The 144179-nt window shown below is 43.5% G+C and overlaps 4 protein-coding genes across 6 annotated transcripts; 1 reads left to right on the top strand and 3 right to left on the bottom strand.

Moving 5' to 3' along the window:
- The first annotated feature begins 10450 nt into the window (after positions 1 to 10450).
- On the top strand, positions 10451 to 20072 carry Exosc9 (exosome component 9). Its single transcript, XM_041659123.1, has 12 exons — positions 10451 to 10590; positions 10878 to 10972; positions 12169 to 12288; positions 12400 to 12502; positions 13031 to 13168; positions 14203 to 14285; positions 15225 to 15357; positions 16342 to 16430; positions 17318 to 17464; positions 17950 to 18137; positions 19718 to 19796; positions 19931 to 20072. Exons 1-12 carry the CDS (start codon positions 10525 to 10527, stop codon positions 20010 to 20012), a joined length of 1323 nt encoding a protein of 440 aa, XP_041515057.1. The 5' UTR covers positions 10451 to 10524; the 3' UTR covers positions 20013 to 20072.
- A 147-nt stretch (positions 20073 to 20219) lies between these two features.
- On the bottom strand, positions 20220 to 27367 carry Ccna2 (cyclin A2). Its single transcript, XM_041659124.1, has 8 exons — positions 26999 to 27367; positions 26091 to 26334; positions 23431 to 23543; positions 23046 to 23269; positions 22111 to 22318; positions 21388 to 21501; positions 21043 to 21176; positions 20220 to 20799 (listed from the first exon to the last, which is right to left on the bottom strand). The coding sequence occupies exons 1-8, from the start codon at positions 27182 to 27184 to the stop codon at positions 20751 to 20753; spliced, it is 1272 nt and encodes a 423-aa protein (XP_041515058.1). The 5' UTR covers positions 27185 to 27367; the 3' UTR covers positions 20220 to 20750.
- Positions 27368 to 28230: 863 nt separating this feature from the next.
- Bbs7 (Bardet-Biedl syndrome 7) lies at positions 28231 to 61779 on the bottom strand. The gene is made up of 20 exons (XM_041659121.1): positions 61638 to 61779; positions 60232 to 60297; positions 58564 to 58626; positions 57981 to 58156; positions 54854 to 55040; positions 52987 to 53059; positions 51940 to 52056; positions 50377 to 50507; positions 46091 to 46175; positions 45221 to 45323; positions 42671 to 42863; positions 40805 to 40879; positions 38385 to 38450; positions 37286 to 37425; positions 34439 to 34603; positions 32068 to 32177; positions 31864 to 31967; positions 31618 to 31741; positions 29414 to 29559; positions 28231 to 28611 (listed from the first exon to the last, which is right to left on the bottom strand). The coding sequence occupies exons 1-19, from the start codon at positions 61671 to 61673 to the stop codon at positions 29426 to 29428; spliced, it is 2148 nt and encodes a 715-aa protein (XP_041515055.1). The 5' UTR covers positions 61674 to 61779; the 3' UTR covers positions 28231 to 28611; positions 29414 to 29425.
- Positions 61780 to 69039: 7260 nt separating this feature from the next.
- Trpc3 (transient receptor potential cation channel subfamily C member 3) lies at positions 69040 to 137524 on the bottom strand. Of its 3 annotated transcripts, none has more exons than XM_041659582.1 (12): positions 137158 to 137522; positions 117174 to 117945; positions 109021 to 109209; positions 100501 to 100665; positions 97094 to 97310; positions 95675 to 95908; positions 93070 to 93334; positions 89593 to 89788; positions 87478 to 87687; positions 84390 to 84473; positions 74079 to 74154; positions 69040 to 69906 (listed from the first exon to the last, which is right to left on the bottom strand). In XM_041659582.1, the coding sequence occupies exons 1-12, from the start codon at positions 137337 to 137339 to the stop codon at positions 69764 to 69766; spliced, it is 2733 nt and encodes a 910-aa protein (XP_041515516.1). In that variant the 5' UTR covers positions 137340 to 137522; the 3' UTR covers positions 69040 to 69763. The 3 variants fall into 3 exon arrangements, 2 of the variants coding, with proteins under 2 accessions (XP_041515516.1, XP_041515517.1); XR_005974944.1 differs by having other exon boundaries at positions 69889 to 69906; positions 84390 to 84426; positions 137158 to 137524; XM_041659583.1 differs by lacking the exon at positions 84390 to 84473 and having other exon boundaries at positions 137158 to 137523.
- Positions 137525 to 144179: the final 6655 nt, after the last annotated feature.

Below are 144179 nucleotides of genomic sequence, written 5' to 3'. Positions count from 1 at the left end.
CACCACACACAGGGAGCCTAAAACTGTAAAATAACTGGTTATGACAAGCAATTGTTTAGTCATAACAAAACATGCAGGTGTTTTACTTGCTAAGGCTATAATTGTGCGAAGTCACACATCCAACAAATAGCTATGAGCCTCAGTTTGTGTCTTGTGCTGTGACCCCTCGTGTGAGATATACTTATCTGTGAAGTAGAAACCCCTACTAGCAAGGGTCATAAGAGAAGGCTTCAGAACACACACAAAAACAGACAGCTTCCACTGAAATCCCGACTGTTACTTAAATACCAGTGTGCCCTTGGGACAGCCATTTTCTTTCTGTTCCTCTCTGCTCATCTGCAAAATGGAGGGACTCTGCTTAACTAGCGACCCCCGAGAAGGGCGAAGAAAGTCACTCAAGAAAAATTAATAATAGCAGAGCCTATATACTCCAAGGTAGGAGTTTCCGGGACCCTTTTAGAGGCCAAAGCCACTGGCATGCTATCGTAACATAATATTATTGCTTTGCTTCTTGAAGAACAGTGCTCACATGATCCCACATTATGGCCTTGGCTACCCCCTGACATTTTACTAAAAGTCAACACCATCTGGTGGTCTCCCACTTCTGCTGAAGTTGCAGCTTCCAAACCCAAATTTAGGGTTCTCTCTTGGCAAATTTAGGAGGGAGTGAAATAAAGCCAGCATTGCATCATTAATTGGTACGGTTGATGAATGATACAGGCTCAACACCCCTAGAGGTTAGAAATAGTGGAGTCACTAAGACTGTATAAGAACATCTTTTTTTTTTTAAGATTTATTTATTATGTATACGACATTCTGCCTCCATGTATGCCCACATGCCAGAAGAGGGCATCAGATATCATTACAGATGGTTGTGAGCCACCTTGTGGTTGTTGGGAATTGAACTCAGAACCTGTGGAAGAGCAGCCGGTGCTCTTAACCACCAAACCGTATCTCCAGCCCAAGAGCATCTTTTCTAAGAGTCAATCAAGCTTAAGACGGCTGTCCCCGTTCCTTATGATGAATGTAGTGCGAATCTTCCTTACCTATGCCCTGGGCTGAATTAAACCATGTCATGTTTCTGCATCACTGAGCTCTACTATGCGAGTTATGTGCCAAGTCAAAGAAGCAGAACTGGAGTTTGAATACCTAATGATGGCAGCTTGTTCTCTTTCTAGCTGTGAGATGTGAAATAATTAAATGAGGGACGCTCAAATTTTCATAGTGAAAGATAGTGATTTAATCAGGGTGACTGCTGGGTTGACACACCATGACCAAAGCAACTTGGGGAGGACAAGGCTTATTCAGCGTATGCTTACACTTTACAGTTCATCATCAAAAGAAGTCAGGACAGGAACTTACACAGGGCAGGAACCTGAAGGCAGGAGCTGATGTAGAGGCCATGGAGGGGTGCTGCTTGCTGGCTTGTTTCTCATGGTTTTCTCAGCCTGCTTTATTTTTTTAAAGGATTTATTTTATATTTTATTTTATTTTTGAGATAGGGCTTCTCTATGCAACAGTCCTAACGTCCTGCTGTCCTGAAACTCTCTTTGTAGACCAGGCTAGCCTTGAACTCACAGAGATCCACCTGCCTCTGCCTCCCAACTGCTGGGATTAAAGGCACGTGCCAGCACTACCCAGCATCTAAGCCTGCTTTCTTATAGAACCCAGGACCACCAGCCTAGGGAAGGTAAAACCCACAATGGGCTAGACCCTCGTGATGTCTTTCTGTATGCTGTGAATATGTGTTACTCTCATTGGCTGATAAATAAAGCTGCTTTGGTCTATGGTAAGGTAGGATAGAACCAGGCAAAAAATCCAAGCAAAGACACACAAGAAGAAGAGTGGAGTCTGGGAGACATCAACCAGTTGCTGAGGGAGCAAGGCGTAGAAAATGAGGTAATGTCATGGCCACGTGACAATACATAGATTAATAGAAAGAGGATAATTTAAATTTAAGAGATAGCTAGTAATAAGCCTGAGCCATGGGCCAAACACTTAAAATTAAACCTCTGAGTGGTTATTCGGGAACTGGAAGACAGGAGAGAATCCTCCAGTTACACCTTCTCTCATCAATCACCAATTAAAAAAATGCCCGACAGGCTTGCCTACAGCTAGATCTTGTCTAGGCATTTTCTCAGTTGAGGGGCCCTCATTTCTGATTATTTCAGTTTATATCAAGTTGACATAAAACTAGCCAGTGCAGATAGGAAGTAACCTGGTTGATATTAAAGGTATAGGTAATACTCTTGGCAGAAAATGGATCCTATTTTTTTTTTAAGATAGAGCATGAGGTATAGCTATGAATGGAGTCTCTGGAAACAAGCTGCATGGTTACGAATCTTGGTTCTATAATTTACTAGCTTTTCAAATGGGAAAATTACAAGTCCTCTTGAAAGACCCCAGCTTAGCTGCTGTAATGCCATTTTGCAAAGCCTTCACACAAATAAATGTAAGTTCAAGGTAAAGTCAGTACTCCTAGGTGGTCAAACAGGATATCTGTGGTCAGATACCAGGCCTAGGAGGGGAACGAACAGTTCTGGGAAAAACTACATGTACCCTAGATAAGGCCAAGCCTGTTATTATTATCAGACCTTCATGTCTCTGGGGAACTTGTCCCCTAAATGAACCCATCGCCTCATTCGAACTGACCAATGAAATCCCTGTAACCATGCATTGCTTCTGTATGCCGGCTTTTGCTACCATTTTCCTATAAAAAGACCTTCTCCCAGCCTGCAGGCGTGCAAGTCCTCCAAAAGGACTTTGCCGCCCACAGGTACCTGTACCCACCCAATAAACCTCTTGCTAATTGCAGCCAGTGGTGTCGACTGTTCCTTGGGTTAGGGGTCTCCTCCTAAGGGAAGGACCACTCTGAGGGTCTTTCACTCTATGTTTTGTAACACACATACTTGTAAGCCAGGTAGCAAATGCTGGCTCGTGATCCATACAGCACTGGAGGAGATGCTGGCCATGAGGAAAGGAATGTACTATCTAGTCAAGACCTAAAATTTCTCTTACCATCAAGCATTAAAAAAAATTATAGTATTAAATATGCTTCAAGATTAAGCTGTAATTGAAGGTCACAAAATGTGAAGGAAGAATGACTTGGAAATACTTTAAAGAAAGTACTTTTTTTTTTTAACAATTACCCTGCCCATCACCCAGCAGGAATTTCATCCTGCTTTTCTGATTCCATCCAATTCTGGGAATCTGCAAGCAGCTAACAGAGTCTCCTGGGACTGGGAAGGGGTCCTGACGGTGCCATCATCTTTCCCAAAGCAAACTGGGCACCCAGAGCTACATGAGACTGGCTGTATCTTTTCTCTGAGAAATTCAGAACAGAGGTTCTAACCTTCACACTACGTGAGGAAATCAATTGCTGGGGCTGTAACATTCAGATCACCGAGTCCCACTCTCAGAATTTCTGATTCAGTTTTGTATGGAATGGCATCTAGGAGTTGTATCTTTACCTAGATCACTGCCTAGGCTGCCAAAGAGAGGATTACAGCAGGAAGTGGCAGGAGTTTGTTTTTAAAGATAAGTTCTGTTCAGTACAAGTTGTGGAATTTATAAATAGGAACATCTTGTAATCAGAAATCTAGATAAAAGGAGCAAAAAACCCTTCTTAGCAGGTTGGCTATATTTGAGTAGATTGAGTGATGGGGATAATAGTTAAAACCGGGTCTCTGGCCTCCATCTTTGGAGGCCCCGCCCCTGTGCCCGACAAAACCTTGACCACTCCCCCAGTCTATTTAAACTGCTCCCTGAAAAGTCCCATGTGGTATTGTGTCTGTCACCCCCATCCCCGGGGGGGGGGGGCAATCGAGAGTGCAGAAATCCCATTAAACCTGGATATTCTTTAGAAGCTCGCATTAGGAAATATTCCTAACAATAATGTTCAGGGAGACAAAGGAAAGGAACTAGCAGCCTATATTTTGTTGTTATTATCTGACTCCTTTAGACCCATCATGCGTTGTGTGGGCACCACAGTTCCTGCACAGTCCTATGGTCCTACTAGCTTTACTTATTCACAATCTGCCTGGGCCCCAATGCCATTGGTTTTGCAAGCTCTGTTCTAGGTATTTCAAAACCTACAAGCTTTAACATTATTAGACAATAGGCAAGACTTTTCCTTTTGTGCCAAGGAATGAATTGCTACTAATATAAAGATTTCTTCTCATTCAATACTTTTAGCTATATAATCTTTAATAGCAATAGAAATTTATCAAGTAAATGCTCTACACAGACACAATATCTCCCACAAAAATGAAAAATTATGATAAACATACTCTAATAAGAAGGTTAAACAAAGAGATCAAAATTAATTCAGAAACTAATCCATAAGCATATTATAAGAATTCAGGTTTAAAGATAGCAAAGAATCACAAGATGTCGTTACGTTTGAATTTCAGATAAAATAAAACATAACAATTTAACCAGGTGTGGGGACCCTGCAGATGGTCATGACAGGCAGGGAAATAAACTTGGATGAGGTGAGAATGAAAGCTTGGTTCAGATAGACTTTGTCAGCCTAGATCAGGACTTTGGGGAGTCTGATGTCAGGTGGTTTATTCCCAACAAATGTAAACACAGTATAACTTGGAAAAGTTTCCTGCTGTAAGGCAATCCCTGGCGCACAAGGAAACATAATTGCATCGAAACTCAGCCCACGGCACATGCCATTTCTTCCCAGAAGATAGATGGGTTCTAGAGATAGGCTACCTGTGCTAGCTCAAGGGCCTAGGGAAGGCTCTGGCTTAGTCTCGGCCATACAAACAGCACAGAGGTCATTTGGGTTATTAGTCACCTTTGGTTCGGTTGTGGGAGCTTGGGTGAGCCTCTAGCTATAAAGGTCATTTAGATTACTAGTCATCTCCGGTCCTTGTGGTAGGGGCTTGATATGGCCTCGTCCAACAGACATCACAGATCACTAGGCTATTAATCACCTCCAGTTCTTAGCTTTCTGGGTGGAAGAACAGGTTCTATGTCCATTCCTTTGAGAGGACAATCCTGCGTGCTTAACATTCCTGGTTTTCCCTGGAGACCTGTGCTCTTAACAACTAAGTGCGTCCTGTATAATATTTGGGACAAGTTGGATACATACTAATAATGTATTTATCTGAAATTCCATTTTAAGTGCACATCTTTTGCACTATCTGACAACATAAACTTTATGCTTCTTGCTTGTCATAGATAAACCATTTGTATTAGTTGTCCCCGGCCTCCACCTACCAAGACTTGTGTGTTGAAATCCTAACCACGCCCCCCCCATGTGATGGTTTGGGAAGATGAATGGGATTAGCATGTAAGAGCTCCTGTGCCTTTTTACAGTGTGAGGACACAGCACGAACACTGTCTGCAAGCCAAGACACAAGTCCTCACTCGACACAAAGTTGGTTTTGCAATGATCTTGACTCTCCCAGAATTTAGAACCGGGAGGAGTAAATTTCTATTGTTTATTAGGTACCCAGCCCCTGGCATATTGTCATCATGGTCTAAACTAAGACATCACTATAACAAGTTACCAGAAACTCAAGGGTTCACAGTAACATAACATTTTAGAGTTCTGATGGCCAGGAATCTAAAAGGGATCCATAAGCGAACTTTCTGCGTGGAAACCATGTTCCATCTCCAAAGCTAGCAGGACAGGACCTGCTTTCTTTTCTGGTCTCAGCTTTTATCACCACCATACCCTTCCCCTAGCCTCTCTTTCCTTCTCCTGCTTTCCACCATTAAAGACTCTTGTAATTACAATAGACTTGCTCAGATAGGACAAGATAATCCACTCCTCCGGGAATTCCAACTAGTCACAGCTATAAGATATTTGCCACATTAAGTGACATATTCCCCATTTTCAGAGATCAGAGGCCATTGAATTGCCTCCCTTGCAGTTCTCTTGACACTTATGTGCACCACAGCCAGCTAACCCCATTTCTTAGCCATTGTTCCACTGCTGTGAAGAGACACCATAACCGAGGCAACTCCTATAAAAGAAAGCATTTAACTGGAGCTTGCTTACAGCTTCAGAGGTTTAGTCCTTTATTATCTTGGTGGGGAGTATGGTGGCATGCAGTCAGGAGTAGAGCAACAGTTGAGAGCTTTACAGCCTGATCCCTAGGCAAAGAGGGACACTGGGCATATAGTGGGCTTCTGAAACCTTAAGATCCATCTCCAGTGATACACTTCCTCTACTAAGGCTACATCTCCTAATCCTTGTAATCCTTTCAAATAGTTCCACTCCCTGGTGACTAAGCATTCAAATATATGAGTCTGTGGGGCCCATTCTTATTCAAACCACAACACCCCACAATAAAAAATTAAGGTCTGATCATATTTGTCGAAACCTAATGGTTGAAGACATTAACGTTTAATAATAATAGAAACGTTTAATAAAAATTCTCTTATCTGGGTGCAATGGCCCATGCCTGTAGTTGTGGTATAGGGGAGACTGAGGTAGGAGGATTATCATGAGTATGTAGCCATCCTGAACTACTCATACTCTGGATGACAATAAACTTTAGATCAGCCTGACTTATGACATGAAACTGTCTCAAACAAAACAGAAGTTTATTCTTTTCCTGCTACCAAGTTGCCTTGCAGGAAAGACTAGATTATGTCCATAAAAGTCTGTTGTATTTCAGAAAGGAAGGAGAAATCCTATGGGCTGAGAAGAGGGCTTAATAAGTAAAGTGCTTGCCACAGAAGTGTGAGGATCCAAGTTCGTATCCCCAGAACCCATTTAGAGCTGAGCTGCGTGTGTCTGCAATCCCAGCACTTGTGGACTGACGGGAGGTGGAAATGAGAGAATGTCTAGCCAGGAATACACAGGACCAGTAACAGCAGACTCCACTTGAAACAAACTGGAAGGCAGGACAGACATGAGCGGCTGTTCTCCGACACTACAGATGCTGTGGTATGGTGTGCTCTTTCCACACACATGCACATGGAGATTCAAAAAGAAACTATGTCTGCAGGCCATAAATGTCCATTTCACTGTGGTCTTTGCACATGTTAGTCTTCGTGTGTGAAACGCCTTTAAACATCACCATTTTCTAGAATTCTAAAGTCCCATGCTTACACAGCACTGATCAATGTGCAAGATTATTCATCTGCTTAGTGTTCTATTGCTGATTGCAAATGGACCCTAAATTCTCTCAACTGAGGGATCTTTCTACCCCATTCTAGCACAGATTTTTTTTCTTCCCTTCCTTTTTCTTTTTAGGACAGGGTCTCACAGTGTTCATTGACCTGAAATTCTCTATATAGACTAGGCTGGTCTTGAACTCATGAAGATCCACTAGCCTCTGCCTTCCCAGTACTGGGATTAATGCCCTGTGTCACCATACCCTACTGTAATCATTCTTAAGACACAGAAAAACCTCAAATATTTAGTAAGCACATAGGTTGCAGAAGTTTTACAAATGGAGACTAAAATGTGTCACTGACAGAAAATTAAATTAGGAAAAGAAGCCTACTGGGATTAATGTAATCACAGTTTACAATTCTTCCTCCTCCCCCCTTCTCCACTCCCTCCCCGTTCTTTTTTTTTTTTTTTTTTTGAGATAGGGTTTCTCTGTGTATCTCTAGCTGTCCTGGAACTCACTCTGTAGACCAGGCTGGCCTTGAACTCAGAGATCTGCCTGCCTCTGCTTCCTTAGTACTGGGATTAAAGACGTGTGCCAGCTTGCAACTTGTAAAGCAAAAGGAACAGTAACATGCAAGCTTTTTCCTGGCATTTCCTCTCCACCAGGCATTGTTCTAAGCTTTCTACATGCAGACTCATCTTTTTTTGTTTCTTTTGGTTTGAGACAGGACTTCTCTGTGGCTTTGGCTTTTGAGCCTGTCCTAGAACTAGCTCTTGTAGACCAGGCTGGTCTTGAACTCAGAGACCTGCCTCCCAAGTGTTTGGATTTAAGACAGGCGCCACCACTGCCCAGCTCATCTTTATTCCTCATAGGTCGCAGCCTATTACAAAGCATGTATTCTAAGTAACTTGCTCAGAATCACAGCAACAGTCAAGGGCAGAAGCTGACTTCAGCCCAAACAATTTAGAGCTCCTGTGTTTAACTACTTCATATCACCACTCCTGAAAAGCCAAGCACTGAGCCTCACAGCATCACTCTTTCTGTGAGGTGGAAGAGGGGCTGCTTCTCCCTGGAGCACAGAGGGTGTTGGGCTGCTTCTCCCTGGAGCACAGAGGGTGTTGGGCTGCTTCTCCCTGGAGCACAGAGGGTGTTGGGCTGCTTCTCCCTGGAGCACAGAGGGTGTTGAATGCTCTTACACATTTCAGAACTCTGAAAATTTACTAGTGTCCTTACAGTAAGTGTTCCTTCTGATGTTAATTCTTTAGTAAATAAGCAAAGACAGTGGGGCTGGACAATACGACTCCCTATTCAGCCGCTGTCCCAACAAAAGCACTGTCAGTCAGTCAGCTGTATCTCTACAAGCAGCACCAGCCTCCTTGAATATCCCATTGGCACTCTGAGAACACCATACTCTGATTACAGCTGGTTCCCAGTCTCCTGGACTCTGCCGTGGTGGTAGAGTCTGGACCAGATTTTCTGTGTTACCATCCTCGGTGAATTCTGTATCAGGGCATTTTAAACTTTTCCCACTCTTACTCTCTTTTCATCGGAGAAGGTCTTACAGAACGCCAAGGATGTAGATATGTATACTAGGCATATAAATAAAGCATATAACAAATTATAAGGAAACTGATTTTAAATGATAAGGATAGAGATACTCCTGCATACTAATGCCATGGAGGTCCTTAGTATGCACTTGCTTACATGTGCCTTTCTCTGTGTGTTTATGCATGTGTGCTGTGCACAGTATCCTTGGAGACCAGAAGGCTGGTTAGGACCTCCAGGTGCTGGAGTTACAGATAGTTGTGCAGTGCCCTATGTAGGTGCTGGGTTTGGTAACCCAGATCCTACGAAAGACCAAGTGCTTTTAACTCTAGGCCATTTTCCAGCCCCTAAACCAAACATACAGTATAATTCAGAGTTATATTAACTCAGTATATGTCAAGGGATAGTGGTAAAAAAAAAAACGTTAAATTCTTTGTTTTCCATGATTAAACCATTATGTTTATGAGGGAAAAAAGTCCAGAAAAAGAAAAACAGTAAACAATTCGGGCTCAAGATCACTTAGCGAGTTGCCTGGAAGACACTATTCTGTGCTGTCTCCTCTAGTTTTGCGGCATCTGACCCAATAAAAAGTTTTCTCTCAAGTGATCTTTTGTCTTTCTGTTCTGTGAACTGAGGGCCACCGTGAGAAGCAGCTGGGACAGCAGAGCAGTGGGGATGGCAGACGCAGCTGCGCTGTCTGGCCGCCAAGCTGAGACAATGGCAAGGCAGCTGGCAGCTGACCGGCTGAAAAGGCGCAGCCGAGCAGCTCAAAAGCAGCCTGGACTGTTAGGAAGGACGACCGAAAAGAACAGACAGCCAACCAGAAACTGCAGACCTCAGAACTGAAAAGTGTTGTAGGAGCTGTCAAGTCTTTGGGGCCAAGAGCTGTAGCACTGGTTGCTGTAAAGTGCAGGGGAATCCCAGTAATAAAGTCAGCCTGAAAGCCAGGAGCCAGCCAAGGGCTGGGGAAATCCCTGCTTCCCAGGCTCATGCAAGAGTTGTTAGGGTTTGTAGGGACAGGTGGATCTGTTAGTTCCAGGCCAACCGGTAATATACAGTGAGGCTGTAGACACACACACACACACACACACACACACACACGGTACAAGGGACCTGGGCACTAGAAAGCCACCTACCGCCGCCTCCCTGTCGCCCAAGCTGCCAAAAACCATCTCTTGATGTGGGTAGACCAGGACACCGACAGCAGGAGAACACATTTGCGTCGGTAGAAATAAGCCTGAGTAAAGAAGGCTGCAGCGCACGGGGACTGAAAGTCACGCTTCGCTTCCTTTCCTGTCCTCAGGTCTGAAGTGAACCGCCTTCAGCCTGCTACATCCTCCCAGCCCACAGCCTCGCTGGTCCTCAACGTCCGTCCAAGCCCTTCCACTGATCTGACCGCCCTCACCACCCTTCGGGCTTTCTCTGACAGAAGTTAGCTGCCTCTGCAGACTATCAAGTGCCGAGAAATCCCCAAACCTAGGTCAGCCTGAAAGTTGGTAGGAGGCCAGAGTCAAGAGCTAGGGAAATCCCTGTTTTCTACCCCTCCACCCCGGACCCCACAAGCAAGAGTTGTAGGGATAGGAGGATTTCTGTTGCGTTCCAGGACAGCCAGGGATATGCAGTGAGATTCTGCCTAAAAGCAAAACAAACAAAAAAGGGAACAGGATTGTGCAGACGGTCATCTCCCCCGTGAAGCCCCGCGGGTCCGGACGAAAACTTCTGGAAGAAAGTTGCACAGCCCAAGCCGGCTGCTGCGGAGCCCGACCTCTAGCCCCGCCCACACCGCGCTCCGAGCCTGCGCGTCGGCGCCCGGATGACGTCGATTACCCACGCCGGGAAGAAAGTGGTGTGCGGCGTTTACTAGTGGTCTTCTTCCTCTGCGTGGCCCGGCACTATGAAGGAAACGCCGCTCTCCAACTGCGAGCGCCGCTTCCTGCTCCGCGCCATTGAGGAGAAGAAGGTGCGAGGCCTCGGTGGCTTTGGGTGTAGACTCGGGTTGCCCGCGGGGTGGATTCCAGTGGCCCGTGAATTCGTTGTTAATTTGGCCTGTGGTGTGGTCGTGGTGTGAACTCTGGTGGTTCCCAGCGTGGACTCTGCCCATTCCCCCAGCCTCGGGCCAGAATTTTATCCTGGCCGGTTCCTTTGAGCCTCAACCCACCAGCCCTTGTCAGTGCCAAGGGCCCAGGACCAGACAGACACAGTTGCTGCTCTTAAGTGTGTTAAAAGGTGTGTGATGTTTGCTTACAGCGGCTGGACGGCAGACAAACCTATGATTACAGGAACATCAGGATCACATTCGGAACAGATTATGGATGCTGTATGGTAGAACTTGGGAAAACAAGGTACCACGAATCAGTTAGATAATACCACAGAGGGTGGGAGAATTACATACTGACTTACTCGGGTGTTTACGGAGCAGCTCACAAATACAAACAGTGCTTCCTTTTATCTGATGAGAAATACGTTTCTTTAATGCAAGCCTTTTTAGTTTTCTGGTCACACTTTAACTTTTAACCACGAGTACTTTCCGCTGTATGGATACCATAGTTCCTCATGACCTTTATAAATCACGTTGGTAGCTGACACCGATCACGGAGAATTTGTTACCTGCATGTCTCTCATAGTCTAGAGTGAGGAGTGTAGATCTTGTCATCAATGAGTCTCAGCTTCCCTTATTGTTGCGTGATTAAGAGATTAGAGATTTCCTTGCTGTCATCCTTTTAGGTATAGCATTTCTTTTATTTCTGCATGAAATCTTACATTTAAACATTTTATTATTATTGTGTGTGTGCACGACTGTGGTGTGTGGAGACAGCTTTGCACGACTGTGGAGTGTGGAGACAGCTTTGCACGACTGTGGAGTGTGGAGACAGCTTTGCACGACTGGTGTGTGGAGACAGCTTTGCACGACTATGGTGTGTGGAGACAGCTTTGCACGACTGTGGTGTGTGGAGACGGCTTTGCACGACTGTGGTGTGTGGAGATGGCTTTGCACGACTGTGGAGTGTGGAGATGGCTTTGCACGACTGGTGTGTGGAGACAGCTTTGCACGACTGTGGAGTGTGGAGATGGCTTTGCACGACTGTGGTGTGTGGAGACAGCTTTGCACGACTGTGGAGTGTGGAGATGGCTTTGCACGACTGTGGTGTGTGGAGGCAGCTTTGCATGACTGTGTGTGACGACAGCTTTGCACGACTATGTGGTGTGTGGAGACAGCTTTGCACGACTATGTGGTGTGTGGAGGCAGCTTTGCACGACTGTGGTGTGTGGAGACAGCTTTGTACAACTGTGTGGTGTGTCAGCTTTGCACGACTGTGGTGTGTGGAGACAGCTTTGCACGACTATGTGGTGTGTCAGCTTTGCACGACTCTGGTGTGTGGAGACGGCTTTGCTGACCCAGTCCACTACACGCTGTAATTTCTGCCTCCTATCATGTTGTGCTGTTATTTAGGATTGATTTTTGTCTGTTTTACATTTCATTTTTTTAATTGAAAGGGCAGCATGTTGAGCTGACCGCTTTGTACCTTTGTTTTTACAGAGTTCTTGGACAGGTTTCCTGTGAACTTGTTTCTCCAAAACTCAACAGGGCAACAGAAGGTATTCTGTTTTTTAACCTTGAACTTTCTCAGATGGCTGCTCCAGCTTTTGAACCTGGCAGGTATCTTGCTTTTTCTTAAGCTCCTTTAGCCGTAGAAGAATTTGGCAACAGTAAACTGTCGTTTTAATGCTCAGAGTTATAGTTCATGACAGTTCATTCTTGTTTGCACAGGCAATCAGATCTCTTGGTGAAGCTGAATCGACTCTTGGAAAGGTGTCTAAGAAATTCAAAGTGTATAGACACTGAATCTCTCTGTGTTGTCGCTGGTGAAAAGGTGGGAAATAATGCCCCAGATTTTTAACAGTGGCTACTGTTGATTCAGGCATAAAACATTAGGAAGACTGGAGAGATGGTTCGTGGCTGAAGAGCACTGGTTGCTCTTCAGAGGCTCTGGCTTCAGTGCCCAGCACTTACATGTCAGCGCACAACCACCTGTAACTCTGGTTCCAGAGATCTAACGCTTAGGGTTTGGGGACACCAGGCATGCGGGTGACACACATGCAAGCAAATTTGCATACATGTAAAATAAAAATGAACATTTTTAAAAAACATAGTTAGGTTTTAAATGTTGGGGTGGTTCTATTTATTTACATATTAACATGTTCTCAGATGACTCACATAGAAAAGGTCTCTATTAGTACTTCAAGTGTTTGTTTTTTGTTAAAATTACTGAATTTTACTGGATAAACTGAAGGATTAACTACATGCTTTAATCTAAAAAATATGTGTACAGTGTTAAGTTTTCCAGTGACCACTGGTCATGCTCACTTAGGATTTATTTTTATCTTCAATTCACTTTCAGGTTTGGCAGATCCGTGTAGACCTCCATTTATTAAATCATGATGGAAATATTATTGATGCTGCCAGCATCGCTGCGATAGTCGCCTTGTGTCACTTCCGCAGACCTGATGTCTCTGTCCAGGGAGAGGAAGTGACGTTGGTAAGCTTCCAGGGCTCAGCTGGAGTTGTTCTTATGAATGAGATGTGCAGACAGGAAGTTAGTAGTGGAGGCGTGCATCACATGGTGTTCAGATCTACTCTAGTATTTGTTCATGAGAAAAAACTGCAGATGTTCAAAACTGTCCTAAAAATTTCTAGTTCCCTTACGGAACTGTGTCGGTAATATCATAACCCAGCTCGGTTTTCTGAAGTAGAACTGTGACCCTTCCTTTGAATTTGACTATTAGAGGATATGGTTGCTTTCTTTTTGGGGTCGAGAGGCTGACAGTACCTGAAAAGGACTGTGAGTCACCAGATTTATGTGTTTTCTTCAGGCCTTTTGTTCATTGAGCCAAGTAGATAACACAAGTTGATCAGAAATGTCTGGAGGACTTAACTGACAATGTACTGCTAGGCTCTGCTTATAGAGCAGGCTAGAGATAGGACCTAAGAACCTAACCCTCTAACTCAGAGTGCCCAGATGGTCCCAGTGCTGCTCCAAGGAGCACTGTGAGAACCAGTGGTCTGTGCTGGCCTCTTATTGCCAGGTAGACCAGTTTTGACTGATTGTGTGTGTGTGTGTACGTATACATTACATGCTAGAATAATTAATGAAAGTGTACTCTTTGAGCCCTGAGTTGCAAAGGGAACCATCGGATGCTCAAGTTTTCATAATGGTGTGTTGAGGCCCTTTGCCAGAGCAGAATCTGAAGATTTGGAGGCAAGAACAGTGCTCCTCCAGCATAAGGAGTGTGAAGGAAATAACAAGAGAGCGAATGTGGTTAGTTTTACATGGAGGTAGATCAAGGGCTCCTGTGTAGCACTGGACAGACTACTAAAAAGGCAATCTGGGATAGAAGATTAGACATAAGATTGATGTTTTATCACCATAAAATAGGAACACAGCTGTCAAAGTCATATAAGTAATTATAAAGGACATTATTTAGCTACTCACAATTAAGAATTTCATTTCTTAGTATTTGATCTCAAAATGACTTTGCCGACTTAAGAATTTGGCCTTTTCTCCTGAAATAGTACACCCCTGAAGAGCGCGACCCTGTGCCGCTGAGCATCCACCACATGCCCATCTGTGTGAGCTTTGCTTTCTTCCAGCAAGGGTAAGTGTCGCCTTGGCACGGGCTGAAAGTCTAAGTATGCCTAGGAGTTGGATTCTGCTCATTGAAAAGGGTCTCCTATCTCCACTGGTTTTGAGCTGTCTATATAGCTTAGTTGACCTCGCGCTTCTGATCCTGCAGCCTCCACTCCATGTGCTGGGATTACAGGTATGTACTGCCGTGCCTGGTTTATCTGGTGCTGGGGATTGAACTCAGAGCTTTGTTCATGCTGTAACACTCTTCCAGCTGAGCTAGGACCTTTCTCCCTTTCTGACAGACCAGGCATGCTGGCCTTGAGAGCACCTGCTGGTTTCTTCCTGTCTTTTTAAGGGGAAGTCAACAAGACTCAGCTGTTAAAATGCACTTTCCATAACTTTTCTGCTCATAACACCCTTACAGAATAAGAATTTAATATGACACAGTCACATCCGCTCTTCCTTGAACTAGGCCAATGCCTTGAGAATTATATGCAAGCTCGCTGTGGATTAATGGCCATAGGTACTGTGAGACATCGTGGAGCGGGTAGTTCTAGGAGCACATTGCAAATCAGAGCACTCGTTTCCTTCAGCTGTCTAGTCTTTTCTTCCCAAGTCCTTGTTACCCTCTCATGGTCTAAAATGGGGAGGCTTATCTACCATGTGCTTCTAAGAAAATCTGGATCCTTCGGTCTTCAGGAAAAAAGAGACTTGTGTGTTGTTTAACTCTTTATTAATGAGCCAGAAGTCATTTCATCAAAGAGATGGTGTAAGTATTAGGTTTAAATCTCAGTCTGAACTTAGTGTCGTTTCATCGTAGTGGCCAGAGAAACATACACTTCACGTAACTGAAACTATTGACTTAAAAGCTTCTTCAGTGTTGACCTTGAATGCTAAGTTGAAAAACCTGTTCTAGAGACAGCACTCAGTTTCAGATGCGCTCAGTACCATTTAACATTTGTTTCAGAACATATTTATTAGTGGACCCCAATGAGCGAGAAGAACGAGTCATGGATGGCTTGCTGGTGATTGCCATGAATAAGCATCGAGAAATCTGTACTATTCAGTCTAGTGGCGGGATAATGCTGCTCACAGACCAGGTCAGTGCTTTGACAGTGTCCCTGGTAGAGGGCTCTTTTTAGAAGCTTTGTTGTTACTTCATTTGTTTCCAAGACAGGGAAGACAGGGTTTCTCTGTATAACAGCCTTAGCTCTCCTGGAACTAACTCTTAAGACCAGACTGGCCGCGAACTCACAGAGCTCTGCCTCCTGAATGCTGCAATTAAAGGTGTGTGGCCACAGGGTACCTCAGATGAGTAAGTCTAGTTATGTTAGAATCTGGCTTCAGGTCAGGCATTATGTTCTAACAAGTGGCCATGAATTATGCTTTCTTTCCTTGCCCCCTATCGAACTGGAGGAATACCTTAGTTCCTTCAGTGAAGAAAGACAAATATTGCTACTTTTTAAAGTATTAAATGTTTACATTAAGAGAAAACTAAGTTTTAGTTTTAGAATTCGATACAAGCAGCAGTGATACTCAAACCCGGCCACATATCAGATTCACACAGAGGCTGTAGATAATATTGTGCCAAGTAGCAGTGTAAGGGAGCTGTTTTCATTCAAATTGTAACTGATCTTTATAGCCTTTGGTCTCCGTGTTTTCCCCTGCTTATGCGGTAGACGGGATTGAAGGGTAAATGTGTAGGCGGATGATGGGCATCTGAGATACGGAGTGCTCAGTGATGCTCCTTTGTGTTATTTTCGCCAGCACCATTGGTGCTAGGATTGCAGCCACTGTTGCTTTTTGTGTGGCTGACGGACATAGAAAGGAAGTCTGTATTCCTGAGCCTTTGATTGGTGATCTCTGTGGTATCTTCTCAAGTCTGTTCCCTTAATGTGTTAGACCTTCAAAAGTTAAGGGATTTTCATATTTTTGTCTTAACTGTGTTTATTGTGCCATAATCTCACACTTGGAAAAGAAATTCTTAAATTATAAAGGTAGAGAATTCATGCCATGGTTTTGGTTTCATTAGAAAAAGCCGTTTAGTTTGTTTTCTTTGACTAACACCCCAAATTTACAAATAGGTTTTGAGATGCAGTAAAATAGCTGGGGTGAAAGTAGCAGAAATTACAGAGCTGATACAGAAAGCTTTGGAAAACGACCGGAAAGTTAGGTAAGTTTAATTCTCACAACTATGTGCTTTAAATCCCTGTTTCTAAGGGCTTTTATCACAAGGGCAGTCTTATAATTTCATATGTGGTCTTTTCCCAGTTATTCTCAGTTGTTCATACTAGTACTTAGTTGAGATTTTATTCTAAAAAGTTACAGAAGTGTTTTCTTTAAGTGAACATGCTCTTATAAAAAAAGAGTCTAATAACTCAAATGAATAGAACAAACAGGCTGGTTTATAGCTCTGCTTGTTACATTAAGTAACAAGTACCCAGCACTTCAGAGTACTGTCTTATCCTGTGGAGGCTTAGAGAATACACTCCAGGTACCTAGCAGACAGGCAGCAGAGGTTCACATCTGTCTTGATAACTATGGGAGTGCTCTAGTTTGTTTCCCATTGCTGATGTAAACCACTGACCAAGAGCATTTTAGGAGAGGAAAGGATTTATTTGGCTTATACTTCCAGATCAGTTCACCAATGAGGAGCCTGGAGGCAGGCCTCCTGCTAGTTCATATAGCATTTCCTCTGGTGAGGGAACTCATCAGAGCTGAGGGGTACAGAGAGACCAGAGGTGTGCTGATTGCTGGCTCACAGGTGCATGCTTAGCTACATGTCTTACACAGCACAGGATCACCTGCCCCAGGAACGGTGCCCCTCATAGTGGGCTGAGCCCTCTTTTATCAATTAACAATCAAGATACTCCTCCACAGATATGGCAGTCTGGTTTGGTGAGGGCCTCCCTTCTTCAGTGACTCTAGGCTCTGTCAAGTTTACAGTTGAAGCTAAGGAGGACAAGTGGTGAAGTTAAGCAGCTCTATTTCTCATCTCCCAAAGCCTAAGTAAGTTTTTTCTTATTGTCATCTCCAAAACCACTACCCAAACCCTTACAGGAAAGAAGGGGGGAAGTTTGGCTTTGCAGAGTCTATAGCCAATCAAAGGATCACAGCATTTAAAATGGAGAAGGCCTCTGTTGATACCTCCAACATAGAGGAGAAAGCAGAAGAAATTATTGCTGAAGCTGAACCTCCTCCAGAAGTGTATCTTTATTACGTGGTTTATACAGTAACGATGCTTAACCTTTTTTTGTCGTTGGTTTTTTGTTTTTATCAAGGCTATGTGCATATTGAAATTTGGTTGGGGGAAATCATACTTAAGAGATAAATATGCCATATTAAGTTGATAATATGACATCTAGCTTTTCTCAGTTATGTCTAAAAAACAGTTTTCTATTTTAAAAACCAACTTGGAGCTGGGGGATGTAGCTCACTGGTACTGCAGTTTTCTAGCTATGTATAAGGTGTTGGGTTCTATTCCAGTACTGTAAGAAAATACAAATGAAATTACAGCATTCATTTCCCTTTGAGAAACAACTTCAGTACTGATAAGACCAAGTTCATTACATAATCTTGAAAAAAATTTATTGCCAATTACTCTCAAGTTGATTATTGGTGATGGAACACATGAAGCAGTCTTACAAGAAAATAGCAATGTTTTGGATATTCAGTTTTCTTAACTTGTTAAGTGTTTCCAAACCTGTACTGTGGACTCCTGGTACTGCTCAGATAGGAGATGGAATAGAAAACTCTTGGGGTGACCTTGAAGATTCTGAGAAGGAAGAGGAGGAGGAGGAGGAGGGTGGCACTGATGAAGCTGTCATTCTTGATGATACAAAGATGGACACTGGAGGAATTTCTGATATTGGAAGCCAAGGTAGGTGATTCTTTTGGCTTTTACTATGTATTAGAGCTAGCTACAAATATAAATCTACATATGTAAACTCATACATATGTAAAGAGGTATCTGTGTAGAGATTGTAGGTCATACATAGAGCTAGTCCCTGTCTTGGAAAGTGAAATACTTTGGGATTTAGTGGTATGCTTTGGCATGTAAATGATACTCTTAAACAATTAAAAAAAATTACATCTGGCCAGGTGTGATAGTATACATCTCTCAGCACTGGGAAGACAGGCAGGAGGCTCTCTGTTATACATAGGAAGTTTCAGAACAGCAAGAACTAGAGATCCTATCAAACAAAAGTCTACCCATGGGCATTTGAAGGTTTTCCCTAAAGGTCTCATCCCTGCAAGCTGCCTTGTGTAGTTTGACTCAAATAAAAAGCTCATGATGTGGGCCAGAGAAGTGGTGAAGACACTTTTTGCTTAGTCAGGATGACCAGTTTGGATCCCACTGGGTGGTTCACAACCTTGTATTCCAGCTCCAAGAGCGCCAACACCCTCCCCTGGTCTGTGGAGAACAGTACGTGTGTACTTTCACAGATGTATACAAACCTTTAGTACTATTCAGTAGCATCTTCTGTGGTAAGAAGTGTTATTTACGTGCATTGGCTAGGATGCAGCCACTGTTTACCTACTGAATATTTGAAATGTGGCTTGTCTTGAGAAGCTGAATTTTAAATGAGTTAATTGACCACATTAGTAGCAGTGACTGTCATTTTAGGGTAGAAGCCCCTGGCAAGGTCTAACATTTTTACATTTAGTGTATATGTGCATGTGTGTGCCTGTGGACATAGAGAACTTTAGCTAGAGTTCCAGGAGCTTGTGAGCTATGTAGGTGCTGGGAACTGAACTCAGATTGCAATATGTACTCTGTGGGAGAAAACAAGGGTATTAAGAGCTAATGCATATTCTACCTGTCTTCATAGAAGAAAATTATTGCTGATAGCCTGTTGGTTTTTGTTTTGACAGGGAACCAGTGTTGGTTTAATTAGGTAGATGGGTGACTTTAACGGGATCTGGTAAATGCTGTATAGAATCCTTTGTATCCAGTTGAATTAACCATCACTAGTACTGTACGACTGTCTATTGTCTAGGATTTAGCAAGGTTCATAGATAGCTAAAATAACCAGGATAATGGAGAAGGTAGAGCTTTTCCAAAGCATGTGAACACAGAATGCTGAGAAAGAATACACAGCCAGCCAAATGAGCAAAGGATTAATTTGCATGCTTTATTTACACACATATATAAAATTAATATTCAAAAGAAAAATGGGCAAACAAAACAGTTTTCTACATTTTTCATGGTTAGCCCTGGTAGTAATATACTAGACCGTCCTGGCCTACGTAAGTCCTCTTTTTAAAAAAAAGAAAAAGAAAATACTTACAGAAAACATAAATTTTTACAATTTATGGGGGGGGATAAAGATTTGGAAAGAGTAATGCATATGCCTCCAGATAGCAGAGCTCGAGTGTGTGGGCACAGAAATGGGAGCGTCAGGACTTGTGATGTAGATAGATAAGCAGTTACTTTTACTTTTTTGGTATTTTCTTAAGGTGCCCCTATAGTGCTGTCAGATAGTGAAGAAGAAGAAATGATCATTTTGGAACCAGACAAGAAGCCAAAGAAAATAAGGTAAGAGATTTCTGGTTTCTTTCAAATGTCCATAAAAACAAGACCTAGGTGTGTGACAGGACACCTGAGTGTTGCGGTGAATGCTGTGCATCAGGCAGTGGGCACACAGTGAGCTGTCATTACTTCATTCACAGAGCGCAGACCGCCAGTGCAAAGGAAAAGGCCCCGAGTAAAAGTCAAGTGAAAAGGAGGAAAAAGAAGAGAGCTGCTAATTAAAGCTAACCTGGTATTTTTGTAAATATATATATAACTAATAAAAGGCTATTTATTCAGTGCTGTTTAACAGCCCTGGGTAGTTTTTTATTTGAAAACCCATTATAAAAACTGAACTTTTTGATAAATTTTGTCTTTAACATTATGTTTTGAATAAACTTTCTGTACAACTTTTCTGTTGCACAAAATCTTATTTGTTAAAGTTGACAAATAAAATAGTTGAGTAAACTACCACAGCATACGTAGAACTGAATGGGTCTGGGGATCACTACATACTTATTTTATAACCAAGTCAGCAATTTGGTTTAGTTGCTTAGAATAGTCAATGTCAGAATTTGAAGATCCATTTCCCTGAAAGATTTCAGTTTTAGCATGCCTTTTCCACCCCCACTGAACAGTAACAAACCAAGTTAGCTTTTGTAAGTGACATTATCAGCCTTAGTTTTTATCTCAAATTAACTTTGACTTGCAAAGATTTCCAAATCAATTTATTCTTAATATCCTGACAGTTGGCAGCACCAAATGTTAACAAAACCAATTAAAATTAGCCAAATATCTAAGATAGACACATGTACAAAAGATATACAAATTAAAACCATTTAAAAAGCAATGGATACCATAATTTGTCTGTGGCTATACCATTTACATTCTGAAATGATTGTGAAATTAAAACCCAAGATAAAAACTGTCCATTGTGAACTCTGAGTGACTCCCATTCTAAACAAAGGTAGTCCTGCATTCTTACACATTTAGTGTCTCTGGTGGGTTGAGAAGTGAAACACCATGATACCTGTTGAGTAGGGAAGAAAACAAACAAATTTATAAACATTGATGTACCCCCAGACTGAAGAAATGCTATTTCCATTTGACTAGACTAATGATTGTAGAATCATTTGATACTCAGAACACGTGCACCTGTTCCCTTACCCACCCTAGCAGATGCCCAGGGGGAAATGCCAGGCACAGCAGCTCCCAACATACGATTACTGTCATGCTGAGGCAGCTGTGGCAGAACAAATAATCTGATTCTTACTTGGAAAGCTTGTACTTTTCCCTTATTGACTGTTGAGCATGCTGTGGTGCTCTGAGGTAGGTCTGGTAAAGATCCATGAGACAAGGCTTAAGACTTTCCAGGGTATATCCAGTCTTTTGTACCAGCGATTCAGGCTACAAAGAAAAGACAACCATTGAGTTTTTAGTAACAGCACAGGGCACTGACCACTGCACCTTAATCTTGCACTAATCTTTAACATGTTCAAGCTCACTCCATCTTTTGACCACTTCCGCTGCTAGCAGCAGGCGATTGAAGTAGAGCTTTCAAATTCAAGTTTACAGCTACGCTTTCTGCCCAAACCAAACTAGCAAGTGTAATACGTACCCAGCTTTGTCCTGTGACGGTATAGAGTGCTAAATGAAAGGCGGCTCCAGCAATAAGTGACGGCAAGTACTTTAGGTATGGGTCAGCATCTATCAGACTCAATTCTCCCAAAAACTGGAATGAAACAAATAGCTCTAAAATCACAAGTTCTATCCTTACATCCTGATCTGTTCTTCCCATCTTTGATGTTCGCTGGTTCTGTGTCAGCCCGGGGAGAATTTATCCAATGTTTTGCTCCATCTTCAGTTGACATTTCTGCCCCCTAATTAACTTAAAACATCTACCAGGATGTTGTCTTTAAACCACTAGTGTTTTTCTGACATGGTTACTTGTGGATTTCCACTGGGAAAATTCTCTCCTGGACCTCTCAGTCCCTTTCCACGAACACCAAATATTTAAGTACCTTACATATAAAAGATACACCATTTTCGTACAATCTAGTGCTATATACCTAGGATATTACTAAATAACTTATAATAATAAATAAACAGCACAGATAATAGTTGCATCGTGTGTTTATGGGCAGGCACCTTAAATGCCTGTTGGCTGATTTCATAAGCACAGAACCCAAAGAGAGGGCCAACTGTATTATGTTTCTTTTGCTAGCTATAGGTTTTTCTGTGTATTGAAACTGAAAATACTTAATCTCTTAAGCAATGTTATACAATGAAACCAGGGCTAATTATGACCTAAAAAAAAAAAAAACCTCATAAATGAACTTACCATTGCTAAGCTTTCAACTTTGCAGTTTGCAGGCTGCTGGTGCAGAAAGTATTGGGTAAGAAACTGATTTACTGTTGGAGCAGCTAAGTCAAAAGCAAGGACTTTCAATACGAGGTGCTCCATTCTCAGGACCTGCTTCTTGGAATAGGTGTCGTCTGTAATATACACAAACTCTGCTACTTCTGGGGGGTATATTTCTTCAAACTTTCTACAACAAAAGAAATTTTAAGTGAGTTTTTTTTTTTTCTTCAAAAGCAGGCTTTGTCCTCATCTAAAATGCTTGGGCTGTACAGACTCAAAACTCACTTCCATCAACCACATTCCCACTGACAGTTGACCATCTCTGGTTGAGATGATCGACAGCCAATCAGCCAGTGAGGGGCCTCAGGTATGTCTCCTATGTGGTCGAGGAAATGATTTGTAAGTTTTCCAAAACGGAAAACAAGGCCAGAGTAGCTGAAAATTTAGATAACCTATCATTTCAGGAAAATAACGTCTTACCTTTAAATATCGCTTTTATGCTCAATGAAGGGAAAGTAGTACTTTTCCTCCAGGAAGCACTTTATTGTTTAACTTCTAAGTTCTGATTTAGCCCATTCAAGGCCCATGAAACCCAGATCTAGAAAGTTTTATGTTCTAGGCTAGAAAACAAGTTTCACCCTCTACTCCCAGAAGCCCCCACCTACTAAAGCTGTCAGTGTTGAAATGTTAAGAGTACAAAATCTAAATTTATTCCCTTCATTACAAAACAGTGAGAAAGCACTGAGACTCAGGTTCAATTCTCAGCACCAGCAATGGTGGCTCATAAAACTGTCTTGGGATCCAACGCCCTCTTCTGGCCTCAGCAGGCACTGTACACATGTGCCACAAACCACCCACTAAAGTATAAGTGAGGAGGGGTAGTGAAAATGACTGTGAACTAAGTAACTACTTACGAAGCCAGCAGCATAGCAGCAGTGCCTACAAGCTGAAGCTTCCCTCTTAACACAGACATGGAAGAGAGGAACCGGTCAATGTAGTTCACGGCCAAATGCAGGGTCTCATTCTGTAATTTATATTCTTCTCCCACTTCAACTAGCCAGTCCACAAGGATGGCCCGCATACTGTTAGTGATGTCTGGCTGCTTCTTCATATAACCCACCTTAGGTTTACATTTAACCTGAAGGAAAACTCAGCAGTGTTAAATATAATCAGGTCACTTTACCATTCACAATGATGCTATTGACTTTGTGATACTATAAACTTTAGCATTAGAGAACTCACTGCTAAATGTCAACATTATCCTCTCAACTTCATTCAGTAGTTTTTAAACAGTCTTACCTCCATTTCCCTAAGGTATGTGTGGATGTCTTCATGGTAGTCGGGTACTTCATTAACACTCGGTGGCTTTTCGTCTTCCAAGACAATAGACATATCCATAGCATGTGGTGATTCTGCGTATGACATCGATACCAAAGTATTTATCTCTCTGGTAAAGCAACAGAGTATCCTATTCTGGTCTTAGTATTTCAGTCTCTATAGCTTTAGTATGAACTTAATTCAAAAAAAGAAAATAGACTACTAAGAGGACTGAGAATTACCTTAAGTATCACCTTCCACAAAAGATGAATAGATATGGACTTCCCACAGAGCAGGGAACCCTGATCGCTCTTTGGGCTGATGAGGGAGGGGGACTTGATTGGGGGAGGGGAAGGGAAATGGGAGGCGGCGGCGGGGAAGAGACAGAAATCTTAAATAAACTAAAAAAAAAAAAAGATGAATAGATGATACAATGGTTCTGTGAGGACAGAGCAGGTAACAAAATTTTGAAATAATTTGGGGGCTGGAGAGATGGCTCAGCGGTTAAGAGCATTGCCTGCTCTTCCAAAGGTCCTGAGTTCAATTCCTAGCAACCACATGGTGGCTGACAACCATCTGTAATGAGGTCTGGAAAGAATATTGTATGCATAATAAATAAATAAATATTTAAAAAAAAATTTTTTGAAATAATTTTTTGTCTTAAGAGAGAATTGCAGATCTCAGAGGCTGATGTATTCAAACCACAATCAGGGAGTGACTAGAATCAGGTAAATGTTGTATTAACAAATGTTAGTAAACTGTAAGGGATTTGGTATTTGTGAAAATAGGGTCTCAGCCAGGTGGTGTTAGCACACGCCTTTAATCTCAGCACTTGGAAGGCAGAGGCAGGCAGATCTCTGTGAGTTCAAGACCAGCCTGGTCTCCAAGAGCTAGTTCCAGGACAAGCTCCAAAGCCAGAGAAACCCTGTCTCAAAAAACAAAAAGAAAATAGGGAGGGTCTCATTCTGTAGCCCAGGCTGGCCTGAAATTCACTCTGTAGCCCGGGCTGGCCTAAAATTCACTCTGTAGCCCAGGCTGGCCTGAAATTCATTCTGTAGTCCAGGCTGGCCTGAAATTCACTCTGTAGCCCAGGCTGGCCTGAAATTCACTCTGTAGCCCAGGCTGGCCTGAAATTCACTCTGTAGCCCAGGCTGGCAATCTTGCCTCAATGCCCTGTGTGCTAGTTACAGGCATGAATCCATTCAGTTGTACTTTTTACCATTTAAATTATCTTTTGAAGTAAAGAATTTCTTTTTTTCCCCCCTAGAGAATGTTCAGTTAAGAAAAAACAGCCAGGTAGTGGTGGCGCACGCCTTTAATCCCAGTACGGGAGGCAGAGGCAGGCGGATCTCTGTGAGTTCAAGGCCAGCCTGGTCTACAAGAGCTAGTTCCAGGACAGGCTCCAAAGCTAGAGAAACCCTGTTTTGAAAAACCACCCCCGCAAAAAACACACACTAAAAAATTTATGTAAAAATTATTCCCATACCCTTCTTCCCCATCAGAAGAACTAACTAAACTAAAGGGAGCTGGGGAAGATAGGCGGCTTAGACAGTGCCTGATACACAGCATGAGGGAGTAGTTGCATTCCCAGCACCACATAGAAGCTAGATGTGTCTTATCTGGAACCCTAAGACTAAGGAAGGAGAGAGGGTCGAGAACAGTCAAGTCCTTGGAGCTTGGCGGTCTGCCAATCTAGCTAAACCAGTGACCTCCAGTGAGACTTTTTACATCAAGAAATGAGATAGAAAAATGGTGACAGATATCCCAAAGTCAAGTACACCTCCGGTCTCCACAGGTACCAGCACGACAAGCATACCCCCCCCTTCCCTGACACACAGCGTAAGGCGGAGAGTGCAACACTTTGACAGAGATATTACACCTCTGGTCTCCATACAGGGAGACCATAGCAACAGCAGGGCTGTCTGCAGCAGCTGTTCTGCCTTCCTTGTGCATCTGACGACTTACATCATATAAGCAGATTGATTTTAAAGGGATGGCAGATACCACAATGCTTCAAGTAACACTCTCAGGGGTAGCGTGTTAAGACATGAGTCATAAACACAACTGAAATTTATTCTCCCAGCCAAACACTGATGAGGTCAGATTAAAATAAGCATTTAAGATCTAATTAAGATTGATACAGTTTGCAGTGCCCTCCCTGCCTGTTAAGGATGGGTCCTTTTGTAGGTCAGTAGGCCTGAGGATTAGCCATGAGATCTGAGAAACCCTTATAGGCCCATTGCAGTAATCTTAGCTCACTGTGTTATGATCAAGTAAAACAGTCTTAGTTGGGCATGGGGGCGCATGTCTTTAACCCCAGCACTCAGTGAGGCAGTGGTGGGCGGTTCTCTGTGAGTTTGAGGCTAGCCTGGTCTACAGAGCAAGTTCTAGAACAACTAGGGCTGTTATACAGAGAAACCCCATCTAGAAAAACAAAAAGAGACATAGCCTTAACACTGAAATTATCACTAACCCAATCAAATAACTAATTTCTTAGTTTGATAAAGAACTTTAAGTACCGTATGATGTCACAGGCCTATAATCTAGAAATTTGGGAGACTAAGGCAGGCTGGTGTGAGCTCAAGACTTGCCAGAGCTACAGATTGAGATCCTGTCTCAAAAATAAAAGGCAAAAACCTTACCAAAACTATCATCCATTGGATAATCAAGCGGCACCAGCGGTTTTCTGGCTCCAGGTAAAGAGACAGCTGCATTAAAAGCCAGGGCATCTTCACACTGTGTTTCTTTATGCTCAGCTGGCCTCTTCTGGGTCTCTTCTGCTTCATCCACATGAATAGTAAAGGCAGGCTGTTTACTGTTTGCTTTCCATGAAGGACCAACAGCGACATGTTCATCGTTTACAGAAAGGTCCTTAAGAGGTGCAACCTAAAAAGGAATTTTTGAATAGAATTTTTGCCTTATTGCCCTGTGGGTCTAGGCTTTTATTCTTAAATACTCCATTAGGAAAAATAAACTTCTTGAGGCAAAGCCCAGATAAATAACAGTTTGAGTAAAGCAAGATAAAGAGTGGATAAATTTGTCAGTCGTTCCTACAAAGGCTGATTGAATTACAAACTAGTCAAGGCTCTAAGTTTAGGGGAAAGTACTGATTCACAACTTTAGCCCCAGGGTGGAGCGAAAATGCAGGTCTGGCTAAAATGGCGGAATTTACCAAGCAAAATATTGCTTTCTATCCTTCCCCGAAGTGGAGGTAATCTGTGAAGCAGATGGTGAGGGGGAAGGGATCTGGACCCTATCTATGGCAATGTCTTTCAAAGTGGAGGGAAAGGGACACAGCTGGGCGAAGTCGACACGCGGGGGCATCGCTCGGTATGACCCCGGGCATTTTTACAAAGAAGCCACCACAAGTGCTGAAGGGCAGCATACACGGGTCGGCAAAGCTGGCGGGGCTATTGGCACTGGAAACCCCGGGGCCGTGCAGACTGCAGCCCGACTCCCCCTAGAAGGCGCAGCGTGCTCTCTGCCCCTCTCGGCTGCTAAACCGAGGCCCGCTCCCGCCCGGCCCTCCCCGACCCTAGCCCCCCTTTACCCGCCGAGTCTTGAATCTCTGCTGAGGCGCGTTTCCCCGCGCGTTCCCGGCCTTCAGCGCTATCTGCGCCCGCGGCTGCTGGGCTGGCGCCACCTTCTCGGGGTTGACATTCTCCTGGTCTTCCTGCTGCAGCGAGAGCAGGGCCGAGCCCGCCTCGCGAGCCGACGATCTTGAGCTGCCCGGCATCGCGGCTCCGGTGGGGATCGGTCGGCCGCAGAGCGTGCACTGCGTCCGCCGCTCCCAGGCTCTGCGCGAGACCCTGGCGGCCGACGCGGGGAGCAGGCGCTGCGGGCGGGAGGAGCGCGGAGCCCAGTGGCCGCGAGCGAGCAGCGCGCCGGCTGCCGGCTGTTCGTGCAGTTCAAGCAGCGCGCGACTATTGAAATAGACCAATGAGGGCGCCCGAGGCCCGTGACGTCACCAGGAGCGCCGGGTGCCGCGAGCGAAGGCCCGACGGGAACCTAGCTGGGCGGGCGCCCGAGGACGCGCCTGCGCGAGGGAGGAAGGGCGGGGCGGGCGCCAGCCTCGGGCGGGTTCCCGCAACTCCTGGCGTCTGTAACCCCGCGGCTCGCAGGAAGCAGGGCGGGCCAGACGAGCCCTAGGGCCTCCAAGTGACAGCGTTGTCGCCCTCACTCAGAAGGCACCTACCAGAACACACACACACAAGCACACACTCTCCTCTCTGTCTCTCTCGCTGTTTATTTTTGCATCACCTCTCCAGGATATATTTTTTTGGTTTGTTGTTTAATTTTGAGACAGGGTTTAATAATGCAGCCTGGATTGTCCTGCAATTCACAGACGTCTGCCTGCCACGGCCTCAGGAGTTCTGTGCCTGGCATTATTCCAGGAAGCTTTTTTCCTCCCCTCTAATAAAGATGTGATCAATTTAAAATGCCAACTTGAGCTCTTGTTGATAACCATGAAACAAAATGGTGTATTAGAAGAAATTCAAACGTTTGTTAGTTTTGTTTACCCTTGGTTATGATATCCAACAAAGCACACCACGAAGTCCTGTGGACCCAAATAGATACTACATTTGGAAATAACGTGCACGGTGGTGTGTACCTTTAACCACAGAGCTCTGGATCTCTGAGTTCAAGGCCGGCTAGGCCTACATAACTAGTTCCAAACCAACTATATATTGAGACACAGTCTCAAAAAGTGTTCATATGAAAAACAGGGGCCTGGGTGTACCAAGAAAGCCTCCAGAAAATATAAGAAAAAAAAGTGACCTTATTAAGACCCAACATTTATGCCTTAAATGTTTACATTTAATATTTAAGAATCGCACACAAAATATAACAATGTAATTACCGTTTTCTAAAAAAGGCATAACTATCCTTTGAAAGCAAAAGACAGCTGTTTCCCATTATCTTTATAATATCTTTAGACTTTAACACAATATTCTCCTACAGATGTATAAAACTTCTATTGCTTGAAAGTCTCCGGAACATATAATAAAAAGTAGTTTCGCGGATACCGCCATCACTCTTCACTTGAACACTTTAAAGCTCATCTGGTTACATCCAGGAAGTCCACCCAGGATCCCTCCAGTCTGAGAGAGCTCTGCTTACTTCGCTGGCCAGTCTACAGCACTAAGTAAAGTATTTCACAGCCTGCAGGAGGATCATGTCACCATGAAAGAAAGAAATGGGGTGTGAATTCATTCCAAATCCTAGAAAAGCAAACTTATTTCCACCTCATGATAACAGAGGACTGGGGTACACTTATAAACTTGCCCAGCCTTATAAAATTCTAGCATGGCCCCTTACATCAGCTTCATTTAAGTGGTTGAGGAGTTTACAGAATGGTCAGGAAGACCAAACAAGTAATGTGATATATAAAGGGAAAATACAGTATAAAACATGACGTTTGTACACTTATGTGTATTTTATATAAATGGCATTTTATTTTCCAATTCTCAATTTAGAAATTAAAATACCATTTGTCAAAAAGTCGTTAATAGCTCTTATAATCATTCTACTTATGTTTGTTTTTTTTTTCCCCCAAGACAGGGTTTCTCTGCATAGCTCTAGCTGTTCTACAATTCACTTTGTAGACCTCGAACTTACAGAGATCCCCTGCCTCTGCTGTGATTAAAGGTGTTCGCCAGCCCCTACCCCACTTGTTTAGATTTTTGAGACAAGGTCTTCTGCTCTATCCCAGGTTGACTTGGGCCTTACTGTGTTACGTAGGCCGTCCTTGACCTCCCAGTTAATCCTCTCTCCTCAGCCTCAGAGTGCCAAGAATTCAGGCAGGAGCCATCACACCCAGCTCCACTTATGTTTTAGAAATAAAATTCTCTTCATTCCAGTAAGTAGGAGCCTCACTTTAATTATGATATCACAAATGCTCCATGTATGGAGAGTGGTCCCTCCTCACCACTTTCTGTTTAGCAGACTGCGCTGTAGGCCCTACCTTGTTCATCCTTCATGCGGCATCGAAGAAAGAAATCAGTGCATTCTGGTCGTAGCTGTCAAGAATCTCCAGTAGAACAGGCACTTTAGTTTTTACGTTCGTGCCTTTGAACTTAAATTTATCTATGAAAAGATCAGTAATCATACCTATAAAGAAAAACGTTATTTCCTGTCATTGATGAGTTATTTAACAATGCACTTAGTACTTTATAATCACTGACATGTCATTATTCAACATATGTAAATCTTGAAAAGGTTGGCCTTTATAAAAACAAGTATGTATATATGTGTTTTAAGCAACATTCAAGACACAAATATTTAATAACCTTTCTAACAACTGGTTCAGACAACCACTGCCAGCCATTCTGAATCACTGCTGGTACACACTTCATCGCAGTGATGTCTGTTCCACCAGGAAGCTTCAACTGAACGAAGACACTCCACCTCCATGCTTACTGGATTTATAGGTCAGGGGCAAATTATTTCACCTCTGAGTTTCCCAGATGTAAAGCAGGAACAAGCCAGGTAGTGGTAGCGCATGCCTTTAATCCCAGCACTCGAGAGGCTGAGACAGGTGGATCTCTGTGAGTTCGAGGCCAGCCTGGTCTACAGAACTAGTTTCAGGACAGGCTCCAAAGCTACAGAGAACTTTGTCTCAAAAAACCAATAAATAAATAAAATAAAACAGGGATAGTTCAAGTTGTCAGTCATTTATACAAGACCCCGGAGACAAGCAGATTTTAGGAATAGAAAAAGGAGAAAAAGAATATACCATGGGTGGTATTGGGACTCAGTACAATGGGACTGAGTGGCAACAAATTCTGATAGCAAAATGGCAATATTTTGGCAATTAAATTTATAAGTGATTATGTATTTTGCACTAAACGGAATAAAAAAGATTAGAAATTGACATCATGTCAGAGTCAATCACAGTAAGGCACATTTTGCTGATAAATGATTTACAAAAGCAAAACTCTGATTTTCAAAGCCTCTTTCTGGATTTTGGAAGCATGGGTAAGAGCTGGTAGATCTACAACACCTTCACTTCAGGATACTGTAAAAGAGATCCTGTGCGTGCCATACAGCGAGCATTAAAATATCCGTGTTGTTCCTGTAGGAGGAAGACTGCAGGCAAGCGGGACAAGTGACGGCGGCACAGGGAGAGACAGTCCTGAAGGCTTAGCCGCTCACTAGCTATGTGATGGCAAACTTTCCTCTCACGTCTGGATAAAGAATACTGAAAATCATCCACCTTGTAGAGCTGTTGCAACAGTTAAAAATCCCCTGGAAGCCGGGCGATGGTGGCGCATGCCTTTAATCCCAGCACTCGGGAGGCAGAGGCAGGCAGATCTCTGTGAGTTCGAGACCAGCCTGGTCTACAGAGCTAGTTCCAGGACAGGCTCCAAAGCCACAGAGAAACCTTGTCTCAAAAAACAAACAAACAAACAAACAAATCCCCTGGGAGGCGGTGCCGTGCTGCCTGCGTGGCACACAGTGGGTCTCCCAGGAGGACTGCAGACAAGCCCTTTGCTGAGGCTGCTCCTCCCTCCCTCCATCTCTGCCTCCACTTCCCTTCGTCTTTTCTCTTGCTGTCATAAAATCTATAACATACCCAGCTCCTCACCAAAGCAAAACAAGTTTTAAACTGTGGATTTAAGCATCACATAAATATCCCTATGGAGGTTTTACATGAATAGATTACAATGACTACATTTTTACAGCAGCAACAGAACCTGAAAAAGTCATCTGTGAGAAATGAAGTGTGGATGGTGAGGTCTTGTGGGTCGAAAGACTTCTTCACTGTGCTCGTAATAATTCCACTTTCTCATTTACTTGCATTTCTTTTTTTGTTTGTTTGTTTTTCAAGACAGGGTTTCTCTGCAGCTTTGGAGCCTGTCCTGGAACTAGCTCTGTAGACCAGGCTGGCCTCGAATTCAGAGATCCGCTTGCCTCTGTCTCCCAAGTACTGGGATTAAAGGTGTTTGCCACCACTGCCATATCACCCAGCTTACTTGCAAAGTAAAAAATGTTAAAATGTAAGGCTACCTTGGCAAAATACAGAAATACTTTGTACAGTAAGCTGGCTGACACAGGCTCAGGACAGCTGTGATCTCTGCCAGCTCCTTTCACAACTCTTGGGCTAACAAACTGCTAAGGAGAAAGAAGTACAGCAGCTTGTGCTAGAAAGGTCCACTCACCACTCACCATAGAGCCTTTCAAGGTGTGCAGGCTGCTTTTTGTATTCTTCTTGTAGGTGATCTGCCTCTTCTAGAATACAGCGGTATTCTGGAATCAGGAAGTTCGTATTACCTTCATGAACCTGCAATTCCTTATTTAAAAAAAAAAAGAGAGAGAAGCACCTTGGTCAAATTGTATATTAAAGTATTATAACTAGAAAAGCCAGTGCTAACAATCACGCTCACGGTCCCACGGGTGCACGCACATCCTTACCTTTAAGGCATCAATTAACTGCACTTTCTTAGCCAGAAGCAACTGATACTCCAGCTTTGGGTGGATAAGCTTTAGCGTGTGCTTGACTGACACTTCGTTTATCTCTACAAGAAGCGGGCCAGGCAGCAAAGTCACTTTCATGAGAAACATCGCTATTATAACAACTGTAAAAAACTGGATGAAGGAAGGGTTTTCCTTTTTTACCGTATGATATGTTGAGATTAATTTTCCTTTTTGTGGCTTCTTTAGAAAGCACATCTTTTAGGATGGATATTGTAGAAATGTTGTCAGATTTAAAAACTCCTTCTCCTTTCCTACAAAATCAATGTATTTTTACAAAGAAAAGTTATAGGAGCGAGTGGTCTTGTAAACACGTATTTTTGCCTAGAGTTTAATTTAAATTTCACTTGACTTAAGATGAGCTGTGTATAACATTAACGTGAAGCAGACTAAACATGTGTTCTATCCTTCACCATACCAAGGCAGCCTCTGAACTAAAACTAAAGATCCTGTTACACACAATCCTCCTTAGATGAGAATATTTAAGTACCCCATTTAAAACTGGTTTCATTGTGGACGTTAATATTGCCAACAACTAACCTCATATATAAAATGTATTTAGAATTGCTTATTTATACACATACATAAATACATTTTTATTTAATGTATTCACACAAATAAACTATAGTATTACTATATGCTTTATCCTTAAAATAAATCTGGCATCCAACCTGGACTAGAGATACACCTGTTGTCTTTAAGGCCTAGCATCCACTGCCACGACTTATGACCCCAGGACCCATAGTTTTCTTTAGGAAAATCTACTTCCCATGCCAGGAAAAATGGAGAACACTTGTAATCCCAGGAATCAGAACATCCCCCCCCCCCAAGGACAAGGGTAAATTAAAATGGTCCACACTGCACTTTTAGATATTTGGGACACAATGAAAATTTCAAATCTAAGCATCATGGAAATTAAATTCAAAGACATAGAAAACAGTTTCAACAACATCACAGCAGAAAATTCCCCAAGTTAGAGGCAGTTAGGATGCCAAGCAGAAGAGAACTTCCCCTTGTCATTATAGTTAAAGGACTAGATGTTCAGAACCAAGAAAACACACTGAAAATGTCGAGAGAGCATCATCAAATCACATATGAAGCAGGCTGAGCAATACAGCAGGGTTTCCAAGCGATGCTTTTAAAAGGCTACAAAGTTACAACTTTCAAGTTTGGAAAAAGAATAACTGTTAGCCCAGACCACTACCTCCAGCAAAGCTACCAGTCATAACTGAAGGGGCAAGAAAAGTTTCCCATAGTAAAAACAATTCGTGACCATTAAGCCAACTCATAGAAGATACTAAAAGAATTCTGACTGAAGAGAAACACAAACACATCCATGGGGCCACAAAGGAAGAGTAAACCACTCATGAGTAATGGTTAAGTAGGAGAGAATAGGAAAACACCAAAATACTGCAAAATCAACAAAAGGACAGGCAGGAATACAAACTTTTTAGTTAAAAATCTAAACATTAGTGTTCTCAATTTCCCTTTCATCGGTCACTGACTAACGGAAGGGGTTTAAGGGCAGGACCTCTCTACTGTTGTCTCTGAAGCCCACACCTTGCCATTCAGGACCTCTCTACTGTTGTCTCTGAAGCCCACACCTTGCCATCCAGGACCTCTCTACTGTTGTTCTGAAGCCCACACCTTGCTATCAAGGACCTCTCTACTGTTGTCTCTGAAGCCCACACCTTGCCATCCAGGACCTCTCTACTGTTGTCTCTGAAGCCCCCACCTTGCCATTCAGGACCTCTCTACTGTTGTCTCTGAAGCCCACACCTTGCCATCCAGGACCTCTCTACTGTTGTCTCTGAAGCCCACACCTTGCCATCCAGGACCTCTCTACTGTTGTCTCTGAAGCCCACACCTTGCCATCCAGGACCTCTCTACTGTTGTCTCTGAAGCCCACACCTTGCCATCAAGGACAGAGGCTACTAGAGGTTTAAGGAAAGAAACCTGACGCCAAGCAAACAAGGAGCCAGCAAGCCGTGTCACTGTTCTGAAATCTGACAAAACGGACTTTAAAGTAAAACTAGTCAGAAAAGGCAAAAATTAACTTCATATTGATTAAAGGAACAATCTGTCAAGAGGACACTACAATTCCAAACATACCCAAACAGAACATGGGTCCATTCTATGTCTAAAACAAATACCAATAGCGGTCAAGTCACAGGTTAGCCCAGCAAAATAACACAGGAGACTCCAATACCCCATTCTCATTGATTGCAAAAAATAAAGACATCTTAAATGACATCATAGATTTAATGGATTTAACAATCATCTAAAAACTGTAGGAAATTATATTTATAATTCAATATTTACTACAGATCTTATAGACATTTTACTGGGAAACATTAATCTTTACATATTCATCTTAATTCTATTTATTTAATAGCTTCTGTTGGACATTACCAATTTTTAATTACATTATTTTGAAATGATTCCTGTTTTAAAACAAATGAAAACTTTGGTGTTTTATATTGCCATTTATTAGCAAGGAATAAATCGGATTTACCTGTATACGCATTCGAGTTGTGTATCCAGAAAGGTATTCTGGAAGTAAAATGTCGCACATTCTCCTGCTGGAGGCTTTTCGGGAACTTCAGGCAGGCAGAACACCATCCAGGAGTGAATCTCAGCGAAGCTGAACTGGCCTGCTAGAGTCAGCGTGTTCATGGGCCTGCAAGTGAGCAGCAGAGGCGTGCACTTGTGTGTGGAGCCATGGAAACACTATACGCATACATTTATAAGCAGAATTTCAAATACGGCTAAACACTTTATTTCACTAATTTTTAAATTTGTGCACAGGGGCTATGTAGCCCAGCATCTTACTACACACACCAGGCTAACCTCAAATGCACGTCGGTCTTGCCTGAGTCTCCAAGTGCTAGAATTACAGGTATGTGCTATTACTGTCAGCTTTAAATAAATACTTCTAAGAGAAGTCTGTTTAGAAAATATTTCTTTATTTAATGTACGTTGGGCTTTGCCTGCATGTATGTCTGTATGACGGTATCAGATCCCCTTAACTGGAGTTATAGACAGTTGTGAACTGCCATGTGGGTGTTGAGAATTGGACCCAGGTCCTATGGGAGAGTAGGCAGTGCTCTTAATCTCTGAGCCATCTCTCCAGCCCCCTTAAAAAGAAGTTTTATGAAATTAATCTTACATATCAAACAATTGAACATTTTAATTTTACAGATAAATGTCTGAATGCTTGTCTATACCCATGCCTGTTTTTGCTAGGTGTCTTATAGTGAGTAGCTTCTTTCTCATCATAACAGGCTTTATAAGCTAATTGGGGCTATTCAGGTAGATTTGCTTGTTTGGAAATTTATGTAGTATTACATGACTACAAAACACATATGAATCAACTCAAGGAAATAATCAACATATTGTAAACTTTAACATCTGGGCTTGAAGTAGGGCAGACACAGATTTGAGTAATAATAAAAATAAACCCATTATTATGTCAAAGTAATGAATGCTAATAAATTATTTTTTTTTAAAAATAGAAAATATATAAGCACCTGGCAAAATACATGTCACAAAATATTAAATTACTATTTATCGCTTTCCTTTTTCCTTTGCTTAATCTCATGTTATCTTGTCCCAAAAAAGCTATCAGCATTAAGAAGCTTCTCTGGAATGGAGCCCAGAGAAGACACTGTGTGAAGATGTGAAGGAGAAGCCAGTATTGCTCTGGAGACCTCAAGACGTTAGAGATGCCAGAGGCATGGGATTCTGTAGTGGCATTTCAATTGTATTTTAATAAATAAAGCCTACCTGAAGATCTGAGAGTAAAACAGTTCCACTGGTCAGTCTTACAGACCAGGTTATGGTAATACAGACCTTCAATCCCGGTAACCACAATGACACGCACCTTTAATCTCGTTAGCCACCCTAGTGGTCACAGAAATCGGGTGGTGCATGCCTTTAATCCCAGAGGTGCGCATCTTTAATCCCAGCCCTAGAGAGGAATATAAGACTATAAGATGGGGAGGAGGGGGACAGATCTCAGACACAACCTCCTTCTGAGATGAGGGTTAGCATTTCAGACTGAGGTCGAGGTTAGGGCCAGTGGCTGGCTGCTTTGCTTTTCAGATCTTCCCGTTGAACCCCAATTTCTCTGAGTTTTTATTAATCATGCTGCATTAACTGAAGCTAAAGCTGCTAACAAGAAGTGTGTTGAAGTCAACAAAGCTGAAAGGGGTTGGAGGTCTGAAGAGCGTTTGACCTCAGACATGGAGATACAGAGTCTGGAGTTTGTCCAGCTGGTTTTTGGTCTTGTTTTGATCCAGTATTTCCTCACTATGCTCTTGTCCCTGCATTTTAGAATGGTAATGCATATCCTGGGCCATTATATGTTGGAAATACTGTGTTTTATTTTGATTTTTATAGGGTCTTACAGTTAGGAGACTGCATGAATTTCAGAAGAGACTTTGAACTTCTAAGCATTGTTGAGACTGTGATAGACTATGGGGACTTTTGAAGTTGGACTGAATGCATTCAGGGGGGCCAAGGAGAGGAATGTGATGGTTCGAAAGAAAGTGGCCCCCAAAGGGAGTGGTACTATTAGGAGGTGTGGCTTTGTTGGAGTAGGTGTTAAAGGAAGTGTGTCACTGTGGAAGCAGGCCTTGTGGTCTCATATATGCTCAAGTCATACCCAGTGGGACAGACCACTTCCTGTTGCCTTTGGATCAAGATCTAGAGTTCTCCAGCACCATGTCTGCCTGCATACCACCATGTTCTCCACAATGATGATAATTGACTAAACCTCAAAAATGTAAGCCACCACCTCAATTAAATGTTTTTCCTTTCTAAGAGATGCCATGGTCAGGGTGTCTCTTCACAACAATAGAAACCTGAACTAAGACACTGGGTATATCAACCACACATCAGGGTAGGTGCCATGCTATGCAGAAATCTGTCAAGACAAACTAGGCTCCATGATCATTTGGCTTTTTATTGTTGTTTAAGAGAGAGCGAGTATGTGAAATTGGGTGGACAGGGGGTTGGAGGAAGATTTGAGGGGTGTTGGTTGGGAGAGAGGAAAAATATGGCCAAAATATATTGTATGAAATACTCAAAGAATAAATAAAACATCTAAATAGGAAAAATGAAAATATTAAATTTTGTAAAAAGTCTTTGTTTGCTTTTCTGCCTTTTTGTTTGTTTGTTTGTTTGTTTGTTTTCCAGACAGGGTCTCTCTCTCTGTGTATCCCTGGCTCTCCTGCTGGCTCAGCAGGGAGAAACACTTCCTGTCAAAGCTGACAGCCCCAGTCCAATCCCTAAGACTCACATAGTGGAGGGAGGAGAGGACACCCACTTCCTAAAGAAACAGCACCCTCTCCCAGCCTACCTGTCGTGGTCAATAAAGTGAGTTCTTTGATGCAGTGATAGTGGTTTGATGTGGTACTGGCGAACCTGACAGGTTTTTGGTTGAATTCTCGGAGTCACATACGCCTGCAGTGTGCCATACTGGCCTTCAATTGAGCGAATCTGATAAAAGAAAAACTAGATGTCAGCTGCATAAATAAATTTTCAGATATTCACTTAGTATCAAATGCTTATGTCCAATCTCTCCTGGACTATCTGAGGGATACAAAACCTCTATCTATACTCTTCTGTCACAAGAGTATAGGAAAACTTTCAGTGATTCTGGCAGTCATTAACTAAATGAATCACCTTCTTTTAAATATGCTGAAATATTTACACATGAAATACAAGCATACTGTGTTTGCTTCAAAGTGACTTTAGGTGGCAGGTGACATAAGACAAGCATGCCACGTGCTGATTTTCACGTTTGGGATTTCCATAACAGAAAGGCTGGCAAAGCCGGGCAGGGTGGCACAGATCTGTATCCCAGTAATTGACAAGGTTCAAGGTCAGCCTGGGTTACAAAGTGAGACCAGATCTCATCCCACCACCCTTCTTCCTGACAGACTGCAGGAAAGCTAGAAAAAATTCCCTGTTGGAGGAAACTTCAAGAGCAGTAATTTTAGAGACAGCTACAGACTGAGTCCTAACAACAGAAACAGCGGCCGGGACAAACTAAAACCCAACTTGTCATTTTGGAGGTGCTACTTCAAAATGATTCATTTCGCAGAGAAATTTCAATACAGAGAAATGACAACACATATAAGACACACCAAAGGGAAAAAAAGCTCAACATTTAGAAAGGTAATAAGGCCAGAGAGATGGCTTAAGAGCGTGTATTGCTCTTCAAAAGTCCCGAGTTCAGTTCCCAGCCACCACATTAGGGTGCTCACAACTGCCTCCCATTCTGCTCCAGTGCCTTTGTAAGCACTGAACTCACGTGTACACATACACACACACACACACACACACACACACACACACACACACGCATGGCTAAAACCCAAAACTTGTCAAAAATTGCTCTTGGGCATCAGAAAATAAGAATACGATGGAAATAAAAGCAATTACAACCATTTTACCTTGAGCTCCAGCCGGGTGGTATTTGCCTGGCACCGATAAGTGGCAAGAAGAAAATTGTCGCTTGACTGGAAGAATTTAAAGATGAGAAACAACAAATACCATCAGCAATACTGTTTGCTATTTACTTGAATACCTATCACTTTAAAAAAAAATAAAGGTTTAGGAGAAGCAAAGGAGACAATGAGGAGGGAACCATATGCTGGAAGTGAGAGATGTCTTTCCACTTTTTAAAATATTTCAAATCTCCACGATAAGTATTCTCTCTTAAGAAGCCACAGTCCTAGAAACAAGCTTCTTTTCTTTTGAGACAGGGTTTCTCTAGGTAGCACTGGCTCTCCTGGAACTCACAGAGATCCGCCTGCCTCCCCAGTGCTGGGATTAAAGGTGTGTGCCACCACCGCCTGGCTAGAAACAAGTTTTAAATTAGCATAAAGTAAGCTTTTCAGAGAATTCCACAGTGATGTAATAAAGCAGGTTAATTGCTTTTTGTTTAAGGCAGGGCGCCAGGTATCCTTGATTGGCGTGGCTATGTGACCAGGCATGACCTAGACTTCTGGCCCTCCTGTGTCCTCCAGAGTGTTGAGATCACGGGTATAAACCAGCACCCAGGCTTAGGAAGTACAGGGTATGAGGGATGGCTGAGCGTCATCCCCAGGCCCCACACAGGTTAGTTTATTAGAGCAAACTCAGAATAAAAATATTTAAATTTATACCTCTTATTGTTTCATTGGGAGGGATGAGACAAGGTAGCTGCTAGTACCAAGGGTGACCTCGAGCTCCTTCCACCTCCAGGTGCTGGGACTATAGGTGTGGCCACAGTGACCAGTAACTGCATTGGTTTCTAAGCGAGCAGGTGCTTCACGTTTATCACAACAACACGTGGCAAATCAGGATCAGTGACCGAATGATTTACATTCCCCCCCCCCCCCCCCCCGGCTTAACGAAAAGAAATGCTTAATATGAGAGGGTGTCTAAAATAAACCCATCTGCTGGGTGTGGCAGTGCACACCTTTAATCCCAGCACTCGGGAGGTAGAAACAGATCTGAGTCTGAGGCCAGCCAGGACTATACAGAGGGTTACAGCCCAGCCAGGCTATTCAGTGAGATTCTGCCCCAACAGTAGAGAACTAAAAAAACAAAATTAGCCCCTCATACTTCACATAACTATCCACTGTAGTAATAGTTCATTTGTATTTTAATAAATAAAGCTTGCCTGATGTTCAGAGAATAAAACAGCCGCACTGATCGGCCTTACAGACCAGGCAGTGGTAACGCACACCTTTAGCGGAAGCAGTCACACCAGTCTGCCATAGCAACGGGGTGGTAGTGAGGCACGCCTTTAATCCCAGCCCCAGAGAGGAGACAGCTCTCAGATAATCTCATTCTGAGATTCCTGGAGGCAGGATCGCATTTCAGATTGAGGTAGAGGTAAGAGCCAGTGGCTGGCTGTTTTGCTTTTCTGACCTTCAGGTTGAACCCCAGTATCTGTGACTGGGTTTTTATTAATCGTGCTACAATCCAATTTTTCTTAGTCTGTTTTAGTTTTTTTCTTGTTTTCCTTTGGTGGTTCTGGGGCTCATGTCCAGGACCTTACACCGGCTAGGCAAGCATCCTAGCACTGAGTTAGAGCCCCATCCCGATTACTATCTACCACTCCCAGGCACCATCTCGTCTCTGGTCTGCCTTCTCTAGTGCCTCTAATCTGGGCTTCTCTTGTCCCTAAATTCTCTTCAGGAGTCACACCTTGCTCTGCAATGACTGCCGGCCTGCTAGTGCTAATGGAAAGAAGAGGTACAGTGGGCACATCCCCCAATCCTAGCATGATCTAACTATGAGTAGTTCACAGAGAGCGATGGCTCAAGGAAAGTCCACTGAATGATGGCTCCCTATAAGCATCCAGGAAGCTCAGAGTGTACCAGAAAGAAGGGGAGAAACAGGTATATACTACTGTAGGGCGGTGCAAACTGTAGCGTTTTCAAGAAAAACGTTGAAGAACTTCTTTGGCAGAAGGACTGCAGGAGAGGAGAAGCAGCGCCCGCTAGGGGTGGCTGGAGCTATAAGTACGAGTTGAAGCAAGAAAGGCTTTCTATGCACAATGAAGATCCAGACTTACATCCAGCAGGAAACGGGAACCTCTCAAAGGCTGAGAGATATGATTCAGTGGCTTCGTGCTTTACAAAGACCTCTCTGGGGGCAGCTATAGGGCCAAGAGTGAGTTAGCAGAGGGGAAGCAAGAGGAGAGCAGGTAAGAGTTTAGGGGAGCCTAGGACAGGACCCAGGAGTATAGGGCGGGGCCTCAGGGTCAGGAGAGGGAAGGGCACAAGCAGGTTAGACCAGAAAAGCCAGTAATGAAGGAAGCAGTAGTTCTGACAGTTCTTACAGACTTCACTCAAGACATGAAGGCTTTGTTTTAACTCACCTCTGTGTCACAGCTGCTAAAGCTCGCCACAGCAGAGTTCTTATCCACGTCAAGCAGATCTATTGGGACGTCACTCTAGAGCAAATACGTAAAAACAAAAAACAGGTTCAGAAGGAAATGTTTGCACGAAGGAGTTCTAGTTCGTAAGTCTTCAAATTTGAGAGTGCAAATGCTTTTAATGTACTCTTCTCCTTTCCTGGTGTTGTTTGAGACAAGCTTTCACCATGTACCCTGCTGACCTAGAACTCTACCCACAGACCAGGCTGGCCTTGAACTCACAGAGATCTTCTCCCTCTGCCTCCCTGTTGCCGGGATTAAAGGCGTGCTTCATTCCTGGCTTCTTCATTTGTAAAAAAAAAAAGGGTCTCACCAGGGAGTCTGGCCTTAAAACCTAGGATCCTCCTAAGAATTCTGAGGGGGAGATTATGGGTGTGCAACACCATGCCTAACTACTGGTTCATATTTCTACAAAGTAAATTCAATAAAGAATAAATTTCTAAGTAATTGTTCTTTAATATTTGGGTTATCAGAAATCAGAGAATACTTTCTTATCTCTTTAAAGAATCTTCCTGCTTTTGTTTTTATTAGTGAAAAGAGGTTATCACAGGCTTTAATCATGGGGTTATTCTGATTATATCAATTACATGTGTATACATGAATATGTGCATGGAAATACACAGGTGTCGTCCTTGGTCATTTTCCACCTTAGCTTTTGAGACGGAGTCTCCACTAAATCAATTACTTAGAGTAGCTGAGCAGAAAGCTCCAGGCACATACACATCTCTGCCTAGCGCTGGGATTACATAGACAGCCACCTATACCTGTCTCTGCCTAGCACTGGGATTACATAGATAGCCACCTATGGATCTGAACCCTAGTCCTCATGCCTGCACAGCCAGTGCTTCAGCAACCGAGCCATCTCCCGAGCTGACAGTCGGTTTTTATCAAGCCAAATTTCACCTGTTACACAAGCATATGATTTCAGCAGAGAAGTTTCTGAGAAAAAGCTGCTGCCGCCCTGTGGTGCCTGAGACTGGAGCTCCTACAGTGCTTCAGGAGCGGAGCCTGTGAACTAGCACGATGGAAGAAGGCTTCCTCTATTAATTAATAATCTGATTCTTCACTGTATCTTTTGGACAGATAAATTATCTTCTTCCATTTTGATACCATTCCATTTTTATGGGCTTTTCATCTAATAATCTTCCATCTATCCTTTTCTATTTCATGGCTATATCCTATTTTAAATAAATTAACCAAAAAAATAGTTGTGAGTTACCCATAAGTACTCCTAAATTTCACCCCTTCAGATTATCTCCTTCGCCTCTGGTCTCCCTAGAATCTGCTGGGTTAATAAGGAAGTGGCCACCTTAGTATCTGGAGGATCAGAGAGCACTTTTTACAAAGGATTAAATATTGGAGCCTTCCCTGCTCTTTTTGAGGCAAGGTCTCACTCTACAGTTCAGGTTGGCCTCAAACTTGTAGCAGTCCTCCTGCCTCAGCCTTGAGATTGCTGCAATTACAGCCCACAACCTGGCTCCTAACTTATACCTGAGTGTTCTAGGTGACATTATGGTTGAGATTATCCCAGAGGGAGGCCAAAGAAGGAAATTCTGGTGTCCTTTCTATTTTTTCTGGAAACTGAAGTTCACACATTTTTGGTTATTGAGTATACAATAAATAAAAGGTCAAGATAAATCTCAAATAACATATAAGTAAATTGGCTACCTAGCAGAAGATCAAGAATCTATAAACATTTAAAATTACTGTCTAGAATTAAAAATGCTTATTAACAAGTACACAAAACAAAAGCAAACACACAGAAACCAAGATCTGGCCTAAAACTAAGAAGCCAGGGATTCTGCTTACCTGTATTAGAACATTATCTATCGCAGTCTGCACCTCTAAGACAAGGCTGTAGCTGGCATCATCTTTATTCAGTGTAAACTTGTCATTTATACTAAATGAAGGAACTGTTGACTTTGCTTTGCTCGACTGAGAAGACTGTTGGTGGTTTTCTCTTTCCTGCAGTACCTTAAACTGCAGGTGCTCTAACTCACTCCTGCAGGAAAACACACACACTCCTATTACCCACAGACACCGGAGATCCCTACGGTGTGCACAAACAGGTAAGAGATTTCCATTTGAGAAGCCATGCTTAGCTGGTCTAGAGCAACCGTTTCACACCAATAGGAGCATGTTTGCTTCTATGGCTGACCAAAGAATTCCACATCATTTATCACTGATCCCAAAACTAAAACATCTACTCAGTCCAAGGCAGTTACTACTGACAGAGCTGTCTTATAACTATGAATTACCAGCTCCAACACATGAACACGGTGGCGCTGTATACGGCCCTGTTCAGATGAGAAGCCCACACATTAGACTACACAGTAGACTCCATGAAAGACTAGCGTATGCTCTAGCCAGCATAAGTGTCTCTATAAGTCAGCAGTGTAGACACACAAAAGAGAGGGGAGGTTGCAGAATATTAACATTTTGGAAGCAACAGGATGATTATGAACCAGTGACACCACTGGAGTGCTATCAAATGTTGGAGCAGATTCTCTATGAGTGTGGTCAAGGAATGTTTCGGTTAAGGGGAAGGGCTACATGCAAATGAAGTAACAGTACTGGGGCAATGTGAAGTTAGCTAGCCCAAAGGTCTCAGAAGGAGATTTAATGGGATGTATAAATCAAGGAAAATATTAACTTATCCAAGAAATATTTACTAATCAATATTATTTACCCCAGTGTTCCATGTGCTGAATGAACAAAAGAATAGAAGTATGTAACACAGCTTCATATTCCATTGTGATACAGGGGGGGGAGATTGGGTTAGGAAAGAAAGGTATTTGGGCTGGAGGTATTTGGCTCAGTTGTTAGATCACTGGCTGCTCTTTCAGCGGACTCGAGTTCAATTCCCAGCACCCACAAAGGCAGCTCACAACTGTGACTCCAGTTCCAAGGAATCTAACACTCTCTTCTAGGTATTATACTGAGTATCTAACATAGCAGTCAGTCACTAACTCTACTTGGTATTTTTTAAGAGGTATCCGTGTGGTATACATGTGTGTACACATGTTCAAATGCATGTGGATGCACTGGTTTTGGGTGCATATACATGTGCGTGCATATGTGTACGGAGGCCAGAAGTTGGTGTAGGGCCTTCCTTGGTCACTCTCTGCATTACTTATTGAGGCAGGGTTTCTCACTGAAAATTGCAGTTAACCTAGATAGCTAGTTCATTAGCTAGCAAGCCCCAAGGGCATCTCTATCGAATGTCGGGGTTATAGGCAGGACACCACTCCCGCCCAACTCTTTATATGGGCACTGGGGATCTGAACTCTGGTCTTCATGGTTTGCTGGCAAGTGCTTTATCTACTGAGCCATCTCACTATTTCCTTATTGCAGGAACTAGGATACCCTGGCTAAACCTGGCATATCAGCTTGTATAATGCTTTCCTAGTGCGCTTTATAAACAAGATCATGCAACTCGTACTTGTGGCATCTGTGGTCTTCAACTACCACCAAAAAAGATGAGCTCCCACGTCCCTAAGAAGATCGCAAGGGCTACAAGGGGTGCCCCGTCAGTCAAAGTTTTATCAACTTCCATTTCCTTATTGTATGTGGGCACGAGGTCATCTTTCCACAGGACATATCAAATTGGGCAAGCATGAAGCAATGTTAGCACTGGCGGGAGTCAGCTTTACTCAGGTCCAGCAAGAGAATGTTACTGAGCCGGGCGATGGTGGCGCACGCCTTTAATCCCAGCATTCGGGAGGCAGAGGCAGGCGGCTCTCTGTGAGTACGAGACCAGCCTGGTCTACAAAAGCTAGTTCCAGGAAATGGCTCCAAAGCCACAGAGAAACCCTGTCTCAAAAAACAAACAAACAAACCAAAAAAAAAAAAAAGAATGTTACTGAGCGGAAGGGTTCGCTGCAACAGTCAACGTCAGAGCTAGTGAAAATCTAGTCACTTCTGTTGGTCTATTTTTAATGCATTGGAAAACAGAAGCAAAACATTTTAACTACCTACAGCTAAGCAAATGAAAAAATGTAATTCTGGATCAGTAAGGTCAAGAGAGACTAATGCACCAGATGGGTGTGTTTCGTACAGCACTGTGAAGGCAGAAACAAAGGTCAGGAGTTCAAGGCCATCTCCAGCTACAGACTGAGTTAGAAAATAGCCTGGGCTATGAGAGACCTTGTTCCACAAAACAAAAACCAAGAAGAACAATGCATAGGAAGGTAGATTTCAAACTTAAAATATTAATCAACACTTACTGCTAATTTTATCAGGCATATAAACTTCCATGAGATGTATCATTCTCACCAATAAAATAAAGCAATAGAGCCTTTGGGTAACAGGAAGGGAGAAGTGCAAACTCTGATGAGATAGAAACAGCAAAAATGTTACCGTAAGGAAGCAATTTTATTCTGCATTTCCTGATTAAGTTTTAGCTCTTCTCCTGGCCCACTCTCCTTATGAGTGGGCTCCGTTGTCAGCCCTGTGATCCAGCCTGTAAAGATGAGTCACAATCACGCTTAGTGTTGCATGCAAAAGCTGGTAGAACAAACAAACAAAACCCATAATTACACTCCCCCTTTCCACCACCATCAACCTAACTTAGCCCCAGTTTCTTAGAAAACAGAACAAACAAAAAAAAATCAAACTAAAAAATATTCACACCATAAAAAAGTATTTAAACATTTCATGACACTACTTTCTCCTTGAAGAGTTCTTATCGTTCAATTATTAAAAACTTCAGTTTTCAAGTATGGTGTAAGTCAGTACTTTATAGCAAATTCAAAAGTAGCTGAAAATCCAGAATTGGCTCTTACTAATTATTGTCATGAGAGTCTGCACTTAAAGACTATGATAAGATTACAAAATCTATCTCTTTAAAATCAAGGAATATAATTTAATTTACTAGAGAAAGGCAAAGCTGTCTTCAAAATATTATCCAATGTTAGATCCAAAACAGGGCCTTATATATTTGAGGCCATAAAACCACTGAGCTGTGTCCCCAGTCATTTTCCTTATTTTTCTTTAATATTATATTTATTTGTACAGGTGGGGGGAGTGAGGGGTAAATATGCCAGGACACAGTGAAAGGAGTCATACAATTAGCAGGAATTGGTCTCTCTCTCTCTCTCTCTCTCTCTCTCTCTCTCTCACACACACACACACACACACACAAATGTAAAAAAAAATAAGTCAAAAAATAACTTTATTATTGTAGATTTTTTTTCATTGTTCTTCAACTGCCCACTATCATTATCTTACCTGAATATGTGGCCAACACGATTTCATCATAACCATCTTTCCCTATACAGCCACCCTGGATGGATGTGATGCTTTCAGACAGTGTCTAAGATAAACATAAGACCAACCACTTCATTAGTATGCAAACATTTCAAGGACATGTCAAAATAAGCACAAAGCCTCTCTTCCTGTCTCCAGATGCTCAACACATGTTTAGTGTACATCTATCCCGGGCAGACACTGAGATTGAGACAGATCCCAACGAATGCTAGACAAGTCGAGCATCTTCAAATACAGGAGAGAAGATTCAAAATAACCAGCATATCTGTATACCACTCAGTATAATCATCTAGAAAACGAAACTATTCCTAGAAGGTTCGATAAATTATATAAACAAAACAGCTAGTAAATTTAGTCTGTGAATTTCTTCAACTTTTTTTTCTTTAATGAAAAAAACTATGCTTTCATGTATGTTTTTAAGTTAACTTTTAGAATTTTTATCATAACCTTAAGGACGTTATAATATTTTGAAATAAAACCATGGCATTTAAAAATCATATTCAGTGAATCTAAATACCAGGAAAAATTTACATTCACATTCACTGTCACAGGAAGTAAGAGACATCAGTTAGGATAACTGAATGAACCAGCAATATTACATTGTTACTTTTCTTCCTTAACTTTTATTATTTTAAAACTTTACTATTCATTATAACTGTATATACACACATATGTATATGTAATATGTGAGCATGCACGCTACAGTGTGCATGTGGAGGTCAGAAGAAACCTGAGAACTCATTTCTTCCGTTCCCACCTCCCGTAACTGTGGGGACTGAAATCAGCTTGCCAGGCTTGTGTGGCAAGCACCTTGACCCACTGAACCATTGCGCTGGCCTTTTCTCTTGTAAAACTCAAAAGAAATTTCTTTTGTGTGTGCATGATGTGTGTCAACTTTTATTTTTATTACACTTTCCCCACATAATTTCATTTTAAGGTTTATACTCATATACATTTTAGTATACTAAAATTAGTGGAATTCCTTTAACATATATTTATTTGTATGTGCGTGGGGGTGGTATGTGCGTGTGAGTACAAGTCCCAAGAAACCCTGAGGCCTCAGAACATCTTGGAGTACAGTCACAGGCTGTTGTGAGCCATCAACATGGACGGTGGGAATAAAACTTGGGTCCTCCTCGAGAGCAGGGCATGCTCTTAACAACTGAGCAATCTTTCTGTATGGAATTATTTACATTAATCTACAACCAAAAACTTATGTTGAATTACCTTCCCTACAACCCATTGGCACCATTACTGGCCAAGACTCTGTGGTTGGACAGGCCCTAGGCCCTAGGGAAGAACCTCCTGCTGTCCTGCTGCTGCTAAGTGGGACACAGCATCAAACTGACCCCTACTGACTTCTCTAGGCATCTCCCTCTCATCCGGGAAGCTTCTACTTGTAGCAGGCGGTGATTAACCCAGAGACCCATGGCTGGCCCAGGTGCAGAGGACAAGAGACTGCGGAGTCTTCAGGCATAAACACACCCAGGCTCAGAGGACATTCAGAAGTGGTCAAAAGTGGGTGAGCCAGGAGCAGTGGATGATTGAAAGGAACCATCTACTGGACACAGCAGGGTAGCAGCAGATAAAAAAAAAAGAACTTGTAGTGGTTGTGATAGTATGCACAAAACCCGTGTGTGCCCAAGCCAGACCAAATCTCAGCACGGAGAGGGGAACTGGGCACACAACCCCACTCCCAGCCATGAAGCCATTGGCAGCTGTTAGCTGCTGGGAGAGGGAGAGATTGTTTTTCCTGGGAATGTAGTCTTTCGCTAATTCAACTAGGCTCCCATGGAAGACCACACATTCGAGGATGTTTTGGGCAGCATAGCATGGTCTTGAGGGATTTAAAACAACAAAAGGACAGGAAGTCAGGAGAATAGAGAAACGGGGTGGGTCTGGGAAGAGTTGGAGGGGGAGAATTGATCAAAACACGCAGTACAAAACTCTCAAAGAACTGCTTTAAAAAAAAAAATCCTGGCCGGGTGGTGGTGGCTCATGCCTTTAATCCCAGCACTGGGATTTTCTATCAGGACTAATGCAAGGGATGGAGAGATGGTTCAGTAACAGTGCATGCGGCTTTTGCCAAGGACCGTGGTTTCATCAGGTGCCTCACAACTGCCTGTAACTACAGTTACAGGGGATCCAAGCCTCTGATCTTCACCCCGGACTCACAGGGCACGAGCGCGCGCACACACACACACACACACACACACACACACACACAGACAGAGGCACACACACCTTTTAAAAAATACTTTATTTCCTTGGGGCTATAGAGATGGCTTACTGGTTAAGAACACTGTCTCCTCTTCCAGAGGACCTGGGTTCAATTCCCAGCACCCACATGGCAGCTCACAACTATCTGTAGCTCCAGTTCCAGGGCATTAGACGCCCTCACACCGACAAACATGTAGGGAAAACACCAACCAATGCACATAAAAAAGAGATAAATTAAAAACCTTTATTTAATCCCAAATTATCCATTAGTTGCAAACTGAAACTACCTAGTGTAAGCTGTAGTCTTGTTTTTTTTCATTTTTATTGATACAGGCTCCTAGATTGGCCCCTCTGTCATTAGGAAAAGAGAAGAAACGGCAGGGAGGTAGCGGTGTTAGTGGTGAACACAAGTGAGCAAGCAAACGCTCTGCTGCTCACTGAGGTGTAGGACAGAAGGCAGAGGAGACCTGAGGTCTAGTGGAAAAGCTTCTCAGGACTGACATGAAAAAGCACATCATCAACCAATGCCATTATATACTTCGAAGCCTGAACTATTTCTTTGGCTTCTGTTTGATTGTTTTGGTTTTTTCGAGACAGCATTTCTCTGTGTAGCCATGGCTCTCCTGGAATGCACGAGACTTTGGGTGATTGCCCAGGTAGTCAGTTGTTGCACATTTTGGATATATCTCGTTTGTTGAGTAGTGTTTATTCCCTTCTCAGATCTTTGACGGAGTTGAAGATTATATAATTGTAGTTACTCTCTACATTATTTGGACTCCTTGAGATAGAAGTTTAGCAAAGCTTTTGTTCTCAATATTGTTTGTTATATTTATTATTTGTTGTTATTGTATATAGTTGTATTTGGTTTGGTTCTGTCTTATTTAGACAAAAAGGGGAGATGTAGGGATAAGTCCTGCCCCTTGGGGGGCGTGTTCGCCTCGGGCTAATGTTTGCCTATAAATTTGGCGAGAGTGCTCCCAGCCGTCTCTTCTGCTTTCCTGATCTCCGTGGGAAGGGTGGTTCTGTAAGTCTATTTTGCCATTAAAGCTGTATATATATTTTTACAATCTGTCTGCATTCGTTTACGCCGTTACACTACTCACATGTGGTTTTTGTTTTTATACATCAGAAAAATTAATAAGCATAAATAAAACAAAGTAGAAAAAGATTCTATGTATGCCAGAATGTTTTTCTATATTGATGCTATACCTTTTAATTACATTTAAAATTTCTGAACTAAAATTCCTTTACCTGACATTTCTTTTTATCTCAGAAAGCTGGTCCTTGGTGTCCAGAAGTGAGACTATCACTACTCCTCTGTTTCAAGATAGTTCCTATGGAACCCTAACTATCTGACATTCGTGTCTAGGCTCTTACTACCTTAAAACAATCTCATCAATGAAAACCAAACATTTAAGTGTTTCCCCTCTACTGTGTTATAATTCATAGAAATTAGAATACACCATTTAATACCTAAGAAATGAAAGTGATATTCAAGAGTGATACTGAAAAGGAATTTATTATTCAGCTTAAAGGCTGCTCAAACACAAGAACAGAGATTTTGATAATGGCAATATTTTTGCAAGCATTTATTTATCTGTTTGCCCCGTGGGTTGACCCTCGGGCCTGCTGCACACTAGGAAAGTGGTTACCACTGAGCAATATCCTGGTCCTTCCTAGTTTCTGCTTTGGGACAGAGTCTCACTAGTTTCTTGCTCTTCAAGGCAGCCCTTGAATTTGTGATCCTCCTGCCTCAGCCAGAGCTGCTGGGATTTAGAGACCTCACCACCAGGTCAGGGTAGAGCAATGTTTTGTTTTAAAAAGGAATACTTTACTATGCTTGAATTTACTAAAATTCAAACTATCAACAATCTCTACACCAATGGACAAATGGGTAAGTATATAGTCTTGTCTTGCTTAGGGTTTACAGTATTGGGGAGAGAACCAGAACGTCATACACAGTTGGCAAGGCCCCCAGCACTGACCTACAGCCCAGCCCCCACACAAATCTTCCTAAACTAACTTACCTGATCAAATCGTAACACAGGTTCGTTTGCATTCTCAAAACTGTACACTTCCACCATCCCGTCATCTCTCCCAATGAGTAGGTCTTTAACCCCGTCACCCATGATGTCAAAGCTGTCAACGCACAAGATACCTAGGAAAAAGGGGGAGGTGTAAGTAATGAAAGGGATGGGTTAGAAAGCCAACAGATGCAGGAGAATATGGACACGTATTCATATGTTTTCATAACACATAGCTATGAAAATTTTATATAGTTAACCTGGGTGGTGGTGGCAGCGCACGCCTTTAATGCCAGCCCTCGGGAGGCAGAGGCAGGTGGATCTCTGTGAGTTCAAGGCCAGCCTGGTCTACAAGAGCTAGTTCCAGGGCAGGCACCAAAGCTACAGAGAAACCCTGTCTTGAAAAACCAAAAATAAATAAATAAATAAATAATAAAGAAAAATAAAAATTATGTAGTAACTCAGAACTGGGTAAAGAAAAAGAACAACTTTATACATAATTGAATGTTTTCTCTTTCCTGTCTGCATTCATCCATTTTAAATACAATTTACACAGCAATGAACCTACATTTCCATCTGTCTTCTGGCTTCTCAGGAAGCCCCAGGCTCTTGTGTCCAATTGGGCACCCTTTCCTGTACTCATGGAATCTCAAACTTTTCGTGCCCCAAGCAAAGTTCTTTAACATTCTTCACTGCACTGCTCTCTCCCCAGGCTTCCTCCATTTTCAGTAAATTACGCCTCTGATGCAGAGACTAAAGAATTCTAGGCTAAATCTCTGCTGTCGTTCTCACCCTCTGTACCAAACCCTCCACCTCCACACGCACACTGAGTGCCTCTCCCAGGACTTCCCACTGCACACTAATTAAAACCCACTCCTCAGAGGCTTCAGGGACCAGTCTGCCCACACTCCTGTCTTCAGCCACACTGGCCTTTCTATTGTCCCCCAGTGAATCAAGCTCACCTCTTGTCTCAAGAGCTTTGCAATTATTTTTTCCTCCTCTTAGGATATTCTTTCTTTTTCTAAAGCACGTTCACGGACACTGAGCCCAAGAGGAGCTTCTCTACCATACACTAAATTACTGCATTCTCTGCCGACGACCAGGTGAAGAGACCACACACAGTCAGTTGTTTGTTCTGTTTCCCTAGCTAAGGTACAAACAGACGAACAAACATCCGTACGTATAAACAGCCATCTCGCTACCTACCACATTGGGTATAAATTCTTGGTACTTTACAAACTCTTTAGAAAATAAAAATAGTTTCTGACCCATTACTATATTCTTTAAATCCCACCAAATGTCTCAGATTCCAGCTAAGTCTTATTCCAGTGGAATAATGGAGATTAACCTATATGTCTCTCCCAAACCACAAACAGCATTTCGTATTTTAAAAATTACATCTATAGTACAACAGATGCCATAAACAAATAGTTGGTAAGTCAGAGGTGTCTCTGTGAATCATAAGCCTGCTATATAATATAACCAAATAAATCAGAATAAATCGCATGCTCTGCTTTATTAAATAATTGTTAAAACTTCATAATCTGAACTATACTGAAAGTGTACCTCCGCGCTTTTTGCTATTTCGAAGTTCCCACTTGTGTATTGGCTTGGATGGGGTGATTTGAACAAGCCCAAGCTTTCCGTCCGATGTGCCAAACACAAGGTCTTCTCCGGAGTCACCTAGTCAAATCAAGGTGAGCATCTGAACACCATAGCTTAAGCAGATTTTAATTCAAATATTACATAAAGTCCAAAAAATTCATTTGCGGAAATTCTTTAAAGGGAAAAATATCTGGCACATATGTATTAAATACCCTACAATACCACCATTCATGTGCATGTCAGAAAAATAAACTAATAAAAATCAAATAGAACATTTCATGTATGTAAGAATGCTTGTCTATGTTGGCTCTGTACCTTTTAATTACATTTAGAATTTCTGAACTAAGATTCCTCTACCTGGCATTTCTTCTTTTCTAATAAAGCGGTCGTGAGGTGTCCAGAAGCAAGACTATCATTATTCCTCTGCTTCCAGGTAGTTCCTATGGAACCCTAACTATATGACGTTCATGTCTAAGCTCTTATGACCTTAAGACAATCTCATCAATGAAAACCAGACATAAACATCCCCTCTACTGTGTTGTTATGACTCATAGAAACGAGAATAAAATAGTCACCATGTCATCACAGGTGAAGCACGTTACCTACATCTAATCTCAAGGTGGCTGGAGAGATGGCTCAGAGGTTAAGAACACTGCCTGAGTTCAATTCCCAGCAACCACTTGGTGGTTCACAACCATCTGTAATGAGATCTGGTGTCCTCTTGAGGAAGAGACCTGGTCAGTCATCCTCATCAACTTAGATCAAGAAACCCAATATGGACAAGTTCAACAGAACCGCCATATACGGGCTGACCATGCCTGCTTCAGCATTGCCAGGGCATGCATTTCATTCCTTCATTTCATTTCAAGATGAGGAAGTTCAACAATTCATCACTGAGCAGGTACGCGAGCAGAAGAAACACACTTGACTCTGCTACATTCTGCACACAACTGTCTTCACTTATATCTTTGCACTCATAAGCTGCTGTGAGTACGGAAATCGGGTTACCGCCATCTCCGTTATGTAGGGCTAAGACAGTGGGTGGACCAGGAACTTCAATTTCATACATCACATTGGATCCCTGAAGGAAAACAATTACAAAATTATAAAATCTGAAACTGGAAAAAAAAACTCAAAAGAATATGGGAAATCATGGGAAGCATCAATATCTAAATCTATTAACATAAAACATTAAAAAAGTACTTTAAGTAGGTTATTAATATAAATGTTGTTGTCAATAATTTGGCATATTGAAAATGAAATATATATATATGCACAAGGAGAAAAATATATATTCTCTACTTTCAATAGTTTTTAAATTTTTGACAATTAACCACATCCAAAGACCAAACAATGAACTTCTAGACACAGAAGCCAATAGTTTTCATTTTTAATATGTTGTCTATCTGAAAACCATATCCTGTGAAGTCCTTTCTAAACTCTCCAGGAACAAGTTAGTTCTGTCTTCTCCCGGGTCAACTGGTGGATTTGAGACAGACTAACTTCAAACCTCTGAGCACATCTGAAGTTGTTTCCTCTGGGAAACCCTGGCCTTTGGAGAGTCCCCGGACTCACTCCATGAGGGGCTGGATCATCTGCTACTTAGACAATAAAACCAGCTGCTGTCCTCTTCTTTCTTTCTAGTGTTACCACTTCCATAATTCAATGACTACACCACTTACAAGAGTTTAACTTACAACACGGAAAAGAGCTATATGCTCATCCTTGATTTATCGTTTTATAGACATCTACAAGCTGTAAAAGAGGCAAGCTCAGAGGATGGAGTATTCTCAAAGGCAGGAAAGGAGAAACGAACATTTAGTTTCCCCCTTTCCCTGATCCTTGCTGATTTATCTTACAATAACAATATGGGCAGGTATGGAAGGGCACACCTTTGATCCCAGCACTTGGGAAGCAGAGACGTGGCTCTCTGTGAGTTTCAGGGTGTCCTGGTCTCCATAACAAGTTCTGGTCTATACAGAGACTATATGATAATGCCACGTTGAGACAAAATAAAATAATAAATAAGAAAGAATATAGATAGCCTCTTGTGAAACCAAACAGAACTCTAGAAATCAGTTAGGTAATCTCTAGCTGAATGATAGACCATTCCTGGCTTGTCTTTTGTGAAATAGGATCTCAAACTTCTTACAAAGCTAAGCATAATTCCAGCCCTCAGGAGGCGAGGCAGCTGAGTTCAAGGCCAGCCTGGTCTACAAGAGCAAGTTCCAGGATAGGCTCCAGAACTACAGAGACACCTTGTCTCAGGAAAAAAAAAAAAAAAGCTAAGGATGACCTTGAATTTCTGATTCTCCCACCTCTACCTCCTGAGTGCTGCAATTTGGGCAATCTGGGGCTCGTACCACAATGTCAGGTTTATGTAGCACTAGGGTTCAAGTCCGAGGGCTCGTGCACGTTAGGCAACACACTCTACCATTTATTTATGCAATGAATTATTTACTGACTACTTTATTCCGCATACTGTGATTAAATGATTGCTAAATTCAAATTATCTGCCACCTTCTCGTCTACCCTTCTCCTTCGGCTCTTGAGGACTAGAAGTACTGAAGACACGGAGTGGGGAAAGGGTTGACAACAGTTGTCTGTATCGAAACGCTCCATTCTGGGGACCTGCATCCAGGACGGGGGACAGGGAAGCAGAAATAGCCTTTTCCATCCCTAGCTATTTTCTATAAATTTCCCAAAGATCTCAACACATTTGCCTGAAGTAAGAAATTATTAAATGAAAACTATTTTCTCACCGTCAACTTAACATAGGATACTTAAAGCAGGAATTGTTAAAGAAGCCTTAGTCCTGAGGAATCCATATGATTTGCTGGATAAAGAAAAGATGTAAAACTCCAAAGGACATTACCTGCAAAACTCGGAGCACCCTGTCCTGGCAGGCCAACACTGGAGTCATGCGGGATAACCTTTCCACGGGAAGGCAGATGACGTCATTGATCTTGTCCCCAGAGAGGTAATAATGTTGGTCTTTGCAATCACAGTAATGATTATAGATGTAGCTCGCACTGAGAAAGAGGTCAGAGCCGGATATGTACCTGAGGATGTTCAAACAGTAATTTAGGATGTTTGTACTTAAAAGCACAGGGAGCTGATTTTCTTTCAGAGGTGAAGAGTTTACTTACATTATATAGGTTTTTTTTTTTGCATTTTCCCCCATTTAATTTCTATCCCTGCTTTCCCCCGCCACACTTAATTTCTGTCTTCGCCCCCTTTAAAGATGGGGTCTTCTAGGCTGTCCTGATCTCACTCTAACAGCCGAGAATGACCGTGGGATCATGATATCCTTCCTCTGCCTCCTAGGTGTGGGGTCAGGTGCAAACCACGCAGCTTTAATTTCTAGTCATTGATGTAACACTTCTGATTCTGAAAGCTGAAAATGAGGATTGTAAATTGGGCTTCTTGTCGAAAAGCTCAGAAAAAAGGAAGAACAGGTGTGTGAATTTGTCTATTTTAAAGAACAGGATCAAGTCGGGTGTTGGTGGCACACATCTTTAATCCCAGCACTCCGGAGGCAGAAGCAGGCGGATCTCTGCGAGTTCGAGGCCAGCCTGGTCTACAGAGCGAGTTCCAGGACGGGCTCCAAAGCTACAGAGACACCAATATTAAAAGAGAAACTTTTTAAATGTGTACCATGTGCCAAGTGCTGCCCTAACTGACACACCCAAATTAGAACATTAGCACTCATGAGCCTATGTAGAATGCTATTATCCCTTTTATAAATGAACAGCAAAATGTTAGCAGGACTGACAGACTAGAGCTTGGGCAATTTCAGCTCCAGTGTTAACCTCACCCTAATGTGCTAGAAAAGAACTCCGGAAGGGAACTGACTTTAAATCATGAATGAGGATTAGAACGTTATCTTGAAAATAAGTTCATTCATATTTGTTTTAACAAAGTTTAGCTAATAATCACAGCGAGTTTCAAACTCTTCATCTACAAGGGCGTTTCAAACAGATTATATTTTTGTTAAACTACTTGAAATTATTTTCACTTGTTGCTGTTGAATTCTTGTGTCATTTCACCAAACCGAGTTTTAAAAGTCCTTCCGAGCCCAGAGAAATGCTGTGCATTGCGAAGAACGACACACAGCATCTGTCTACTATAAAAAGATGGCATGAACCAGCAGTTTCCACACTGGTCCTCTGTCTACACATTTAACTCGGCTGCGTCACAGCAAAGGAAGAAGTGTAAAAGCCACCCCTAGTTACCCTCATTACCAGATGGGAGGTATCTACTGTTAGGCTTCCCAAGAAGTCTTGGGATAGCAGGGTTAGCCCGATTAGAAGTCAGACGGTGGTGGTGCACACCTTTACTCCTAGCCCTTGGGAAGCAGAAACTGTGTTTGAGGCCAGCCTGGTCTATAGAGTGAATTCTAGGACAGCCATATAGACAAATCTTGTCTCAAAGGGGGGGGGGGGCACTCCCATGGCTCAAAAAACCTAAAAGCCACCCCTAGTTACCCTCATTACCAGATGGGAGGTATCTACTGTTAGGCTTCCCAAGAAGTCTTGGGATAGCAGGGTTAGCCCGATTAGAAGTCAGACGGTGGTGGTGCACACCTTTACTCCTAGCCCTTGGGAAGCAGAAACTGTGTTTGAGGCCAGCCTGGTCTATAGAGTGAATTCTAGGACAGCCATATAGACAAATCTTGTCTCAAAGGGGGGGGGCACTCCCATGGCTCAAAAAACCTAAAATTTCAGTGCTGACAATGGCTCAGAGGGTAAGGAGCTTGCCAGGCAACCCTGATGATCTGAATTCTCTCCTCAGATCTCTCCTCGGTCTCACATAGGAGACTGACTCTAGGACATTGACCTCTGATCTCTACCCATTGACCATAGCACATGCACGCCTACACACACTTCATTCATATAGACCATAGCACATGCCTACACACACCTCATTCATATAGACCATAGCACATTCATACACACACCTCATTCATATAGACCATAGCACATGCATACACACACCTCATTCATATAGACCATAGCACATGCATACACACACACCTCATTCTTATAGACCATAGCACATGCATACACACACCTCATTCATACACTTTCTCCCCACTCCCCACCTCTCAATAAATAGAAAAAAAAATCTAAAATTTTAATTGTGAGCCAGGAAGTCACTTATTTTTCACTTAGTTTTACCCAATTCACTAGAAATTACAACCATTAGTGGTCATCAACTTTAACAGCTAGGCTTTTGTTCTGTTTTGCCTTCTGGTTTTTAAGACCAGGTCTCATTTTGTAGCCCAAACTGATCTTGAACTCGTTATACAGCCCAGACTGGCCTCGAATTCACGACAATCTTTCTGCCTCAGTCTCTCAAGTGCGGGGATTACCGACAGGAGGCACCACATCAAGTTCTGCTCAGCCTGTTAACGTACTATCGCTGCCTCCCAACAAGAACGACCGAGGACACCTGAGGAACGGGAACCCGTGTCTCTGCAGAGGTTTTAGGTTCTGACTTCTTACATATACCTTGATCACGATCGTGGCTGAACCAACCAGGCCGTGAGAACTGAATGTATTCAATAATGTTACGCTTCAAAATAACTGGAAGAGAGGATTTCAAACGTTCCCAACAACACGTTACGTCAGTGACACACGCGCTAAGTGCCCTAATCTGACACCACACATCGTGAACGTGTATTTACTATCACTGTGACTTATAAATGAACACGATTACTAGGTATCCATTAAAAACATAAACCACATTTTGAGAAATGCCCCATAAACGAAAAGTGAGTGTGAGTACCCACACACACACACAGCAAAGTTAAAAACACTGAAAACATTACAACAGCCAATCAGCTTTGCATTGAGTCTAGATTCTGACTAAGGAAGTGCCTGTAGCCAGTTTGATTTTCCAGGAAACCATCAGTATATACTAATTTAATCACATGTTTTACACCAACCCAATGTGTTACAGGTACAACATATGTAAACTTGAAAGAGAATAGAACATACATGGCTTTAATGGTTTCAGTGAGGTTTGTTTCAAAGGTGAGAAACTGTTTTCCTCTCTTTGTGAAGCCTCTAATCTCGGAGCCTGCAGCCAGGAAAATTTTCTCCTGGGGCGTGTTAAGAACCCCTCCTAGTTCCAGCCTCGAAATCTTCTGCCCTGGTAAAGTCTTGAACACTGGCTGCAAAAATGAAGTAGGAAAAAGTTGTGTACAGTTGTCTTACTGTAAAAATTTTCCTTGACTATAAAAGCTATGATTTTTAGAGTTATACAATATTTATTTATTTGTTTATTTATTTATTTATTATGTATACAATATTCTGTGTGTATATCTGCAGGCCAGAAGAGGGCACCAGATCTCATTATAGATGGTTGTGAGCCACCATGTGGTTGCCGGGAATTGAACTCAGGACCTTTGGAAGAGCAGGCAATGCTCTTAACCACTGAGCCATCTCTCCAGCCCCGAGTTATACAATCTTACAGTTTACTTTCCATTCCCATATTTTCAGAAAATGTTAACCTAGGAGTACTGAGCAAGGAGTGTGTCTATCTTTTGGAGAAACTGCTGTCGTAAGCAGCTCCACTCACCACAGCCTCTCCTTTCTTCATGCCGAAGCACAGCACGACCCCATCTTGATCTCCAACAACCACCTGGAAGAGAGGGATTCTGGGTGAACACCATCGTGGTGGAGAGTTCGCCAGTGCCTTCAGATGACACACTGCGGGAACACCCAGGAAACCTCCTCAGATTTAAAGAGAGCATCAAAAGAGATAGTCACCTCAAAAGGCTACTTAAACTTTATTTATTTTCAACTATGTATCCATGTAAACTGATTTAATGAGGCTTTTTCTATGTATTGCAACTGAAGCAAAACATCCCAACAGAGGATACTGAAAAGATAATAGAAACCATCGACCTTTGCCCTTGACACACACTCAAGCATTTGCAAAAATATAACATATCACGATTATCTCTAAATTCTTCTATTTTGACAATATATGCAATTTTAATGAAAATATGGTTTTCATGTAAACATATGAGTTTGATTTTCTTTTTCTTTTCATTTTTGGAGACGGGTTTTTCTGTGTAACAGTCTTAGCTATCCTGGAACTCATTCTGTAGACCAGGCTGGCCTTGAACTCACAGAGATCCACCTGCTTCTGCCTCCTGAGAGAGTGTTGGGATTAAAGGCCACTACCACCCAACTGAGTTTGACTTTTTAATTTTTAAAATATTTCTTAGATTTAAATTTAATATCATAGGTACTGATATTACACAAATAAGTTCTTTTAGATTCTCAACAATTTAAATGAGTAAATATTTTGAGACATGTTATTATATAAAATATAATAAACAATAATTAGAAATCAGTTAATTCTCTTGAAGTTCTGTTTAAATGTCAGATTTCTCTCACATATTTAAATACCTTATTTGCAGAAATTGCCCTTATTCAAATCACTTCAAAAACGTAGCCAAAGGTCAAATGATGTATTTAAGTACATTTACCGGGGGGGGGGGGGGGGGGGCTCTAAATTCATCCTAATAAAATTAATGCACCAAGATAGTACATTTACTTTGCAACTATTAAAATATCCTACTAATCTACAAGAAATTGGTTTATGTCTATAAGAAACCAAGTTAATACACAGTTGAACATTCAAAACAATAACTCAAACAATAAGAGAAAATTTAAGCCAGGAATGATTATACACGTACAATCCCTCAACTTTTGATGATGAGGCAGGAAGATCAAGACTTCAAGGCCAGCCTCAGCTACATGAAAACCTGTCTCAAAAGTAAGATAAAATAAAAATAAAACAAAATGGAAGATTGAAAGAAATGATCAATATTCTGTTGTATTTTGAACTTCTTTTTCTCTATATATACACGATATGGTACATAGAGTGAATTATTACCAAAAAATGACGTGTTTTGTTTTGTTTTTCCAGCATTAGGGACAGATCTCGGGGTCTCAAACAGACTAAACAAGTCTCCACCAAGAACTATAACTGAAGCTCAAAATGTATGATTTTTATCAAGTTTTCTTACACAGTTCACTAATTGCATGTACTATCAATGGCCAAGAACATGACTATCTGCAAACATTTGCTCATAATCCAACTTCTGCTCAAATTAAAGATGCTCAATTTCCATGCTAAGGTCAACACGTTTTACTCGCTAAGTTACCAATAAGGACGGCAGAATGACCCTCTCCTGTGGAGCCAAGGTGGCGAAGTCAGGGTCTAGCATGGTACCTTTTGCGTGACTCTTTGTCTTGAGGCAGGAAGCAACTTCATAGTCTTCTGAGAGGTCACTCCCACCTAAGGAAACAGACCAGCCAACTAGCAAACGTTTTCTGACACACTGTAACTTGAAGTTATTACACCAGAAATTAAAAAAGAACAAAACAGTGAATTTTAATTTTTCCACTGTAATATATATTCTTATCAGGTAACATTTCCTAACGATATACATGAGAGAAGGAATACAGGAAACGACCCAAAATATATCATATTTGTTGTGATCCAGCTGCCCTCACTCCCCCTGACTGACAGCAGAACTTCCTTGTGGTCTGTAATTGACAAGGATGTTTGTGTTCTTTCTGGCCGGTGGGTCTCCACAGAAGCAGTAGAGGTATAAAAGGTTGCTGGACAAAATAAAGGTTGCTGTTCTTCCACCCGAAAAGAAGCCTCCGTGTCTCAATCCTGGCACCCCCCGTCAGTCTTGGCTATCCAGGCTGCCCTGGCCGCAGTTAAATTAAGTAAAATAATTATATAACATTACTAGTAGAGAGGTTCAGAAAATATTTTCCGAAGCCGTTCCCAATTATTAGTGACTGGAAAGAGGGGACTTTGGCCCAAATGACGTTCATGCCGATGTTAAAAAGCATCCACTGTAGCCGACAATGGCTATTTTACAAAAGGAACGAACGGGATGAACGCAGCATGTATGACTTGTTCTGCAGAGGTAGCTCTCACCAGAAGGAGGACAGAACTTAAATACAACCGGTCATGGGAAAACTGCATATACTACAGATATGACTTTATTCTGAAATTTTAGGCAAAGTGTTAAAGTTTTAAACAGTCTGTTGAGTTCGACCTTTTCAGGAGCTTCAAACCATGACTGGAGGAAGCTGAACAGGGAGGTTGGGAGGCCCTATCAACCCAAGCTAAAGGCATCATGGAGCTGGCGACTAACTGGACAGATCCAACTGCTAGTAACTGCAGGTGGTGATCAGCATCCCTAAGGTATTAACGTGAAGGCTCTGGCCCAACCTCCTGGGAAACTAAGCAAATGTTTGTACTACGACGAACTCTTAAGAGATGGTTCTAGGGATGGAAGGAGTCATGCCCCAAAGGGATACCCACTCTGGAGCCCCACACTGATTCAAACAGCAACTACATTATTTTTAACTACGGGGCAAATTATTTACTTTCCTGGGCCCCCGACTCGTCATTTGTACTAGTAAGCTCAATAGGGTTGTGATGGTTTCCTGGAATATGGCTGGTATGGTCAGCCCCGGGGGGAGTGACAGGACATTCGAGGCCACTGGGAGCTGCTGGGACACCCCTAGGAGCCGGGCCTAGAGGGACCGCTGCTTCTCCAGGCCTGCGGACAGCAGTCCCACGTCCACCAGGAGGGCGCCCGCCAACGGGCTTACCTGGATATAGTCAGCTCGGTTTAAAGACAGGTCCATGGCGACTGCACAGAGGGGTAGGGACCCGCTCGCCAGCCTGGAAGCCTTCGCTGGGAGAGCCAGGCACTCAGCAGACCAGGGTCCCTGCTTCAGGCAGCAGCGCCCAGCAACGCCAGCTCGACACGTGACCTGTCTGGTCCCGCCCTCTCCCCCGGAGAGCGGCCACTAGAGTGCGAGCTGCTGCGGCGAGAGTGGGGTGGAGGGGGAGTTGGTTAGACTGGAGCTGGTTTCCAGGGCAACCAGGGCGCGGTCTCCGCCCCCTAGTTCTGAGCTGCTGGGTGAGCCACCGAAGTTCTTCAGCTCCTCGTGGAGCACAGATTTAGGGGCCTTGTTCCACTCCTGGTTCTTCATTTTAGGCGTTGACATACAAACTTTCTCCCTAAAGGTTTGCTTTTATTTTGTGTGCATATGAATAATGCATGCATATATTTGTGTACCTCAAATGCCTGTTGCCTTCTGAGGAGGCCAGGGCCTGGGATGTGCTGGCCGAGGTCCTGTGCAAGAGCAGCAAAAACGACACCGTATTCATGTATTTATTTAATATGTGTGCGTGGGCGGCTTCGAGACTGTATTCATGTATTTATTTAATATGTGTGCGTGGGCGGCTTCGAGACCGTATTCATGTATTTATTTAATATGTGTGCGTGGGCGGCTTCGAGACCGTATTCATGTATTTATTTAATATGTGTGCGTGGGCGGCTTCGAGACCGTATTCATGTATTTATTTAATATGTGTGCGTGGGCGGCTTCGAGACTGTATTCATGTATTTATTTAATATGTGTGCGTGGGCGGCTTCATGTCGAAGTCAGCGGACGCTTTCAGGAGTCAGTTCTTCCACCCTGCGGGTCTGGGAAGACAGCTCACAACCTTGGATTTGGTGGCAAGTGCTTTTAACCGCTCGGCCATGTTGCCAGTTCCCTTCCTCCCACCCATTTACCCAAAGGGCCGCAGCGCAAGACCCTGGGCCAAGCAAATCAAATCAAAATGTAACATTAATACTAAAGAAACGAGTTTGAAACAATAAAATAAATGGAGAAACTAAATGATAACGACACGGAAAATCTGAATAAAGCAGTAACATCTAAAGAGAGAAGCGTCTTCAAACAAAAGCACCAATTCTTCCCAAACTATTTCCTAAAATTGAAAAGAACGGGACGCTTCCAAACTCTTGTAGACCAGCATTTCCTCAAGCCAAAATCAGACAAGGACACAAGAGAGAGCACACACACACATAACCTCTTGCCATGTGATGTCGTGTGTTACCTTGAGACTCTGCTGGCCAAAAGAACTTCACCAGATGCAACCCTTCCAACTGGTATGTACCAGAATTCTGAGTGAAAACAAAAGGTTATTTTCTCTAAAACTTAAAAATAGAAACAAAAAAAGGAGACAGAAGAAAAAAAAAGAAAATGAAATCAAAATTCTAGGCAGAGATCACCTACGAAACAAAGATCTAAAAAATTTCAAAAAAAGCCCCCCCCCCCCACTAGCAATGAACTCAACAGCATGCCCAAGACACCACTCCAGCCACACGCCATTCCGTGTGCAATGCACACCTGTATCTCTGGGTACTCAAAGATTTGCGTAAGGGATCACAAATTAAAACCCCTGGGCATCATGGTGAAAACCTGTCTTAAAAAATTAATTAGTATGAATATGCAGGTGTGATGGCAAACATGTTTTTAGTCTCTAAAGAGGTAGAGGCAGGGGGATCTCTGTGAGTTCCAGAGCAGCCTGGTCTACATAATGAGTTCCAGGACAGTCAGGGCTATATAGTGAGACAGTGTCTCAAGAAACAAACATAAATGTTGTTGTGATCCAGCTGCCCTCACTCCCCCTGACTGACAGCAGAACTTCCTTGTGGTCTGTGGTCTGTAATTGACAGGGATGTTTGTGTTCTTTCTGGCCAGTGGGTCTCCACAGAAGGAATAGAGGTATAAAAGGTTGCTGGACAAAATAAAGGTTGCTGTTCTTCCACCTGAAAAGAAGCCATCCGTGTCTCAATCCCGGCACCCCCCCCACCCCCACCGCCAGTCTTGGCTATCCAGGCTGTGCTGGCTGCAGCAAATGTGAATAACAGTAATGAAAGAATTGAAACACACACACACGTGAAAAAGGAGCCTTGCCCTATATTCTTGAGTTGGGAGAATTAATATTGTTAAAATGCCCATGCTATTCATTGATACAGAGATCCAATACAATGTCATCAAAATACCAAAGAACTAGAAAAAATCCTAAGTGTGTGGAAATAGAAAAGTCCCTAAATATCAAAGGGAACAGGGCCAGAGGCATTACAACATGGGTTCTCAAGATACACAGAGCCCTACAAATAGACAAAAGGAAGAGAATAAAAAGCATAATCTAAAGAATCTACAGCCAACTGATGCCAACAAAAGTGTTCAAAACAGCACTAGAGAACATAGAAACTCTTTGATAAATTGTGCTGGGAAAGCTGGATACGTGTGTGGTTCCCCCCACCCCCGCTCACTCCACAAGAAACCTAATTCTTATCTTCAACTCTACACAAAAACCAATTAAAAACAAAGATAAGACTGTAATACCTGAAACTATAAAACTACAGAGAGAAGCTGGGCAGGGTGGCCCCTGCCTCTAATCCCAGCACTCAGTGGTAGAAGCAAGCAAATCTGTGAGTTCAAGGTCAGCCTAGTCTACACAGTGAGTTTCAGGACAGTATACACAGAGAGATCCCATCTCAAACAAGCAAGCAAAAATCTACCTAATTTCCTTTCAACTGTCAGCTAAAACACCTTTCAGTGTACATCAGCATTATTCCCCCACCACCCTAAACTTAAGGATGCCATCAGATAGTGACTGGAAACTGCACACCGGATTCCCCACCAATACATTTGGCAAATACCTTGATTTATGACTTTCTTGAGTTTTAGACCCATAGAAGTTCATGTGAACCTTTCCATGTTTGAATGCTTCAGACAGGGCAACCTGAATCCAAGTTCCTAGACCACGTTTTCTTTGAGGTGATAGCATCAACAATATAACAAGCATGCACACACGCACGTGCGCACATACACACACACACAGAGACAGAGAGACAGAGACAGAGACAGAGAGAGACGAGAGAGAGAGATGAGAGAGAGACAGAGAGGGCAGCAACACAACCCCCCTCCTAATAATCTATTTTAAAATGGGCAAACAATGTGAATAGACATTTCTCAAGAAAAAAGCTTATACATTTCTTTAAAAATTGTCGAATTTGTTAAACATACTATTTAAACCACGAACTGTTATTTTTATTTTGTTTTTGACTGAGAAAGGAGCAAGGAACAGAATAAAAGTAAAAAAGCAAGAGATGTCAGAGAAGTCCTGAGTCTGTGGCCATCCTCTAACTAAAAGCATCCAAATGTCCTTTTCTGGACAGGGTGATTTTGGTCTTGCTAGCGTGTTTCCTCTCTGAGCTGTGCCACCACGTCGTTGACTGCTCCTTTCCGGAGTTCTCTGCCTGTACAACGGATGCTGGAACAGATGCTTGCTGACTTGCAGTCCTCTTTAAGCCCTGAAGAAATATTAATTCCGACAGTAATCCTTTAACCCTCACAGTGACCTATGCCTTAGGGTGTGTTTCCAGAAGCAAAACTTGGTAAGACTTGGAGCAGCGATTCCTTGTGAGAATCTCCCAGGCAGAAAGGAGAGAGAAAAGGGAGGGTCATTATGCCCGCATCATGAGTCCCGCAGAGACCAGCAGTTCAGATGCGAATGCAAAGAACCTTTATTGCGAGCTGGAGCTTGGACTCTCTGTCCACTGTGATGCAGCGGTTGGATCAGGGAGAGGATTGAGCTCAGCCATGGCAATGTTTTTAAGGAGCAAAGGATTGGGGAAGGGGGAAGGGGAATTCAGGATTCAGATGGGGGTTGAACTCCTGATTGGGTAGAGTGAGGTAACAGAAGTCTTGCCAAACAGGAAATGGAAATTGGTAACCTATATACAAGTTAGGCAAGCTTTTCTTAATGTTCTGGAGCATCTAGTACTTGTTTGTCTCAATTCTGATTGGTTCCCCGCAGGGTATAGTCTGTGGCTTTTCCTGGTTGTTATAATGGTGAGGCCTAGTCCCAGTATTGTTAGTCTGTAACCTGTCATGGCTTCACTGATGCTAACTTAGGCCTCTTCACAGTGAAAAAAAGTTAAACATTTCTGATGTGGGATCCTCCTCTCTATGCTATGAATATGTTTTATTGCCATTGGTTAATAAAGAAGTTGCTTTGAAGTTGTTGGAGAAGTTGGCAGGGCAGAATATAGCCAGGCTGGAGGAGATAGAGAATCGGCAGAGCCAAGGAGATGCCATGTAGCAGCCAAAGGAGAAAGACGCCAGTCAGAACCTTAGTGGTAAGCCATAGCCTTGTGGTGATATACAGATTAATAGAAATAAGTTAATTTAAGATGTAAGAGCTAGCCAGGAATATGCCTAAGCTATTTGCAAAACAGTGTTGTAATTAATATAGTTTCTGTGTGATTGTTCAAGTCTGGGCAGCCTCTTTTTTCCCATCCCCACTCCGAGGCCGCCTTTTGCACCCCACGCCCCTCCCCAATAAATCTCTTGCATGGGGTCTGTTGCGTGGTGTGATTTTTGTGGCATTCCTTGGCTCTGATCACCAAGATATGCTTTTGCCACAAAACCCTTTCAAGTTTGAGTCTGGCTTCTCTTTATTCCTTTGCAAGCTCTCTGGGTCAAGGATTGTGCCAAAGTTTAGCCTTACCTTGACACAAGGGCAGCCTTTTCTGCCCACGGCCAGGCAGTCCTTAACCACCAGGGATGTGCTACTTCCTTTTGGCAGAGGGTGGATCTCTAGAGAGTGACTAGCTGGGAGCTGCTCAGGAGGTTCAGGGAGTTGGCTGTGCAGCCCAGCGCAGTGGTTGGGGCAGAGCAAAAACAGTACCCACCAAGCGTGTCGTTACCTCCGTTCTCTACGAATAACTCAAAACTATGAAGAGGGGGAAAATGAAATGCTAAGACAATGAACTGGGAGAAGCTGGGCAAAGAGGAGAAGCTATCAGGAGGGAGCAGGGGGCGGGGCATGGTGGAGCGCAGTGAGCAGAACCAGGGAGAAGTATAAGGACACAGTACTTACGACAATGCCACAAATAAGTCCTTCGCTAACCCAAGCAATACCAGTAAGTGAGGCAAATATAAAACATTAAGATGCCAGCTTTATACGAGGGAGGTAGACAAATAGAAATTCTATCTTACAAACTCTCTAGCTGCACGGAAGTCACGGAAAAAAAAAGAAAAGAAAAATGCATGTACGTAAATGGTAGGGAAGCCATGGGCTTTCTCTTTGTTACCTCTGCAGCTCTGAGAATCGAACATTGTTTTCAGCTTTTTTCTAACCTCAGTTAGAAAAATTATTAACTACGTGCCCTGTTCTCTCTAACAAACTCCATTTCCCAAACAAAAACTTTGACTTTTGGGAGTTTAGATATTGATATGAAAAAGAGCATCATCCGTTGTAGAAAGTCCTTGCCATGGCTGTTTCAATACACTGTAGCATTGCGAAGGGCCAGCTTACTGCGTTTTTTTCTCCCTTTTCCTAGTTAAGCATGTTAGAATTTGATTTATTTCTATATTATGTCTTATGGTGCTTTTCTCTAATTATGTCCATGTTTTTTTGACTTTATTATCTTGTGATTTACACATTGTAAATAGTTTCCATTGTTTCATGGCATGTTCTGAGAACCGGCTGACTATAAAAACATAACATATGCTTTTCCTATCATCATAAAAATAGCTAACTAAATTGATTACTACAAAAGTTATGCTTTTGTAATTAAAGTTCAGAGCCTGACTATAAAAAGATTCCTGCCGGCGCACGCCTTTAATTCCAGCACTTGGGAGGCAGAGGCAGGCGGATCTCTGTGAGTTCGAGACCAGCCTGGTCTACAAGAGCTAGTTCCAGGACAGGCTCCAAAGCTACAGAGAAACCCTATCTCAAAAAAACAAAAAACAAACAAAAATAAATAAATAAAAAAATTCCCTACTGTTGATAAGGACCGCTTTTCTCTCCTAATTCTGGGGAGACTGCAAGTTTGGTCATGCCATAAAATAAATTTTTACCTTGCTTCTGGTTTAAACCCTATAGCAATTTGTCACAATGGGAAAAAAAAATCGGTTTTATTCCGTTCAGAGGCATTTCATAAAATGCATAAAATTTGAAGTGTTTAAAACATGTACTTTTAGATTAGAACAGAAACTGATGACATAATTCTACAGTGGTAGCAAAATATGCATACAATCCTTTTCTTAACTCCCCTAAGACAGAAATTAATTAACCTATCAGAGCTTTAGGAAGCTGCATTTGGTATTCATTGTTGTCTTCATGTCTAGTAAGTCTTTCTGTGTGATAGCCATGGTATCATTGTTGGTTTTTAAGACTAGAAAATCCTGTGATCCCAGTTTGTGTCCCAGTGAGAGCTGACAGGAATACACTGAAGATGAACAGGATCTAAACGCAACTGCACGGGAGATCCAAACCTGGAGGATACAAAGGTTTTATAGTCTGTCCTGGCTCTTGTCCCTTTATGGGAACCACAGACGTCGTGCGTGTAGTCAATTCAGCTTTGCTATGTAAACAAGTCCCAGGAAGTCCCCTCACAAGCTCGGTTGTAGAAGAGATTAGCATTCTTTGCTAGGAAAGGTGTGGCAGGAATGAATGGCCCTGCTTCCCACAGACAGTCCTAGTGGCTGCTTTTGCTCCTCTGGTTGCTTGAATAAGAATGACCCCAACAGGCTCATATCTTTGCCATCAGGGAGTAGGATTATTTGAAAGGATTAGGAAGTGTGGACTTGTTGGAGGAAGCTGCTGGGCACTGGGGGTGAGCCCTGGCCAGGCCCAGGGCCCCTTCCTGCTGCCTGAAGATCAGGATATAGAACTCTCAGGTCCTTCTCCAGCACCATGTCTGCCTGTGTACTGCCATGCTCCCCACCATGATAGTGTACTGAGCCTTTGAAACTAATTAAATGCTTTTTTATTTCTTCCTCTTCTTCGAGACAGGGTTTCTCTGTAGCTTTGGTGCCTGTCCTGGAACTAGCTCTTGTGGGCCAGGCTGGCCTTGAACTCACGGAAATCCACCTGCCTCTGCCTCCCAGTGCTGAAATGCTTTCTTTTATAACAGGTGCCTTGGCCATGGAGTCTTTTACAGCAATAGAACAGTAACTAAGTATCTAAGATATAAACCCCAGAAAGGAGCAGAAGGCAAGACAAGGAGTCAGTTGTTGAAATTTAGCATTAAAACATTAGAGGCACACATTAGAAGATACCAAAATAAAGCTTACAATAACCCCCAACTTGAAAAACCACTTCTTTATTGACTATGTTTACATCATCAAACCAAAGATACAAAGAGAAAGGACACAAACACATATATTTTAGAAAAATCTTTAATGATTGTTTTTGAACAATCCTATGAAACTTAAATATGTGGGGTCACTCTATTTTCAGTTAGCTCATTTCACTGTGAAATTCGCCACTTGAGTTCCGAAGCTCTGAGGATTGTCAGTGATGCCTAAAAGTCTAAGAAAAATCTCAACAAGTCATAGCTGGTTGTAGAACATCTTCAGTTTCTATTCTTAAGAAAATCACCTCAGCATTCGGCTGAGAGGGTATGCTACATAGCGATGGTCTTTTGTCTGTTCTTGGATGCTATTGGCTGTTCAGGTCAGTTGGTGTCAACATTTACCAAGCACCTACTATGTATCAGGCACTGCACTAAATGTTGGCGACATAAAGATGACATTGATGTGATCCCTGTCCCCTAAGGGGCTTACAGTCTCTTAGAGGCTAACAGGTAATATAAAGACAAACGTAACGAAACTGTCAGTGACATTAATCCTGGGCTTCTAAATACAATAGCATGTCACTGTTTGTAATGTTGAGGTCAATTGATGAAATCATTTTCATGTAATGGAAATCATTGCCACCTAGCTTAATTTTAAAGTTCTGCATGATAAACATAGTTAAGACTAGAGCTTTACACCATAGTTTTTCAAGTATTTCATACTTAAGAATATTATTGCCCACATTTGTGCTATTTGTCAAAGCTTGATTGCAGGATGCTACCTCATTCACATCTCAGCACACTGGGGTTCAGTTTCTCACTGAGTTTATGAATCAAGATGGCTAGTTCTTCCGTGGCTTGGCTCTTGTCTTCCAGAAGTTCATAACGGAGGCTGGAGATATCCTGCTTGATTTCTTTCAGTTCACCTAGAGCATTTGTATTAAAAAATATGTGTAAGTGATGATTTGTTCTTGATATTCAGACAAAAACACAAAGCGAAATTCAGTCAGTCTGAATACATTTGCTTCAGAAAGTCTCCAAGGTAGATATTTCAAGTTCTCCTTTAAGGTGTTCAAGAAAAGCTATCCTTAGCTGGGCGGTGGTGGCGCACGCCTTTAATCCCAGCACTCTGGAGGCAGAGGCAGGTGGATCTCTGTGAGTTTGAGGCTAGCCTGGTCTACAGAGCGAGTTCCAGGATAGCCAGGGTGACACAGAGAAACCCTGCATGGAAAAAGAAAGGAAGGAAGGAAGGAAGGAAGGAAGGAAGAGAGAAAGAAGGAAAAAAAAGCTAGCCTTTAAAAGCACACCCCAGTGTAGGTTAGGCAAGTACCTTGCCACTGCGTTATGGCCCAGCCTTTCTTAGCACAGGGTTAGCCAACTACAACATTGCTCATAATGTTAAAGCAAATAAGTAAGATGCATTTACATAGGATGAAACAATAAAATGATACTTTTGAAGTGCATAATGGCACACATCTTTAATCCCAACACTTGGGAGCCAGAGGCTGGTCTGTGAGCTTGAGATCAATCTGTTCTATATAACAAGTTCTATGTAGATCAGAAAGACTATACCTCTAAAACCAAAACCAAACAAACAACCCTTTCTGATATGGGATGCCCTTCTTTTTTTTTTAAATATTTATTTATTATGTATAAAATGTTCCGTCTGTATATATGCCTACAGGCCAGAAGAGGGCACCAGACCTCACCACAGATGGCTATGAGCCACCATGTGGTTGCTGAGAATTGAACTCAGGACCTTTGGAAGAACAGGCAACGCTCTTAACCTCTGAGCCATCTCTCCAGCCCCTGGGATGCCCTTCTATATGCTGAGGATATGTGTTGTTTTTTATTGGTTGATGAATAAAGCTCCTTTGGCCTATGGCAGGGCAGAATATAGCTAGGTGGGAGAGCCAAACTGAGAACAGGAAAAAAAGAAGGTGGAGCCAGGGAGATGCCAGCAGCCTCAGGAGTAAGATTCCTGTTAAACCATGGGCTTTGTGGTGATACACAGATTAATAGAAATGGCTTAATTTAAATATAAGAGCTAGTTAGTAATAAGTCTGAGCCATTGGCCAAGCAATTGTAATTAATATTAAGTCTCAGAGTGGTTATTTAGGAACTGGGCAGAAAAAAAAACCCTCCAGTTACACCTTCCCCTAAACAGTCACACTATCGCCTTGCTAGACATAAGGAGTCCTTTTGTTCCCCTCGAGGGTTGACACACCCACATCAGTTATTGTCCATTGCTTTACTAAAAATGAATTAATTTAATTTGCAAGTACATAGATGTTGAAATCAAATTTGATGAAGAGAAAGAGAGGACACAAAGGAAGCTGCTCACTAGTCAGTGGCATGAACACAGGGCTGGGTCTGTCTGGTACAGAGGCCAGGGTGTGAGGAGCAGAGGAAGCCAGCAGAGATGCTCACTGCACCACGCAGGCTCCTATCTCTTCAGGGGAGGCAGCGCTTAGAGGTTAAAACCCAGCTGCTCCTGCACTCAGGTTGGCAGCACTCTGAGCATACACGGGTTACAGTGGAACACAGGGCTGTTCTGGGAGCTATCCAACTGGGATGCAGAGAAGTCATTGACATTAAAAGCAAATTTAGAGGCAGAATATTACCTATATCCTAAAACTCCATTCTGGATATCAGTGGAACTCAGAATTCATCTTTTTAAATAATAGAATAGCATGAAGATGTCTCTTTGAAGATATTTCCTTTTATTAATAATCTTTATTTTTAATTGATAAATAGTAATTTTATATATATTTATGGGGTACAATGTAGGGTGGCTTTTTATCATGACAGTTTTATGATACTTTTAAAGTATAATTTGTATGACTGGTAATTATAATTATGGAGACAGGGTCTCATGTAACCCAAGCCTCAACCTCACTGTGTAGCTAAGATGGGCCCTGAACTCCTGATATTCTTGCTTTTACCACCTGAGTGCTAGGATGACAGGCATGTTTCACCATGCTCCAGCATGTATGTTCTTTTGGTTGTGAGCCTAGCCTTTAACGGATGAGCCATCTCTCCAGCTCTGTATGTTCTTTTATTATATAAAATATCAAATGAGCTGTAACTCAGTAATACAGCATGTGCTTAGCATGTATGGAGCCCTGGACACAAAAAAATTTAAACATACCATGAAAATCTTTTTATTTTAAGGAAGTCTTAATTCTTTTGTTTGTTTGTTTTTTCAAGAGAGGGATTTTTCTGTGTAACAGTCCTAACTGTCCTGGAACTAGCTCTTGTAGACCAGGCTGGCCTTGAACTCATAGAGATCCACCTGCCTCTGCCTCCCGAGTGCTGGAATTAAAGGTGTGCACCACCACTGTCCTGCTAAAGATTTATTTATTATGTATACAGTGTTCTGTCTGCATGTATGCCTGCAGGCCAGAAGAGGGCACCAGATCTCATTACAGATGTTTGCAAGCCACCATGTGGTTGCTGGAAATTGAACTCAGGACTTCTGTAAGAGTAGCCAGTGTTCTTAACCTCTGAGTTATCTCTCCAGTCCATGGAAGTTTTAACTCTTATTCAAGAGTATACACCAGGGCCAGGCAGTGATGGCGCACGCCTTTAATCCCAGCACTCGGGAGGCAGAGGCAGGTGGATCTCTATGAGTTTGAGGCCAGCCTGGTCTACAAGAGCTAGTGCCAGGACAGGCTCCAAAGCTACAGAGAAACCCTGTCTCGAAAAAACTAAAAAAAAAAAACTAAAAAAAAAAAAAAAAAAAAAAAGTATACACCAGATTCATTTTGTGGCAAAAAAGAAAGAAAGAAAGAAAGAAAGAAAGAAAGAAAATGGAGGAATATTGTGGGTCTGGTTTGATACAAGTCTAGAGGCCCAAGTGAAGTTTCTCCCACAGTGAGCCCTTCATCCCCAGATCTTCTTTCTTTGATTCTGAATCCAGTAAATACAGAATTCAGCCTTGAACTTTTGCTTCCTGGATAAAAAGAATTACCTCATCTAATATGCTTATATGTTGTGTAGTCAACTTTCTTACTAAGAACTTTCTTCAGCCGGGTGGCAGTGGCACACACCTTTAATCCCAGCACTCAGGAGGCAGAGGCAGGCGGATCTCTGTGAGTTTGAGGCCAGCCTGGTCTACAGAGCAAGTTCCAGGACAGGCACCAAAGCTTCACAGAGAAACCCTGTCTCAAAAACCAAAAAACAACAACAACAGGAAAAGAACTTTCTTTAAATTTGCTTCTCGCTGACATCCCTCTTTGGGGCAAGGGTTCAACACTGCTGACTTTTGGCGTTATTACAGTCACACAGTTCCTCCCGCGTCCATAGCTAGCTCTGTACTCCAAAGATGTGGGGCAACTGATAAGATTTCTGTCTCCATTCTAACTCCATCCCAACACTACCTTCTTGAGCCTACGTATAGCCTAGCATAATAGGAATTTTTCCTGGTCCTTTATTATATATTGATAGATTTTTTTTCTGTGAAAACATTCCAGTTGGGTTGACTCAGGTTTGAAAAGGACTCATTGTTTTCACCTGGAAACGGCTTTAAAGCTCATTCATCAACAGTGTTTGCTAAGTTAGCCTTTCTCTTATCAGGACAGGCAGATCCAGTCGGAACTTATCTGGGTTGGAAAGGAGCTTCCATTTATTTTTAATTTGTCTCTCTCTCTATGTGTGCGTGTACATGTGTGTGTCTGTGCATGTCTGCGTGTTTCTGTGTAGGTGTCTGCAAATGAGTACGGGTGTCTGCAGAGGTCAGAGATACTGGAGTCCCTGCAACTGGAGTTACAGGTAGCTGTGAGCTGCCCAACATGGATGACGGGAATCAAACTCAGGTTCTCTGAGCAGCACTTTCTCTTAACTACTGAGCTACCTCTCCAGCCCCAGGTTTATTTCTTTTCGACTCTAGATCTGTGCTGTGGTGCTAGCCTCCAATTTTAATTTATTTGGGACTTAAAACCCTTTTCTCGAAACAGTGTTCTGCTAGGCCTTTCCGGTTGGTCTAGCATGCACTATGTAGCCCAAGGCAGCTTTGAACTTGCAGCGTAGCCCTGCCTCAGCTCCCGTGTTCCTTAAGTTAGCTATGAAGAAAGGTGTCTCTGCTGGAGATGCTTACCTTCATTCACCTCGTCATTTTCTTTGTCTACTTGTGCTTTCAGAACATACCGTTTTATGAGTCTTTTCATTATCTGCTGTTAGGCGAAAAGAAATGATTAAATCAGCAGTGCGACACATGAGAAAGTCCAGGCCGCTCTGCAGACAGCCTTACATCCCTGTAGCACAGACAGCACAGGCAGGGCTCTAGATGACTGTTCTCAGAGAATTTCCCCAGGGGCAGAGCTTAGCCCTTTCACTTCCTGCTGGAACTTACTACATCACCCCCACCTGTGCTCTTTTTTAATCTCAGGAACGAAAAAGCATTTTGTAAAACTTGGGTTGGAAGATATCAAAGGTTATCTTCCAGTGGTTTCTCTCTGCGGTGCTCTGAACTATGCTGTTACCATAGACACAAGGTTATTTCTCTCTAGAGCAAACAGCAAAAGACTAGAACAAAATCACCAATAACCCCACCATTCAAAGAGAATTACTGTTGTTTTTTGGGTGCTGGTAGTCTAGCATCTTTGTTTAAAATTTTATGTGTGTGTGTGATGTGTGTGTGTGCTGTGTGTGTATGGTGTGTGTGGTGTGTGTGTGTGCTGTGTGTGTGTATGGTGTGTGTGTGGTGTGTGTATGAAGTGTGTAGTATGTGTGTGTGGTGTGTATGAAGTGTGTAGTATGTGTGTGTGGTGTGTGTATGAAGTGTGTAGTATGTGTGTATGGTGTGTGTGTGTGGTGTGTGTATGAAGTGTGTAGTATGTGTGTGTGGTGTGTCTATGAAGTGTGTAGTATGTGTGTATGGTGTGTGTGTGATGTGTGTGGTATGTGTATGAAGTGTGTAGTATGTGTGTGTGGTGTGTGTGTATGGTGTGTGTGTGGTGTGTGTATGAAGTGTGTAGTATGTGTGTGTGGTGTGTATAATTATTTGCTATATTTAGTGTTTTCTGAATTTCACATATTTTGTTGCATTACATGTTTGTTCTCATAACAACATATATTTCAACTATTTCTCTAAGCCAAAATAAATATTCTTGTAGGATAATTATTTATTCATGAGAAAAAACTTAATTTGGATGACAAACTCATACCATGTATAAAAAATTAATTCCAGTTGAATTTACATGTGAAAGATGAAACTTTTTAATCCTTTAAGAAAAATATCATTATTTCAGAAAAAAATATATATTTTTTGCTTTGGTTTTACTTTTTTGAGACTGGGTTTCTCTGTAGCCCTGGCTTTCCTGGAACTCACTCTGTAGACCAGGCTAGCCTCGAGCTCATAGAAATCCACCTGCCTCTGCCTCCTGAGTGCTGGGATTAAAGGTGTGTGCCACCACTGCCAGGTGGTTTTTTAAAAACACAATAAACATTCTAATTAATAGAAAAAAGATAATTTGAACTTTATTATGATTTAGAAACTTCTACATACAGAGATACTATTAAAAACAGAAAAGGAAATCACAAAATGGGAGAAAATATTAGTAATTGCTGTAAGAAATTTAGAATCAAATATTACTTTATTCAACTATTGTATTTTCTTTAACATAGAAAATTTCAAATAATTGATATTTTTAAACAGGAAAAAAGACACCTAAGTATTTCACAGAAATGGAATCATACATGGTACCAAACTTATAGAACACACATACAGTCTATTCCTGAGGACGTACATATTGTAACAAAGGGGAGATGCAGGTTGACATTTAATAAAGAAAATGAACAAGGCATACACTCAATAAAGACAGCTGCTGAAGAAGCCATGGACCAATGGAGACGGCTACATTTTCCTGGCTTGAGAGCAAATGGACAAGACACTTTGGGAACAACTTGGTGCCATCTTCTAAAGCCCAACACTAGCAAAATGTTCCCAAAACTGCACAAGTGGCCAAGAGACATGACAGTAGAGTTAGAAGCCATGTTGTCCTAAACAGCAAGCACCGAACAATCTAGACAAGCATCAGGAAGAAAGGGAAATAGAGCCTCACACAGTGTGAGCTCCCTGTGCTCATTTATCTGATAAATGAACCACAGCCACACACACGGGATGGATCTTAGAAGCATGATGCTAAAGCCGGGCACGGTGGCACCTGCCTTTAATTCTAGCATTTGGGTACATATGTGAGTTTGAGGACAGTCTGGAGTACATAGTGAGTTCCAGGACAGCCAGGGCTGCATAGTGAGACCATGTCTCAAAACAAACCAAAGCCCAAACCAAACAAACAGAGAAAGAAGCATGACAGTAAATGAAAATGTCCAGTTGCAAAATATCTCACACGGTATAAAGCTATATTACAGAGCTCAGAACCCAGGAAATCTAGGCTCTATGTGTTCCTGGAATATTCTTAGGTGTGACAGACCTACATCTGAAAAGAAAAGCAAGAGGATTAGGAACCCAAATTTTAGGAGCGCAGCTGCCTCTTAGATGTTGACAGAGATGTGTGATAAAGGAAAATGCAAATTAATGGCAATAAGCAAATACTGCTGCCACTCATGTGGGTGTGGCTTTGTACATTCATGAGTTGCTTCATAATTCAGGGTGCACTGTATATATTCTTGTGCACACATATATAAAACTATCACACTTAAAAGATGGTTCAGGAAAAAGATGGGGGAGCCTGAGATAAAAGGTAGTCATTATGAGAATGGAAAAAAAAACCCACCCAAGTTTTAAGGCAGTAAAACATTTGAATCTAAGTGATCTGTGAGATATTAAGGTGACTAAAGCGGGGGGAGGACAATCTGAAATGCCAATGTCAGAGAAAAATGACAGCTATGTGACAACAGAGATCCCATGCTCTTAAAAATCCTGTGTCCCCAGTCATATTCCAACCCAAACCTGCAGGAATCAGCATCCCAAACTGCCAGGCGGGAGGACTGGGGATGAGAAAATATAGACGATAGAGAGCTAGGACCAGGAGGTTTTGCATAATCTGAGGGTTTATGTCAAGCAAGTTATTAAGAAGTTATATTCTATTTTACAAGAGGAGAATGGGCCAAGGTCAGCAGAGAGCTAAATCAAACAATGTTGGCAAAGAGAACATAGGATACCTCAGGCACAGTTGCCTTAAGACTAATGACCAAGGCCTTCAGAAGGAAAAGTTGGGTTCACAGGCGCTGAATCCTTAACTCCTTCGAGACCTCAACCCTAGCTCCAGCCACAACCTTGCCAAGGACATAGAACTAGTGTTCCCTTTGTCCTTCCATCAGAGCTTCTGAGAAATCTTGGGATTGACCTGGCTCTTCATTCAAAGGAAACCAGACCAGGAAAGACAGATTTTAAGCTCACTTATTCATTTACCATTTATTGAGAGCCAGTTTTATATTGTAGTACACACACACACACACACACACACACACACACACGCTCATGCACATCCTCACACATACACTAAATACATACATACAGGGGTGGAGAGATGGCTCAATAATCAAGAGAACTGGCTGCTCTTGCGAGTTCAAGTCTCAGCTCTCACACGGTGGCTCACAGCTGTCTGTAACATCAGTTCCCGGGTACTCGATGCCTTTTTCAGGCATGTATATGATGCACAGACATAAACACAGACAAAATACCCATCCAAATAAAATAAAATGGCGATTAATAATGATAATAAACAATAACTATTTTTTAAAGAGATGGAGAAAAGATCATTTACACGTAGTGCTGGGTCATAGACTCTCCTGTAGGAAAGCCAAGAAGTTGATCCTTGCCGCACACAGTAGCTACAAATGAGGCAAGCGGATTGAAGGTGTAACTGTATGAATGAGAACATCTAGGGAAACATTCTCTATGCTCTGAAACAGTGGTCCTCAACCCGTGGGCTGCATGTCAGATAGTTACATTATGATTCGTAACAGTAACAATATTAGTTATGAAATAGCGACAAAGTAATTTTATGGTTGGGGTCACCACAACACCAGACATTGTATTAAAGGTTTGTAGCACTAGGCTGCTTGAGGACCACTGCTCTGGAAAATATTTGTGGAATGTGGTCTTAAATCAAATGAGATCCCCCCCTCCCAGTTGTCCCTGGATTAACAATAAGTTCCATGCTGGTTACAGAGAACACCAGTTACTTTACAGTCTAAGGACGTTTTCACCAGCATCTGGGTCCATACCGCTCCCTTGGGGCTTGCTCATTTCTACAAGGAAAATGCCTGAGAAACAAGAACGCCTGGGTCCTACAACACTTTTGTTTTCTGATTGTTCCGTGAGAAGGCGAGGAGTGCTTCTTCTACAGCTTGTTAAAACTGTACTTGTCTCTGAGAAAAGGCGCTAATAACCTACTCCCTACTAACTGTGTGGTCCTAGGGATTGCAGGTTTGCTCCAGGTGATTAAGTCAGAGGGAAAACAGACCTAAGACATAGGCAGGAACAAGGATGAACTAACCTCTGCCCTTATTGCCTGACAAACATATTATCTCACTATGGAAATCAGGGTGGAAGGTCCTTGAGAAACCAAAGGAAAACTAGCAAATGACTCAGTTCTACTTCTGTTGGGTATGTGTGTAGGGGCCCCACGTCAACACAGCACAGGGGTTCCCACACATTCTAGTTTACTTTTGCACTCTCCACTGTCGACAGGGCATGAAACCAGCCGAAATGTCCATCAACGGATGGATTAAGAAAATGTATGCATACATAGGGAATTCAGTTCTGTTCTAAAGAAGAATGGAATTATAACATATGTAGGAAAAAAGAACAGAAGTGGAGATCACTGTGGTAAGAGAAAGATTTCTTTCCTATACAGAACCTAGATTTAAATGTTATAGATACACACAATGTTCTTTTTGGACATCATGCATCATTGATTTGTTAATTAATTAATGAATAAATTAACTTGTGTGTGTGTGATGTGTGCACGTCTGTGTGAAGGCGATTGCGCATACATGTGACATGTGTGTGGAAGCCGGAGGCATGGTCCTTGTCTTCTACCTTGTGTGAGGGGGTTTTTGTTTGCCATTGCACACACCAGGGCAGCCATCCTGAGCTTCTGGGAGCCTCCTTTCTGCCACCCTCCCTGGAGGAGCACTGGGATTACGGATATGCAAGCACAATTGTGTTAAGTTTTATATGAGTTCTGGGAATCCAAATTCAAGTTTTCATAATTGTGCGGCAAGTTCTTTACCCAATGAGCCATTTCCCCAAGCCAGTGTTGATCTCTAACACAGTGTCACTTTTTATTTTTAAAACTTTTATTTTTCACTGTATATATCTGTGTGTTCCTATGTGGGGGTATGTGCATGCGAGTAGCCAGAAGAGGGACTGAGACTCCCTGGATCAGGAGTTATAGGTGGCTATGAGCCACCTTCCATGGCTGCTGGGAAGTGAAGCCAAGTCCTCTGCAAGAGCAGGATGTACCAATGAGCCATCTCACTAGCCCCTCCCGGCAATCTTCTTGTCTTAGCCTCCTGGGTGTTAAGGTTATAGACGGACACCATGATGCATCTGTTTTGGAGCGTATAGGCCGATTGTTTTGTAGTTGACATTCTCTTTCTTTTATCTCTTTTTTTAAATTATAAGTTCAAGTGCTCTTGAGGAAGCTAAGAAGTCTTTATGTGTACCTCCTGCTGAAAATAGAAATACAGCTACTTTTAAGAATGTAATTAGAGATATATTACCTAAGAATGTAATTAGAAAAAACCTCTTATAATGTGAAAAGAGACATATCCTAAGATAGTCATATGATACTATTAATAATAGTCAAAAGTAGAAAGCGAAAGTAAATGTTCTTTGGAAAAAGTTAACAAAGTGGTTTGTTGACACAATGGAAAATCACACGACAGTTAAAAATGAGATATCCATGTAGTAATATGGAAAACTTTTGACTGCAAAAAGGCGTATCTGTAACAATTTTTATTATATTATTTACATACATAGGAAATACACACATAAGGGGCTGGAGAGATAGCTCAACAGTTAAGAGTGCGTACTGCTTTTCCAGGGGAACCAAATCTGATTCCCAATACCCATGCTGGGCAACTCACAACCACCTGTATACAGCTCCAGCTCCAGGGGATCCGATGCCTTTTCTACAGGCACTGCACTCAATGTATGCACACCACCTCTTCTAATTAAAAATAATAATAAATCTTTACAAACCAATCCAGGCAAACAAACACCCCCCTCCAAAGCTGATGCATAATGCTATGGGTATATTTTTATAAGTGGTAAAATATACAAAAGTAGGGATGAGAAAAGCAGACATGAGACCTAAGAAGAAGGTGAAGCTCTCTATTTAGGGAAGGAAACAAGTTAGCAGAGTGTTTTTGTTGCATCAATGACTGAAGAATGACAAAAGAACATGTCAAAACATTAGCACTTACTAAAGCAAGGTGTAGCGGCATAATATGGTCATGATAAGTAAATAAACATCCACGCGCTGTGAGCACCTTGGTTGCCAAAGAAAGTAAGACTAAGTAAGTATAGATTTAAAACAATCTTCTGTAAAATGATTTTCTTAGAAACCTCTTACCAAAGAATAAAACTTTTGTTGTTGTTGTTGTTGTTGTTCTTTTCTTTTTCTTTTTGGTTTTTCGAGACAGGGTTTCTCTGTGGTTTTGGAGCTTGTCCTGGAACTAGCTCTTGTAGACCAGGCTGGTCTCGAACTCACAGAGATCAGCCTGCCTCTGCCTCCCGAGTGCTGGGATTAAAGGCGGCATTGTTGTTGCTTTGAGACAAAGTCTTGGTTATGTAGCCCAGTCTGACCTCAAATCCACTATACTCATTTCTTAGCCTCATAAATATTGATATTACAGATGTGTACTTGCTTCCACGCTTAGCCTAAAACTTCTTAAAACTTAAGGTGGGGAAATGACTGAATTGGTAAAGCACTTGCTGTGTAAGAATGAAGCCCTAGGATGGGTGTGGTGGCACATATCTTTAATTCCAGCACTCAAGAGGCAGAGGCTGGCAAATCTCTGAGTTCAAGGCCAGTCTGGTCTCCAGAGTGAGTTCCAGGATGGCCAGGGCTACAAAGAGAGACCTTGAAAAAAGAATGCGGATCCAGGATGGCCAGGGCTACAAAGAGAGACCTTGAAAAAAGAATGCGGATCTGAGTTCAGGTTTACAGCATCCTCATGAAACCATTGAGGGGAGGGAGGGGGAGACTGGTGGGTCCTTAGGGCTCTCTGGTCAGCCATCTAGCCAAACCCACAGTTATGAGTTCATTCAGAGATAAGGTGGAAAGTGACCCAGGAAGACACCTGGCACATTCACACACATATACACTTGCACACACGCATACCTGCATGAACATACAACACGCATACACAAATAAGAGTTAAGGTGAGGCAGGCATGTTGGGAGTAAAGAGAGAACACCTGAGCTTGATAAAAAGCCTTTGTTTAGCAGATGGGTGATCCTAAAGAACGCATGAGTTTCTGTTTTCCAGCTCCATGACAGGTCACAGTACTCGACCCACAAACCATCGTAGATCAAGACATGCAGTTGCTGCTTAGATATGTTAGGGGCTAGTGGTATTATTTAGTAAAGCCGGGAAGCTAAACTTCCACATGCTCTAGTGTAAGATGCTGCGAGATAGTTACGTCTCTTGAAACTATGCTTAGGAAATGTCTATGGAATTTTGCACTCACAGCCTAAAGGGACAATGATGGAAAATAGATTCCTGTAAAATTCTTCTGGAGTTCAAGAGTCTCTAGAGGCAGTCTGAGCAAAGTTTCTTCTTAACGAAACCTCACCAAAAGGGAAAATAAACAAGATACCTCAGGGAAATTTATGTATAGAGGCATAAAACTTTCCCTTTCAAAATTTGCTGTGTTTAAAGTCAGGTTCAGTGGTACACGCCCTTTGTCACAGAAACAGCAATAGACAGAGAAGGTCTGGGTCTCATCAGACACTCTCAGCCACATTCCAGAAGGGCTTGGTGACCTGAGCTCTTGAACATAAGAAGAAATAATAATTCATTCTATCGTCTTTTAGCCCTTCAGTAGTTGCTGTTTAACCATTCTGGGAGACTTTTTAACCAACTGAATATGTTACAGATAATGATACAAGACACAAGGGCCTGTACAGATCTGGGCATGATGGCAAACACCTGTAAATTCTAGCATCCAGTGGGCAGAGGCAGTAGAATCAGGAGTTCAAGGCCAACTTCTTCTACATACTGAGTTTGAAGACGATCTGAACTATAGAAGACGTTACCTCTGATTAATCAAACCAAATAAACATCAGAAAAATCCATCCATCCAACCAACCAATCAACCACACACACACACACACACACAAAATAAAAATCCAGAAAAGAGACACCAGAAAGAGTCAAGTCATGAAACATTAACCCGATCTTCCTTAAAACACCAGCCAGAGATTGTGTGAACTAGACAGGCTAACTAAAACAAAACAAAACAAAAGAATAGCCAGGTAATCTTGCAAAATAAAAGTCCTGAAGAAAAGACGGATATCAACTTGCATACGATTTGTTTGACTTTGTTTTAAACTATGTATGGTCACATAGCATTCATAGACAGAAAACGGAGCCTAATACAAAACACCCACCTAAGAATAAGTCAACCAGCTATAGGAATTTAGTAAATGAAATGTCAACAGAAAACAAACAATATTCAACGTAATGACCCTAGATGGACATAATCATCCAGAAAAAAAATAAATCTAGACCTTCAGGCATCATTACATTCAAGTATATTCTACATGCATTGACTATTTCATATGAAAAGTGAAAGAACCGAATGTATATAAGTTTAAAGGTCATTACATACTAGATATTTTAATAGCACATAAATTCCCAAAGCCACAAGAGCTTGTCAAGTTGACTCCAAAAATTAAAAAGTCCAGTGCAGGAAAATAACAGCTAAAACAATTGAAGGCATTCACACACTGGTAAAAACATCCTTAGCTCAGATCACAGGTAAAGGTTGATAGTTTAACTATTAAACATTCCTCTTAATTGGAAAGTCATCAAGAAGGGCATGTAGATCATCAAACATAACATGGCCAAGTTCATCCACGATAAACACACAGTAAAAACACTTGACTATTTCTGTTAGGCTGAAATAAAAATCCTGGCTTTATTTCTATCCGTTGAAGATGGGGATGAAATAAACTAAGCACCACCATCTAACAGACTGTAAAGTCATCAAAACAAAGAACGGCTTCAACAATCAACCGTCAATCCGGTTTGCCAAGTTTCTCTCTTCTAAGGAAACAGTACACAGAGGTGGGTTATTCTCACTGATTAATGCCACAGATGCTATAAATGTCTTGATCCTCTCTACACCTTAGACACATTAGACTCTAAAGCCACGAGGGTCAAAATGACTAGCCAGATGAAACAGAGAACTATAGCCTCTTCCGTGCTAGATAACAGTGTCCAAATCTGCATATAACATCACCATTCAAAAGATATTTTAAGGTTGTACTGACAAAACAATAGCAATCATTCACAAAATAGATTTCATGGAAATCAAACCTAGTGAAACTCACACTAGTGTTTTCATATGAGAGCATCACTATTCTAATATAATCCTAATATTCTAATATTTTTTACTCCTTCCTCCAGGGCAGGGCTAATGCAAATATCTGTTCTTTGGCAATTATAGCAATGACTGAGTGGTTAAGTGTTCTTGTTTTTGCAGATGATCAAAGTTCGAGTCCCAGTACCCATGTGGTGGTTTACAACCATCTGTAACCCCAGTTCCAGGGGACTCAATGCCCTCTTCTGACCCCTGTGGGCACCAAACATTCATGTGGTGTACATATGTACACATAGGCAAAACACTCTCACATAAAATATATAAATCTAACTTTTAAAAACCATAGAAATACTTCATTGTCAACACTGCAAAAGCAACCCTTCTTGCTGAGCCTGGTGGCACAGACCTTCATTCCCAGCTTCTGGAGAGACTGAGGTAGGAGGACTGAAAATCCATAACCTGCCCGAGTTGGAAGTCAAGCCAGGAACCTTAGTGAGACTCTGGCTCAAAATAAAATAAAATAAACAACAACAACAACAAAAACAGGGTAGTATCATGGACAAGGCTTTGAGTTCACATTTCAATCTTAAGAAAATAAGAAATAAAAAAAGAAAATAAGAAATAAAGAATTTTAATCTTAAAAAAAATAAGAACTAAAGAAACAACAAAATCTCTTCTTTAACAACCAAAAAAGAGAGACAAAGAAAAGGATCACAAAAAAAGGTTGAACTCTGATTTTTGAAGTCCCCAATGCCCTCCTCTCCCTGTTCTGTATGGCTTTACAGTCTAATTTAGGATGCATTACTCCACACATCCAGAGAGACACACAGGAACCACACACAATGGTTAGGGAAATAGATAAGGACTGAGGAGTGCTTACCTGGTAGCGGGTTGGCTGATGGAGAATGCTGTTAAAACTGTGTGATTCAAAAACTCTCGAGTTAGACTGAGTGAAGAGGTTTAACTAGGAAAAAATACAATTAACCTAGTAAATTAGAATACAATCATTTGGAATAAGAAATATAGTCTATTTGATTCTCTTGGCTGGCATTTCTGGAGTCATCCCTTCTGAGGAACATTTTGTATGGGTTGGCGTTTATGAGGCGGTTAAATATACCCAAATGCAAACATCCATGTGAGAGACACGTTCCCTTCCGTCAAAGCATTGACAAAACGCAGTGTAACGGAGCTGTTTATTAAGAACGTATCGTAGAAGCTGGCCCCTACCTAGCATAAGTTATCCTGGGGTCATGCAACATTTACTATCCAGAACCCTAATGCTTCTGAAGTGCTTTAATTGGCTGCTGAGCCCAAGTTTCTCTCCTAAAGCTGAACAGAAGCTATCACAGGTGTTGGTAGCCTTAAAAGCATTCTGAAGCCCTACAATATCACCTAAAGTAATTCCTCTTCCCAAACATCTTTCCTTACTCTTGAATTGGGTTCAAGAATGGAGCTTGATTTTCTGTCTCATCTATCTATCTATCTATCTATCTATCTATCTATCATCTATCTATCTATCTATCTATCAATCTATCTATCAATCTATCTATCATCTATCTATCTATCTCATATCCTTTCTCTCTCTCTTGTCTTAAGTTTTGAGTAGGTAGGAGCAGAAAACTAGAAGGGACCATACCCCTGTCCCTATTCACGCAGGCATGAGCAGGGACTTCCCATCCTTCAAGGGCAAGCTGCCATGTATACCACGTGATTCAAAAGTTCCCTCCCCCACCCAATTATATTTTCTCTACCTCCTGAGCCTCACTGGCAATTCAGGACCTGCCCTTGATGATGTTACTTTCCCCTCCGCCACTAGGGGTCAGTATCTGCCTGCTGACTGAGCTTAGCTGCTCCAGCAGGGAAACATTTCTTAACGTTCCTCTAAAACAGAGCAGCAACAAAAAAATTGGCATTTCTTTGACTTTTTATTTAATTCATTTAATGAAGGAAGTCTATGCCCACGAGTAAGATCGAAAAGCTTTAGCTTGATGTAGTGGCACATGCCTGGAACCCCAGAAGCTGGGGAGAGTGAGGCAGGAGGATCATAAGTTCAAGGTCAGCTTTGAGGCCAAGGTAGGCTCTCCTAGCTGAGAAAAAAAAGTTCTTTCCTCCTGGTAATGCCTCAACATGACAGGAGTGAGCACCCTGTGGCCAGCTCACTTTGTGCGCCTTCGGAGAGGTCTAAGAACTCTGATTACCTGGCTTTTGGTAGCCACCATCTACACTAACCGTTTCAGGTACAAGATCCATGAACTCTGCTGCCCACAAAAAGAAAACTTCAAGATATGTTCTCTGAGGCATGTGACATTGTAAGCCCCACGTTAGAGAGGCTAATAAAGACTTAAGAAGCTGAGCTTCCCCAAAGCGACAAAACATTTATCAAAACACTGTTAATCTTAACAGTAGGTGGAGCTACCCAGGATGTTGGAGCTGGCTACCCCCACTGACCGAATAGGGCAAAGCATGGAAAAACCTCAATATGCCCTGCACTGGCTGCTGGACAAGTGATCTGTGTGGCTTCCGGTGTCTCAGCTATAAAACTGAGCTAAGGATATCTGCCTCACACTACTGCGCCAGGTCCAAACACACAGCAGAACGGTGTGGGATCTGACGAGGACGAGCCGGAGGAGCCGGAGGAGAGTAATCCCATTCAGTTCACACAGAAGCCATGTGGATCGCCTCTTTTCAGTGAGGCCATTTATCTGTGAGACTTGCTGATGAGCCAGAGCTCAGACCCAGCCTAACCCAGCAGCTTCGCCTCCTCGCGCGCCGCGGCAACTCAGTGTATCTGTGAGATGTTATTTGAACAAGGCACGGACAGCCAGCCACTGACGCAGAGTCTGAGAGCAGTGAGAGATCACATCCACGTCACACAAACAGCCTTAAATAACCACTTCCTTTTAAGCTTTTTTTTTTTCGGTGCTGGGGTTCAAACTGAGAACCCTGTGCAATCTTGGAGGTTCTGTGTCACAGAACCTCACTCCCAGCGCAAGGTCACTTTTGGTAGAAGTAAGATTCTAGGGTCATTACAATTCTTGAAAACACAGGTCTACCTTAAAACATAAGGGATTAAATTGCATCCATCTTGTCTTTCCCCCAGTTTCAACAGAGAAAAAGCTTCTACCTTTGCTCAAGAAGACTTGGGTTTTATTGTTTCCCTGGGTGTCTATAGTATTATAGCTGGACACCATTTTCATATTTTTCTTCTAAGACAGAATCTCACTCTAGTCCCATCTGGTTTCAAAATTGCAATGTAGCTCAACCTGACTTCTGACTTTGTATCTTCCTGCCTCAGTCTACCAAGCGCTGGGATTACAGGCATGCACCATTATGCCGGACCCCATTTTTAATTTTAGACAGAAACGGTGTTTGAATCTCACACATTTGTTCCCGTCTGCTTTGCTCCCTGTTATTTTAAATACATCTGTAACACTGTGTCTCCTACCCCCACACTATATATGGAAGCTAAGTTCATAGTGACAAAGTCCCACCATAACCCAGAGGCGTTTGTTCCTGCTTACGAAGGGCATCCATTGCTACTGAGAAAATGCCCAGGCTCCTGTCTATGGCACTATAGGAAGATGACTTTGCTCAGCCTCTCTAAATATAGCACTAGCGAACGTGCATATGCCAGGGGAGACCGGAAGTTAGGGTTAACTTCAGAGTGGCCGGATGAAAGCGTGGGGCACACAGAGTCAAAGCATTTTGTGGCAATAGCTTGCTTCTCATTTGCTTGTTTATGTTATGGGGGTTTACATGAGAAGCTGACCCCCACCAAATAGGACATAGACTAAGTGACTATTTGAAACACTCTGCAGATAGTATTAGTCTATGAGAGACCACAGAATAGACAGCTACCTTCAATATTGTGTGAGTTCACACATGGAAATTAACGAACAGGCGTCAAAAGACAAGGGGAAAGACATGAAGCATTTGTTTTAGGATCTTGGCGTGTTCTCAATACCTACCCTGGACTTGGAGTTACCCATTCCCAACTCCAGGTCCTTCTGCAGTCTTCTCCTCCTGCATTTGGAAAGGTTAGTGATCCGCATGATGAAGTAAACAAAGGATTTTGGGCTAGGGACCAGGCTGAAGGGCGGAGGCAGTGTCTTCCCGTCGTCAAAATAGGATAACCAAAGCTTTGACCGTGCAAACTTCCACTCCACATCACTGTCATCCTGGCACAAGACAAAGCTCACTGTTAAAGTAGTTACGAAATCCTAAAGATTTTATTTTTACTTTAGTGCGTGCACATATACCTGTGGTGGCCAGAAGAGAGGAGTGTGGTTACAATTGCAGAGTTGTAAGCTGCCTGATGTGGGTTCAGGGGACTAGAGTCTGGCCCTCTTCAACAACAGCATTCGCTCTTAACTTCTAAGGCATCTCCAGTCCCACAGTTACTAGATTTTACTAGACATTCTAGACCTGACTCATATTTTTAGAGTAACTACATTATGTTTTGAAGAGTTAAGGAATTAATTACACATATTGGCATGTAATTCCCACATGTTTACATAATATAGACTCACACATATGCTACTCAAATGCTTTCTCTTTCACACCTCTCTGTTTGCACCTACTTAGATGTAACCAGCACTTCCTGTTCTTTGTTCCAAGGCAAAGCAAAAAGGCAGGAAAAATTCAGGGTCAAAGAAGGATAAAACTATTAATCACTGTCTCCCTCTGTCACGCCAGCCATTCCTTCAATTCATCACGCTTCTTCTCATTCCCTGGCACCCTCCCTCCTCTCCCAGGCCCATTACCCCAGGTTGCTATAGAAGTCATGCATCTTACTCTAGAAGGCAAAGGGGGAAATGGCATTTAGATACACTGATTTTTGCTTCATTCATCTTAATTTGTTTTGTTTTGAGGATTTCACAGTAGCACAAGCTGGCCTGGGACTCACACCGTAGCTTAGGCTAGCCTCCTGCCACTTCCTCCTAAGTGCCGGATAACAGACGTTCGCCAGCACACTTCACTGGATCAGTTACGTTTTGAAGTTTGTGCTTGTACCGCATGTCCTCAAATGTCACATATCCCACAGAGGCCAGGACTCGTCTCCACCGTTTTCTGTTCCCTGTGGTCCCCACGGTGCTTGGCACAAGCCTCCTCACTGACAGAGGACATGAAGCAGGGCTGCAGGTATGTATAGCAAGCGGGTTCCCGCAGTCCGCAGAGGCTGCACTGATGTCACCCCACACATAGGCATCCGCAGTGCTGTGCCTTTGGCTCTGCAGGACCTGCTGTACTGGTTAATACTGGTTAGCACTGTGACAGGATCACCTAAGAGATAAACCCTGGGGCACTCGTGTCGGGGAGTTTTTAGAGTTTACGTAGGTGGGAATGGTCTGCCGTAAATGCGGGTAGCTGTGGCTCAGGACTGCATCAAGTGGAGAAAATGGGCTGAGGATGGATGCTCGTCCTCGTCTGTGTCCAGGCTGAGAAGGCAGTGTGAGCCGCTGCCTGAAGCTGCTGCTCTCTCTGGCATGATGGATGGTACCCTTGAACTGTCAGCCCAAACACACTCTTCCTCCCTTATTTTGATTCTCGTCACAGCAACGAAAAGATAGCTAATATGCCTGCCCTCTGTGCTGAGGATGCTATGTAAGGGACATCCATCGCTGAAGCACAGGTAGAAGTTGGGTGGGGTGCTGCACACCTGTTATCCCCACACCCGGGAACATGGCGCAGAAGGAACACCCTGAGTGGGAGGACTGGGTGACAAAGTGAGGTCCTGGGAAGTCAGCTGGAGAATGAGACACTGTTTTCAACACCCCAGACAAGCATAGCTGTTTGGTGGAGATAGCACATGGCTAAGCAAGGACACTATATCTAAATGAGAAAGACATTAAAAAAAGTATAAACCACTGAAGAAGGCCATGGAACCAACAGATCCAGAGCCCAAAGAAGGGTGGATTCCAGGGATGGAATATTTTGCCTTAAGAACATAATCCACTCAACTGCCATATCCTCTACCAGGGGCAGGGCTGGGTGGCCTAGGAGTAGTAATCCCCCTGCAGCCAGTATTTCTAGGTAATAGTTTACTTAAAACTTCTGAGACACAGAGGGTGGGAAACACTTACCTCGATTTCTTGGTATGAGCTATTAATCATAGCAATTAGCATGTTGAGTAAAACGACCACCATGGTTACGTTGTATATTCCATAAAGAACATATCCAATATTCTCGATGAATTTGTGATCATACTTGAGGACCACAGAAGTCACTTCAGACAGTCCAAATATGGACCAAAACAAAGTCTTGAAACTTTCTTCAACACTGTTGAAAAATTAAACACAGTAATGAATAGCTTCCGGTGTTAAAAAATAAAACCAAGTTAGTATCTGATGCTGGACAGATGTAAAATATTCCTATAAAATACTATCATCGTAAACTCCGAACAATTGCTTTTTCAAAAGCTATTACTGCTTACTTCATGTGTACCGGTGTTGTTTACATGCATGTCTCTCCACACTGTGCTTGTGGAGGTCAGAAAAGGGCACCGGATACCCTGGAACTGGAGTTACTAAGCCTGTGGATTCTGGGACTCGAACCCAGGTCTTCTGCAAGAGCAACAAGAGCTATTAACTGCTAAACCGTCTCTCTAGCTCCCTAATAACTGCTTCTAACATAGATTTTAAAACTAGAATAATTGTTCTGATATATTACTTTTCAATTTTTTTTTGAGACAATATTTCACTATGTGGCCCAGGCTGGCCTTGAAGTGGTCCTCCTGCATCCAGTCCAGCTTCTCAGTGGCAGGATTCCAGGTATATGAGACCATGTCCATATTGTTACTGTACTTAGCAGGTATTCCCTGAGGTTTTCAGGAGCTGGTGTCAGCGCTCAGCTTCACTCATCGGGAGAAAGCTGGCATGACGTCACCATAGCCATGCTTTCCCCCCCAAAAGGATGGCAGTTTGGAAATTGTTTGGAAATTTAAATCAGAATTCCTGGGTTAGGTTTAAAGCTAAACATCCACTTGAAAAAAGGATGCACCATTCATTATGACTTGCCATGAAGTAATTTGCACCTTGAATAAAAACAAACTCAGTGCCCAGGGAACAGGCTGAAGAGCTTCGGTGCATCCAGACGGCAGAATGCGTACAGCACTAGGGATAACGAGGCAGATTTATCTGCATGCATTTATAACACAAACGATAGCAAGGATGCAGGAAGAGAAGAAACACAGCAAGTGTGACCTGCTTAGTCATCTGAGTACTAAAGAGAGGGCTATATGAATACTTACAGTCTTCTTTTGGGGGGAAAAAAGAAATCTCTGAAAGTGTTCAAAAAAAAAAAAAAAAACCCCAAACCATGGCTTCCAAGAATGAAAGACAATGTATAGATTGAGGGCCAGCCAGCCCGTGGTGGAGAGGCTTCTCACTGTAAACAGCCCCGTTTGAATTTTTGGCCCAAGAGCACACAGTCATCCCGCATCATCTGTGGGGAATTAGTTCCTGAGATCCGCATGCGTACCAGTGTCTGAGGATGTGCAAGGGAATCCCAAATAAATAGTACTGTACTTTCAGGTTACCAGGGTATCATCCCTGGAATTACTTAACCCATGTCTTGGTTGCTTACGGTAACAAATATAATGCAAAGCCATGCAAATAAGTGTTTAAAACACTACAGTCTTTAGGGAATACTGGCAGGGAGGGAACGTGCATGTTCAATATAGACACAGTTTTTTAAAAGAATCATTTGATCCACAGTTGGCTGCCTGTGGGACACAGATTGTGGCAGCCGGCTCCACCTCCTCTGTGAAAACCATGCTCAGCTGGAAGAGGAGGGAGACCACAGAATGAGGGCATCCCAGTCCTTCCTGCACAAGTAGTGTGCAGGCCCTGGCCACACCGAGCACCGAATTTTATCCCTCACATGACTTTTTCTCCACTGGCATTTAGTGCATGATGCCATAGGACCTTCAGATCTGTGACGCGAATAAAGAACCCTCTGACGCCACACAGGTCAAGTTCATTAGGAAGCACAGGTGGAAAATTTTCTTTCCCCCCTCCAGGAAACTCTTTATGAAAACAGTACTTTAAAATATTTTTTAACTGATTCTAAATCATAATGAAGCCTAAAGACCCACGGTTTTCCATACTCGTTTACTTACTTATTCATTTAACCACTCAACCAGTATCGCTGAAGCATCTCGTATGTTCTAGAAGTATTGTTAGTCCCTGGGGACAGAGGGCTGAGAGTAAAGGGTTCTGTTCCCATAGAGAGCAAGTTTCTAAAACTTTAGAGCGTGAAGTTATGGCACGGGGAGGCAGGAGGCTGCACAGCACAGTTTAGCCTCTGTTTCTGCGTTTATGAAACCTGCCATGGCACCTCCCACCCCTTCCTCTGTTCCTTTGCAGACTTCCCTGCCTGGACTCCGTGCAGCCCCTGTGGACTGGGTATGTGCAGGAAAAGAGGGACACTGCAGCTCTGAGCTCCTACTGTGGGCAAGAGGTTTTACATAACCAGCCTTACGTAAGCCTCACAGCGACCTTATTTAAAATCTATCATGCTTCTTTTAAAAACGAGGGGAATGACACTGAGAAATGTTCAGTAATTTAACCAAAGGGCGCAGTTAGAAAATAGCAGACCCGTGCTGCAGTCCTGGCCTGCCAGACTTCCCAGCCGATATTCTTTCCACTGCGTTATGCTGCCAGGCCTCCCTTCAAAAGAGAAGAGAAAAATGTAATCTGTCGTATGAACTATTGTGAGGCTCGGAAGGCAGGGAACTGCACAGGTCCTGTCTAGTCACTAATGGAGTCGGGACTTTGGGTTTTGTCATTTATTACAAGAAAGTGAGCCTCTGGTCTCTTTAACCTTTAAGGCCTGCACTACAAGAACTGTTTCAATCCCGATGTCTCCAAGGACACGATTCTGTGTGCTATCCACGGGGAACTTACTGTGTAGCTGGCTTGCAGCTGGCATTGTGGGGGACAAAGGGGAGCTGGTGAGGGTTTGTGATGTTCTTGTCTGCAGGGGCTGAGGCACACAGGGAGGGCCCCATCCACGATGACCAAATGCCTAAGGGTGAGAGAGAGAACCTCACATTTGGGGTAGCTCCATGGCAGGGGACCTTACAGTGACAGTGGCTATGGAGGGTAATCAAGAAAGGCTTCGGAGAGGAGGTGAATCTCCAGGGCAGGAGCTCTCTTCGGAGGAGCTATCCTTTCTCTTATTTATCCCCTGTCCTCACTACTGATGGACACATCAACATAGAAGCCGAAAGAGACCTCAAAATGACGAAGCTAAATTTAGTGTCTATATAAGAGACATCCACTGTGAAACATTTGCCATTCAATTTTCTTTAAATAGTCCTTTCGGACTGGTATTTTTCCAAATCTTGATCAATTTTTTTTTGTGGTGAAATCTCACTAAACGCCAAGAGTGGACCCATGACCTTTGTGACAATGGCCTGTATGACTGGCTATGGACACTGGTTTGATGGATTGGTTTTCTACCCTCGAGAATGGCTTCATTATGACAGCTGACATTCTTCACTTGCTGGACCCACTGGACATTCTTTTTATACCTTTTTAGGATGATGTCTTACTTACGTGGTAAAAGCAGGATTGACTTTGGCCCCCAGGTAGTAGGAATAAAGGATGAACATGCCAATCATGAACGCCAGAAACACCATAATGAACAGAACCATGAACTTGAATATGTCCTTCACAGTCCTTCCCAGGGAGATCTGCAAGGGCCCAAAGCTCTCGTTGGCAGGGAGAATGTATGCGATCCGGGAGAAGCTGAGTACCACCGCTATGGCGTAGAGGCCTTCGGATATGATCTGAGGGTCAGAAGGGAGCCATTTGTCTCTAGCTAGAAGAGGGGAGAGAAAGAGAAAAAAAAATGGGGTTTTTAATTTATTCCTAACTATGCAAAACAAATACTGAAAACTGACCTATTATCAAGACAAGGGGTTCTTGCTTCGGTTGAAATGACTGGCAATTTAATTAACTGTCCAGATATGATTTTTAAATGTTAAACTTGAAGCAGCATCTTTATTTCAATTGATGAAAAAAACCCTATTATGAAGACACCAAGGAGGCCTCACATGACACAGAAACAGAATAAAATACAAAAGAGGGAGATTCAATGTTTCGCGGACACGGACTGTGCCCAGGACAAGAGACCATTGATATTCACTCTCCCCGTGGGTATCAGCTTTTATTTACTGGCTCTTTTGCCATGCGATGGGCAAAACCTCAGTGGAACTTATTTTGAAATCCAGTTCATCTATCAATTAACGCTAGTAAAATGTTCAGCAGCAAGGCGGGAGAGTATTACAAGTCAGCGTGATGCTGAACCTGTGGGATGTGAGCCATGCGGCAGGCTCCCAGGAAGTATAAGTATGTTAGAGGTAGATGCAGAGTAAGGACGCTAATAGCATACAGCAGCTCCAGGTCCCTGGCAGGGCAATGAAATAACAGACGGCTAACTCTGCGCAAACCCAGTCGTTGCCGAAAGAATGGCTGCCCTGTAGACATGCACAACAGCAAACCTGACATCTGCTGACACTGCCTTCAATGGCCCACTGTCATTTCTCTTCATAAAAACAGAAATCAAGACTTAGAAATGTTTAAAAAAAAACATACATAGGAAGCAGGGAAGTCTGAATTAATAAATTCCCCTCCAGCCAAAAGTTACTAAATACACAAGGATAAACGTGAATATTATAGAAAAAGCTTATAGAAACAGTAAAACTAATATGTTACCAAACAAGGTTTAAATTCTTTAACTATAAATGGTGCCCATTTGCTCCTTTGAGCCAGCGTCCTCAGGACATGAAAACTCTTGCTTGCCGATGACAACAGATGATGGGTTTAAATTGCATGCACTGCGATACTGGATCTTTTGGAGACTTCCTACAGATGTTAAAGTATCTGTTCTCCTCACGTCACCGAGTCCTAGACACACTTACGGTTTTCCTCCCGACCGTGACACTTCGGAATCCTGTATTTTAGGCTTAAGAATGCCAGACAATAATTTATTCTATCTTAATTAATTTATTGTGGCATTTGGGTTAGGCAAGCACTCTAGGACTGTGCAATATCCCCATGCCTTTACTTATTTAATTAATTCATTATTTTTTCATCTATTCACATGCAGGAGCCCACTAAGTCGCCCTGGTTGACCGTGGTCTGTGAAGGCTGGCCGGTTTTGAGCTTGCAGTCCTTCTGCCTTAACCTCTTGGGTAGCTGGGATTGCAGGCCCGACAAACATACAACCATAATGAAAACTTGCCAGTGATAGCTGCATAATACTGATTCGTGCTGGCAAAGAAGCCATCAGTGTCCTTTCACCTGGATGTCCTTGCCACGGGGACGATACAACACCCTCTCCAGTGTCTACCGTCCCCACGCCAACTTTCTCATGTGTTGGGACTTTAGCTCCCATATCCTGCCTCTGCTGGATTTTCATTTCTCTTATCCCATGTTCCTGAGCGTCTAGCTTCTCAGATTCCAGAGCTCATGCTCTCCCTACTGCCCACAAACACTCTACACATTTCTCATGCTAAGGACAGTGGTGGCCTATTAATCTGAGGCTTGGCATTCCATAATTTCAGTGATTGATGAGCAATTGTAGTTTGGAAATATCAAACAGCAAATCCCAGAAGCAGACAACGTGTGTGTTTTAGACTGCCCAGCCATCTAAAGTCTCCAGTGGGACCATCCCTCCTATCCTCTGCCCTGTGTTCAGTGTGTCCACGCCGATAGGCTGTCTTCCCCTTAGTGGCTGAGCAACGGTGGAGCTTCTCAGACTGACAGTCTCTACACAGTAGGGGCTGCGATAAAGAAACTTTTATCTTACTCAAAACAATCCTACAACTCAAAAGTAGGGATGCTGGGAAATTTGTTACCGTAGACCATTATAATTTTTTGTGTTTTATTGGTTATTAATCAATAATAGTCTCTAATTTATAAACCAAGCTTTATCACAAGCATGTATTTTCATATGTGAAAGGACACAGTGTATGTAAAGTTTGATTCCATCCATGGTTTCCGGCATCTTGGAACATCCTCAACTCAGATAGGAGAGTACCGTGTCTTATATTTCCGGTTGTCAGTCTAGCCTTTATTGTCTGAACCATCTCCCCAGCTGTTTCTTCCCAAAATGCCCTTCCTGAAATGTAAAGGGACCCCGCAGCTAACAACTCACCATAGGTGAAATACTGAACCTCAGGCGGAAGCGTGACTTCGCTCAGGTCGCTCTCTTGCACGTGGCTGTCCACATACTGCTGCGCTTTCGTGGCCTGCAGGAAAGCCAGGAACCTGGCGGTGAAGGCGGCGATGAAGATGGAGAGCATGCCGAAGTCAAGCACGTTCCACAGCTGCACGATGTACTCTCGGGGTCCTTCCAGCCAGAGCTCCTTGCACTCAGACCACATCATCCCTGCACAAGAAACCAGAGCCGTAGAGTCGAGTCTACAGCCGGGGCTGAACCAATACTCTGTCCACACCCGGGAAATGGTGAAACTCCGCACCAACGGGAGGTGCGGTCAGACACTGAGGCTCCGTGGAGCTGGGTGCCGCTTAGGAGCCAATGGACTCCACCACGTTAGAATTTAAAGAAACATATATGACGCCAGGATGGCCGCTTGGGTAGCCCTGTGCGTGCAGATGACACAGCAAGGGGGACAGGAGAGGAGCGAGGGGATGCGCCAGTCCAAGACTTTGTTCTGTGAGGGTTTTGGAGGAGGAGAGAAAAGGGAGTCTAGGAAAACAAAGAGGCCAATTAATTCAGATCACAGTAATGTAGGGGCACGAGTAAGCCCTGGAGTGGGAAATTCACTGCAGACATGTAACAAAAACCATGTCCTGTCACCCAGGAACATTCACTCTCCTCTAACTTCCCTTCCCACTACCCTACCTACTGGAGAGGCCAAGAAAATCATCAGAAAAAGACCCAACTCTAGAAAAAAACCTGTCATTTGAGCGAAAAAAAAAGATGAAATATCCAGTTTAATAAATTATCCCGATTTTGTACATGTAGATGTCCAGTCTTATGGTACTGTGATGTGTTGTTGTGTACAGATGTTTTGGGCTATGTTTATGGCCGTGGTGGGATGCATGTTACTGAGGGCCACAGCTGGCTGAGGCCATGAGGTGAAGGAGTGAAGAGCTGACCTCCTCACTAAGAGCAGCGAGGACACACTGGTGGGGACAGAACACAGAACGCCTCGGGGATAGAAATCAAGGCACCGAGTGGCCCCATCTCCTGAGAAGGAGGAGAATTTATCCCTCACAGTACTCCAAACACAGCTACTCAAAATGAGTTATCTGTAACAAACATCATGAAAATGAGAACACTCCTAAAATCCCTGAAACAAATAGGTGACGAAGCCTCTCTAGTCACGAGGATTTCAGTTTAGTGAGGCCTATGCTAATAACTCAGTGTCAATATTTCAGCATTATCTAGTACTGAATCGTTCAGTTCCTTTCTTATTTAACTTACAATTAACAGTCATATATGATGTTCTCATCATCTATAGTGTTAACAGTTTTAGTAGAAAATAGCATCATTTCAGTAACTATTTTTTGGGGGGGAGGTAGAAATAAGGGAACTAAAAAGACTTACCGAGAACCCAGACCATAATTAGCATTTCCGTCCATGTGAACTGGGTGGTCTTCACCCTGAAGATCTGCTTGGGGTAGTCAATAACAGTGATATTGGGCAGCGTGCTGATACCTTCAAACCTGTCTGAGGCGTTGAACACAAGCAGACCCAGAAAGATGATGAAGGAGGCGGCGTGTGCCACGAACTTCATGAAAGGGCTTCGAAGAATTTTCCCCAGCTGTAATATGACAGAGGGGGGGGGGATGTGAGGGAGGGGAGAAGAAAGGGAGGGGTAGAAGGGAGGGAGGGGGAAATGTGGGTAGGAGAGATGAAAAGGAGGGGAGGTGGCAGAGAGGAGAGAAGAAATGGTAGGGAGGGGAGATTAGGTAGGGGAAGGAGGAAAGGAGGGAAAAATTCAAGGGAGGGGAAAATGTGGGTAGGGAAAGATGGGAGGGAGGGAGAGAAGGAGAGGGGATGAGAGAGAGGGGGGATAGGAAGGAGGGGGATAGGAAGAGAGGGAGATGGGGGAGAAAGAGATGTTTGTATTGGAAGAACTATTCAGGCTTGTCCAACTTTTGGATAGTTATGAACGTTGCCCAACACATTTGTAGACATCAAGTCATAATGTCAAAAGGTTGGACTCCCCTGACCGTTATGCATTGTGAAAACCACTCTTTTTAAGGGAGATTTTCCCTCTAAAATTTATTTCAAAAGTCTTGGAAATTCAGTTTCTAAATGCCTACTACACTGTAAACCGTGCTGCACTGACTGCCTGCTTCTGGAAACTCTGTACGGAGATGGTTCTTACTCTTACTTTTGCATGAAAAGCTATTGCAAGGTCAAAGTTCATAGGCCTGAAAAGGAAACCCTAGTTTGTAGGTTTTCAAATTTTTTTAATTAAAAAAATAGGGCATTAAAAGTTTTTTGAAGAGTAAAATAATTGCTGCACTGTAAACAAAATTTAATTCTCACTTCCAAATAATCCCATCATACCATATCATCATATTTTAAAAGGATGAAAGAAAAAAGGGAAGAAAGCATTAGAATTGAGATAAATATCTTATCAATTACTACCTACATAATAGGGAGATGTAAAATAACTAGAAATTCCAAGAAAGGTAGCTTGATTAAAAATAATCTCCGAGTTTTAGAAATGATGCATATAATAAAGACAGTTTTAATGGTCAGCTTATAATTGTTTAAAGGTGGTGCCTTATAAACATCCTGTGATACACTGTCCTTAAAAGTCCCATGCTCTAACAGGAAATGAGAAGCATTTCCTTCTGTCCCCAGGGTATCCACAGTCCAAGGATTAGGTACATGGGACACATTTGTCCAGTATGTTCTCTATTCTGCACACTCAGAGCCTGGTTTTTAACTCTGTCTATGAACTTAAAAATAGATCTGGTTCACATTTGGAAGGCTATCTTCAAACCAATGTCCAGAACCTTAATCTGCTATCAATAAATGATCAAACAATGTCAAGTCTTTCTGAATTTGAACATGCATGCACACAGACAATTGTTACGTTTCCATACCGGACACAGAAAAACAAGCAACAATAATCACACAGCCCAGTGCTGATTCAGCTGCAGAGGGTGTGTTTGGCACGGCTGTCAAGGCACATGCAATTTCTTGGGTGTTGCCAAGTCTGCTTTTCTCAAAAACTGATCTTTAAAACTTTAAATAAGAAGAAAATAAAACAGTATACTCATTTTTAAAATGGATTATACGTGGAGTTTTTTGTTCGTTTGTTTTACTTTTTTTAAAAACAGTATTGCAGTCAAGGCTCATGCACACCAGGCAATGCTCTAATGCTGAGGTTTGTCCCAGCCTCAGACCTCCTTGCCCAAGTCTGTGTGCAGAGGCTGGAGGTCAGGATCAAGCACCATTCTTCTGGGGCCTCCCCACCTTAGTCTTTGGACCTAGAGTTCGCTAGCAAGCTGGACTGGCTGCCTAGCAACTCCAGGAACCTTCCACGTCCAGCTCTTCTAGCACTGAGACTGCAGGCTCTGCCATCATCCCTTGCTTTGCACGCTGACTCTAGGGGTGGAGCTTGGGTATTCATGCTTGCAAGGCAAGCACTTCATCAACTGAGGTGTGCCCAGCCCGAGATTCCCCAGTTATTTATTTTCTCTGTGAAATAAGCACAGCCGTGCACGGGTTCCATGGGTGGTTCAGTGCCTACGTTTCTTTTCTTATGATGAAACATCGCTACACGGAGAGCTGCTCTTTTATAAGAGGTAAAAATGTATGCCCCAAGATGCCCACTGCAACCCTAACCCTCTCTAATTGACTGAAAACCTGAAGACGGACTCTTGGGTACCAGAACTTGGTGATGCATTTCCTCCAGGAAGGGAATCTAGTTGGGTTGTAATTTTCTGCTGACTTCAGGCTCTTATGTGATTTGTGTTCTAGTCTTTAGTGATTATGTTTGTAAAGAACTGTAAAATAGCTTCCCCATGATACAAACAAAGAATCCAGCAGTCATCAAACTTGGTAAAAACGACAAACTTTCTACCTTTTATTGAATGGGGCAGCTCAACAAGGAAGTGTGCTGGATATACACACCCAGAGAAGACAGCTGAGCCACAGCCAACGTTAGACTTAACAGGGTCATTTTTTAGTGACCTTGACTCATTTTGCCTGAAACAGATTCTGATTTAAATAAAACCAGACTTGTGAATATAGACACGAGATTAAAGGACCTGAGGGCAGCTCCTCTCCAGGGATGTGCCCCTTATTACCAGATTCTGTTAGCAGGATTCATGTTCTTGTCCACATCTTAATCACGACCACATTAGCTCTACTTGGGCAGGTTGAGAGGAGAAAGGTACCGGAGTCATCCAAGCAAAATCAAGCAGTTCAAACAAAATCCAAAGCACCCTAAGTTCAATTCTACTCGAGTTGGAACTTTCTAGAAGAATAAAGGACTTGAGAACCCATCATGGGCATGATTAAAGGTTAAATAATACTTTTGATATCCATGAGCTCAATACTCACCCCCCCCCATGTTTCTAATGGGTTCAGATGAGCACCCTGAAAATAGTTAGCCATTTTTATGATCTCACTGAGCACAGCTGTCTGCTTCCCTTCTCTTCCTTCGGCCAGCTATGACCATATTCTCTTCTTACTACGCTGTCAGAAGTAACTCCATTCTCTCTAGATACTTATTACTTCTTGTCTACCATGGGAATTTTACCCTGAAAGCCTTATTATGCCACGCCTGCAAATGTGATCTGTTCTGATAGCCCCAAATCCTTTCCAGCTCTCTCCTGGAGTTGATCCACCCACTACAAAGTAGAACGCGTTCCATGGTCACTTAGAAGGCAGAGCCAAAGAGCTGGGAGCCTGAACATTAGCTGCTGCACTTTCCCAACAGAGATACACAATATACCAAGCACAGAGGGGAGGGGGGAGGCTAGTACCCGGCTACAAGGTGCAATCCAATAGCCAATGGCAAGGAACGGAAGGCCCAAGGCCACGACCAGCACGACCAGGCACTTGATAGCGATGGTCTGTTCCCGAAGGCCGGAGAGATTCTCATACCAGATCGTCAGAAGCTGTTGTTGGCAGTTGGGGTGAGCCACGAACTGTTGGGAGTAGAGGGAGAGACAAGTTAGTAGGCCCTGTCCACAGCAGAGCATTCCAATACATGCCTTTGGGGCTGGAGAGATGGCTCAGTGGTTAAGAACAATGACTGCTCTTCCAGAGGTCCTGAGTTCAATTCCCAGCAACCATGTGGTGGCTCACAACCATCTGTAATGAGACCTGGTGCCCTCTCCTGGCCTACAGGCAGGATACTAAACAAACAAACAAACAAACAAATAAATAAATCTTAAAAAAAAAAAAGGCGTGTGCCACCATATCCAATACATGGCTTTGTAGAACACAGCCTTTTAAAACCTCCTGGGTTCTCCCTTCCTATTAGAACAGAGGTGGAAACCAAAGGAGAAAGCTGAAGTCACCCTCACTTTCAGTCCTTTCTGGTAGCTGACTCCTCTCTGGCCATGCCTAACACTGGCTTTCTGTTGGGAAACCGTGCCCCCCACCATATCTCTTGCCAGCTTTCTTGCCTTTATTTCAAAATGGAAAAGGCAAACGGTGATTTGGCTTATTGCTGACTAGAAGTAAGAGAAGTGTTAATAAACTTGTGAGTTATTCCTAAAATACTACACGTATGAGAAAATACAAAAATGATGCAAATTGAACTCCTGTGCTGTGGCTGAATACGAAAGGAAAGGACGGGCAGAGCTGTTCCTGTGCCAGCAGGTATCATGCAGGGCCCCCGTTAGCACCACTCTTAACCTCCAAGCTATCTCCAAGCTATCTCCCCGGCCCTGTTTTTTTTTTTTTTTTTTTTTTTTTTTTTTTTTTTTATTTATTCCTACACACTTCTATCCTGCTTCTAAAACATTTTTAATTTTCTGACATGGGGTCTCCTACTGTAACCCAGGCTGGCCTAGCGATTGCTCTCTTTATTGGATAACTTATTGTGAAAACAGCATTGCTTTGGGTCAAATGCTGTCTTCAAATTCACATTTTGAACTCCTTACTCCCAAGGTGCTGGCCCTAGGGGGCAGGACTTCAGGGAACACTTGGGGTCTGGGGACAGAGTACATGAGATGGTGAGATTGGTGCCTATGTATTATAGACACCCCCCCTCCCCCCCACACACAAGGCTCTGCTTTTACCACATGTATTACAAAGAGAAGTCAGTACTTTGCAATTCAATAGAAACAGCTCTGCTGCCATTGTTGGCCATAGATTCCCAGTCTCAGGGATGTAAGAAACAGGTTTCTGTTGCCTATAAATCACCCTAGTTAGGGTGCCTTGCTATAGCACCCAAAGAGCCCAGAAATATCTGGACAGAGGTTTCTTCTGATTGTTCCACCATTGCCAGTCGCTAAGAGTATGTTAGGTCTTCTTTCCAAACAATTTACTTACTGTCTTCCTCTCTCTCTTCCTCTCCTTATTCTTTTAAGGCAGAGTCTCACTCACTATGAGCCCAACTGGTCTTGAATTTGGGTTCCTGCTTCAGGCTCGTGAATACTGAGATTAAAGATGCATGTCACCCACACCCTGTAAAGTTCACGGTTTCAAAACCATCTCACACACTAGCATAGTCATGAGATGACCTCTTGGAAAATGCTGTAGACTCAATCCAAACAGAATTCCCAGGTCTGTGTTCCCTCGGAGTCTGTGAAGAGCTCCAAATCTCCACTTTCCCCCTGTGTTATATTAAGATCATTTCTTTTCTGTTTTACTCCTCCCCCTACAGCTCCTAAATGTCTATCATGTTTATTCATTCACCCTTCAGAAGGCTTTCTACACTATCAGCCAGCCACCGCTCTGGGCATTTGGCACAAGATAAAAATAGGAGTCAGAACAGAAACAGAGGGGGAGTGGATGGAGGAGGAGGGGAGGGCAAGGGAATAGGAGGATAGGAAGGAGGCAAAATTGTGGTTAGGTTGTAAAATAAATAAATTTAATTAAAAATAGGAGAGTTTGTATCACTTTAAACCATGAACAGTCATTTCTTCAGAGCACATAGCAGGCCTTTGAGGATTTTTTGTTTAACTATGTAAACAAACTATGTGTTGCTGTTTTACCTTGCCTGACTAAGGCACCTGATTGGTCTAACAAAAAGCTGAATGGCCCATAGTGAGGGAGGAGGTGTAGGTGGAACTTCCAGGCAGGGAGAGTAAGGAGGAGGAGGAATATGGGCTTGCAAAAGAAAGAAAAGGAGACAGCAGGAAGACACCAGGGACCAGTCAGTCAGACATGGAGGAGGCAGGAAAGTAGGACATACAGAATGAAAAAAACAAAGGTAAAAAGCCCCGAGGCAAAACATAGAGGACTAGGAACAGGTTCAATTAAGTTAAAAGAGCTAGAGAGACAAACCTAAGCTAAGGCCGAGCATTCATAATTAATAATAAGTCTCCATGTCTTTATTTGGGAGCTGGTTGGTGGCCCAAAGAAAATTCCAGCTACAGCAGGTTGTCAATAAATGCTATGTTAAGTCATAATAAAACTGGTCTCCACATCCTCATCAAGACAGTAAGTTGGAACAAAATCGCCTTAGTGGAAATGTTTCAGTACTAAGGGCTCCACATTTGAGAGACAAGACACTGCATGGATTCAAGTCATAGCTCTCTGGAGACCCCAGGCAGCCAGGCTGAAGACAAGGAGCTGGGCATACCAGGAAAGCCACAGGTTGAACATAGGGTATCATTGTATGAGATTACTGTTTGGGGAGTCAAGCTTGTACTTTTCTGGGGCAACCCAAAGATTTCTGTAAGTTATAGAGTATCCACAGGGCTAGGAGACAAATGCATGGATGAACTCACTTCCCTGTAGAGAGTATCTCTAAGTTACAATAATAAATTAAAAACAACACAGTCCTTTGAAGGATAAAGATGACCATAGAAGAGCCATTTGGTGCTTGTCAGTTTGTGCTCCCATGTTTCCACCACGCTAGGATACTGTTAGTGCTTCCGAAGGATACAGCCCTGCCTGCCAGTGCCTTCATCTTGGACTTCCCACCCCGGCGCTGTGAGAAGAATACATACTGTTTGTAACACACCCAGACTCAGTTATTGTCACAGCAGTACAAATGAACCGAGACATTGCTTTTCTTAGGACCTACACTGTACCAACACTGTCTTATTACTATTGTCTGTGCGTGTGTGTGTGTGAGCATCGGGGTGCCGTGGAACTAATGTGAGGGTCGGAAGGGAACCAGTGGGCTTCCTTCTGCCTCCATGCAGGATCGGCAGTGTCTTAGTTAGGGTTTGTATCGCTGTGACAGAGACCCTGACTGAAAGCAATTTAAAATCCCAGCGCACTCTCCATCACTGATGGAGGGCAGGGAAGGAGCTCATGGCAGGCACCTGGAGCAGGAGCTGAAGCAGAAGCCACGGAGGAGTGCTGCTTACTGGTTTGCTCCTTGGGGCTTGCTTAATTTGTTGGTTTTTGTTTGCTTGTTTGTTGTTGCTGTTGTTTTTTTACTTTTTTGTGTAACCTAGATCCATCCTCTTGGGGATGCCATTGCCCATGATGGGCTGGGCCCTCCCATATCCCCACAGACTTGCCTACAGGCAACGATGGTGCCATTTTCTCAACCGAGGTTCTTCTTCCCAGATAACTCCGCCTTGTGTCAAGTTGAAAAGCCAACCAGGGCACAGGGGGGTGAACTCAGGTCGCCATGCTCCCCAAGCAACCGCCTTTCCTCTTTCCTCGCTGAGCCATCCCACCAGCCTGCTTTGGTTTGTTTTGATTTTGAGGCAGGGTCTTACTCTATAGCCCAAGCTGGCCTAGAGCAGAAAGCAAGCCTCCTGCTTCAGTCTCCCTCATGCCGGGATTATAGGTCTGAGCCACTCCCAACACTGGGCCACCTTTTCCACACAGAGTATGTGAGATGATACACATTGACCCTTAGGGCTTGTACCACAGGTGCCAACACTTAGTACATCTTAAATCCTAGCACCTCACCTGCTGTGAAGGTAAACTCAGCATAACTGGCCAATTTCCTGTCACTAGGATCACAGCCTATGCTCTTCCTGAGCTATGTAATATCATCTCTGCTGAATATGTTTAAAATCCATACAAATAGAACTTCCTCAACAATTTAAAACTCCTAATACAAATACACAAGGCACATCTCAAAAAAAAAAATCAACACAATATTAGCAAGTGAGAGCAAAACACCCTAATCCATCAGGAGATTGTTTTTTTTTCTTTCTTTCCAACAACTTCAAAAGAGGGCAGAAGCCTTTATCTCTTAAACCACTCTATTTCCTGGGGAAATGTCCTTATGATACCACACGGTCATAGCTGGCTGCGTCAGATTCGTGTGTTGTTTCCCAACTGCAGTGGAGCAGCAAATGGAAGTCATTACAGAAATAATACCCTGATTGGAGGCTTTCTGATTCGAAGAGAAAATGTTTGACACATAAGAACATTCCAATCTTTCAGTGGAACAAAACTAACACAGCATTAAAGAACGAACACACACACACACACACACACAGAGGGAGAGAGAGAAAGAGAGAGAGAGAGAGAGAGAGAGAGAGAGAGAGTCAAATGAGCAGTAGGATGGTAGTTGCCCCATCAACCAGAGCAAGGCGATGGAAGACAACTGAATAAGCGTATACCTAAAATGACTGTGTGATACTATCTATTTAAACTCCTCTCAAGTGTGGAATGCTATGCAAAATTCTTGGGGGTTTCCGCTCTTGTTTTAATGACATTTTATGTTAGTCACGTGTACGTCCCTTATTCTCCCTCTGCGCCCTCAGGTCTGAGGCCTCTTACACCTTCTGCAGAGAAACACAGGATAACTGAATGTGTCCATATTGCCGCAGGTCTAATTTTTAGATTACTGTTCTGTTAAGGATGAAATTAGGGCACTGGGAGAGAACTCCGGAGATTATTTTTCTCTAGAGCCTAGTTTTACAGACTAAATAGCCTACCCTATCCAGTCAACAAATTTAATATATATTAAATATCTATATTAATATCTATCTATCTATATCTATCTATCTATCTATATCTATATCTATATCTATCTATCTATCTATCTATCTATATATATATATAAAATCTATAGTGAAGATTGCTCACCATGATGTAGGTACAGATGGGGGTGTGTGTGCTGGGGGGGGGGATGGAGCAGGGAGGACAAGCCCTGCTCTCCTAGCACAGAATAGCAGAGAGGGATGGACAGAGTTAGAATGAAAGGAGTAAATGTTCTGTAAGGCAGAGAAGACAGAATTGAATTATTGATTTCATCAGCACCACCAAGCACTGTAACTACTCATTGAGAGCAGATACACACACACACACACACACACACACACACACACACACACACATTAGCATTTCTTTACTTTGAAAGAAGGTTGAAACAGGTTTCAGGTTTCGATACAGACCCCAGGCTAGCCTGGGGCTAGTGGTCCTCCTTCCTCAGCCTCGTGAACACTAAGATCACAGGCATGTGCCATCACACCTAGCTGATGTTTATTACCACAGGGTTTACATTTTTTATTTACTTTCATTAACAAATGTTTTTAGATTTATGTATTTCACATGTATGCGTGTTTTGCCTGCATGTATGTATGTGCACCTTGTGCAACCACCGGATGGTTGTGAGCCTGAGAACTTAACCCAGGTCCTCTTCAAGAACAGCAAATTCTCTAACCGCGAGGGAATCTCTCCAGCCCCTTCCTTCCAGATTTTGTTGATGATCTTTCTAGTGTCTGGAAGTTACAAACTATATGCTGTCGAGTTATCTGTAATTTTGTTTTAAGGCTTATTTTAAAAAGATTTTTAAAAATTGTACGTATATAAGTGTTCTACCCGCATGTACGTACATCACATGTGTGTCTAGTGCCCAGAGTGGCCAGAAGAGGGCGCTGGATCTCCTGGAACTGGAGTTATGTATGGTTGTGAGCCACCATGTCAATAACGGTGACCAAACCTGGGTCCTGTGCAAGAGCAGCAAGTGCCCTTAACCTCTGGGTTATCTCTCCAGTCCTTCAAGATGTCTAATATTATTATATAAAAAGCTCTTTCCTAATAAATATTAAATTCATAGCCATGCGTGTTGATTGGTAGCAAATTTTTGCTTACAATACTGCATACATTGTAATCGACGCATCCACTTGTTTGGAATCCGGTAAGCCATTCAGTCGGCAAGTGGGTTGGCTACAGAGCATCTCTGCAGATTAGCTGTTTCTGCTAGCATGACACTTTCGATGAGATGATAAGAAGCCTGTGACAACTGAAATCAATTCTCCCCTCTCAGGTGTCAAACACAAGAGACTAATGTTGCAAGATCTGTGACTTTGTCTGGACGCTTTTCTAAAAACGGCTTGCCATCAGTCTTGTTCAAAATTATCTCCCCCCCCTCCAGCATAAGCAAAACCTCCCAGGAAGAACTCCCCAAGAGGCATTTGGTTATCTTTGATAGGATCTGTACCCAGAAAAGTTGTGTTCTTCCAATTTCTAGTGAAAATAAATCTTCACAGCATTAATGACTGACCCAAATCCCACGGATATGACACAAAGTCCTCTGTGTTGTGGTGGAAGTGTGTGTGCCTGTGAGTGGACATGCATGTGTGTGTGTGTCCACGCAGCCTTCTCACACCTGGAAGGTGCGGGAGAGATGTTTCTCCACCCTTGCTTTGTTAGAATGTGAATGCTGGTTTAGGTTTCATTGGCCAGAGGCCAGTGGCAGGCTTGAGTTGCAAGAGGTCTTAGGACAACCGGACAAGGGCTCAGCGTCCCTACTGCTAGTGCCATCACTGGCCACTCACAGCAGGTGGCCCCAGGGAGTCCTGGACTTGGATCTGGTTGAGGTTTCTGGATGTCTGGGTTGTACACGCAGGTCCCTTTGCTTTTCCTTTCAAGTCTAAGAACTTCCAAGGGACCTTTGCTGACTTCTTCCTTGATAAACTAGTTTGATAACAAGGGTTGGATTTAGAGCAAGGAACACGAAATTGTCTCTGGTTCTTCAACTTGCCTAAGAGCCATCATTCTGACATGAAACGTTGTAGCAGAGATGCTATAAGCCAATCATTAGTGAATGTCACAAAATGGTCCTCGTGATAACTATATGCATCACCTCACAGAATCTTTAAACAACTGTTATCTCCCCCACTTTACTGAAGAGTAGACCAGGGTCTAAGTGATGTCCATGGCCAGTCAAGAGCCCCTGGTGACATCTCGACGTGACCCTGGCAGCCTTTCCTTGTAAGCACGAGAACACAGGAAGGAAGAACAGAAGACATGGCTGTTCACAGATGACCAGATCATACTCAAGACACACCCTTTACATAGCTGCTGCTTTGTCAGCTTCTAGCTTTTACTATCAAAGATTTATTTTATTTTAAGTGTGTGTGTGTGTGTGTGTGTGTGTGTGTGTAGGTGGGAGTTTGTTGTCCAGCACTGAATCCCTTGGAGCTGGAGTTACAGGTAGTTGTGAGGCGCTCACCATGTTGTTAGCAACTAAAATTGGGTCCTCTGGAAGAGAGGTACATGTTTCTGACCACTGAGCTCTCTCTAGTACCGGCCAGCTTCTCTTAAGTACAAAAACTCTCTCTGTTACACAATATACTTAAATTATCCAATTCCAGAAACTCAGATTTTTCACATATAAGATAATTTAACTACTATTTTTATCAATTGTTTAATAGCGCAATGCAAACTAGAAAATGAAAGCACAGAACAGTTTTTCTGTAGAAGTCATAATAAAAGTAACCGTAGTCTTTATTTATGGCCCTGGCATGACTATCTCCATATTCATATCACAGCAGACATGTCATTTAAGCTTGGTAACCCTCAGTTTCCTTCTATAGTAGAATCCTATCATCTGTCTTAGCTGGTTTGTAGGTAAAATAGATACAAGCTTGTGGTAAGGATCAACACAAGGACTATGTTATGGTACCTTGCAAATGCATGCAAGCAGCAGCCTTATCATTATCATTATTTTATTTTTTGTTTTGTTTTGTTTCTGAGACTGCATCTTATGTAGCCCAGGGTGGACCCAGACTTGCTAGGCAGCTGAGGCAGGCTTTGAACTCCTGATTCCCCTGCCTCCACTTTCCAAGTGCTGGTATTAGATATGTGTGCCACCATGCTGTTATTATTAACGGCATTGAAATGCACAGTTTGCAGAGTGCTTGGCTTATCCTAATCCATTTAAATTACACTAAAACTCTGAGATACATTAGAGACAGAATCCTCTTATCGGATGAAATGGAAATATAGAGAAGGCTCATCCTTGCCATCGAGAAGCCCTGGATCCTGTAACGGATAACCCTTGAGAAGGAACAGAACCTTTAACTTTGCCCCGATGCGTCTTCAATCTATTCTGATTGTTTTCCAAGAGTTCCTTTGGATGGCAGCATCACCCGTTCATGTCTATGGATGAGTGGCTCACTCACCTTTTTCACTTCATACTTGATGGCAAGTTTGACCCGACTCAGGGAAGCCTTGTGCCTGTGTGTCTCCAGGGGCTCTGCTGACTCCAGATCTCCATTCAGAATGGCTTCCACCTCTTCCGAGTCCCGACACAGGTCCAACACGCCCACCACAAAGTCTTTGCATTGCATGGAGAGTTTCCTGTAGTCGTTCTAAAATGAGAGGTTTGGTATTTAATGTCAAGAATCTCTCTAATTCAGTGCCCATGGTTGGGGATGATGGGGGAATAGATAAAGGTAACCCTGCCTGGGTAGGGTAGGCAGACCCTACCTGGATACAAGGCTGCTTAAGGCAGATACAGTTGGATTTTCCTGCCCCCACTAAGTTTCCTTCTGCCCAGATGAATGAGAGCTCTGAAACTTATATGGACATGATCTTACATATATGTGGACTCTTAAAATGTCAAAGTCCTAGAAACGAAGAACAGAATGGTGCTTAGCAAGAGGACAGGAGGTAGAGAGCCACAATATGCTAATCTACTTGATTTAACCATTCAGTATTGTATACCTGCACACTATATGGCACATCATAATATGCTCAATTATTATTTATCAAGTTCAAAGTGTAGCTGGGCCTAAGGTGCATTTGGTGCTGAGATTTTGTAGGGGTGTTTGCCTTTGAGATGGGGTCTCCCTATGTAGTTCATACTGGCCTAGAACTCACCCTGTAGCCACAGCTGGCCTTAACTTAGAAATCTTCCTGGTTCTACCTACCCAGTGCTGTGATTTCAGTTGCGCAACATCACACCAGCTTATAAAAACAAAACTTCCTCAAAAGAGCCAGGCGTGAGAGCTCACAGGAGGAGCACCACCCTGAATTTGAGTCAAGCTTGGGCTGTGTAGTGAATCTGAGGTCAGCCTGGGCTACTATGTAAGATCCCATCTCACAAACAAACAAACAAACAAACAAAAACCACCAACCAACCAACAAAACAAGGCCTGAAGAAACAAAAGTAGCTCCAACAAAAATATGGTATGCACATAAGTCACTGGTTTGTTTTAAATAACAACAGAAGTATAATAGCACATCTTAACGCCACAAACACTCCTGCCTGTGGAGTCTGCAGAAATGCCAGGATTCCAGGTCCAGAGAGCAGGGAAGGCACCCCTCGCTGGATACTGGAGTTTCCACAAGCTGATTTGGAACACTGGAATCTTCTCCTCTTCTGTGGTTTTTGTCTTTCCCTCTCTCCCTACTTTTTTGCTCTTTTATGAAAGCAATTAGCTAGACCCAGAAAGGACCCTTCTGTTATATAAAAGTTTGTTATATGAAGGAAAAAAGAGACCATGGCTAAGTGCCAATACTAAACGCCAAAGTCAAAACAAGTTTTATCTCTTTGTATAAGCAATAGCTATTTTGAAGCGAAATCAGGGCCACTTCCATACTGGAAACTTTCTAATGTGGCAGACTGGTGCAAAAGGGCGACGTTATATGAAAACGCACCCAGTTTCTTATCTGCGGCATTGCGAGAAACACTGCCTCTCAAACCCAGATCTGCTAGTGCAGTTCAGCGACACCAAGGACCCTGTCAGAAATGCAAGCTTACATCCTGCCCTAAAGTAAAAACTAGGAAGGACTGGCATTCCTATTCAGCTCAGAGTTTACGAATGATTAACAGTAACTGGAGAGGAGGCAGGCCTGTCCCAAAAGATAGCCATCTTTCTGGTTCAGCTGAAGGGCTTGCCATGGTTCCTTGCAGGAACGGAAGGAGAGAAATGGCTGATTCTATGGAATTGGATTCTCCAGGGTTACAGAGTATCAATACCTGAGAGAAAAGTTTCCAGGCCACTGGAACTAACACTTTGCTAAAAATAATCTGTGAATCTTTAATTCCATTTGCATATTTATTTGGTGTGATGGATGGTTGGCAGCCTCCCTGTTACCTTCAGAAGGGAGCTCTATTTTTAGCCCATTGGGTCCAGTTAAGGTACCACTGGCTGTCTCCTGGGGAAGCGCCTTACTTTCGGAAACCCCATTTCTACCTTGGCGGCTTTGACTAAAATTTTAACCTATAGAAAAAGTTAAGCCAGACACTCTATAACCATAGCATTTAAGAAGCTGAGGCAGGAGGATGACAAGTTGGAGGCTAGTCTGGGCTATATAGCCAGACCCTGTTTGGAAAACATTTAAAAGTTAACCACATGACAATCTAATTGATGTACTTGAGAAAATAGAATCCCTCGCTTCAATGTGGTCTGAGATACTGTGTCTTGATAACTAAGTGATACTTCACATAGCAGAATTTCTAGGCTCCAAAAACATTGTATTTCAGGAAGACACAAGGAATTCCAATTTTCTTCTCCCTTAAACAATGTGATTTGGTAGGCAGAAACCACACCACCAACTAAAATAAACAAGAAGAGGAGGCCGTTAAAGGATACGCAGACTGGAATAGTTTCCACTTCGATTATCAGCAAATGCAGACAAAGAACATAACAGTTAATCCTTATGCCCTCATAAGGGAACAGATAAAATGAATAAAACCCCAGTTTCCATTCACGCTGGCTCCATTAACATGATAATATTAATCAAACATGCAGTCTCTAGTTCCTATGTAGAGTGTGTGTCAGTTAAACACCCATCTGCCTGCCGTTCCCGGGCTGGTGCGGTGTTTTATCATGGTTTACAGGACTACACGCTCCTTTCCTAACACAGCCTTGTAGATGGAGGTTCCTCCTGCCACTCCTCGGTTCGGGGTGTTCTGCAGGATTTGGTGTAGCAGAGGTGGGTGGACCCTTTCTTTGTCACTTGGAAGTCAGCGAGACATCTGTGCTGTGACAGGTCAGGGTCGCTTTATGAGCTTTTAAAATCATCACCACCTGGAAGTTGTTCAGTTTAAAGGAATCCGGGTGACTTCTTACATAGCCTGACTGATGGATCACTCAAGACAGAAACAAACAGAAGGCTTCAGGGATCCTGTAAGTTGTAGGGATAATGTTTTGTTTGTGCAGATTAGACAGTTACTATTGGAAGATGTCTGTTGCCCAAGTACAGAAAACAAATCAAGGAACAGATAATGCTGGGTTTTGTTTTTTGTTTTAACACAGGGTTTTACTCTGCTGCCCAAGATGGCTTCCAACTCTAGGTCCCGGGGTCCCTCCGTCCAGCCTCCTCAGCCACTTACTTAGCCTACAGGCAGGTACCACTTCACCTGGCCCCTGCTGAGTTCCTTGCTTCAGTCACGGCTTTTAGAGCTATCCAGAGTGCTCAGGAAAAGATGGAGTACTCCGAGTCCTTAGTCATCAGAGAAATGTAAATCAAAACAACTCTGAGATTCCATTTTACACCTGTAAGAATGGCCAAGATCAAAAACACTGATGACAACTTATGCTGGAAAGGTTGTGGGGAAAAGGGAACACTTTTGCACTGCTGGTGGGAATGCAAGCTGGTACAACCCCTTTGGATGTCAGTGTGGCGATTTCTCAGAAAATTAGGAAACAACCTTTCTCAAGACCCAGTAATACTACTTTTGGGTATATATCCAAAGGATGCTTAATCATGCCACGAGGACATGTGCTCAACTATGTTCATAGCAGCTTTGTTTGTCATAGCCAGAACCTGGAAACAACCTAAATGCCCCTTGACCAAAGAATAGATAAGGAAAATGTACATCTACAAAATGGAGTACTACACAGCATAAAAAAAAATGACATCTTGAATTTTGCAGGCAAATGGATAGAGCCAGAAAACATCATTTTGAATGAGATAACCCAGACACTGAAAGACAATTATCACATGTACTCATAGGTGGTTTTTAAACATAAAGTAAAGAAAAGCAGCCTACAAATCACAATCCCAGAGAACCTAGACAACAATGAGGACACTAAGAGAGACTTACATAGATCTAATCTACATGGGAAGTAGAAAAAGACAAGGTCTCCTAAGTAAATTGGGAACATGGGAACCATGGGAGAGGGCTGAAGGGGAGGGGAGAAGCCGGGAGGGGAGCAGAGAAAAATGTAGAGCTCAATAAAAATCAATTTTAAAAAAGGAGAAAACAAAACAAAAGGATGGAGTACTCTGGCCAATGACACTCTTCCCTCCACTGCCAACATCTGTATTGTCTGCTAGTCTACCCTGAGCCCCTCCCCACCTCGCACTGCTTCATAACCCAGATCAGACCAGCAGAGACACCAAGCTGCTCTCAGTTTAGTTTTGTGGAGTCCGCTTCACAGCTCTTTCTCAGTACATGGTCTCTCTACCAAGTCAGGTGACCAGAGCAGAAATGAAAAACTCCAAGGACCTGTTAAACCTGAGGCAGAGCAATGCCGTCCAGTTTCATCATGGCCTCTCCACAGCCCTTATAATTTTTTGGTTTAATCTCCATTTGACCATGTACCAGTTGGGTTAATCTGGGATTTCCTCAGCCTTTCCCTTAAGCAGAATCCTACCTTCTGTTTGTCCTGAGAGGACTAAATGCCAAGAGCATGCTTGGTATGCACCAGGAGGCTGAGGCACGTGTCAGTGTCAGAAGGCATGTTATTTCGAACATAAAACCCAAGATCGGGGGTGGAGGTGGCTCAGTGGTTTAGAGCACTAGGTGTTCGTCCAGAAGGGCTGAGTTTGGTTCCCCCGCACTTACACGGCAGCCTATAACTGTGTGTAACTGCAGTTCCAGGGGACGCCATACTCTCTTCTGGCCTCTGAGGGTGCCAGGCACACATGTGGCGCACAGACACGCATGCACAGGCAAAACACTGGTATTTATTTAAATAAATAAAACCTCGGCCAGGGAACCAAGATGCCGTGATGGAGTTTAGTCAGTATGACCTTGGCCTCTGTTTCCCCTACCCCCCAGCTTGTAAACCGAGAGGTCTGCCAGACAAGATCGTTCCAGCATTTCCTCCTGCTGTAAAAAAGGCCTTCTAACTTGTGATCTTGCTCCTTTCCCCTTTTCCTTCTAGGTCTGCTATGGTAGGAACTGAAACTGCTTTCTACTCGGAAGAAAAAGAGAGGCACAGGAGGGGGGGGGGATCTCTTGCCTTTCTTTTATTTGTTTTAACCAGAAAAGCGCATCACCGGCCCAATTAGAATCTGGAAATTCCTATTGTGTTCTTGTCTCTAATAAATGGCAGGCTCCCTTGCCATTGACTGGCAGATGATGAGACCCAAGTCTCCATTTCTCAGAACAGCGATAGACATTGTCTGCACAGCCACGCTGCTCCGTGAATAACACGCCATTGGCTAGGTCAGTTCCTCTAAATCCGTGACCTTGAGGGCTCGGGTTTCTGAGACAACGACCTTCACATGTTCTCTGTACTCCCCAAGGAACTGTGGGGAATGTGGCAATGGTGAGAAAGTGTGCCTTCCAGGTCAGTGCTAAGACGCTAGAACAGGTGTCTGGAAGGGGAAGGCATTACCGTGCTTCACCAGGGAGCACCGCGCCCTCTCCTCATTTTCAGGCCAGGACTCTGAGCTGAAAATCCCTCTGGGAAGAAGTACAGCAAACAGCACAGAACAGGGAAAATTAGGTTACCTGCTTTCCTCAGGAGCCATCTTTGCTTGTCCTGTCCTGTCAGGGCCCGGACGGCTGGGCTAGGACTTTGGCTGCCTACGGCCCTGACAGATGACAGACAGGGGTATGGGGTGAGAGGGCAAAGGAGAGATGGGATAAGAAGGAACCGAAAAAGACAGCCCAGGAGGGGGAAGACGAGGCGCGTGGTGAGGCAGAGTGACTCTCCAGAGACCGACTCCCCAGGAGCTGCCCTGTTCCGCTCACAAGGTCTCTGTGACTCTCAAGCTTGCTCTGTAGGCTGGATTGGGGACATCTGAGATACAGATGGATTTTGCATAGCGTCGGCTATGGTGTCTAGCCTTGAGAACTCAGGTGCGTTTTCTCCTGCTTTGCTTTTTTTCCTTGTGGTGTTTTCCCACCTCTGGAAGGTTCTCAGAGGTGACCCTTCCCGTCAGAGTAAAGGAGATTCCAGTCTAAGCATTTCCAGCGTGGATTTAGCTGGCTGCAGGGGGAAACTATGAATAACAAATTCTCTTCCATCGCTCCACCAAGGCGACTTCTCTGTGTGGAACGGCAAACATCACCATCTTTAGTAAATTATTAAAATGTAATCCAAGAAAATATTCCCTTTTATGGAAGTTCTCTTGCAGAGTTTCAACATATATCAAAAAAGTACATAAAGCAAGTTTCTGTAACATTTGAAGTATCAAATAAATAATTTAGAATTATGCTTTTATGACTATCTGAAAAATAAAGAAATGATGTTTAAGAGTATTTTGCCCAGATATTTTTCTACTCTGCCTGATAAGTTTGAAGCTTTAAACATGTTCTCCCTGTGGTCTGTCTAAAAAGTTTTCAAGCCTGGTGTGGTGGTGCGTGTCTGTAAACCAAGCCCTTGAGAAGTGGAGGCAGGGGGATCAGAAGCTCAGGGTTATCCTCAGCTGCATAGCAAGTTCAAGGCTAGCCTGGGCTACATGAGACCCTGTCTTAAAAACTCAGATATGAAACAAAAACAAATTTCATCTTGAATTTGAGGAAAGAACTCTTTTTAAGTAGTCCATAATAGATGTCCTTACATAAGCAAGACTTACTTTATTCTTCAAATTTCCCACATTTCCCCATTTTGTTTTACAACAAAACGTTCAGATTTGAAAAGAATAAAACATGAATAGATTAACAAGATTGTTACACCAAGGCCAGAACTCCTCCAAGACACAGCGAGGGTGGGCAGACAGATTATAGACTGAAGGTGGCAAGCTAATTTGTGCTGTTTTCCTGAAATCCTCGAGAAAGTAGATTTTCCTTACCTTGAATTACATTGCCAACTGCGCTTGAACTCCTCCCCCAACTTAATTACAAAAGTATTTATTAAGACGTCAAGGACAGAATAAACACCCATTCCAATGCTATTACTCTGCTAAAAAGATGGGGAGCTGAGGAACAAAGGTTTGTAACCACCCCCTCGCCTAGGGGGAATGCGAGCAGCGGGAATGGGCTGCTGAGAACTGGCGAGTTTCACCTTTGTGATAGATACCCACTCTACCCTAGTTTTAAGGACTAGGAGCATTTAAAATCCATAGGAGGGGTGGCATTGGAATACAATTTTTAAAATGCTCGATCATGAATATAGGATTTTCATAAAATAATACTGATTGACAGAAAAAGGTAACCCATTAAGAAAACTGGGAAAACAGAAAAGGCCCCACGATGAAGCAAAACATTTTGCTGTCCTTTGTGTTTCTGGACTGACCCAACAGTCAACAGCTCATGGCTCTAAACATGTTCATGGAATTCAAGGCGAGGCATCTGTCCCATTAATGACGTGACTTTAATATTAACAATAGCACAGTATTCTATATTTGCTTTTTAAATTTTGATTCAGGTAGGGGTGTCCAGTCTTGACTTTGCCATATGACACCGCCATCTACAAACGTGCTGAGTAGAAATCATAGCTTTCCCAGGAAGCATGCAGCCTATGAAGCGCATGTTGGACACGGCTACATCTAAAAATACACGAAAGCTCGGGGTCATGAGTAGAACTTCAAAGAAATGAACGCTTCATCCGAGACAAGAAAGAGAAGCCTCCCCCCACGCCCCCTCCACAGTGCTGCCTTCTGACTTGGTGACACCATGCAATAGAACAGAAAGAATCTGGAAAGCAGACAGTCCTGTCAAATCTCTCCTTCATCAAAGGGAGACACAGAACTTGTGGGTTTTCAATACTTATCCAGGACACAGAGCAGCCACCATCACAACCTCTCTCTAATGCTGTGTGCTATGTTGTCACCAAAGAGTTTGCTGCAGCATGTCACTGAGAGGAGAAAAACCACAAAGCAAGGCGTGCTGTAAGCTCAGCATTTGGGAGGCTGAAGCAGGGGGGTTGTTGTGAGTAGCTGGCCATCATCAAGAGCTATGAAGTATGAGGACAGCCTAGGACCCTATCTATACCAGAAAGAAACTTGACCTGGTAACACATTCTTGTCAACCCAACACTTGGGAGGTTGAGACAGGAGGATTGCTGTGAATTCGAGGCCAGCCGGAGCGGTAAAGTGAGGATCTATCTTAAAACAGACAAACAGACAAAATCCCAACAGACAAGGGGCAGAACTGACACTTGTGTATACCCGAAGCACAGCAGGCAGGGGGTTTCCACTGGCCTACCTTGAACTCCTTCTCTATGTTAGCTAGCTTGGCCAGCTCATTGCTGAGTTCCAGGGCCGTGAGCACCGGGTCCTCGCTGGAGAGTGACAAGTATGCAGGGCTGGCCAGTCCCTTGTAAGCGTTGATCCGAGACCTCGAGTGGCTGAAGGCATCAAGCCGCTGCTTCTCAGCACAGTCGGCACAGCGACAGAAGTAGTCGTGGGGCCGCTCGATGCGCGCGCCCTTGAGTAGCAGCAGGTGCACCACCTCGTACTTATGGCAGTGTGCAGCCAGGATGATGGGCGTGATGTCAGGCGAGAAGCGTGTGCCATCCTCATCATAGGCATAGAAGTCATCGTCCCGCAGTTCCTGCTCGCAAGGGCTAAGTGTCAAGCGCCGGCTGGCCGCAAAACCTGGGTGGCCCAGGATGGCCTCCACGATGCGCACATAGCCCTTGCTGATGGCTAGCAACAGCGCATCACCTATACGTGCCAGGTTCTCCTTCTTCAGCAGCAGCTCAGTCACCTCCAGATGCTCATTGCCGACAGCCAGCTGCAGTGCATTCTGGCCCATGTAGTCCACACAGTTGACGTTGAGCGTTTGGGACTCCTCCAGCATCTTGCGCACCACCGGGATGTTGCCGTACTCTGCAGCGTCCAGGAAGCGCTCCTCCTCGGCTGTGAGGCTGGGCCCACGAGAACCAAACATGAAGGCCGGGCCACGCACCGCCTGGCGCCGGCCCTTGTCACGCATCCCTGCAGTGCGCCACCTCGACGGGCTGCCCTCCGAGGACCTGATCAGTGGGGTGACAAAATAATGTGGGACTTTGAGGCCTGTATCCTTCTGCCCCAGCAGACCCGGCTGCAGACCCGAAGCCAGGGAATGGCTGGGGAAACTGCTAAGATCGACCACCCCAGCTACCCCTCACCTAACACAGGCTGCCTGAGCTTCATGAGCCCATGGCCCTTCCCAATTGCAGGTCCAGTTCATTCTGCCTTCGGATGGAAAAATAACAGAATCATTTTCATGCACATACCCCTCCCTAGTAAAAAACACAAAAGAACAAAAAAACACTCCATACCACTCTGTACCCTGCCGCTTCAGCCTGGTTCCTGCTGTTAAATAGCTTAGTGACAGACACTTGGCCTAGCACGTGTGAGGACTTGGATTCAATCTCTCCTACCACAAAAAGAAAACCCATCCTAGGAACAGTGTCTATGGACACGCAGCATCCATGCCCCAGGCTGGAGTACCCAACGGAGGTTAATTCTTGTCAAGAATCAGGACAGAATAACATTCTAAACCAAAATTATACACGCAGCCGGGTATTAAGTTGAGTATCATCTCCCAAGGCCTTAGCTTTAGCTTTTTCCTTCCCCTACCAAAGGTCGGTTTGTTTGCTTGCCTGCTTGTTTGTTTTTACAGCATTCATCTTTGCAGTGACCTAGACAAGATTCACCAAATAGAAAACCCAAGCATCAACCTAGATTCACGTCATTGAATATAACTCTCATTGTAAGGGCTGATAAATTACTAAATTACACATTCGCCTGTAGAACTAGAAGGAAATTACTTGACCAGTAGATTAAAAATAACTAGTGTTACTTCACGAACATTGCTCCAGGTACGGCTCCTCGGGCCAGAACAATGTGCCTTGCAATCCCGCTACCAGCCACACCAGCTGAGACTGAACGGCCTCAAAGCCAACGCCGTGGACTGGTGTGTGCAGTCTGGGTACATGATTTTATTTCCTGGGTCTTCTTACCCCATATGTAAAACCCAGAGGGGGGGTTCCTCCTGCTGATCCCAGAACTCAGAAAGCCAAGAACTTGTCTCCTCAAAAAGAAAGGAAGGAAGAGGAAGGAAGGAAGGAAGGAAGGAAGGCATTTGAAAATAATAAATAACGCCAGGCATGGTGGCACAGACCTATGGTTTCAGTTACTAGGGAAGGAATTGTGGAGGGAGTGTGGGGAGGGGGTGTTAACACACTTAAGTTCAAGGGCAGTGAGGGCAACTTAGTAAACTCTGTCTCAAGGTAAAAACTAAAACAAGGTCTGGGGAAACAGATGAGCTGTAAAGCAATTGTCTAGTGTGCACGAGGCCCCAGTTTCAACATCCGGTTCTGCAAAAATGGTGAACAAAATGAAAAGGCCCAGATTTTGAGTTTATAAATAAAAGCTTTTGTAAATGTTCTGAGTCTCTGAAAATTGCAAAATAAATTATATAATTTTCACGTTGTGGTTATCTGTAACAGCTCAATGACTGATACATTTTGCTGGCCAAATATTGTACAAATATACAAATCTCTATCTCTACCTTTATCTAGTTGCATGATTTTTTTTTCTGATTCAATGCTCAAAATAACTTTCTTTTAAAAAAAACAGCAGATTTTTTTTTTTGGTATGAGCTATATCAAAAGATGTCATTTAAGCTTTTTTCCACATTATTGACTTTTGAAGCAAATAAACCCAACTTAAGAGTGTGTGGCTGGGGACGTCGGTACTCTATTTCTATCATGTATTTCAGAAACATCTCCTACCGCTGAAAATGTATTCACAGAGCTGGGGTTGAAAATTCATGGGAAAGGCCTCCTTTTACCGGCCTCCCTGGGGGGCTGGCTAAATTAGGGAGCTTCCCCAGCAAAGGAAGAGGGGTGCCAGCACCCAGATCGTCTCAGTTCTGTAGACGCCTGGGACACAGCGACCCTGGCTATCGGGAGCTGAGAAAACAGGGGTGCCTAGTGAAGGTGTTTATGTACCCCAGGGCAGATCGTACTTCAGAGACATCCCACTTCGTCCGGATGGCATGGAAAGTCAACACTCCGAGCTTGAGAAAACAACGCAGGTATTCTCAGCGGCAGTTTCCCTGGAACTCTGGGGCATGGGACTGAAGAACACGGAAGGGACTTCCACCTTGCTCTTGTGCCCGCATGCACAGTTTGAACAATTATGAGCAGGGTTAAGAATGTATAAATATTTGTGTCCTTTAACCATGTCGTTGACAATTATTTAAAAATGTAGGTATCTTTGGTGACCACTACATTACAATCTTTCCGCAGTTAAAAACGTGGAGTGTAGGGGTAGGCTATGTAGGTGGGGAAACACGGGAGGGACTCAAGGTTGGTAGATGGTTTTCAGATGGGCACAAAGCAGAAAGTGGCATTCACGACAGAATGTACAGAAGAATTTCAAACCCTATAATGAGGACTTCAGGAAAATATTGTACTATTGAGGATGATTTATTGGTATTGATAGTACTAATTTCATTGGGTCAGTGCTCTTCCCGTCAAGTTATAAGTTGGGTTTGGAATGGCTAGAATTTCCATGTTGTATAAAAGATCTTGTTTCTGCCATTGATAATATGTTGATATTACCTAAAGCCTAACAAAATATATATCCGGAGTATGTCTATGGAACTCCAACTTATACACATATGGATTATGTTTTTCTTTGGAAAATGAATTTTTATCATTCATCTTATTGAACAAGATTTTTAATTTAATGACTTGCTTACAAAGAAACTAGCTATAAAGAACCTTACAATTTTTTGCAAAAGAGCCTGAGTTGAGAATACTAGAAAACAACTATTTCATGAATTTTTCTCTTGATATTTCTTAGTATTTTTAGACCCCCTTTTTCTTTTAAGGATTTATTTATTTATTATGTATACATTGTTCTTCCTGAACACCAGAAGAAGGCACCAGATCTCACTATAGATGGTTGTGAGTCACCCTGTGAGTGCTGGAAATCGAACGCAGGACCTCAGGAAGAGCAGCCAGTGCTCTTAACCTCTGAGCCACTTCTTCAGCCCATAGCCCCTCCCTCTTTTAAAACAATGTCTCTCTCAATTACTCTGTAGCCAGGGTTGTCCTAGAACTCACTATATAGTCCAGGTTGGTCCTGAACCCATGGTCATCTGCCAGTCTCTAAAGTACTGGGATTATAGATATGAGCCACCATGATCAGCTATATATATTTTAATTTTTTAAAAATGCGAGTTAAAGAACATGATGCTGGAGAATACACACATCACCGCACAGCTGTGCGCTACTTTTTGTTGTTCTTGATTAGAGCAGCTAAAATCTACTCATCTGTCACGACTCTCATTTACTGTACAATTTTATTACCTAAAGTCCTTGTGGTATAAACCAACTATCTTAGTATGTCAATGTTTTTCGTAATATTTATTTTTTCCAGAACCTTTATCTCCACAATGTATATTGGAGGGAAAATGTTTGATTTTAGCACTGTTGTGGATTGAAAGAGAATGGCCCCTATAGGTTCAGATGTTTGAATGCTTGGTTCATGGAACTGTTTGGGAAGGACTAGGAGGCGTGGCCTTGCTAGGGTAGGTATGGCCTTGCTGGAAGAAGAGTATCACTGTGGGGTAGCCTTTGAAGTTTCAAAAGCTCACCCCTCACCCCCCCCCCCCCACTGCTCCGCACAGATCAGGATGTCAAGCTCTCTGCTGCTGCTCCAGATAAGCCTGCCTCTAAGCTACCATGATCCCCCCCAGGATGGGCATGGACTAACCCCCTGAAATATACGCAAATCCCCAATTAAACACTTTCTTCTATAAGAGTTGCCTTGGGCCGGGCGGTGGTGGTGCACGCCTTTAATCCCAGCACTTGGGAGGCAGAGGCAGGCGGATCTTTGTGAGTTCGAGACCAGCCTGGTCTACAAGAGCTAGTTCCAGGACAAGCCCCAAAACCACAGAGAAACCCTGTCTCGAAAAACCAAAAAAAAAAAGAGTTGCCTTGGTTGTGGTGTCTCTCCATAGTGACTAAGATGAATTCTATACAGCATAAGTCAGCCAAGTGAGCCAGGCCCATGCTGTCTTTAAAAGGTCCTGTGTGACTTAAGGGTGAGGCCTGATCTCTCAAGCTAAGCAAACTATACCTCACACGGTCATTTGAAAATGAAAGAGCCAAGTGAGCACTCCTTATTTCATGGGATTCATAGTAGGTGAATTCTCTAGATTTCCTTACAGAGCTGAAATAAGCTTCCTTCCTCTGCGCCTATGCAGCGAAATCAGCCTCCATGGGTAAACAGGTCCAGAGTCAGAGGTGTTCTACATGTCACTTTCAGCGTTTGAAATAAGGCGAGAAGATGCCAGCCTCCGACAATGTTAACAGAACATCTCAGGATTTTCCTCTCCGCAGACCCTCAACCAGTGGGTCTACCCACTCAGCACTTGGAGGGCGCTCCGAAGAGACTTTGCTCCCACAAAGCACTGGAGCGGTACTGACTGAAGTACAAATTCTGCAGGGCTGTGTTTGGCGCCTTCCTTAGTGCTAAGGTGGACAACCTGAGCATTTGACCGCTGCAGACTGAACTCTCTCCCTCTCCATTCTGCTGCTAGGACCATATGAGGACATACAGGGAAAGGAGGTATCTGTGAGCAAGCCAGGAAGAGTTCCCACCAGAACCTGACCATGTCAGCACCCTGATCTTGGAACTCCAGGCTCCAAAACGGTCAGAAAATGTTTTTCTGTTGAAGATACAATCCATAGGGCCTTATTGGTGCAGCCAGAACTAACTAAGACCCTTTACATTTAAGTAATTTTTTTTTAGTGTTCCTTGGGATCTTTGTATTTGTACAAACATTTAAGCCGGTGAAAAGTTCTCCTGGGAACTATTTTTGTACGGCCATTGGGAACCTTCTGCTCCACGCCTCTCAGAAGCAAAAATACAAGCAACACTCCTCAGTTGTCATAACTTTTCATGGGGTCATCTGACCTCTCTAATATTGTTTCTACAACAGTGGCCTGACTTCTACCTGAAGCGTGGGCTAAGAAGCAGATTTTCCGTCTTATTCTAGGGGAACTGACTATTCTACATCACCCAGGGGTGGGAACCTGGGCTATGTACTTTAAATGAACCACTTTAGTAATTCCTATATGCTGAAATATGGGACCCTGCACCATAGACCAGTGGAACTCTTCTGCAGCAGTGACCCTGGGTTAGCAGGGTTTTCAGCACTTGTCACACTGGCCCTGTCAAAATTAAAGTTCAAATGCCGTATTTGAGTAGCAAAGACTAAGGGACACATGACCCTATATCCATGTAGTTTTTGCTGCTGCTGTTGTTTGTTCCTATTGAAAATTTGATTTCCATAAGGTGATTGCCAGAGCAGCCTACAACTGTTTTTACCTGTGACCTCAATGGTGTGTTCTTGCTTCATCAATGAGATTTTACAAAGGTTACTGAATTAAGGAGTTGAAAATACTGAGCAGATTCAGCCGAGGATACTGATATATTAGGCCTTTCATATGAGTTCAAGTGCTTGAAGCCATGGTGATCTGATAAGGTACATTGGGTTATTCCAATTCTTTTGTATTTGTTGAGGTTTGTTTTGTTACCGAGTATATGGTCAATTTTTGAGAAGGTTCTATGAGGTGTTGAGAAGAAGGTATATTCTTTTACGCTTGGATAAAATATTCTATAGATGTCTGTTAAGTCCATTTGAGTCACAACATCTGTTAGTTCCCTTATTTTTCTGTTGTTTGTCTGACTGACCTGTCCAGTGTTGAGAGTGGAGTGTTGAAGTCTCCCACTATTAGTGTGTGTGGTTTAATGTATGATTTAAACTTTAGAAGTGTTTTTTTTTTCATATGAGGGTGCCTTTGTTAATAAATGGGACCTCCTGAAACTGAAAAGCTTCTGTAAAGCAAAGGACATGGTCAACAAGACAAAACAACAGCCTACAGAATGAGAAAAGATCTTCACTAACCCCACATCAGACAGAGGTCTGGTCATCAAAAGAACAAATAATCCAATAAAAAAATAAAGTACAGACATAAACAGAGAACTCTCAACAGAGGAATCTAAAATTGCTGGAAGACACTTAAGGAAATGTTCAACATCCTTAGTCATCAGAGAAATGCAAATCAAAACAACTCTGAGATTCCATTTTACACCTGTAAGAATGGCCAAGATCAAAAACACTGAAGACAATTTATGCTGGAGAGGTTGTGGGGAAAAGGGAACACTCCTGCAGCTGGTGGGAGTGCAAGCTGGTATAACCCCTTTGGATGTCAGTGTGGCGATTTCTCAGAAAATTAGGAAACAACCTTCCTCATGACCCAGTAATACCACTTTTGGGTATATATCCAAAGGATGCTCAATTGTGCCATAAAAATATGTGCTCAACTATGTTCATAGCTGCTTTGTTTGTCATAGCCAGAACCAGGAAACAACCTAAATGCCCCTCGACCAAAGAATGGATAAGGAAAATGTGGTACATTTACACAATGGAGTACTACACAGCAGAAAAAAAATAAAGACAGCTTGAATTTTGCAGGAAAGTGGATGGAGCTAGAAAACATAATTTTGAGTGAGGTAACCCAGACCCAGAAAGACAATTATCACATGTACTCACTCATAAGTGGTTTTTAAACATAAACAAAGAAAACCAGTCCACAAATCACAATCCCAGAGAACCTAGGCAACAACAAGGACCCTAAGAGAGACATACATGGATCTAATCTACATGGGAAGTAGAAAAAGACAAGATCTCCTGAGTAAATTGGGAGCATGGGGACCTTGGGAGAGGTTTGAAGGGGAGAGGGGAGAAGTAGGAGGGGAGCAGAGAAAAATGTAGAGCTCAATAAAAATCAATAAAAAAAAAAAAGAGTTCAAGTGCCAAAGTCAGCTCACCTCTGTGCATCAAGAAGCCACTTTCTTGATGACTGTTTTGTCTTTTAGCTTATACGCCATGCATTTTAAAGAGCATTAAAGTTATTTAAATGTTAAAGCAGCTTGTTAGCAGCCACCATCCAAGTGCCCGAGGAGAGGAGCTCGCAGAGCAGTCTCTGTGCGGCTGAGTTACCCGTCTTGCCATGTGACCTGAGTTTCCCCAATACAGCTGCCACCCATCCTGTAACTCAGAGACACCCAAGTCAAACCAGCATTCCTAGGTTGTGCGTCTCAAGGTCCTAGTCAGGCTGGGAGCTTGAAGGTCATCTGGGGTGCCTTGCAGTGTCCTGAAGCTTCGGGCTGTTCTCAGGAGGTATCCGTCTTTCCATCCCTGCCTGAGCCCCCCTCAGGGCTTCATCAAATCCCCATCAGGTTATCGCAGCAGCTCTGCAGCAGGAGGCAAAGCAGGCCAGCCTGGCTAGCACGTGACACGCATGCTGGCTTTTCTAGGCACTATCAGATTTAATTCTCCCAACGACATTATGAAGCAAACTTTTTTCCCCCTCTCTACCTCATAAATATAAAATTTGACCTAAAAAAAAAAACAAAATAAGAAATCCCTTCCTAAGGGTACACACCCAGTAAAGTGACGGTCTGTGAGACCATGGAATCTGTTCACTTGGTGTTTCCTGGGGCTCCCACTCCTCTTTACACCCACAGTCTCCCCAGCACGGTGTCTTCATCAGACGCTGGTCTACCATTCACAGTTCACAGTCCCCTAACTACATATTTCAGAGTCAATACTCTCCTATTATCGTTCAGGGATGTCCAAAGCTCCCTGCGCTTGACCTAGCCAAGCTCGTTCTCAAATTCATCCCTCTCCATCCTGTTAACACATCACCCTTCTTCCTCCTGTACTAGCAAGAATACTTTCTAAAGATATGTTAGGACACTGTTTTATTCTGTGTTTCCAAATACAGGGTCTTTGGCCTTGTTGAGCGAGTATCTTACGGGAGAGTGAACATGAAACACAAGAAATCAAATGACTATTTTGGGTTTTGTAAGAAAAAGTAAGGCTTCATGAGAAGAATTTGCAGAAAAAGAAGCTATCCTTGGCTGAACCTGCTCAATTCCCTTTTATATTCATTCTGCAGGACCCCCACCACAGCATGATCGCATCACACGGACAGGGTAGTCCTCCCATTTTCCACAGCAGAGCAGACGCTCACTGTCCCAGGAAAGAAAAGAACAAAGAGAGTAACATCAATCACAAGTGACATGTGGATTCAGGAGGGTCAGGATGAGTGGGTGTTTCCTAGAGTCGGTAGAGAGGTTGGTGCACAGTAGGAGTTTTCTCCTGCCACTCCCGACTCCCATGGAAGATGAGGGCCAGGGAGCCTGCATCAAAGCCAGGGTGATGTACCAAGGGCGGGTGGACCACTGGTGCGGAGAGGGAGACGGAGGCTGCCATGGACACCAGGGATGCCAGCTGTAATCCAACAGATTCCTCAGAGTATTAAAACCACGCAAAGAACCCTTTCATTACATCATCAAACAGCGAAATGGGGCCAGCCTTCCAGCATCTCCCCAAGCGTGCTCAGTGATGGGCAAAGTGGGGCCGTGCAGGGCTGAACCTCTCTGGAAGCTGGACGGAGACTCAGGAAGAAAAAGCCTTACGCACTGGCTCAGAATACAGAAAGACACTGCTCTATCTAGTTTGTCACATTCCTGGGTGACACAGAACAGATCTTCTCTCCCTGTCAGCTCATGTAACTGCTTAATTGCTTAATTAACTTAATTGCTTAATTGATTGATTGCTTAATTCACTTGCTGTGTAAGTATCTGTTTAGTAAGCAAAGAAACAAAACGAAAAGCTTAAAACTCATTTACACCACATATTGGATTTTGGGTTATTTTGTCTCTTGTAGTCAGCCCATTGAAGGTCAAGAGAAAGCTCTGTGCACCTCAGGTGTGGTGAGTGATTTCTTGACTCTACTATATCTGCTTCTGGAACGTTCCTCCGGTGGTTGCTTCCATCCCTGAACGTCTTAATTCTATCATTCATCAGTTTTTCTTGCCATGCTCCAGCTCACATTGTACCTTAACATAGAAGGCTAAGCTCCCAGGGTGAAGCCCAGGGGTTCATTCTGAAACGGGGGGCGGGCTTCCACTCTTTCGGCAATTACTCTTGACCACATGGGCCTGCACTTCTGGGCTGTGGATAGCTTCATAAACTGAGACGGTATTGCCCTCCTTGTTTCCTGTCTGCTCTTGAGTGGCACCGTTTCGTAGAGGATAAGTGTTCAACGCTTATTTTAAACTTCCTGCTCTCTGCGAGGTGTAGAATAGTCTCGTCACTATTCCAAACACTTGCTAGTGATATACTACTGCTGCAGAAAAGGCCGCCTGAATGCTAAGTAAGGTCTTCGAGGTGACAGAGATGTAGGGATCACAGCTCAGAAGTCTTCTGTCAGACACTCTGTATGTTATATGCCAACAAGGGGAAAAAACCCATCAATTTGAAAACCAAAATAGCATCGTGAAATTATATACTAACCTTGCGTGTCGGAAAACTTTGATTCCATAGTGAACAGCTTCTAAAATGGCTCTCTGGATTGGCTCTTAAATGCCTTGAGACTATCACTCAGTGACAAATGAACAATATTAGTCACCTCAGATTCTTTTTTAAAATGAGGTAAAGAATTAGCCAAACACGCAGTCCCTGTAGCAAGTAAACAAAGCAATACCACCAGTGACGGTCATGTCACCGAGAATAACACAAAAATGCTTTCATGGCTCTGTTTGCAACACTGAAGAAGGTTTGAGCCTGTGGGCTAGAACCCCACCACTCATGTCGTGAGGGACAGAAGACCAGGAGCTACAGGTGAGAAGCGAACCCCACCACTCATGTTGTGAGGTACAGAAGACCAGGAGCTACAGGTGCGAAGGGAACCCCCCCTCGTGTTGCGAGGGGCAGGAAGACCAGAAGGAGCTACAGGAGAGAAGGGACCCCCCCCCATGTCATGAGGGGCAGGAAGATCGGAAGGAGCTATGGGTGAGCAGTGAAAATGTATCACAAATCAACCACTCTGCTACTTGAGGTACTGGGGACAGTGGTGACTGCAGGCTCTGACACAGGACCTGAAAATCAGCAATGAAAACTGGCAAGAAACAGACAACCCAGCAAGCAGTGCCTGCCAATCAACATAGCCACTGCCAGAAACATCTGATGTTATTCAGCCTGCCTACATACACGTGACGATAAAAGAAATCCCACAAACAGCTCACAGCGCTACCCCAAACTTGTGTCTCTAAACATGTGATCAGGGAGGGGAAGCCACTCTGAACTTCTGCAGGCCTGAGGGTGTGAATACCTGCACACATTGGACACCATAGCCCATCATCACCATAACAACCAAACCAGCAAGAGAAGACGTTTCATGTAACAAAGAAGGAGACACAGCTTCCATCAGAGTCCTATAGCGTGCTGGCGAGATGGCTCAGCAGATAAAGGTGCTCTTTGACAAGTGGGCAAATTTGATTCCCTGGACCGTGTCGTGAAAGATGAGAACTGACCCCAGCAAGTCGTTTTCTGACCTCCACAGCCCCCCCCCAACACCAATAAATACGTAAAAGTTACCAAAAAAGATGTCCATGCCACAAAGACAATATGTAGAGACCGCCACACTTAGCAGACCTGGAAAGGAGTTGGGTCTTTCTAGTGAAGGATCTCTAAGTTACTGCCAGTCAGAATTCTATCAGAATTTTTTTTTGTTTTTGTTAAGACAGGGTCTCGCTGTGTAACCTTGGTTGGCCTAGAATTCACAGTATAGACCAGGCTGGCCTTGAATTTATAGAGATCCAATTGCCTCTAACTCCCAAGTGCTGGGATTAAAGGTGTGTACCACTGTACCCAGTCAACATTCAGAGTTATTAATGTGTAGCAAACCTGTTGGGTGTATGTTAACTGTGGGGGACAGGAAGATTCTGAGGAGGGAAGCTCAGGTGAGTCTTCACTCCCCTTCATCTTCTTCCGGAAGCATGAATGGTAATTTTCCAGATTCTTAGCAGTTAAAACCAGACAAAGCAAAAATCCGAGCTGTCTGCTGTTCCCTCCAAAGCCCACTAGGAACAGAAAGGGAAGTGCCAGCATTTCCTGCCCGACCCCTGAGGAAACTTCTTAAATCTCAAGAACACATCAGGCAAACACCTTCTAGAATGTGCCTACGTATGCTTCCTGGAATGCATTTGTGTCTAACGCCATTAAACCAGCTTTCATAATACCGTGTCTCTCTATTTTCATACCTGCCTCCTCAAGGATTTAGAAACCTCTCGTGGATAAGCACAGACTGCCTCTTTGCCCACAAGCCTGGCTCTCACACAGGATGGAGAGTACCTGCTGGAAAAGGGGTGTACGGATGGCGTCAATACTAGCTGCTACGTCTGAAGACTCAAGGAAGAGAGATTTTTGCCTCAGACCAAAGAATACCATTAGGCAATATGACAGTATGTTCAAATAATGGTAGCTTTTCAATAAGAATAAATAATGTATTAATGAAAATTAATAACAAGTCATTAAAGTAATATAAACAACCACCCTTTCGATCAACTTTTCAATTATAGATTTCTGCTGAATTGCATTTGCTCGTTAGTACACCCCAACCCGGAAGCATTTGCTAAGTTAGATGCCTTTTTATTTTAACCTTACATCAAGTTATGTCTTACCAGGGAAATCTGAGGACAAGTAAGGGGTACATCGTGAGATTGATAATCCCTGATGATTAATCAATAATACACCCTTCCTTATAAAATAAATTCATTTTCATGACACCATTTGAAACTGATTTTTACCATTTCAGAAGATTGGGGATAATAAAATAGAAACTCCTATGAATTCAGTGTATACTGGAATAAGACTAGAAACAAAATGAATTCAAATGACAAAAGTCGACTGATTCCAGACACTCATATTTGACTACTTAAATATTAATCACTATTAATGAATTCTTCATGCTTTGCCTCCTATTTTATTAGAAACAAAGAGACCTGGTTTTCCCTCATGGACATCATGTCCAAAGCCCAGAGCCTGAGGTTTTCAGATATCTGTATCTCTCCATCTCGTCAACCTGCAAGCTGTGTTTCATCAGAAAGTTCCGATCACCAGCTTTATTTGACAATATCCATCTAGAGGTGTAAAAGCGGAGTGAGAAAAACCATTGGTCAAGGTCCTTCCTCAACAGGTTTCACATCTGTCGGCATTTTAATACCATTTAAAAACTCCTGTATCCAATATATCTTACCGCTTAATTTTTGAATGCTGAGGACAGGAGAGGATTCCTTCTATATCTTTTGTTTGTTTGTTTTCGAGACATGGTTTTCCTAAGTAGCCAAACTTCAAACTCATAGTGATTCTTCTGCCTCAACCTCCTGAATGCTGGAATTACAGGGATGTCACTAGGCGAAGCTTAGTTTTCTCCTTATAGGATAGTTTCTAACTAGATAACAGTAGTTAAATATTCCTGACCTAGATGCTAAATTAAAGACCGGGTGCTGTAGCAGGCCTAGTTATTCTCATAATGTCTTTGCTGTTTCCCTTCTGTACAAGTGTGAAGCTAGCCAGTCCCAGTCCACACCCCAGCCGCTCTATGGAAGGCCAGACTCCTTGATGGTCACCTGCACAGGCACTAGCTGGGTTCCCCACTTAGAGTAATACCATTATATGTTAAGGGCAGCATGAGGTAGGCTAAGAGCCAGAGCTCTCTCCTCAGACGCCTGTGCCCAGGCAAGGTGATTATGTTCCCCGAGGAGCTAGACTGAGCAGGCCTTCTTCCTACCATACAGAAGCCAGGCTGACCAGGGCTTCTTCCTACCAAGGCTACAGGAGTTCTGCCAACATTTTTCTTCCTCCAACACATTTCCCATGGTGTTCTATTGCCTAATGTAAACTGGGGTTATGGTTTATGGGATATGGCAAACAGGAAAAGCTTAACGGTTAAAGATAGTTTTAATGGAGAGAGAGAGAGAGAGAGAGAGAGAGAGAGAGAGAGAAGAGGAGAGGAGAGGAGAGGAGGAGGGGAGGGGAGGGGAGGGGAGGGGAGGGGAGGAGAGGAGAGGAGAGGAGAAGAGAAGAGAAGAGAAGAGAGAACGAGGAGAATGAAAAACTTGCTATCCCATCACAGGAATGAAAATCCCTGACATCCTCCTTTTCAGGGGATGGGCAGTGTAGGATTGGGACCTCTGCATTACTGAGCCAAATAATGGCAGTAACACAAGGCAAGGTCACTTTCTTCTGGAGAGGTCCTCTTCTCTCCTTTGCCCTGGCTTGATCCTTTTATGCACCGCCCAAGTGTTCTCAAGTTGATCGGCCATCAGCAGCTGCATGGCGACCATGACTTAATTGGCTCTCATAAATGAGTTAATACTAATTAATAGTTCCCTATATTGCTCTTCCCTGGAGTAAACTTATTTTAAAATGTCTTTGAGGAAGAGATAAATGTGTTAACTAAAGGAGGCCACAGCGCAAACAGCACAGCCCTGGGAATCTGGATATTTCAGATGCTGTGGTTTAGATATCCTGTTGTAGCTTCAACTTCTTAATTTGCAAAAGAAAGCAATGGGCATGGCTTCCATCTCAAACATGAGACCCCTCTTCAGAACACTCAGTGTCTGTTAAGTGTAGAGGAGTTCTAAGATAGGTTGGGATGGGGACATGGGGGTCCTTACACCACTGTGGAAACATTTTCTACCCCTTTGTTTAAAACCATGTCATGGCTGCAAGCATTCTTCCCTCTGCAGTCTTGGTTCTGTTATTAAAAAAAAAAATACTGTCAGTAAGTAAATAAACAAAACATAAACATAGGGGTGTTTGGTTTCAAGCAAAGGAATAAAAGACTCTCTTATCCTCCTTCTCTCCAAAATTCTTACACAGACAAGAAAACAAAGAGTAATGCAAAGCCCATAAAAACAAGAGACATCTGTAATATCATGATATATGAGGGAGATAACAAGAGAGGTCACAGAGTAGCTCATTACTTAGAAGAAAGGTGCTGTATTCCAGACAGTACCGCAGAAAGCAGGTCGGCACTGGCAGAGAAGTTCAGGGCCTTCTAGAAAGGAAAAATCAGGATGCATCTGAAAGGAGTGACTTGTTGAAGTCTGGGCAAGGAATAGGTCGAAGTGCTTCCCTAGGTCCTGAACCCCAGCTGACACAATCAAATGACAATCCTTACACTCTTTTATGAAAGAGAGAATATGGACTCTCTGAAGACACAGAAAAAAAGACACACTAGAAATGAGTATTCCAGGGCAAGCATGAATCAGTAAGAATTTCAAATGCCCACTTCCATAACACTGACAGCAGTTTTATCAGTCCGCACCCCCACCTCGAGAAATGTAATTTTTAAAAGCACATCCCTTAAATAAGAAGAAAAAACATGCTACAAAAAGAACACACTTAAGAAAGGAGGTTTTAGAGATAAACATTGTAACGGCTAGCTGGGCTTTGAGGGTGGAACTTAGTGCAAATCCATGTCCTTAGCATATACGGGACCCTTGGTTTAATACCCAGACACTCTGCATGTGATTTTTCGGGAAGAATAATATAAATGATAAATGTTGAAAAATAGCAGAGAAGAGGTAGACAAACTAGACGAGCTTAGGAAATCTAACGTTAGAATAATAGGATTTCTGGAAAGAAATAGAGAAGGAAAACTGAAAATCATGATTAAGAAACACTGCAACAACAAAAGGAACATTTCAGGAATGAATACAAGACAATTTTCTCAGGACAAAGGAACTCCAGGTCACCAAGTATTCGGCTCCCCAGCAAAAAGACAGCGTCCCCCCAAGGCACAGCCTCAGAAGAGCATGCATACAGAGACCATTCTAAAAGGCCACATGCAAAGCAAGTCAGAGAAATCTGGAAGGAATATTTTTGGGAAAACATTCTCAGTTGGAGACTGTAGAAGACTTAGCTCAAAATCCAAAACCCAAATGTGACAAATAGTTAGTCCAAGAAAAATATGGAACTATAGAAGAAATGTAGCCATATTATTGTAATTTGGTCGCACAACTCAATAATGAAGACTTTAAGATGTTGGCCAGAAATTGTAACAAATCGTGTTGTGGGAGATAAGGGGAAAATAAGAGGTATATGTTAGCAAAACTTCTCAAGATTCCTGATGGTATCTCAATGCTATATGCAACAAAATGTCAGTACCGGATCCGGTGGAACAGAGTGGATGGGAGGAGAAGTGGACAAAAGACAGGAGGATGAAGGGAATGGCTGGGGCTTGCCATTTGCAAACGCTTTTTAGTGCTCTAACAGGCAAAGCTATATTTGTGTATTACTTTGACATTGTATAAAAATAATTTAGAACAAACCAACAAAATGACAACTCTCTCTTACACATGAGGAAGCTGTGCCTCCAGGGTATAGAGCTGATGGTAAAATGCAAAGTGCCAAATTACTAAAGGTCTTCAGCTTAGGGCCACTCTGCGCTCTGCTTGAAAATTAATCATTGTAAAGCAGCCCGCCTTTTCCTTTGTAACCAGAATTTTCCAAGTAGAGAGAGATGCAACAGTCACTCGAGAGCCTGAGTTCTCCTCCAGGGGAGGGAGGAGGGTTACTTAAGTTTGATAACTAACCCAATCCCTACCAGGGGCCCTCATCCCACAGCCAAATCAGCCCACAGAAACTAACATCCTACTACGTCGCATGGGATACGACGCGCTGTGCCCTCGGCCACCCTTTCAAATAGTTGCGCATCAACAGCTGTCGGTGACTTGCTTAGCAACTTTTAGGAACTATGTGGCTGTGTGTATTGATTTCCTCATTTGTCAGCCACAGCAAGGAGACCTGCTCTAAGGAGCCGTGATTCAAGCCAGAGCTTCCATAAACACAAACTGCTGTTTTCATTATAACTAGCTTTGGGCACAGAGCTCCCTTTTCCACAAGTCAGCCTCTGTTAACGAGAGCGTTCTGAGAACTGCGATAACTCACACATACTAGGTTTATTCGTGTTTACGGTAGACTCATAAGCATCTGCTGTCTTGATATTTGCCACCACTCTGCCAATGTTTCCGTTTTACCCAAGTTTTCTGGGCAGCACAGGGTTAGCACCACCCTGCCCTTGCCCCTCTTCCCAGTCTCTCCATCAAATCAGCTTTCCCTCAAGGCACTAATTTACACTCCCTCTGTTTCTGTCTTCACGGTTCTTTGAAACAGTCTCCTGTGATCATACAACTCCTGAACAAGTCCCCTGACAGCCAGCTCTCACCTTCTCCCCAGTCCCAGACCGGAATTCCCATCTCTTGCTGAACACCATGAGGAGAATCATCTGAAAAGTCAGAATCTTCCCATGGCTCCTTTCTTTTCAACAATGGCACCAACGGGCCTGGTTATTCATGTCAGGATACCCAAACTGTCCCTAACCCAGCTTCTTTAAAAATTCTTCATGTGGAGTACATTGGGGAAAAAACCTCATAGATTTCATTCCCGTGTTCCCTCTCCCAGACTCCTTCGGCTGCACTGACACTACCCTGTGACCGATCCCAGGCACTGACAGCTACAGCAGCCTCCTGATTTGTTCCTTCACGTTCTGGCAACGGCCACTTCCACGCATGCTGCTCAGTGACTTTGATCACATTGCTTCTGCTTCTAAACAATCGAAGGCTCCCTGCTGCCCATCAAAATGTCTTCAAATCTCATGCTCTCCTCCACATACTTTATGCTCCAACCAGACTCAGCTAATGCGCTCCTGAAACATGCCTGGCATTCTTAGTGGTGGAACGTGGACTAACTGCCCACCTCGTCTCCTCCTGTGACCCCTCCAGGCCCATATTGGTTTCCTTAATATCTCCACAAACAAATCACCTTCTCTCCTCTGGACTTAGCACGTCACAGCTCTACTTTTATATGGACTTGAATGATACTCACATTCTTCACACTGATGTCATCATTGCCCATGCCCCACCTCTTTCCCACTCCATCTCACAAATGGAGGGAAGTTTCTCTCCTCATTTTTGTGGGTTATTGTATCATGCCTGCACAAGGGCCCCCTTGAGAACATCTTGGAGCAGAAACTCATGAGAACACACCTCCAACCCTTTCTATGCTTGTCAGATGTATTTAATAATTGAAAATTTTATGAATGAGCTTTCTCTGATGATGCTAGTTGGCCCCAGTTTGCAAACAAATGAGACAGAACAGCTTTATTTGAGGCAATGGTTGAATCAAGAGTCCCATCAAAGGATGAAGATGTCTGTCTCACTTGTGATAGAACAGATGGTACTCTTCCTCCTTCAGTTCTATTAGAATTCCCAAGTGGAAATCTGGAATGTGGACCAAACAAATAAGCAACAGAAGTGTGTGTGTGTGTGTGTGTGTGTGTGTGCGCGCGCGTGCGCGCGCACGCACGCGCTTGTGCGTGCATGTGCTGATTCTGTCATAAAACTACAATGAGGATTGAGTGGAGAGGAAGAAATGTCCGGAGAGGAGGGAAATATAGTAATGGGATACATTCAATAAGTAGAAGGGAAAATTAGGGGAAGGAGGAGACCAGTGCAGGGGAGGAAACAGCACAGGAGAGCATAGTGTGGGAAGAGTGGAAAGACAAAGACAGTAAGGAAACCCATGACTTGTTTGAGAACCTAAAAAAAAAAAAATGAAAAAATAAGGACTTGAAAAGAAAGTGGGGTCTTAGTCTTAGGATTCTGCTGAGTGTTAAGCTCAGCTGTGCCACTGGGTCACTGAGTGAGATCCTGGGGTTGGCTCCGCTCCGTTGACACGCATGCTGAGTCCAAGGCTGAACCGCTCACTTTAAACAATGCCTGATGCAGAGACAGCGTGGCTTTACCCAACACAAGAGGAGGAACAGAGCAGCACTGCAGCAGGGAGCAAACCGTCTCTGATGTCACCAAGCGTCAAGTAAACGAGAAAAGAGTGCTCCTTTAAGTTTACTTGACACTGGGGGACCTTAAAAAAATAAGGAAGGACACAATTGTTGCATTGTGTAGTTGGTACACGTGGGAAAGGAGCGATGACAGTAGTCACGTAGTCAGACTCCAAGAGAACCAGCTCCTGGCTTGGCATAACTGACCTCAGACTTCAGAAGCAAGAGCAGTAATTTCTAACCTGCCTTACTCGCAGATAAGGGTGTTACCTATTTACTTGTTGTTTGGGGTAATAGAATAATTTTGTAAAAATCAAGAAAGTATACATGTTCATAAAACCGAGTCTGGCACAAAGAAAAAAGCGGACGATATTCTGAAACTTTAGATGGTGGAAGCGAGCCAACAGGGATGTAATCCCAAAGGATGCGCCTCCCTTCTCTCCATTTCCTGGGCCATTTCCTCCGCACGCTTTTTCAGCAGTCACTGAATTCCGCTAGGATGCGCAGCTGATTTTAAATCGGGGCCTTTCCTGAAAGATCCGCTCCCAGTTACTGATTTCTGTTTATATTCCCTACCAGCCCCTTAAGTCCCACGCGGCCTGACTAGGGCCTGAGTTCTCCGTGGGTCGAACCGCCCCTAGCCACGGACCCGGCAGCGGACAGACTTGGGGTAGTAGGCGGCGCTATAGAGCCCGTGCCCGGACGGAAAGCCACCTGGCAGCCACGACGGACGTGGGTCCCCAGGCCCGAGACCCTTCCTCCCAGGACAGGCTCTTCCAGACAGTGCAGCGCAACGCCAGGGAAAGCAGAGCAGCGCCCTCTGCGTCGTTGCCTCTGGAAGCTGCCTGGATGCTGTCAGTGTTGGAAATGGAAGGGGTTCTTGCTCACTCCCTCGGTTGTCAACTGCTTTGTCAACTTTGCCGAGAGGAAACAAGAAGAAAGCAGAGATTGGAGGAGGAAGAAATCAGGACAGGAGGGAAGGGGAAGAGTCACGGGGCCTGTGCCATCTGGGAACCACCGCCCCAAGTTGGCCCTAAGCGACCCTCTCAGCTGCTGTCCTCGGGGTTTGGGTGTGAGTGCGCCGTCGGGGAAGCCTTCCACCCACTCTGTGCGCTCAGCACCGCACTGTGACCCGCGGAGCCCCACTCCCTGCCCTCTACCCTGACGGGCCGGAGAAGCGACTGGCACCCGCCACCCGCCGCGGGGCCGCTGCGGGTCGTGCGCATACAGTAGGGTCCACGACCTCCAGGTAACTCGGGGTTCGATTCCCGGGGTCCTAGCCCGGGTGGCCGCTCTTTCTGCCCGAGTCCCGCCGTCGGTGACCGTCTGCCGGCAGTGCTTGCACGTGAGCATGGGCCCGGCTCAGCAGGACAGGGGCGCCGAGCCCGAATCCTCCAGGCAAGCGGAAAAGAGCCGCGCTTAGCAGGTCCCGATCCAGGTCCCGCCCGCCCTGCTCGGCCGCGCTCGGGTACTCACGCGTCGGGCCCCGGGGACGGAGGCGCGCGCTGGCAGGGCGGCTCCAGCCCGCCGTTGACACCCCTCCAGCCCCGGCGGCGGCGCTGCGACTCGGCTCCCTCGGCCTCACCATCCTCCTCCTCCTCCGGCGCAGGCAAGGTCACCCTCGCGGGCTCCCGGCACTTCCTGACCTTGGTGGACATAGCGGCCGAGCGCAGCGGTCAGCAACCCAGCCACCGCGCGAGAAGCCCCGGGGGCTGCGGCGACGGGGACGCCCCGGCCGAGCGCGCGACCTGCAGCGGAACTCGGGGACCGCGGCCGCGATGCTGGCTGCGCGCGGTCTGCCGGCCCGACAGCATCGCAGCGAGACGGCGTGGTTTCCCTGCGAGGAGAGGGAGGGGGGGAGGGAGGAAGGGGAGGGAGAACCAGTCTCTTGGCAGACTGCGAGGCGCAGGAAGCAGACAGACCAGCAGGTGGGGGAGCTGAGAAACAGCAGAAACTTCCCTCACCCTCCTTTCTACCGGAGCCCCAGAACCCCCTTTGCATCTGCAGACGCAAGAGTCCTAGGGAAGGAAAAGGAGTCATGGACTTGTTAGTTTTCCGGGAATCGGTTTTTACGCACGCTCAGCTCTCCAGATTTACAAAGCACAGCTAGTTCCCTGATGTCAGGCTTAGCAGAATCCACAGGGGTTTAAGTGCGGTTCCCGAGTCCCAGCTCCTCACAGCGAGTCAAAGTCAATTTCTAAATGTGCGCTCTGCTTTAGTTCTTACAGTGGCCAAGCATCCAACTAGCGTTCTGTACTTTCCAAGAAATATTTTTCAGAAAAAAAAAAGAAAATTGTTTTTGTTTGGTTTTTTGTTTTGTTATTTTTCTTTGGAGACTTGGTCTCACGCTGTGGCCTAGGATGGCGTGGAACTCAGTATCTGACATAGGCTGGCCTAGACCGCAACCGCAATCCTTCAGCTTCCGCTTCCGCCTCTCTCAATTATAGCGACTGATGCATACGGTGTTGATATGTGTGCGGAGGCCAGAGGCCAAACCCTGGTACCCTTTCTTAGGATGATCCAGCCTGGTTTTTGAGACAGAATCTCTCACTGGGTCCTTCGCTCCTGCCTTAGGCTAGGCTTGCTGGCCTGCCTGGGAGCCCAAGTATCCACCTAGCCTCACCTCCCCAGCTTGCATCATCACACCAGGCATTAAAGAGTGGACTGGGTAGGGAACTCAGGTCCCCACTAAATTATTTTTAAAACTTAAAGGAATGCACCTTAAAATCCAAGGTCACTCAGTTTTCTGGGAGGAAAGGGTTATAAAGTTTGATCTCTGAGCATTTTAGGGATCAGAGTACCTAGGTGCCTTGTTATGGTAGTTCTGTTTGTAGTGGAGCTGGGAGTGGAACCCAGCACCCAGGGCTAGGTGCCTCTGTCTCTGAGCTGTTCACCAGCCTGTATGCCTCTTACAGATGAGGACACCATGGGCTAGAGAGACCGAGTGTGTCACTCCAGGTAAGCAGGTACTGCGAAAGCTCCCATCAGACCAAGGGCGTGTTCAAGACTTTCTGTTACCTCAGACAGACACCTTCTGTAATACACCACAGAAGAATCATAGAAAAACCAGCTGGGCTACAATGAGAAATAAGATTTGTTCACTTCTAACTTTATCCAGCGGATACCATGCTTCATGGAGAAACAGTTCTTTCCAAACTCAAGACAAACACAAGTACAGAACCGGCTCCCTTTAAGTTAGTTCTCAGGAAGTCACAGAGTGCTCTGTATGCCTTGCCCTGGCAGTAAGCAAGCATATGTCTAAGGAAGCCTTGGTTCAGGGAAGGTGGGGACATTTGGAAACCCCTATCACGCGTTACTTCATATGAAAGCGTTCATTTCCACAGATGAGTTACCAGCCCTGCTTCCAGCCAGGCCCCGCTGCCCTCCTTTTTGGAGTACACCTCTCCCCTAAGATGGAGATCATGTTCCAAGCAAGTCTGGTCATGACTTGTCTCCATTAAAAAAAAAAACCCTCTAATGACCACTCCCCATGCTCTCATTTTCAAAATCCGCATTTAGCACGCAAGCCTTGTGATGGGGAAGCTCAACCAATCACATCTGGTTAGGGTGTGGCTGCCTGGAGCCGGAGGTAGAAAAACCGGGGTAGGTAGGTGCGGGCGATGCTGTGCTCGCAGGACCCTTTTGGATTTCGAACCTCCCACTCTGGTAGCGTGAGTTCCCCCCTTTTTCAATTATTAAAAATATAACTTGTTCTTGAGCTGGTCTGTTTATTTATCGTACCCACCAAACATGTCAACAGCCTTGTGTGATCTGACCCTGACTCTTAGATTCTTCAGTCTCCCCCTTGCTCTGCATCATGGACATTCTAACCCTGTAAGGCCTGGTCATCATGGGCCATTGAGGTCGCTTTCCCATTCCCCTGTCTCTGCCTGTGCCATTCGCCAACACTGAACCGTCTTTTCATCTCTCTCCCCTAAGGAGTTGGTGAGAGGTGACCTCTAGTCTGACGATCTCTGATGGCCGCCCCCAGAGACACTGGAGGTTGCCTACTGTGTGTCTGTGCCCCTCAGTATTACCACTTGAGGTTAATTCCTTATGCATTGCTCTCCCATTTCAACTGTAAATTCCTTCTTATTTTGGGCTATTTGAGACCTTCTCTTCTGCCTTTGCCATTTAACTGACTCTATCATGCCCAGGACAAGGGCAGAACATGTTGAATGAATGAATTAGCAAGTCCGTGGGTGCCTTAAAATTACACAATGAGTTGAATTCATGACCTGGCTTTCTAAGGCTCTGGGGTTGTCGGAGTCCCCAGCATTTGTTTCCATAGCAACATTTCAAAGATGGAGTGGCTTAAACAACCAAAATTTTGTTGTCTCTCAAGTCTCACAGTCCTGAATGTCTGAGTTATAAGTGTGAGCAAGGGTTATTTATCGGCTTCTCTGGTGTCTTTGGAGTGTGTGCGTGTGTGTGTGTGTGTGTGTGTGTGTGTTTGTGTACCTTTGCCCTGTGTCCCCGCATGTCCTTCCCTCTGCACCGTCTACCATCTTAATCTTCTTATAGGGACTCTATTCATATTAGATTATGTGTCAACTAAATCAGTCACCCTACTTTAGCTTCATGTGTCTTTGAAAGACCATCTATAACTATTGTCTTATTCTGAGATCTTGGGGTTTAGGATTTCAATCCATGAGTTTGGGGCGCACACACAGTTCAGCCTGTGATACATGCTGTCCCTGCTGGTCCACGGAATCTATTCCATCAGAGGCTGACAATCGTCTTATTGGCCCACCGTTTTATGTAGCCCAGCCTGGCCTCGAACTTGATGATGATCCTCCTATTTTAACCTCCTGAGTGCTGTGTTTACAAGTGTGTGCTGTCACACCCAGCTCAGAAGGTGATGGGAACCAAAGCCATGTTTTGCTGCATGTTAAACAAACACACCGCCAACCAAGCTACGTCCTCAGTCAGAGTCTAGTGGTTCTGATTCTTAAGAACTGTGGCTTGGGCTTAAAGAAAAGCCAGAGGAGAGGAGAACTCAAAGAAAAAAGAAGTTCCTAGAAAAGAGGAACCGTGGTCCCTTCTTGGCATAAGCCAGCGTTGCCCCAATTCTTCATCTGCAGAAGAGGTTTTCTCACTGCAGGTAAGTGCCGCCAGCTGCCTACATGTTCTGTTAAGTATGCATTTGCCGGAGGAACATTCAAAACCTGTTACTTCTTTGGGGAACCAAAAATCAATATTCAAAGCTTGAACTATTTTCAAGTAGAGACTTAGTCGCTGAGGAATACGTGAAACAGAACTTTAATGCTAATTCCAAGTAAAATAGTGCTTAAAAAAAACTGGTAGCAGACGATGCTTTCCAAATTTGCCCCTCGATTTCTAAGAACATTTTGTACCTGTTTCTTTTTTTCTTTTGTGAGCAGAGCAAAGAGATTTATTAAGGAAAAGTGAGAAAGAGCGGCAAGGATTCCAATGGCAGACACCCTAGGCCTCCTTGAAGATTTCTGCTGCGTCAAGGAAGAGAGAGAGAGACTTCACAGAGTCCCATCCCTAGACAAAGAATTACAGGCAGCTAGTGATGCTGGGAGAGACAGAATTAGTCTCTCCCAAGGATGAAGCCTCTTATTGGTCATTTCAGTGGTCAGCCCTGAAGTCGTTATGCACAAACTACAAAAACTGAATCAAGAGTGTTGATCTATTTATGCATATATGTATCCATATATGTCTGGAGCTTGAAATTTATTCTATTGTAGAAGTTATGAATGATTGTTGTACTTCCAGGACAGTTAGCTTAAACTTTCAGGAACCGTATGAAGAAACAATCTAAGAGCATATCAAATCGTCCAGAGGTCAGGAATCAAATCCCACCCCCACCATTCCAGGGTTCAGGGGCCTTGGGAAAGACTGCCCAGGAGCTTCTATCGCGGGAGTGATTCTCACAGTAAGAACAGTGAGAATATTATGTTGACGGTGACACCAGTCCCACCCAGCTCACCTCAGGCGCTATGTAAACTTTCCTACATAAACTACCAGCCACCCACCATCGTGACCTTCAGGACAACTAAAGCCAGGACCCATCATGTTAAGTTTAAATTCTACTTTTAGTTGGCTTTGAAATTTATGCTTATAAACAGTATCTCACGCAGCTCAGGTTGGCATCACACTTGTGTTCTTAGGATGACCTCGAACACCTGACTTTCCTGCCTTTGCTCCTCAAGCACCAGGATTATTTGCACGTGCTATCGTGCGTGACGTAAAAACCACGCTAACCAAAGCCAGGCTGAGTGTGGCGGTGCCTGCCTTTTATCCCAGGATCTGGGAGGCTGAGGTTGAGTGGATCGCTGTGAGTTTGAGGCTAGCCCAGTTTATGTAGCAAGTTCCAGGCTGGCTAGGGTTGCAGTGAGATGTCTCAAAAAAGGAACAGCAAAACCCCAAACATTTCGTTTACATTAGTTTTGCTGGGAATCAGATTGAGGACACCCCGCATGCTAGGCAGGTCCTGCCTCAGCTAGGTGCGTTTCTATGCTGGATCCCTGGCCGCTTGTCTGTTGCCCCTACTAGGCTCTAGATCCCGACAGGCCACGGAGACCGGGGGAGTCAGTACACGTCCTATTTGGCCTTGCCACACTCGTGTAATCGTGAAGCTGCAGCTATTGAGTGTTCAAAAGATGGTGGCAAATAGCAGCAGAAGTTGGAACAGCAGATATCTGGCAAATGTGTGAGGCGAAGAGATCTAAGTGAGGAGTGGGGAGACACCGTCCTTCCCTGGATAGGGGAAGGCAGCATGGTGCCAGCGGTGCGTGCCACCTGAGAAGGGGTGGGATCTTCTCCTGGGTGCGTCTCCTGCTCTTCCTCTCCATCTTTCGCTACGTTCTTGGTACCCATTTTCCCTGGTGTCTTCTCACTTTGATCCACCCACAGAGTCGCCTCTCAGCTCATCTCTGCAAGACTGAGCTTCAGGCTTCACAGTGGTCTCTGCAGCCCCATTGGTCTGAGTTGCTCCTCCTCCAAGCAGGCCATTCTTAGCTGTTAAAGGGGAAACGCCTCACACAGATACACACTCGTGTATAAATAGCTAATGGGTTTATAATTCCACACACACACACACACACACACACACACACACACACACACACGAGTAGAAACACTAGCTGTGTGTTAGTAAAGAGCCACCCACTCCATTTGCAGAGCCCCTCTGGCCCGTGTCATGTCACTGGCTGCTGCTGCTGCCATAACTGTCCTTTGTCTCTGGCCTAGGAGCTTTGATCCTTGCGCGACCATCTGAGAAATTGTGAGTTGTCCCTCGTTAGCTTACAAGCAAGGGGACCCAGACTCGTCACAGCTCTGGAGGATTATTAGATCTTGCAGTGAAAAAACCCCACCACCCTCCCCAGAAGAGCACAACCCCACAAGAATAAACGAGGTTCAGAGAGGGCTTGTGATAACTTTGCCACACGAGTGGACCTATTATTAACCCACTTCTCTATACCCAAGGACTCTTCTGCATACTTAGTAACATATCCTTTGAGACTGGAAATCCACACTCAAAGGAATCAATGGCTCTCTACCTCCTAGACGGCTTTGATGAGTATCACGATGCTTTCCTGATGATCTGAAGAAGCCAACTCAAAAGCCACCTCACTAAGCCAGGTTTTCTAAAGCCATTGTGTTAGGAGATGTGAGGAAAAGTGGGTAAAACCTTTGCATTGGTCTCGACCCCACTCAGTGTGAACATTCAGAGAGGAAGGCTAGCCAGCCTTTATTTTTGGAAGGGTTAAAAACGGCTCCGCTTCATCCTAAGCCCTGCGATCCCTGCCGACCTTCTCCCAAAAGCTATTTAAAGCTGTGTTCCTCAAAGTTATATTTGTGCTTCCTTGAGGGCGAGTGAGCATTCCAATCGCTTACACACAGGGAACCGGCAGAGGCAGATCCTGTACGTCACTATGTCACCTGTCGGGAGGAGAGGCTGTGGGAACAGCCCAGTCTTTTCAGTCCCTCGAAACAGTCATTGAGCTTATCCATCCTACCCAGGCCCCATTCTCCTAATAATAGAAATTTCCCTTAAGAACTAAAACCCAAGCGTAGTCTGTTTTTATGACTGCACAGCCCTTTTGTGCCACAATCATTCTGTGCTACACAAACGTCTTTCACAACCCCCAGACAGCACAGTCTCCCTCTCAGCTCCGATCTGCTCTGTGATAGGATCAGGGTGGCCCTCTTGTCTCCAGATGACCAGGTAAGTATCGAAGCAGCTGTCTTAGAAGCCTGTGCTTAGAAGCATGAGTTGCCGTTCACTGCGGCAGGTGCAAACACCATTTCAAGACTGCCTGTCTGAGCATTACAGATTTAGGGAAGGGAACGTGGAACTTGCCACACTTAGGATATACAAAGGGCGGCATCTCCCTGCTCCTATCCTGGACTTCCTATGTTACTCCTTCATCTGTGACTCTTAACTCGAGGCCAAAGTAAAGCACAATGACAAACAGGACAGAAAACATAAGTGTTTTCTACTTCTCCCTGTATTTACATGGAATAAA

Source organism: Microtus oregoni, unplaced genomic scaffold (assembly GCF_018167655.1).
Source record: "Microtus oregoni isolate MIOR12 unplaced genomic scaffold, Mior012 000010F_ref0000083, whole genome shotgun sequence".
In the NCBI taxonomy this organism is placed as follows: domain Eukaryota; kingdom Metazoa; phylum Chordata; class Mammalia; order Rodentia; family Cricetidae; genus Microtus; species Microtus oregoni.
The sequence above is the reverse complement of the archived record's forward strand: the minus strand, read 5'-3'. Positions and strand labels throughout refer to the sequence as shown.

Excerpts from the sequence above, each read along its gene's own strand:
- Exosc9 (XM_041659123.1), top strand. The coding sequence starts at position 10,525 with ATGAAGGAAACGCCGCTCTCCAACTGCGAGCGCCGCTTCCTGCTCCGC. Across the intron at positions 10,591-10,877 it reads GCGCCATTGAGGAGAAGAAG|CGGCTGGACGGCAGACAAAC; the intron begins GTGCGAGGCCTC and ends GTTTGCTTACAG. Across the intron at positions 14,286-15,224 it reads TTTGCTTTCTTCCAGCAAGG|AACATATTTATTAGTGGACC; the intron begins GTAAGTGTCGCC and ends CATTTGTTTCAG.
- Ccna2 (XM_041659124.1), bottom strand. The coding sequence starts at position 27,184 with ATGCCGGGCAGCTCAAGATCGTCGGCTCGCGAGGCGGGCTCGGCCCTG. Across the intron at positions 26,335-26,998 it reads AGAGATTCAAGACTCGGCGG|GTTGCACCTCTTAAGGACCT; the intron begins GTAAAGGGGGGC and ends ATTCCTTTTTAG. Across the intron at positions 23,544-26,090 it reads TCCAATGGATGATAGTTTTG|AATCACCACATGCTATGGAT; the intron begins GTAAGGTTTTTG and ends TGTCATACGCAG.
- Bbs7 (XM_041659121.1), bottom strand. The coding sequence starts at position 61,673 with ATGGACCTGTCTTTAAACCGAGCTGACTATATCCAG. Across the intron at positions 52,057-52,986 it reads CCTACATAACGGAGATGGCG|GTGACTCCGGAGAAGACCTT; the intron begins GTAACCCGATTT and ends TGATTTGACTAG. Across the intron at positions 38,451-40,804 it reads TTAGCAGCTGTGACACAGAG|TCAAGCGACAATTTTCTTCT; the intron begins GTGAGTTAAAAC and ends AAATTCTTCCAG.
- Trpc3 (XM_041659582.1), bottom strand. The coding sequence starts at position 137,339 with ATGTCCACCAAGGTCAGGAAGTGCCGGGAGCCCGCGAGGGTGACCTTG. Across the intron at positions 95,909-97,093 it reads AATTATGGTCTGGGTTCTCG|GGATGATGTGGTCTGAGTGC; the intron begins GTAAGTCTTTTT and ends TTTCTTGTGCAG. Across the intron at positions 74,155-84,389 it reads ATCAGCCAACCCGCTACCAG|CAGATAATGAAAAGACTCAT; the intron begins GTAAGCACTCCT and ends TTCGCCTAACAG.